Source organism: Betta splendens, chromosome 5 (assembly GCF_900634795.4).
Source record: "Betta splendens chromosome 5, fBetSpl5.4, whole genome shotgun sequence".
NCBI lineage: Eukaryota > Metazoa > Chordata > Actinopteri > Anabantiformes > Osphronemidae > Betta > Betta splendens.
This window is the reverse complement of record NC_040885.2, coordinates 6,081,740-6,225,918: the sequence shown is the minus strand read 5'-3', so window position 1 is coordinate 6,225,918 and position 144,179 is coordinate 6,081,740. Positions and strand designations below refer to the sequence as shown.

At 42.9% G+C, this 144,179-nt stretch overlaps 4 protein-coding genes across 23 annotated transcripts in view; all 4 read left to right on the top strand.

The window, feature by feature from the left end:
* The first annotated feature begins 28,780 nt into the window (after window positions 1-28,780).
* plekha6 (pleckstrin homology domain containing, family A member 6) lies at window positions 28,781-109,034 on the top strand. Of its 16 annotated transcripts, none has more exons than XM_029151826.3 (25): window positions 28,781-29,100; window positions 54,796-54,879; window positions 56,025-56,136; window positions 57,761-57,865; window positions 57,967-58,039; window positions 65,917-66,017; window positions 68,378-68,556; window positions 74,165-74,662; window positions 74,840-75,326; window positions 75,745-75,831; window positions 79,715-79,786; window positions 80,266-80,346; window positions 80,492-80,641; window positions 80,721-80,816; window positions 93,252-93,363; window positions 93,497-93,636; window positions 99,961-100,125; window positions 100,982-101,048; window positions 101,215-101,309; window positions 101,919-102,077; window positions 103,105-103,257; window positions 105,097-105,212; window positions 105,466-105,614; window positions 106,540-106,648; window positions 106,975-109,034. In XM_029151826.3, exons 3-24 carry the CDS (start codon window positions 56,041-56,043, stop codon window positions 106,635-106,637), a joined length of 3,279 nt encoding a protein of 1,092 aa, XP_029007659.1. In that variant the 5' UTR covers window positions 28,781-29,100; window positions 54,796-54,879; window positions 56,025-56,040; the 3' UTR covers window positions 106,638-106,648; window positions 106,975-109,034. The 16 variants fall into 16 exon arrangements, 15 of the variants coding, with proteins under 15 accessions (XP_029007659.1, XP_055364755.1, XP_055364750.1 ...); XR_008694668.1 differs by lacking the exon at window positions 28,781-29,100 and adding an exon at window positions 42,251-42,519 and having other exon boundaries at window positions 106,556-106,648; XM_055508775.1 differs by lacking the exon at window positions 28,781-29,100 and adding an exon at window positions 42,263-42,519 and having other exon boundaries at window positions 93,252-93,339.
* Window positions 109,035-109,162: 128 nt separating this feature from the next.
* Window positions 109,163-114,768, top strand: golt1a (golgi transport 1A). 4 transcript variants are annotated; one of them, XM_055508784.1, is made up of 6 exons: window positions 109,163-110,000; window positions 110,438-110,529; window positions 110,778-110,956; window positions 113,810-113,892; window positions 113,998-114,061; window positions 114,145-114,768. In XM_055508784.1, the coding sequence occupies exons 1-5, from the start codon at window positions 109,976-109,978 to the stop codon at window positions 114,039-114,041; spliced, it is 423 nt and encodes a 140-aa protein (XP_055364759.1). In that variant the 5' UTR covers window positions 109,163-109,975; the 3' UTR covers window positions 114,042-114,061; window positions 114,145-114,768. The 4 variants fall into 4 exon arrangements, with proteins under 4 accessions (XP_055364759.1, XP_055364760.1, XP_040926932.1 ...); XM_055508785.1 differs by having other exon boundaries at window positions 113,998-114,073; XM_041070998.2 differs by lacking the exon at window positions 113,810-113,892.
* An 8,135-nt stretch (window positions 114,769-122,903) lies between these two features.
* On the top strand, window positions 122,904-141,170 carry phactr3b (phosphatase and actin regulator 3b). 2 transcript variants are annotated; one of them, XM_029151201.3, is made up of 13 exons: window positions 122,904-123,201; window positions 129,412-129,567; window positions 129,649-129,720; window positions 129,821-129,961; window positions 130,369-130,590; window positions 130,658-130,865; window positions 130,997-131,169; window positions 131,338-131,491; window positions 139,425-139,480; window positions 139,876-139,937; window positions 140,093-140,233; window positions 140,430-140,506; window positions 140,712-141,170. In XM_029151201.3, the coding sequence occupies exons 1-13, from the start codon at window positions 123,093-123,095 to the stop codon at window positions 140,725-140,727; spliced, it is 1,587 nt and encodes a 528-aa protein (XP_029007034.1). In that variant the 5' UTR covers window positions 122,904-123,092; the 3' UTR covers window positions 140,728-141,170. The 2 variants fall into 2 exon arrangements, with proteins under 2 accessions (XP_029007034.1, XP_029007035.1); XM_029151202.3 differs by lacking the exon at window positions 122,904-123,201 and adding an exon at window positions 127,470-127,569.
* Window positions 141,171-141,305: 135 nt separating this feature from the next.
* Window positions 141,306-144,179, top strand: part of LOC114855736 (solute carrier family 41 member 1-like) — a 10,049-nt gene continuing 7,175 nt past the window's right edge. Inside the window, exon 1 of the mRNA XM_029151150.3 lies at window positions 141,306-144,179. This exon is cut by the window's right edge and continues 1,151 nt beyond it. The gene's annotated coding sequence lies outside the window, so the exon portion shown is untranslated.

Sequence of the window (144,179 nt, the reverse complement as noted above, 5' to 3'; positions counted from 1 at the left end):
CCTACGCCAGGATCCTGTTTGTAGACTTCAGCTCTGCCTTCAACACAATAGTTCCATCCTTGCTCCATGACAAACTCTCCCAGCTGAATGTGCCGGACTCCACCTGCAGGTGGATCACAGACTTCCTCACGGACAGACAGCCGTATGTGAGGCTGGGGAAGCTTGTCTCGGATACCCCGATCACCAGCATCAGATCCCCCCAGGACTGTGTCCTTTCGGAACCAGGAGCACCGCTGAGGGTAGACAGGAAGCCAGAACCAGGACCAGAGACGAGGACCGACGAACACCGGACCCAGGACCAGAGACGAGGACCGTCGAGACGCTGGAGCCAGGACCAGAGACAAAGACAGATGAGACGATGGAACCAGAACCCCCAACGAGGACAGACGTGGAGACGGAGCCAGATAAGGCGCCGTTGGTGCTGGACCATCAGGAACTGAGGTGGGTGTGGCCGGGACTGGAGCAGGAGCGACCCCTTTAGGGCCGACAGGAACTGGAGCAGTAGCGACCCCTTCAGGGCCGACAGGAACTGGAGCAGGAGCGACCCCTTCAGGGCCGACAGGACCTGGAGCAGGAGCGACCCCTTCTAAGGGGTCTAAGGGGTGCATATTGAAGTGTTGTAACCTGTGATTTCGCTAGCTTAAGTGCTTTATTGTACTACTGTGCGGTGCTCTGTTTCTGCTGCAACCACGCCAAGCGCACGTTTCAACCACTGCACGCTTCCGCGATCACGTGACTGTATCGCAGAATATATCCCCACAGGTTTGTGTGACCACAAGCCTTATCCACGCTAGTCCCACTTCACACTCCTTTACACGCTTCTTTCCCTGTGAGCGCCAGACACGCGCGCTCCATTCAAAGGGCTCACCGGCACACGCGCAGCTGTACCATCTCACCACGCCCCATAAAGGGGGGCGCCCTCCTCCTTCCACCTGCTTTCTCTTTCTCTCTCTTTCCCACACACACACACACACACACACACACACACACACACACACACACACACACACACACACACACACACACACACACACCTCTTATCTCAGGTAACGCGCATACACATACAGTATGTCCAGACGAACACACCATAAGATTAAGTTGTGATTTGCTGAGTTATTCAAGATAGTGTTCACACTAGAGTTAATATTAATTGTTTAATAAAGCGTTCATAATTTAATTGGTCGTTGTCTGTGATTATTTGTATATGGTTTTGCAGCACTGGTGAATTGAGTCGGCTATGGTACGGAGTTCATCCTTCAACCAACTTAAATACATATGAGACTGTATTGGCTATTTCCAAATTGGTTATTGGTCCCTGGTAACAGGGTGGTGCCCCGTAAATTAAGTAATTGTTAATTCAATTAATAATTATTAAATCAATAATAGTAAGTGTTTCACTTACCAAACTATAGACATTTGTCATATATATATATTTAAGCTAATAACCAAGATTTGTGAATCTAAATTATAAACATAATTGGTATCTCCAATCAGGAGCTATAAATCCAATTATTATAATTTGTGCTCCTCGCATATCCCCAACATAATGTAGCGAGAACAGCTGGAAAGACATTGACCTGAGCCCCTCGAAGAAAGCCTGTACTCAAGGGTGATCACGCCACCAAAACTCCTCCTCCAGAATAGTGATCGCCGTCTTTACAGTGCGGATCCGAACCCTCGGACTGGATGCCTCCGCGTACTGCTTGGCGAGCTCTCCGAAGCACCAGCGGAGGTCCTCCGGCAAAACCGGGCAGGAAAACGCCATTGCCATCACGTTTATTTACGCACACGAAAAACAAAACCACTGACCTTAGGCAGAAAAACAGGGCGCCGGCTCAGTCCAAGTTTGGCCAGATTGTTCTGTCACAATGGCACAATGGTGGAAGGACCCAAATGCACAGCGTGGCTTGGATAAAAAATAGTATTTAATAAAGACGTGGTCAGGCAGGCAATGGTCATACAAAGGATTGGCAAAACAAGGTCCGACAAGGCGTAGGCAAAAGCGTGGTCGAAAAATAAGCAGTTGTCAAAAACAAAAGACTGGGCTATCAGAGGCTGGACTAGAGACAAGACAAGATTACCAAGCTGGATCAAGCACGGGACTGGATATACGGCAACGCTGGAATGGGTCATGAGACCGACAACAATCTGGCGGGGAACTATGGCAAGAGGAGGTGCTTAAATACAGGTGAGTAGATTACTAAATGAGACACAGGTGAGGTTAACTAGAAACGGAAGTAAAACTACAACTGCTAGTGTTAATGCTGGAACAGGAAGTAGTGACAAAATAAAACTGGAAATTAATGGAAACAATGACTGAATTACGTGAACTGTGACAGTTTTGTAAAGTGCGCTCTACACGACCTGGCAATAAAGTTTTCTGATTCTAAAAAACCTAATTGTTACAATTCAAATATAAAATCTACACAGTCTATCCATCCATCCATTTTCTAAACCGCTTACTCCCTAATGCGGGGTCACGGGGGTGCTGGAGCCTAACCCAGCTGGCTATGGGCGAGAGGCAGGGTACACCCTGGACAGGTCGCCAGTTCATCGCAGGGCAACACATAGACACACAACCATTCACACACACACTCATACCTACGGGCAATGGAGAGAGTCCAATCAACCTAATGCACGTCTTTGGACTGTGGGAGGAAGCCGGAGAACCCGGAGAGAACCCATGCAAACACAGGGAGAACGTGCAAACTCCACACAGAAAGGCACCAGGGCCGCCTCCGGGAATCGAACCTAGAACCTTCTTGCTGGCACGGTGGTGCCGCCCCTACACAGTCTATACCAATTAAAATTAAAATCTTCTATTGTCTATCTTACTGTTGGTACGTACCTACATACAAATGTACATACCTTCACTCCTGAGCTGGGCAGCCGATGTCTCTGTACCAGCAGTCTTCAGTGATTTCTCTGTTTGACAACCTCCTTGCATGTGGGTAACTGGGATGTGTCCCCCTACAGTATAGAAAAAGACAATGTTACATTTACTGTTAATTGTATTGGCCCTACAACTATAATGGCTATGGTACAAGCTATAGGTAACTGACCAGATAAGCAGCAGTTATTGTAGAGATGTGACTAATTAGCAACTAAGCTTGCAACACAACACAGTTACCATTCCAACTAATCATGTTAGAATTTGATAGAACAATGACATAACCCCAAATCACAAGTTGATTTAGAGTGTGACACAGGACGGGGTAATAAGAGACATAACAGTGTTCATCTGCAAAATCTTGATGTAGTGATCACCCAGCTGTAGCTCTAAAGTGCAAAGGACAAACGGCATGCTACCGGCTAACGCAACACACAAATAGGAGCGGCAGCACATGTCAACAAGACAAAAGCTTGATATACCGCTCCCTGCCTGTCTTCGATCGAAGGCTCATAGCTATTAGCTGTTCCCCACACAGGTGTGTGATTGCACTAACTCAGAGTAGCACATTTGAAAGGGACAAAGGCTCGGTTGACTTACTGTAGCCGTTAGCAAAGCTAGTCTCACATGGGGGTTACTACATTTTAAACAGACAAACTAACATATTAAGACATCATCAAGTATCAAGCATGTACTTACTACAGCAAGCTAGATCCACCGCTCCCTGCTTATAGCTGCTTGAAGGCCGATAGCTATCAGCCGTTTCCCCCAGGTGTATGCGAAAGCAAAAAAAGCCCAAAAGCTAGACCCATCGCTGCCTGCTTGTAGCCGCTTGAAGGCCGATAGCTATTAGCTGTTCCCCCCAGGTGTATTGTATTTTTTTTTTTGACGTAGAGGTTCCATTAACAAACAGGTCAACAAACAAGATGGTGACGCGCATAGATGCAGCGGCTTTGTGCTCTGCTTTTCGGTGTTTATATGGCTATTTTTGTGTGAGTTATTACTCGTTTGGACTACATCTTGCTGGGCAAATAACATCTACAGCCAGCATGAGCTCCTAAAGTTAGGACTACAAAGTGAACAAGCAGTTACAGACGACTTTTTGCACTCTCATAACATTCCGAAGGATATCACCAGGACCCCCTGTGAATTACCATCCTCACATGGAGGAGGCGAAGGCGGCGTAGGGACAGAAGGCAAAAGCGGGGGTGCCGGGCTGGTGTACTGGTGAAGCTGCGTAAGAGCCAAAACAAGCTACCGCTCCCTAGCATCATTCTTGCTAATGTACGTTCCCTTGGAAACAAAATGGATGAACTAAAGCTTCAGGTAGCACCCACACCAGACGTGGCTATAGAGCTAGCAGGCCGCACAGCACATCGCCACGACAGGAGCGGGGACTCTGGTAAGAGCAAAGAAGGGGGACTGTGCATATATGTGAATAATAACTGGTGCACCAACTCCAAAACTGTAGCCAGTCACTGCTCCCCGGATGTGGAATATATGACTGTCAGATGCAGACCTGTTTATCACCGTTGTCATGGCAACTACTGTGTACGTAGCACCAGATGCTAATAGTAACTCGGCACTGGGACTCCTACATAGCACGATTAGCAGCAGCCAGGACAAGTACCCTGAGGCTTGCATATTATTGTCGGGGATTTTAACCATCCTGAATTAAAGACTATGTTCCATAGTCATATGTTCTATCAGACTGAAATGTGATATCTCTTATCTCCTCTGGTGAAATGTGCCACCAGAGGAGATAAGACACTAGATAAGGTCTACTCCAACATAAAACATGGCAACAGAGCTATACAGCATCCACACCTGGGACAATCAGACCACATGTCCCTGCTCCTAGCCCCAGCATATACCCCCCTCAGGAAATAGGCTCTTACCAAAAGAAGAACTATTAAAACTTGGCCCCAAGGTGCCTCCCACCAGCTGCAATATTGCTTTGTGAGAACCAATTGGGAGATTTTTGACCACCCACACCTTGAGGAGCACACAGCAGGAGTCCTGTGCTATATTAACTACTGCACAAACACTGTTACTGTAGACGAGTGCATCCGAATGTATCCAAACCAAAAATCCTGGATGACCAGAGAGGTCCAGTGACTGCTGCTGGAGAGGAACACAGCCTTCAGGTCTGTTGACATAAACTTATACAGCTCTGCCAGAGCCAACCTAAAGAGAGGCATCTGACAGGCCAAACTGGACTACAAACAAAGGATGGAGGACAACCTCAGTACAAACAACACTCGGCAGGTGTGGTAAGGGATCTAACATTTAACCAATTACAGACCAAACCTAGCTGCTGTCAATGGAGACCTTTCACTGGCTTAACCTCTTCTTTGCCCGCTTCGAGGTGGAGCCACCAGAGACAGCTGCATCACAGACATCAGCCAACAACGCCCCCTCCCTCAGTGTGGAGGAATATGAGGTGAGGCGCACGCTGAGGTCTGTGAACCCGAGGAAGGCTGCCGGACCTGATGGAATCACTGGTCGGGAGCTGAAGGACTGCGCAGACCAGCTAACAGGGGTCTTTACCAAGATCTTCAATCGGTCCTTACATCAGTCCGTTGTTCCACCCTGCCTCAAATCCTTAACTATTGTCCCACTGCCAAAAACATCCACAATCAACAGCCTTAAGGACTACAGACCTGTTGCCCTGACCCCGATTATCATGAAATGCTTTGAGAAACTGGTACGTAGTCACATTACCTCATGCCTTCCATCAACACTGGACAGCTGCCAGTTTGCATACAGGGTGAACAGGTCCACAGAAGATGTCATCACCACCACTCTCCACACTGCTTTGTCCATCTGGGGCAGCCGGGGAGCTAGGAGAGGCTGCTGTTTGTGGATGTCAGTTTCGCCTTCCACCATCCTTCCTCACAGACTTGTTTCCAAACTAGATGCCCTCGGACTCTCCGCCTCCACATGCCTCTGGATTTTGGACTCATTGACAGCCCGCCACCAGAGGGTTAGAGTAGGGTCCCACATATCGACAGCTCTCACCCTCAGTACTGGCTCCCCACAGGGCTGTTTGCTAAGCCCCCTGCTCTACACCCTTTACACACAAGACTGTACCTCCACCCACCCCAGCAATACCATCATTAAGTTTACTAATGACACCACAGTGGTGGGGCTTATCTCGCAAAATGATGAGTCCACTTTCTCAGTCTTCTAAAGAAAAACAACCTGAGTGAGAAACTGCTAGTGTCCTTCTACTATTGCTCAAAAGAGAGTATTTTAACATACTGTGTCTGTGCCTGGTTTGCCAGTTGCACAGGGTTAGGGTTAGGGTTAAGCTCTCCAGAGAGTCACAACGAGAGCCCAGAGGATCATCAGCTGCCCTCTTCCATCTCTCGTAAAACTGTACAGTTCCCACTGCCTAAAAAAGGCTCTGAACATTCTGCAGGATCCATCACACCCTGGACATTCCCTGTTTTAACTGCTGCCTTCAGGCAAAAGATAGAGGGCAATTAAAACAAGGACAAGCAGATCAAAAAACAGCTTTTATCCAAAAGCCATCGTGGCAACGCTGCTAAAAAAGATTAATTTATTAAGGGAAGCGTGCAATAGCTGGAATAGGTGTAACGTCTTGGTGTTTTATATTGTCTTATTTAGCAGTTTTAGTTTTTATTTATGACCATTTTATTCCACTGAAATGATTGCACTGTAATTTCGTTGTACAACGTACAACATACAGTGACAATAAAGATATTTAAAATTGATGTGATTGCAGAAAAAGGCCAAAAGCTAGACCCACCGTTCTCTGCCTGTAGCTGCTTGAATGCCGATAGCCATTAGCTTTTCTCCACAGTAGCCGTTAGCATAGCTAGCTACTAACTTGCCTCACACATAGGTTACTACATTTTAAACAGACAAACTAACATTTAAAAACATTATAAATATCAAGCATGTACTTACTTCAGTGAGTGAATGACAGACTGTAGGATAGATCCTTTTTGTCCAACAGGAGCCATGAAACAAATCCAGCATTGTACGCACCCTCGTTTAAAATGCACATACGTATAAATGCTGAGGCAGTGTTTCTGGTACCAGTCCGTTAAAAATAAGTGACCCACAAAGTCCTCACTTGTTGATCCCTGGGTAAAGTAAATAGACTTTGGTATTGGTTATAACACCCAAGAATTGAACACTTTCTATGGGAGGACTTTCACGTTCACGGTGAGTGAGAGGGGGGAAATGGCGGTCCAGTTTTAGTTCGGTATCATTGTAAGGGTGGTGAATCAGGATTTGCAGGGAGGACTTCCTGCATCTGTGACGACAGGGGGGAATGGTTTCAAAGTAGGACGAGGTCTGTCTCCATCGGATAAAGTCTCAAAATTTGAAAAAAAGAGGAAATGCACTTCTACCGTGCTCAGTGTGTGTAAATGTGACCCCCAGTCATAGGAATGCTCCAAAAAGTGTAAAAAGTGGATTTTGCATGATATGACCCCTTTAAATATTCACAGTGCCAAACACTGTCATGTTGACACTGCACAACAATAGATCATGACAATTGTGTGTAACTGCAGTGATATATTGTAGAGTCTTATGTCTGTGCCGAGGGATGACCTGCAGTAGTGCTGTGGGTGTAACAGTCTGGTGCTGTTGGTATAAGCGTTAGCAGCTAATCAAGTTGCGTATTATATAAATCAATAAATTAAATTAAATATGAAATTGCCAGTTAGACGTACCTTGCACCAGTCGAAGTTTAACCACTTCAACAGCCTTCTATTTGGCTTCAGAGTCAGATTTTGGATCAAACGTATGGTTGAACTCTGCGTGGAGGTGAACACCCAGGTATTTGACAGTGTCTACAGAGTCAAGGTCTGTGCTCTGAATGTCCACCGGTGTGTGTGGTGGAGGGGACCTCCTGAAGTTCAGAACAAGCTCTTTTGTTTTTCTGGTGTTAAGGATCAGGTGGTTATTCTGAAAGTAATAGCTTGACCTTGCTTAAAAGCCTCAGCTGGAGAAAGCTTGACTTCACAACTGCATTAATCTGTTTATCAAATCTTAGGTCATTATCAAACATCACCCATAGGTTTTTTACTGTCGTTTTCAGATTTGGAGCCATAGGCCCAAAACCCTGGCCAAAGGCCTCGATGGTAGCAGGGTCCCCAAACAGAATGTGTTCGGTTTTGCTTTTGTTAAGGTGCAAAGAAATTAGCACTAGCCATGCCCTTTCAGAGAGTAAAATAGAGGTTGAAGTAACCGTTGCCTTTATGGATAGATATTCATCCATCCATCCATTTTCATCCACTTATCCGGGGCCGGGTCGCGGGGGCAGCAGTCTGAGCAGAGAGTTCCAGACTTCCCTCTCCCCGGACACTTCCTCCAGCTCTTCTGGTGGGACCCCAAGACGTTCCCAGGCCAGCCGAGAGACGTAGTCTCTCCAGCGAGTCCTGGGTCTTCCTCGGGGCCTCCTACTGGTAAGACATGCCCGGAACACCTCCCCAGGGAGGCGTCCAGGAGGCATCCGAACCAGATGCCCGAGCCACCTCAACTGGCTCCTCTCGATGTGGAGGAGCAGCGACTCTACTCCGAGCTCCTCCGGGTGACAGAGCTCCTCACCTTCTCTCTAAGGGAGCGCCCAGCCACCGTGCGGAGGAAGCTCATTTCAGCCGCTTGTATCCGTGACCTTGCCCTTTCGGTCATGACCCAAAGCTCATGACCATAGGTGAGGGTAGGAACGTAGATTGACCGGTAAATTGAGAGCTTCACCTTTTGGTTCAGCTCCCTCTTTACCACGACGGACCAATACACCGACCGCATTACTGCAGCCGCCGCACCAATCCGTCTGTCAAACTCACGCTCCTTCCTTCCCTCACTCGTGAACAAGACCCCAAGATACTTAAACTCCTCCACTTGGGGCAGGAACTCTCCTCCAACCTGGAGAGAGCAAACCACCTTTTTCCGGTCGAGAACCATGGCCTCAGTGGAAGAGCTGATTCTCATCCCAGCCGCTTCACACTCAGCTGCAAACCGCACCAGCGCACGCTGGAGGTCCTGGCCTGATGAAGCCAACAGGACAACATCATCTGCAAAAAGCAGAGATGCTATCCTGTGGTCCCCAAACCAGACCCCCTCAGGCCCCTGGCTGCGCCTAGAAATTCTGTCCATAAAAATAATGAACAGAACCGGTGACAAAGGGCAGCCCTGCCGAAGTCCAGCATGCACCGGGAACAGGTCTGACTTATTGCTGGCAATGCGAACCAAGCTCCTGCTCCGGTTGTACAGAGACCGAACAGCCCTTAGCAAAGAGCCCTGGACTCCATACTCCCAGAACACCCCCCACAGGATGTCACGAGGGACGCGGTTGAATGCCTTCTCCAGATCCACAAAGCACATGTAGACTGGTTGGGCAAACTCCCACAAACCCTCAAGCACCCTGCTGAGGGTATAAAGCTGGTCCAGCGTTCCACGATATATATCTATCCACTCCTTGAACCGCCGCCTTACGGTGGTGGAGGAGTTTGTGTGCCCGAATGACCCCGGGAGCTAAGTTGTCGGGGGCTAAATGCCCCTGGTAGGGTCTCCCAAGGCAAACAGGTCCTGGGCGACGGGCCAGACTAAGAGCGGTTCACAAACCCCCTATGAAAGGCAGACGACCAAGGCCAGAGACGTCGCCCGGTATGGCGCAGCCGGGGCCCCACCCTGGAGCCAGGCCCGGGGTTGGGGCTCGCATGCGAGCGCCTGGTAGCTCCCACCCTGGCTCCCACGGGGCCCGGCCGGCACAGCCCAAAAGAGCGATGTGGGGCCGTCCTCAAGTGGACCCACCATCCGCAGGAGGAACCGTAGGGGGCCGATGCAAAGTGGATTGGGCAGCAGTCGAAGGCGGGAGCCTAGGCGACCCAATCCCTGGATAACCAATCTGGCTATTGGGACATGGAATTTTCATGTCACTGGGGGGAAAGGAGCCTGAGCTTGTGCAGGAGGTCGAGCGGTACCGGCTAGAAATAGTCGGGCTCACCTCCACACACAGCCTGGGCTCTGGAACCCAACTCCTTGAGAGGGGTTGGACCCTCTTCTACTCTGGAGTTGCCTGCGGTGAGATGCGGCGGGCTGGTGTGGGCTTGCTCATAGCTCCCCAGCTTAGTCGCCATGTGTTGGAGTTTTCCCCGGTGGACGAGAGGGTCGCTTCCCTGCGCCTTCGGGTGGGGGATAGGTCACTCACTGTCATTTGTGCTTACGTGCTAAATGGTAGTGTGGAGTACCCGGCCTTCATGGGGTCTCTGGAGGGAGTGTTGGAAAGCGCTCCAACTGGGGACCCCATCGTTCTTCTGGGAGATTTCAATGCCCACGTAGGTAACGACAGTGATACCTGGAGAGGCGTAATTGGGAGGAACGGCCTCCCTGATCTGAACCCGAATGGTGTTATGTTATTAGACTTCTGTGCTAGGCACAGTTTGGCCATAACAAACACCATGTTCGAACATAAGGGTGTCCATCGGTGCACATGGCACCAGGACACCCTAGGCCGGAGGTCGATGATAGACTTTGTAGTCGTTTTACCTGACCTTTGGCCATATGTTTTGGACACTCGGGTGAAGAGAGGGGCTGAGCTGTCAACTGATCACCACCTGGTGGTGAGTAGGATCTGCTGGCAGGGTAGGAGGCTGGAACGACTTGGCAGGCCCAAACGTATTGTGAGGGTCTGTTGGGAACGCCTGGCTGAACCCTCTGTCAAACGGACCTTTAACTCACACCTCCGGGAGAGCTTCGACCAGATTCCAAGGGAGGTTGGAGACATAGAGTCCGAGTGGACCATGTTCTCCGTCTCCATCGTCAACGCGGCCGTTCGTGCTGTGGACGCAGGGTCTCCGGTGCCTGTCGTGGTGGTAATCCCCGAACCTGGTGGTGGACGCCGGAGGTAAGGGACGCCATCAAGCTGAAGAAAGAGTCCTATCAGGTATGGTTGACCTGTGGGACTCCTGAGGCAGCTGATGGGTATCGGCAGGCCAAGCGTGCTGCAGCCCGTGCCGTTGCGGAGGCAAAAACTCGGGCCTGGGAGGAGTTTGGGGAGGCCATGGAGGAGGACTATCGCTCAGCCTCAAAGAGATTCTGGCAAACTGTTCAGCGCCTCAGGAGGGGGAAGCAGCTCTTTACCAACTCTATTTTCAGTGGAGGTGGGGAGCTGTTGACCTCAACTAGGGATGTTATTGGACGGTGAAAGGAGTACTTTGAGGATCTCCTCAACCCCTTCGACATGCCTTCTGCTAAGGAAGCAGAGGCAGGGGACTCACAGGCGGACTCGCCCATCACCCCCTGCCTCTGCCTCAGAGGTCACTGAGGTAGTTAGTAAGCTCCTCAGTGGCAGAGCAGCAAGGGTGGATGAGATCCGTCCTGACTACCTCAAGTCTCTGAATGTTGTGGGGCTGTCTTGGGTGACACGCCTCTGCAACATCGCGTGGACGAGGGGGACAGTTCCTCTGGACTGAAGTGGTTGTCCCTCTTCACAAGAAGGGGGACAGGAGAGTGTGTTCCAACTATAGGGGGATCACACTTCTCAGCCTCCCTGGGAAAGTCTATGCCAGGGTACTGAAGAGGAGAATTCGGCCGATAGTCGAACCTCGGATACAGGAGGAACAATGTGGTTTTCAGTAGATAGATATATCTGTTTGTCACCGTAGCAATGGTAGGACAAACCATGCTTCTTTAAAATAGATCTCAAAGGAAGCATATATAGTGAAAACAGAAGTGGACCAAGCACAGAGCCTTGGGGGACACCACAAGAGAGATGTTAAGTCCGCTTGCCATGTTTATAAAACTTTAAACTGAAGATAAGCAGCTTAGCAGCCACGTGACATGTTGGCACCTTTTGCTCGCATTGGTCATGAATTTATACATACTCGAGACACTACTCTGCGACACTTCCTCTAAAAAACATTGATGCTGTGCTGAGCGAGACTGCTCGAGTTGGACATCTCTACTGTGTACCACGTCTTGTTCTTGTTATTTGACTCTGTCCTGCCTTTCTGGCCTTTGCCTACCTGTACTGTCATGCTGCAAGCTTATGTATTGACTACTGCTTGTCTAACCATCTGGTTCTCATTTAAACCTCATAAACTGTCATCTGCCCTAACCTTTGGGTCCTACACCTTGCCCGTTCTGACACTTGCTAATGCTAATACTATGCTGTTTGATTTTGGTGCTGTGTGGTGGAAATTTTCCATAAAGAAGCAGATGAGAGAGTTGTCCTTTTGTGCGATTTATTGAAATAATAAAGAAAATACAAATAATGGGGAAAGCGAATACTGTAAAAAGCATGGATGTTGATCGTGCACATTAACACACCAAAAACCAGCTGGGGAGATAAGTGCACACACCACGAAGGTGTGATGCAAAGAGCCCACGATCCTCAAGTTGCTTCTGCCTTTTAACCCCTTTCTCTGGCTCTGGTGGAATGTCTCTCTGCATCAATGGTATTGTTTGCGCTACCTTATCTCGCTGTGAGTGAGAATGTTTAAGTTCTCACTTCTGCATCATCATGTCTTGTTATCCAAAGGAAGGAACACCGAGCTTCCAAGACAAGATGCATTGGCTTTAACAGCCTTGGGTCTGGTGGGGAGTCAGATAGAATGGAGCCAGAGTCTGGGTGTAAAAGACAAACATATATCATAAATTATTAGTCAGTCAAATGGAACATCAGATGTTTAGACTTGATGTACGCCAGGGCACAAGAGATTAGTTGTTTGTGTAAGAATGTTCAGTTCAGTATTGCACCTAACCAGCACAAGACGACTGTGTTGGATAAGAGATAGCAATTTTTTTCCATTACATTCCCCCTTTTGATTACACATTAATCAAACACTAAAATATTAAAAATTGTCAAACATTGCATTTTGTAATTTTAACGGCCCTTGCAAATAAAACAGTAAGTATATTAACTCAGCAAGATTCAAAAACACCTTCACATAAAATGCAATAACTTAGGGACAAAAGGTTGGGAGCTGTTTTTGTAGGTAGTTATACAAGAATAACCTCTGTATGAGCATGTGAAGAAAATAAGCCCATAATCATATTTGTATCAGATTATATTTTGTGATCAGATAGCCTAAGATCATTGTCAAAGTCATTAAGTGGGTTGCGTCGGGGCAACCTGATTTCTCATCCACTGTTTGAGTGAAAGGTCGCGTAGGGTCAGATCAGGGAGGCCCAAAGCAGGAGCAGACTGAAGAGCAAGCTTGAGGTCGGTGAACAGTGTTCAATCTCAGACGTCCACGTGAGACAAGAAGTGGACGATGAAGACGTCTGCATCAGAACCCTGAGTGGGGCCTCAAAGACAGTAAAGTTACGAACGAAAGTCCTACAATAAGAACAAAGACCTAGAAAAGACATCAGCTGTTTATACGTGCACGGTTTAGGCAGGTTTCAAATTGCTTCAACTCAGTTGGGTGAGATGGATTTGCCATCAGCGGTAATTACAATGACCCAGAAAATAACCTTAGTCTGAACTAACTGTAATTTAGACAGGCTCTCTTTGTGGCCTGTAGCATCCAATGTTTCAGTAGCTTAGTGGTGTCTGCAGCAACTCCATCTATGGCTTCCTTTTAGAGGGTGATGTTGTTTACATGGTCTGTGGTCAGATTTAGGTGTGATGACCACTGGTTCACTGTTCACTGGTCCTCTGATCAAACCTACATCATGTCTGTGTGTGAGCCACAGGGAAGCAGGGCTTCCTGTAAGGCTGAGTGTTGGGTCAGAGCCTCCTCTAAAAAATGAAAATAAAAAGCATGTAATGTGTGTCATTAGAATAAGGAGGTACCAAGTTCACTGTTTGCTGCGCATGACGGGCAGAATAAAAAAAAAGTTTTCTGAAGCATGTAAAGTAGGTGAATACATCACATGGGGTCGGAAGTCGTTAACCAGTCTCCACCCCGTTGACATCTGTTCACGAAAGGACCCACGTCCTGTCATCTGTCTCCATCATGTTTTCACAGAGGGACGTGTGGAACTGTAGAATAAACATCAAAAATCTTTTTGTTCGTTAGTAATAGAAAACGCAAGCGCAAACCTGTGTTCATCCCAAAAGAGGGAAGTTGAGGTCAGTTTGTGTGTGTGTGTGTGTGTGTGTGTGTGTGTGTGTGTGTGTGTGTGTGTGTGTGTGTGTGTGTGTGTGTGTGTGTGTGTGTGTGTGAAATCATAACTCTTCAAACCTTTCATCAGGACCAGAAGACACATGTGCTGTACAGAACAGGTCAGATGCGTCTCTGGAGGTCGTATCACATGGGGAAACAAGCTGTGATGCAGCCTGTGTGAGGGCCTCAGTTACAGCCCCCCCTCAGCAGCCAATGATAAGAGCACAGCTGAGCTGAAGTTAACACCAACAAAAGAGGGATTATTTAGAATGTCTGTAGATGTAACCTGCACTCCGTCTGGAGTGAAAATCAATCAAATACCTAATTTACACATGAGATCTCTTCCTAAGAATTTAACTGGGCATAAGTTTGAAAGCAACAATAAATCTTAAGGTGTCTTGCTGTGTCACGTCCGGGCTTTATAGCCGCCTTTACTCTGAAAGGACTTCCTGCTAAACTCTACATATTCAGCTGTTTTCGGTTTTGTACCGGCCTTCATTACCCACACCTGCATCTCATCTGCCATTAGCCTGCTCTGTATTTAAGGTCCACCTCTGACACCTGTTACCTGCCAGATTGTTGCATGTGATCACCACTTTCCAGCGTTAGTTATCTTGTATTGCCGTGTATTGTACCTTCCGTTCTGATCTCCGATTCCGAGCCTGTCTAGTCCCTGTCTGCCTTGTCTGCCTTGTTTATCTACCGCTGCACGTTACCGACCTTGCCTGCCTGACCACGATCTGACGCCCGACGATTTGGTATTGTACTCCAGCTCTTGTGTATGACCCTGCCTGTTCCTGACGACGTCTCTGCCTGATCCTGTTTAACCCATTTGATCTCCTGTGTATGACTCTGCCTGGATTGGACTCTGTATTCTGGAATAAACTGTCCTCTTAACATCAGAAACATTGTATTGTGCTGTGCATGTGGGTCCGTCATCTACATCGCCCTGACAGAACAATCTGGCCAGAAATGGACCCACCCAGCATCAAGAGTCTCCGCACTGCGCTCTCCCCCCAGGAGCAACGACTCAGCGAGCAGGAGGAAAAGACAAACTCCGCGCTCCAGAAACTGGCGGAGTGCGCACTCCGTCAGGAGAACGCGGTGGCAGGACTCGTGGAGGCGGTGGGCCGCCTCGCGCCAGGAAATCCCGATGGCACCGCGCCGATCCAGGTTTCAGCAACCGCAGCAGCAAGTGCGCCCGCGGCGACTCCGCCGATTCTCCCTCTGGCGCCAGACGCTCGCCTCGGAGAACCTACCCGCTTCTCCGGTGAGTCCGGCGACTGTCGGGCATTTCTCACACAATGTGACATTCACTATGAACTGCACGCTCCTGCTTTCCCCACCGAGAGAGCCAAGGTGGCGTACGCGGTTTTGCACCTGACCGGAGAAGCGGAGGCGTGGGCAGATCTTCCAGGAGATCACACCTGGGAGGGAAGCAGCGCAGAGGCTCGTGAATATTCGACAAGGAGGGAGGACCACGGCCAAGTACGCGATCGAGTTTAGGACCCTGGCAGCGGAGGCCGGGTGGGACGCGACCGCCTTGGGCGACGTGTTCATCCGCGGCCTCTCGCGGCATGTTAAGGACTGTCTGGCGGCGCGGGATCTGCCGAGCGACCTGAACGCATTAATAGCACTGGCCATCCAGATTGACCGACGACTGGGGAGCAGCGAACGTGAGCACCGCGGAGAGGGAGGAGCAAGGGAATCGCACCGCGGCAGGACGGAAATCTCCACCAGAGGTCAGTGTTTGGCCGATGGAGCCCCCACCTCGCAGAGCTCAGGTACGCCGCCGCCACCAGAGGAACCCATGCAGCTGGGACGCGCGCGTCTCACCGAATCAGAGAAGCGACGACGCCGCTCCCAGGGGTTTTGTTTGTATTGTGGACAGAACGGACACTTTGCCAGCAAATGTCCGCTAAAAGACCTGGCTCATCACGAGCACGGAGGATCGTGGTGAGCCGAATCATGTTTGGAAGTGCCTCCGCCCGTTCACTGCCTACTGTCACGCTCTCGTCCAGCACTCACTCTCCAGCAGGCTGTTCTCATCGACTCAGGGGCCGATGCCAGCCTGATGGACGCCAGGCTAGTGGAGAGGATGGGCGTCGCCATCTCCCCTCTCGCGGCTCCGGTGGAAACCACAGCACTGGACGGTCGCAAACTATGGAGGGTGACCCACCACACAGAGGCCGTCACCATGGAGTTTGCAGACGGTCACACGGAGCGCATCCATTTCTTGGTGGTGGAGGCATGCTACCATCCGGTGGTGTTGGGCCACACGTGGCTGCGCAGGCACAACCCCAGGCTGGACTGGAGAAGCGGCGAGGTAAGCGAGTGGGACATGGACTGCCGGAGTACTTGTTTTCAGCCCTTGGTGAAGGCGGAGGAACCCCCGGCCGGGACTGGTCAGGAAAAACTGGACCTGACAGGAGTGCCGGCCTGCTACCATGATCTCGCCGCTGTATTCAGTAAGTCCAAGGCATGTCCCTGCCACCACACAGAACCCACGACTGTGCCATAAACCTACGGCCCGGTTCCACCCCCCCCCCAAGGGGAGACTGTTCCAGCTGGCTCCAGCCAAAAGACAGGCGATGAGGGAGTATCTGGACTCAGCGTTGGCTACAGGCATCATCCGGCCATCATCCTCCCCAGCGGGGGCGGGGTTTTTCTTCGTGGGTAAAAAGGATGGCACCCTTCGGCCGTGCATTGACTATCGAGGACTCAACGACATCACCATTCGGGACTCGTACCCTCTCCCCCTCCTCCACTCCGCTTTTGAGCTGCTGTCGGGAGCGAAGTGGTTTACAAAGCTGGACCTACGGAACGCCTACCACTTGGTTCGCATCCGAGAGGGGGACGAGTGGAAGACGGCATTCAACACCCCAAACGGCCACTATGAGTACTTGGTGATGCCGTTCGGCCTCACCAACGCTCCCGCCGTCTTCCTGTCTTTCGTTAATGACGTATTAGGCCCAATGATTAATAGATTCGCCTTTGTCTATCTAGATGACATCTTGATCTTCTCCAGTACGGAGGAAGAACACAAGAGCCACGTCCGCCAGGGTTTGAAGAAGCTTCTAGAACATCGACTCTTTGTGAAGGCCGAAAAGTGTGAGTTTCACGTCGGCACCGTGTCATTTTTAGGATTCATTGTGTCCCAGGGCCGGAACCAAACGGAACCGGCAAAAACCAAGGCGGTAGAAGATTGGCCGACGCCCCAGTGTCGGAAGGATGTGCAACGCTTCCTGGGGTTTGCCAACTTCTACCGTCGCTTCATCAGACGGTTCAACAGCATCGTAGCGCCTCTGCACAGACTCACCTCTCCTAAGGCTCCATTTCAGTGGTCAGATGAGGCAGAATCGGCATTCCAGCACCTCAAGCGGAGTTTCACCACCGCACCCGTGCTCCGCATGCCAGACCCAGAGTGCCAGTTCGTGGTGGAGGTCGACGCCTCGGATTCGGGGGTAGGAGCGGTGCTCTCACAGCGCGACCCAGCCGAAGGTAGGCTCCACCCCTGTGCGTTCATGTCCCGCAAACTATCTTCGGCCGAACGAAATTACGATATCGGGAACCGGGAGCTGCTAGCCGTTAAGACCGCATTGGAGGAATGGAGGCACTGGCTGGAGGGGACAGCACAGCCATTCCTGGTCCACACTGACCACAAGAACCTGGAATACATAAAAACCGCGAAGAGGCTAAACTCCCGCCAGGCCCGCTGGGCGCTGTTCTTCAGCCGCTTCCACTTTCATCTGTCATATCGCCCAGGTTCGAAGAATACCAAACCAGACGCCCTCTCCCGGCTCCACGACCACCTAGACGCCCCGGTGGAACCGGATCACATCCTACCGGCAGGTTGCCTGGTGGGAGCAGTGACCTGGCCGGTGGAGAGACGAGTCCAGGAGGCTAACCAGGGTCTCCCGAGACCCTGGTTAGCCTCCTGGACATGTCCCCCCAACCGTCTGTTTGTTCCCCCAGTGTGGCCCAGGTGATTAACCCAGTGTCCGTGAGACTCTCATTACCCAGGTCCATGAGAGTGCACCCCACCTTCCACGTCAGCCGGCTCAAGCCCCACCGCTCCTGCCCTCTGGTCCCACCGACCCAGCCTCCACCTCCACCCCGGGTGGTGGACGGTCACCCGGTCTACTCGGTGCGGGACCTCCTCGACTGCAGGCGCCGGGGGCTCGGGTTCCAGTACCTGGTGGACTGGGAGGGCTACGGGGCGGATGAGAGGTCCTGGGTCCCGGCCCGAAAAATCCTGGACCGCTCGCTCATCCAGGACTTCCATCGGGCACATCCGGAAGCCCCCGCGTCCCGGACGGATTCCGCCGGGACGCGGGTTCCGGTCCCTCCTCCTGAACCACCCTCCGCCCGCCCTGGTCGGGGGGGGCTCCTCGTGGGCGCTGTGGTAGACGCCCTGGGGGGGGAGGTACTGTCACGTCCGTAGCCGCCTTTACTCTGAAAGGACTTCCTGCTAAACTCTACATATTCAGCTGTTTCCGGTTTTGTACCGGCCTTCATTACCCATACCTGCATCTCATCTGCCATTAGCCTGCTCTGTATTTAAGGTCCACCTCTGACACCTGTTACCTGCCAGATTGTTGCGTGTGATCACCACTTTCCAGCGTTAGTTATCTTGTATTGCCGTGTATTGTACCTTCCGTTCTGATCTCCGATTCCTAGCCTGTCTAGTCCCTGTCTGCCTTGTCTGCCTTGTTTATCTACCGCTGCACGTTACCGACCTTGCCTGCCTGACCACGATCTGACGCCCGACGATTTGGTATTGTACTCCAGCTCTTGTGTATGACCCTGCCTGTTCCTGACGACGTCTCTGCCTGATCCTGTTTAACCCATTTGATCTCCCGTGTATGACTCTGCCTGGATTGGACTCTGTATTCTGGAATAAACTGTCCTCTTAACATCAGAAACATTGTATTGTGCTGTGCATGTGGGTCCGTCATCTACATCGCCCTGACATGCTGTCAGATGTTGCACAACACAGTGGACAGTAAGTTTTTCTTTAATAGTCTGGTACGTACATTAATTATTATTACTTCTCTCTAATAGTCGTCTTCCTTTTAATAGTCATTGATAGTCTGTTTCAGTCGGTTTCAGTCTTCCTATAGTCTGGTTTTGTCTTTTTTTTGTTTTTTTGTTTTCTACCAGTCTGTTTTTTGTTTTCCACAGTCTGGCCAGACAAACCTACATTGTGCACAAATCTTTTTGAAACATGGAGGATTTATTACTGAATTTGTTTCAAATTGAAATAGTTTAAACCCATCAGACTGCAAAGTCATGCAGCAGTTGTCATTTAGCTGTTTGTCATCATTTTAAAATCGCTGTGGGATTTTTTGAGCAAAAAGCGATTCTTCATTGCAAGCAGATAAGCATGAACATGAATGATGCGCCAGTGGGTGAAGCCTGACGTACATGGGACAGTTCTTCTTCTAATGCGATGACAGACCTTTCCTGGATCCTCGCATGCAGCTCTATTGGGCCAATCACGTCTGAAGCCTCTCCTGTTATTTCAACCAGTGTCTTTGTCAGAGCACGTCTTCTCACTCTGTTGTTGCTCTTTCCTTGTTTTCCTTTGCTGATTGTCATAAGCAGGTGTCTGTGTCAGACACACACTTGTATGATCTATTGTATCTAATATTTCTTTTAAGGTGCATATGTCTTTTACACTAAGCGATTCTCCTTAAGCGACGGAGCAGAGGGAAGTGTTTTCGAGATACAAGGGACTCGGGTCTTGGACGGTGAGGGATCCGGTGTGGGAGGAATAAGCAGAACCCGGCCGCCTCCGGGAATCAAACCCAGGCCCTTCTTGCTGTGAGGCGACGGTGCTACCCACCGCACCACCATGCAGCCTGGCAACCTTTTCCAAATTATTCTTCCACGGACGTCTCCGTAGAAAGGGAACCGCTCAGATCAGCGACAGATCCCTCACCGTGACTCTCACAATCTCACAAGACCCGAGTCCCTCGTATCTTGAAAACACTTCCCTCTGCTCCGTCTTTCAGAAGCCGTCTTTTTTTTTTCTTCTTCTTTTTTTTTTCTTTTGTTCTTTCTTCTTTTTTTAACAACTACCGTTGTGGACTGCGCTCAGATCTGCACACTGGTCTGTATCCTCAGTACAGACGAAAGCTCGGTTCCACGAGCCAACCCTTAGCAACCACCGTCTCGGCCACCAGGGCAGACTTTGACCTAATTAATTTTACCCAAATATTAAAAATTAAAATTTTTTGTTTGTTCCTAATTATCATATTTTGGATGTTTTCAGCCAAATAGTCGTTTTAGAAATATTATCTGTAGTCCTAATTATGTTTTCTTTTGTTGTTCTATGTTTTAGTCTAGTAGGGGATGTTGTAGAATTAATTGTTATTTGCCTTACTTTCCCTAAACAAAATGATCAGAGCCAAGTAACCCCGAATACCTGAAACAAACCCGTTTTTTTTCCCTCAACAAGTCGCAACAAAACGGAATCTCTCTCACTGGGCCGAGTAGAGGTTGAATTTTGTGTTCGTTGGATCTTGTCAGAGGCGTTCCAGACAGGTGAGCAGTCCTCCCAGCTCTGAATGTCTGTAGAGGTTTGGACGCTGAGCAACCCTAATCCTCAGGACTATCGTCCCTGGTCACACTGTCCAGAAGACCTGCAGCGGATCCTGTTCGTAAACGCCAATTTCTGTGGTGGAAATTTTCCATAAAGAAGCAGATGAGAGAGTTGTCCTTTTGTGTGATTTATTGAAATAATAAAGAAAATGCAAAATATTTGTTGAATGTCTAACCATGAGGAGTCTGTTGGACTGGGTTTTTGATTCAGTCTGTTTGTAAGAAAATAGTGGTAGAAATTAGGTAGTTCCAGGCCATTGCAGCAGTTTTTAAGCTGATTCGTGGTGGCAATTCTTCCCATAAAAATGAAATGGGAAATGGGTAAGGACTGTCATCTTTTGAGGCTGGCTTCTATTTCTTTTTATAATGGATCATAGTTTAGATTAATAAGATCTGACAGCCTAGGTAATAATTCGATGCCTAAGTATCTAATCTTCTGTGAGCGGAGTGTGGTAGATGGAATGTTATTCACCTCAAGGTTAGGTGGTAACACTATAGATTTCGTCCAGTTGATAGAATATTCTGAAAATGCTGAGAATTCATCTATGAGGACTTTAATTGTAGGACAACTGTAGACGTCTGTGGCTCCAGGAGAAACAGTAATACATCGAATTACTGTTATAGAGTTAAACCCTCTTTTTTTCCTTCATTTGCTGTTAGTGGCTGGAAAAACAAGACTTTACTTTACTCTAACTTTGCAGCATAAGCTAAAACAATAAAAGGTTGAATATATTGCTTACTCAGTGTTTATCCGACCATTCTGTCCTGGCTGTTTGTTCCTGTGTCTTGGTATCCTTCTTGATTTTAGTTTCAAGTACTCCTTTGTCTTTTAGACACATTCAACAGAGCAATATTGGCTTTCCTTACTTATGGTTTCCAAAGATAAACCTTGTCTCATATTTATTAACACATGACATTACATGACAATAAACTGAAGCAGTCTAGTGCTTGGCCAAATGTTGGTTTTGTTGAATATTTTGCCATTTCTTATTGACACAGTTTAAGATAAGTCAAAATTTGTTTTTCACTATTATTGCTCTCTCAACTCTCTTAACACTGAATTTGCTAATAGGGCAGCATTTAAAACGTTTCAAAAAAGTCTTTTCAGACATTAATGTCACACTTACAGTAAACATCTTTACAGCCTTTTACTTACAAAGCAGGTGAGTAAAGGGTTGATTTAATGGCAGCTGTACAGTCAGGGATGAGGCAGGCTGAAGTCAAAGGCAGGCAGTAGTCAAACTCACACAGGAGTTTGAGCTAGGCTGGTGACTAGGGGTGGGCAGATCGATCCTAATATCAATACCAACGCTAGTACTGATATCGATCAATCTCAAAAATCTATACTTTGGTTGAATTTTTACCTCACCGCACTGCCACCATTTTTTCAAAGAAGCAACCTAAATATTTTGCCTGTCTACGTCTCTAAGTGTCTGTGTGTAAGCTGCGTGCCTGCTAGTTCTGTGTCATCTGTGAACAATTAGTTCAATATAACTAATCTTTTATATGACTCGGGAAGAACGAGTCGTTCACTGAGAGGACTCGTTTTTTTCATTCAGTACCTTCTCTCACCACATGGCAGCAGCTGCTTAAGCTCAGTCAGCAGGTCAGGAAACAGAAATGATTAGTTCAGGACTGACTCAACTGAGCGTCCTTACTCAAGGATTCCTTATTTTGTCACATGACCGCCGAGCCGCGCATGCTCTGTAGCAGCAGCATGCGATCCAGTTTGTTCATGATTCGTTTCTACGGATCCTTACGAACGTTCGTTCTGTCACGTGAGAGCTGTGGCTTAGCTATGGTGCTGTGTGGATTAATATAAAAGCAACTGATGCACAGTGGTGCGGTGGGTCGCACCGTCAGCTCACAGCTAGAAGGGCTTGGGTTCGATTCCTGGAGGCAGCTCGTGTACCTTTCTCCAATAAAATGTTCTCCCAAGAATGAGCGAGACATCGACTCACTGATCCACACCACCAGGATCTACAGCTCGGACATCGGGATGTCATACGGACTCGAGAAATGTGGGAGGATGGTGACAAAGAGAGGCAAGGTAATCCACACAGAAGGGGTCTCACTCCCAGAAGGAACAATAGCAGACATTGAGGACAACTACAAGTACCTTGTAATACCACAGGCGAACGGCAACCTTAAACAGGCCACAAGGAATGCGGCAACAGTCAAATACCTCCAACGAGTAAGGCTAGTCCTAAGAAGCCAGCTCAATGATAAGAACAAATCCCAGGCAATAAACAGCTACGCCCTGCCAGTGATCAGATACCCTGCGGGAATAATAAGGTGGCCAAAGCAGGAGATACAAACCACAGATGTTATGTTACACGAAATCTCCTCACCATGCATGGAGGGTTCCACCCCAATTCCAGCACCCTGAGACTATACGCTCAGGGTGCTGGAAGGAGGCCGAGGACTAGTGAGCGTGAGAGCCACTATCCAGGATGAAACATCCAAGATACATATGTACATCAAGGATAAGGCCCCGACAGATGACGTGCTGAGTGTATGTCTCAGGCAGTGGAGAACAGAGGATGAGATGCTGGATGAGGGACCATCATGTGAGGACAAGCCCTTACATGGGATGTACCACCGGAACATAACTGAAGTGGCTGATCTCAACAAATCCTACCAATGGCTTGAAAGGGCTGGACTGAAGGACAGCACAGAGGCACTCATCCTGGCTGCACAGGAGCAGGCACTGAGCACCAGAGCCATAGAGGCCCAGATCTACCACACCAGACAAGACCCAAGGTGTAGACTGTGCAAAGAGGCCCCTGAGACGGTCCAGCACATAACTGCAGGGTGTAAGATGCTGGCAGGGAAAGCATACATGGAACGCCATAACCAAGTGGCTGGCATAGTATACAGGAACATCTGTGCAGAGTATGGACTGGAAACCCCAAGGTCAAAGTGGGAAACACCTCCCAAGGTGGTAGAGAACGAGCGAGCCAAGATCCTGTGGGACTTCCAGATACAGACAGACAGAATGGTAATGGCGAACCAACCAGACATTGTGGTGGTGGACAAAGAACAGAGGAAAGCCGTAGTGGTGGATGTGGAAATACCAAGCGATGGCAACATCAGGAAAAAGGAACATGAAAAACTAGAGAAGAACTGGAGAAGGCTTTGAAGGTGAAGGCCACAGTGGTGCCTGTGGTGATTGGAGCACTTGGGGCAGTGACCCCCAAATTGGAGGAGTGGCTACAACAGATCCCTGGAATAACATCTGACATCTCAGTCCAGAAAAGTGCAGTCCTAGGAACAGCAAGGATACTGCGCAGAAACCTTAAGCTCCCTTAAGAGGACCCGAGCTTGGAAAACGGATGAGGCCACCCGCGTGGGGTGAGAAGGGCGTTATATATATATATATATATATATATATATATATTAATATATAATATATATATATATATATATATATATATATATTCGACCGCATGCAAGTCTCGGTTCGAATCCTCGTTAGGGCGAATAGGCATCCAGTGTGGGTCCTTGGGCAAGACCCTTCAAGCTACCGCCTACCTCATATCATGAGAGACAATGAACCACATGAGATACCGGCTCAGACGTCGCCCGGTCTAACAAGGTCTGCGTCAGGTGTTGGGGAACCAGAGCACCTTGGCGAGAAGTGGGCTACTGGAACAAGAAAGAAATGGCTGAGATGCGAGAACAAGGCTCTGTTGGAATGCTACTACTCAAGTAACCCTAGTCAGAGGGGTTACATGCAAAGAATGTGCAGTGAATGGGAACGGAGAAACCCACATTCAAGGCTGACGGCGAAGCAACTAGTAGCTCAGTGTTCCAACATCCACAAACGGCAACTGCTATCACAACTTGAGATTGACGAGAGATACAACACAAATGCTACGGCAAGGGGGAGCCAGGACGCCAGGTCAGAGGGGAGGTTCACCATCTCCCCAACCGGAAATTGGGTACGAAGCCCCAATAAGCACAGAAACGCTGAGCGAGGGCAGCGACTGACCTGAAAGATAAGATCATGGCGAGATTGAACAGGCAACCCCGCACCCACTACAACGGCTAAGTGAAGTACCATCAGAAAGTCTCATGGAAGATGTGAATGCAGCATTGAGAGCGATCCCTACCACAACAATCACAGAAACCAATGAGCTGATATACGCTTCAGCATCAGTGATCCTAGAGATGCTTGGCTATAAGAGCAACCATGGGAGCCATGAGAAACAATACCCACCATGGAAACTAAAGTTGGAGGCAAAAATCAAGGCAGCTCGGAGGGAAGTGAGCCAAATCACAGAGGCCCAGAGAGGTGCAATGAAAAGACCAATGCCTAAGAGGTACAGCCAGATGACCATACCTGAAGCACTCGAAACTGCCAAGCAAAGGCTACAAGCCTTGGCCAGCCGCCTAAAGAGATACACCAGAGATAACGAAGCCAGACGAATAAACCGGCTGTTCGCAACACAACCTGCGAAAGTGTACTCTCAATGGCAGGGTAATAACAACAGAGCAGACCCACCAGGGCTGGAAACTGAACAGTACTGGAAGGGTATATGGGAAAGGGAGGCATCACACAACAGTGATGCACAGTGGCTGGTGGATCTGAGGGAAGACCACAGCAACCTCCCTGAACAGAATCCGGTGACTATCACAGTGGCAGACATCCAACATAGAGTCTCAGGTATGAAAAACTGGACAGCACCTGGCCCTGACATGATCCACGCCTACTGGCTAAAGAAGCTCACTGCAATCCATGAGCGCCTGGCAGCACAAATGAACCAGCTGCTAAGGGATGGGACTCACCCTGAATGGCTAACCGAAGGGCGAACGATCCTGATAATGAAGGATCCCTCAAAGGGCACAGTCCCATCCAACTACCGGCCAATAACCTGTCTCTCCACAACATGGAAGCTCATGTCAGGCATCATCGCAGCTAAGATAAGTGGGCACATGAGTCAATACATGAGCGAAGCACAGAAGGGCATTGGTAAGGATACCAGAGGAGCCAAACACCAACTCCTGGTAGACAGAACAGTCGCCCAAGACTGCAGAATGCGACACACCAACCTGTGCACAGCCTGGATCGACTACAAGAAAGCCTATGACTCAATGCCACACACATGGATCACTGAATGCTTGGAGCTGTACAACATCAACAGAACTCTAAGGGCCTTCATTGCAAACTCGATGAGGTTGTGGAGAACCACCCTTGAAGCCAATGGGAAGCCACTTGCCCAAGTATCCATCAAATGTGGCATATACCAAGGAGATGCACTGTCCCCACTGCTGTTCTGCATAGGTCTGAACCCCCTCAGCCAAATAATAAACAAGACTGGCTATGGATATCGACTCCAGAACGGGGCCACCATAAGTCACCTCCTCTACATGGATGACATCAAGCTGTACGCCAAGAGTGAGCGAGACATGGACTCGCTGATCCACACCACCAGGATCTACAGCTCGGACATCGGGATGTCATTCGGACTCGAGAAATGTGGGAGGATGGTGACAAAGAGAGGCAAGGTAATCCACATAGAAGGGGTCTCACTCCCAGAAGGAACAATAGCAGACATTGAGGACAATTACAAGTACCTTGGAATACCACAGGCAAACGGCAACCTTGAACAGGCAACAAGGAATGCGGCAACAGCCAAATACCTCCAACGAGTAAGGAAAGTCCTAAGAAGCCAGCTCAATGGCAAGAACAAATCCCGGGCAATAAACAGCTACGCTCTGCTCTCAAAGGAAGAGATACAGACCACAGATGTTAAGACACGAAAGCTCCTCACCATGCACGGAGGGTTCCACCCCAAATCCAGCACCCTGAGACTGTACTCTAGCCGCAAGGAAGGAGGCCGAGGACTAGTGAGTGTGAGAGCCACTATCCAGGATGAAACATCCAAGATCCATAATTACATCAAGGATAAGGCCCCGACAGATGACGTGCTGAGTGAATGTCTCAGGCAGTGGAGAACAGAGGATGAGATGCTGGAAGAGGGACCATCATGGGAGGACAAGCCCTTGCACGGGATGTACCACCGGAACATAACTGAAGTGGCTGATCTCAACAAATCCTACCAATGGCTTGAAAGGGCTGGGCTGAAGGACAGCACAGAGGCACTCATCCTGGCTGCACAGGAGCAGGCCCTGAGCACCAGAGCCATAGAGGCCCAGATCTACCACACCAGACAAGACCCAAGTTGTAGACTGTGCAAAGAGGCCCCTGAGACGGTCCAGCACATAACTGCAGGGTGTAAGATGCTGGCAGGGAAAGCATACATGGAACGCCATAACCAAGTGGCTGGCATAGTATACAGGAACATCTGCGCGGAGTATGGACTAGAAACCCAAGGTCAAAGTGGGAAACACCTCCCAAGGTGGTAGAGAACGAGCGAGCCAAGATCCTGTGGGACTTCCAGATCCAGACTGACAGAATGGTAATGGCGAACCAACCAGACATTGTGGTGGTGGATAAAGAGCAGAGGAAAGCCGTAGTGGTGGATGTGGCAATACCAAGCGATGGCAACATCAGGAAAAGGAACATGAGAAACTAGAGAAATACCAAGGGCTCAGAGAAGAACTGGAGAAGGCTTGGAAGGTGAAGGCCACAGTGGTGCCTGTGGTGATCGGAGCACTAGGGGCTGTGACCCCCAAACTGGAGGAGTGGCTACGACAGATCCCTGGAAAAACATCCGAAATCTCAGTCCAGAAAAGTGCAGTCCTAGGAACAGCAAGGATACTGCGCAGAACCCTCAAGCTCCCTGGCCTCTGGTAGAGGACCCGAGCTTGGAAAGTGGATGAGACCACCCGCGGAGGGTGAGAATAGAGTGTGTATACAATATAATATATATAATAAAAATATAATAATGTCACATTTTGTAGTAAATGCACCAAGTAAATATTTTAGTATATATTTTTTTATTTTAGTATTTTATCGTTCACAGCTCAGGCTCTGTGGCGAGCACCAAGTACTACAGTTCATTTGGGACTCGTTCTTATGGATTGTTATTTGGTTCATTTGTCACGTGACAGCTGAGCGAGCAGCAAGCACTCCAGTTTGCTCCAGATTTGTTCATACGGATCTTTACGGATCACTCGCTCATTCGTTTGTTCTTTTATCGTTCGTTCTTGTATGATGTTTCTTCTTTTACCATGTGATCGCTACCAAGCGACTGTCGTGCTGTTAAACAACAATGGCAGAGAAGATGCAGAACATAAGTCATGTTAATTTGATGCATATTTGCTAGGTTTTCACATGGTTTGAATCGCTTGTGGTATTTTGTGATTATAACTTATCCGCTGAAGCAGACCATGTTGTCTTTAGTATATAGTTTTTAAGAACCGTGGCCATTTTTACAACGCCCTTAGCGCCGCCTGCTGTGAATAAACGAAATGAACGAATGACTCGAAATGATTCGTTCACTTTACTGATCGAGAGTTAAAGATTTGAGTTAGTTAAAAGAACCGAACTTCCCATCTCTAATGATGAGCACTTGGCTGGACGTGTAGCTCTTCTTCAAGGATTAACAGCAGTGCAACAACACCTCTTCCTAGTGTCCACACGGCTTCCTGTGTGCAATATTTTCCAAAGGCCATAACTCTTATTCTTAAGAAAACACAAAACTATATAAAACATTTCTTCACACTGCAGATGGGTAATCACCCTAAACATACTATATGCAACTCAAACCCTTAAATTAAAGAAATCTATCATTTTTAATGATAACGTTAATGTTGAAGTTTTCAGATTTTTCAAAATTGATTAAAAAGGATGATTATAGACTGTTTTATCATTATTAATCATCTTAAAAAACACAATTTTCTTTGGTACAATGCTTTTTTTTGTGGCAAACATACTGCTTCCAGTGTGCTAAGAATGAGAGTTACTTTTTCTTTTTGTTATTTTATTTGTTATTTCTGATTTCAACGTGTGGCAGAGAGCTGATTAAGTATTAATATAATTATTTTTCTTCCGTTCAATCTCTTGCTTCTCTCCCTGAGATTGTCTTTTGTCTCTCCCCCTCCATGTTTGATTGTGCTGGTATTGGATTTTGCGTTTAGGGAGGGGTGTAAACCAGCAGACATATCTTATTGGCTGATGCCCACTCTCTGTGATCGTAATGAAAAGAGGGAATTGAGAAGCATGGTGACGTGGCTCTCTCCACCCATTGACTTTTGTCTTCTCCCTGTCTTTCTGTCCATGCTTATTTCTCCTCCTCTGTGTGTGGCTGTCGGTGGATGGGCGGTCATGTGATGTTATAATACCCAGGGATTTTCTGCTGGGCATGCTTAGTAGCTTCACTGAATCCATCTCTATCTGAGAAGAGGTTGCTCCATCTTGCTCTGTGACGAGCCGTTAGCTCACTGCTTATTCCTGGAGGATCTTTTGTTAGCTGGTGGTGTTTCTTACTATGGCTCTGCCTGGGTAATGTGCTACAGTCTTGTTACACACATTCACTAAAATACATAGTATGCTTCTGTAACAGAGAGCAACGGGGACGTTACAGCATTTGTATGTGTCTGGTAAGTGACATCCTTGATTTGTTGTTATTGCTGTTATTGTCTTATGTAACCACAGTATGGCCCTCTCTTATTATTGTTAGTACTGAAAACCACTAAAATACAACTGGGTTTTTCACTGAGGATTTTATAGCATGCTTTATTTAAATACAGATTTGCTCTTTCAGTGTGTGTGTGTGTGTGTGTGTGTGTGTGTGTGTGTGTGTGTGTGTGTGTGTGCATGCCAGAAATAAATTCATTTGTGTACAGCTCTATCTGCTGCTTTATTTAAGCCACTTGTCATCCAGTCTCATTTCAGTTTTGTATTAGTTATCAATGTTTTATTCAAAGTTTAAATGTTTTTTTTTATTTGGCAAATGTTGTATTACATCTCAGTATTTCCATGTTCCAGAAAAGCGTCATGGCTGTGTTTGCATTTTTTATTTTGTGCTTTACTGTGTTTTTGCTTCACCAGACACAATACATTGAGCAACTGAACACACAATATTAACACATATATAAGCAGACATACATTATCATTGTCATCATAATTATTATTATCTATTATAAATCAAATAAAATTGAATTACAAATAGAAACATAAGATCTTGGCAAATACAATCTGAGTGGTTGGAATAGTATGAGAGTCACTGGCTGATCACCACGGCAACCGCAGGCTGTGGACTGATTTTCACACAGGCATCACATATTGTCAGCATGTGGTTCGCTGCTGATTAAGGCCCTAAATATTCTTGTTAGAAAGAAATGTAACAACTGGCCTCATTGCCTTTGATTACTAAACGTACTTGAAGCCCTATGACTGCAGTTTGTTTTGGTGGTGCTAAATAGTGGTAAATAGTGCAACTACGTTAGCCTTTTTCTCCACATAAACTGTATGAGTAGCAGGGTGTCTCCATTGTTGAGACAAGTTTATAGAGAGTTGAAAATCAACAAAACAAAATAAATCAAGTGACTTTTTATTTTCTAGTTATTTTGCCATTTAAATTAATAAGCTATTACTATTCTATCAAAGAGCGAGTAGGCAGAGCAGGCACCTACTGGCCCGTACGAATGGGCTGATAAGTTCTGATCAGCCCATTTGTTATGGGTGATAACATCCGAAGCGGGTGGTATCAAAGTCTGTATTAAGAAACAGCTCTAGTGACTAGTTCAGTTTTCTCTTAATTTTTTGGAGTAGGAATTTTAAATTCTGTCCCAGATTTTAAAGGTATGAATCAATGAAGATCAATGTAACAGAAGATCAACAGATGACCTCTGTTGCTAATATCAGTTAGAAACCTGACTGCAGCTTTTTTAATTAACTTGAGGTTTATTAAGTTATTTAATAAAGAGATATCTTAGTCAAAGATGTCACCAGATTTCCTCATTATAAAACCTAAATGTATCTGAGATTTTTGGACCAAATACTATAACTTATCCTTCCTAACCACTTTACATATTTATTCATTTTTGGCTCAAATGTATACCTTTGGCTGTACCATTGCTTGTAACTGCTAAGTGCTTGTGCAATAGAAAACTATAATGTTGTAATTTATCTTAAAGTGACTGGAAACTGGGTTTAGGTACATGAACTCACAGACAGAAACAGAGATTGTGCTTGGGCATGTTTTTTGTCTAATTTTGTCCAGTGCTATCTTGAATGCCACATTCAGCTAATCTCAGCCAATTCCACTCCAATCCTCCCATCAAGATTGATCAGAGGCAAAACAGGATGAGAAGCGTTGCTTCAGTCATTTAAATGAATAGTGTGTGACAATGCAGACATACTGTATGTAGGATTTGTATGTTCATTATTATTTTCCAGTAGTGTCAACTTAATTTAAGCATAAAAATAATACTAATAATAATAGCAACAACAACAACAACAATACTAATAATTATTGTTATTTGCTTACACATATGGCAGTGTAATTATTAACTTAGATTAAAAGCGCATGAGGTGGATTTTGATATATATTTTGCTTTATAAAGTAACCTGCTAATGTGTGGCATGTGATAAGGATTAAAAGGTTAAGTACCAGATATCTGCTGTCTCTCTCTCTCTCTCTCTCTCTCTCTCTTTCACACAGACACACATGCACGCACGCACACACACACACGCGCGCACACACACACACACACACACACACACACACACACACACACCACACACACACACACACACACACCCTTTGCAACCATGGCAACAGCCTTAATAATGCAGCAGCCCCCATGATGGACAAAGGACATGTGGAGGAGGGGAAAAGGCAGAGAAGTGTAGGGGCACAGGTTGATGAACAGACTCATTAGACAGAAGGTGAGTCTGAGTCATGGAATGGGACAAATAAAAAAAGAGGGGGAAATATGGCTGTTGGTAGCAATTGCCATATTGTTCTATATACTATGGGCAGACATCACAATGCCTTAAACTTTTAAGTGGAAATGTAAGGAAGATGGTGTGCTTTGCCACCATCTAAAAAACACTTCTAAGGCTTTCAGTTCAGACTTTCCTACTGAACTTGGCATACACTAAAATTCAGAAAACTGCGTAAGTAGAAACAAATCTGGATCTAGCAACCTCTACTAAGCATGAATCTATGTTGTTACCTTTGTACATCCCAATTAACATGGAATTGAGCACAAATAAATGAGGAGATTCCTCCCTTGACACTTCTACATATAAATACAGTACGTTAACTAATTTAAATATGGTCTGCCTCTGCACAGTACACTGAGTGGCACAGTGTGTGCAGTTGTCAATGCTACAGGGTCTGCACAGCCGTGGAAATAAAAAAAAGTGTTCTAACATAAAGGTGGGCAGTCCACTACCAAAACCAGCGGTAGTAAAGAAGGAGATGAACTTACCCCCAACATTGTGTGTTCAGCAAATGTCCAGAAGTCCCTACATTAAACATCAATTAGTATTGATATTTGGGGGTAACAGGTTTTATGCTTAACAAGAATTGGGACGTTAAGTTATTTACAGAAGCCACCCATTCTGTATCAACTATTCTGCCTCCAACCATGCTGTTAGTAAAAATGAATGACTCATGCATTGAACCAGACACCTTGCCACAATGTTGGTTAGCTGCTTTGCGAGTCACAGACACATTGTACATTGTTGAACTTAAAATGTTTCCTGCTGCCACATGTATCTTCATCCTGTGATAGTGCTTTGGGCGTGTGTCCAATCGATGAATTTAATTACATTAAGTAATTAATTAAATTAAGTAAGTAAAATAATAATAAATTTTAAGTAAATTAAAAGTAAGTAAATTAATATTTGCCTGATCAACCATTGTATGTGAACTTGATATACCTTGCTGACATGCGGATGATTGCTTCCCAGCTCGCATGGCTTGGCTCGGGGTTGACTGGCATATACTTGACTGGTCTGCAGCTCCCTCTGGAACCCTAGTGTGTCAGCAGCTGGATGTGCACTGGCTGCGAAACTTCTCGCTGTGTCACACCCAAGAACCGGCACCTCTAACTGATCGTCTAACAGTGCTAGAGCTGTTGTTTTAGAAAATGTGTTTGCACCGTTTGTGCATGTTTTTATGTTCTCTCTTCAAATTGCTGGCTCCTCTGGATGAACAAGCTTGGGTGGATTCTCCTCAGATGTTTTCTGTTTCTTCTGAGCGTCCTCCCTGTCGGTGTCTGCACAGTGTAGTTCCTAGCTCCTAGCGTGTGCACAGTGTCTCCAGAGTTCAGTATTGAAAAGCCATTGCACGTTGCTCATGAGGTTGTTTTTGTCGGAACTGAAGGTGTTGTATTGCTTTATGTATGTGCTGTGGTGTGGATTGTTTGGGTACTCCCCCATAAGAATTGTCCAGTTTAGTCAGAGATGAGAAGTTTGAGGTTCTTTTAACTGACATGGATCTTTAACTCTTTAAACAGTAAAGTGAATAAATCATTTTGAGACATTTGTTGATTTCGTTCATTTACCACCCCACTGTGGGCGTTGTAAAAATGGTTGCACTTCTCAAACACTAAGACAACATGGTTTGCTTCAGCGGACAAATTATAATCACAAAATGCAACAAGCAATTCAAACCATGTGAAAAACCTAGCAAATACACACCAAATTGACATAACCTATGTCCTGCATCTTCCCTGCCATTGTTGCCATTGTTAAGAGCGTGACAGTCGCTTGGTAGCGGTCACTTTCTGACAGTATGATCTGGCCAGAAATGGACCCAGCCACCATTGAGTACCTGCATGCCGCTCTCCGGACGTCATAGCAGCGTTCCACCCTCATGAGGAAAAGACCAAAGCGGCACTCCAGGATTTGGCTCATTGCTCCGCCCAGCAGGAGGTCATGATGGCGGAGGTTACCCAGTTGGCTTGGCACCGCGTGTCCGGTGCAACCGAGGAGAGCCAGCCTTCGTCTACTCTCCAGCCCCCGGACGCTTGCTTGGGAGCCCCTTAGCATTTCTCAGGGGATTCAGGTGATTGTTGAGCGTTTATTACACAATGTTAAATTCATTTTGTAAAATGCCATCGAGTTCTACACATTGGTGGCAGAGGCAGGGTGGGACGTCACAGCCCTCAGGATGTGTTTATTCAGGGTCTTTCTTGCCGCATCAAATATTGCCTTTGCCCGAGAGTTACCAAGTGACCTGAAGGCCTTAATTGCTATTCAGATTGACCGCCGGCTTGGAAATAATGATCAATACTGCGAGAATAAGACCGGAGTGCAGAGTTGGGAGGACAACGAGCAAGGAGCTTCGTAAGTAGTCACGCCATGTCGCGAGACCCGGAATGTCGGGGCCCCGTCTTCGCCAACCAGCTCTTCTGGAGCACAGCTTGCTCCCAAGGAGCCTATGCAGCTGGGCTGGGCTCACCTGTCTGATGCGGAGAGGAGGCGCCGACATGAGCTTGGATTGTGCATGTACTGCAGCCAGCCTGACCACTTTGCTGTGGGCTGTCCAGTAAAAGGAAAGGGGTACTTAATCGGATGTTGGTGGTGAGCCAAACCGTCTGTAGCAACGCCTTCGCCCGTTCTCTACCCACTGTAACACTTCGGACTGGTGCTAACTCCGTACAGCAGGCTGTATTCATTGACTTCAGGAATTTCGAATACCTGGTAATGCCATCAGGATAACCAATGCTCCTGCTGTGTTCCAGGCCCTGGTCGAAATGTCCTTGGTTGTATGATTAATGATTTTGTTTTCGTATATCTAGATGACATCCTCATCTTGTCACGCTCAGAAGAGGAACACCGACTACATGTGCGGCAGGTACTTAAGCGGCTGCTCAAGCACAGGCTCTTCGTCAAGGCCGTGAAGTGTGAGTTTCACCTTTCCAATGTTTCATTTCTGGGTTTTGTGATCTCTCAGGGACAAATATTCATAGATCTGGCAAAGACTCAGCTGATGGATAACTGGCCTTTCCCACAGTTTCGTCAAGATGGGCACCGATTCCTTGGAGTTCACCAACTTCTACCGGAGGTTCATCCATAGATTCAGTACTCTCGCTTTCCTTCTCTATGCTCTCACCTTTTCCAGGACCAGTTTCTAGTGGTCAGCAGATGCCAACGCTGCCTTCTGCCTCCTTAAACAGAGCTTCACTTCAGCGCCCATCCTCCGCCTGCCGGATCCATCACGTACGTTTATGGTGGAAGTGGATGGCTCTGACTCGTACGTCGGAGTGGTGATCTCCCAGTGGGACCGGCTGATGGCAAACTCCACCCCTGTGCCTTCATGTTTCTTAAGTTGTCTGAAGCTGAGAGAAACAATAATGGGAGCTGTTGGCTGTTAAAGTAGCATTGGAGGAATAGAGACACTGGCTGGAGGGAGCCGAGCAGCCATTTCTTGTTTACACAGACTAAAGGAACCTCAAATATCTCCGATCAGCCAAGAGACTCAACTACTGTCAAGCTCGCTGGTCCTTCTTAGGTCGTTTGGATTTTTAACTTTTTGGATCTAAAAACTGCAAGCCAGACACCCTCTCTCGTATTCATGGGCCCAAAGATCCAGAGCCTATCCTTCCAAACGACTGTCACTTGGCCCAATGAAACACGGGTTAAGGACACAGTCGGGCTCTCCCCGGCAGTGCCGGTCGGCCTGCCTAGCCATCTGATTACAAGTGGAGATGTAATCCATTTTCAGTGGCCATCCCGGCACCGACTGCACAGCGTACTGTACGTGGTGGGGAGAAGGTTCTGGTGGCCCAGTGCCAAGAAGGACATTCAGGTGTACGTTGCAGCGTGTCCCACCTGTGCCACTCACAAACCATCACAACTGTGTCAGACACACAGTCCCTGGCGGGTTCCTACGTCCTCTTCCTGTTCCCCATCAGCCATGGTCAGACGAAGTGAACCAATCAGCAGCTGGAGACTGGCTTGTATCTCCTCGCCTGAGAGAGTCCCTCCACCTGGTCACAGAAGCTGCTATGGGTGGAATTCGCCCATAACACCCTGCCCTGCGCCTCCAATGGTCTCACTCCGTTCCATTGTGTGCCTACGGGTTCCAGCCTCCTCTGTTTCTCTTCGTAGAGAAGGAGATACACGTGCTCTCAGCTCACACCCTGCTCCAGCGGTGTCACCGCACCTGGCTCAGAGCCCAACATACAGTATTATGCTTCAGACACAATCCAAGTACAAGGAGGCAGCAGACTGTAGGAGCTCTCCTGGACCCGTCTATGAGTTGGGGGACCAAGTCTGGTTGTCCACCCAGAACCTTCACCTGAAGGTGGCGTCATGTAAGTTGGCAACAGAAATTTATTGGGCCATTTACCGTTGCCAAGATAATTAACCCCATGTCTGTCAGGCTCTCCTTACCTAGGTCAATACTGTATGTGTCCACCCTACAAATTCATATAAGTCACCTCAAGCCATTCTGCACAAGGCCCTTGGTCCCACCTACGCCTCTCCCTCTTTCTTCATGTGCCGTTGATGGGGCCCCGGCATACATGGTGAAGGAGCTACTCGACTGCAGACGGAGGGGTTGGGGTGGTCAGTACCTAGTAGCCCGGGAGGGGTACAGTCCGGAGGAATGCTCTTGGGTTTCGTTCAAAGACATCTTGGACTCTAGCCTCATTAAGGACTTCCACTGTTCTTACTCGGACCTCCCTGGGCCATCTGGAGTTTGATATGGACTGACACTTTGATCTCTTGTAGTTGCCTTTGTGTTGCTGTACCTTGACTTCGGCCCTCCTCCTGTTCTCCCTCTGCCCGCTCTGCTTGTGTTTTGTGTTGTTTTTGGGTGCTTGGGTATTTGCCCTGGGGAGGGGGATTCTGTCATACCCAGGGTTCTGTAGTGTTCACTAGTGTCATTTTCTGTCTTATTTTGGACTCATGCGGTTTCTGCTCCACCATGTTTAGTTTAAGCCTTACTTCCGTCCACATTATTCGCCAGCTGCAGCTAATAGGTAATTAGTCAGTGTATTTAGTCTCTACTATTCACCCCATTCCTCTAACAGATTGTTGTGTGTTTTCACCACTTTCCAGCCTTAACTCTAGTCCAGTCTTGTTTCTGAACCTGTTACCGAGTCTTGCTGTTAATGCCTAACCCCTGTCTGTACCGTCCCCTTACCTGAACGTCTTTTTGCCAGCCTGCTTCTCCTGTACTCCGTCTCTGCCTGTGCCTTGCTTGTATCTTTGTCTATTGACCTACTCAATCTGTGCATCCCTTTTTTCTGTCTGTTCTTAAAGCATAGCACACTGGATGATTCTCTGGCAGCAGACAAACTCCAGACCATCTTCCTTGTGCTTGTAAAACCTCAGAACCAGGTCTTGAGTTAGTGCAGACTTAAGCATATGTAGTGCTGTGCTGTAGTGTGGCTGCCACTGCCACAGAAAACTGTCATCTTTTGTTGAAACACTTCACTGGCTGAGTTGATGCCAAATGGCAGAAGGTGCATAGTTTTGATGATGGTTTATCTAATTTAATCTGCCTTCTCATCCAGAATGGGGAATACAGATTTTTCCGCTGTGCATATCTTTGGCTGTAGGAATAGAGAAGTGTTGGTGTTGGACTGCCCAATTCAGGTCCCAAAGATCCAAACATACCAACACTAGAATTCCTACAGAGCTGTTTGTTTACCATTCTACCCAATTCCACCATCTACAGTAAGTGCCTACAGGGCAATCAATGGACAGGAAGGCTTTAGCTAGCAGGCTAAAATAGCTGTGAACAGCTGCTTTTGTTACGTGAACAGGGCAACCACTGGTGCACCACAGGAGAGGGGGGCATGCAGTTCATCAAAACCTGTGTTTCACGTGTGTTTCACTTTGCTATCTGAGGGAGAGATCCACACACGAGTCTTTTCCCTTTGGAAGATTTGTTGATAAAAATGCAAAATAAACATTTTACAGTATATATTTGTAAATAACAATAAAAGGTGAGTTTTATTTTAGCAGTCAGTCACTATTCTGGCTTTGCCATGGCAAATCCTTTCTACATTTGCCACGTGTACTTGTAGCAGTCACCACATAGCTTAACCGCACGATTGTCCTTGCAGCGATGTTTCACCTGAGATGTGGCTCTTTTTCCAGGGCTAGGTGTAGAAGGCTGATGCCAAAACATGCCGTCTTCGCACAGAGAGAGTTTGTCAACTCTCTTGCAAGCTTCATCAGGAAGTCTGCCTGTCTCTCCTGCTTCCCGGTGAGCATTTAGTGCTGCCATATCAAGCATGTTGTAAAACAGGGTGACTGGCTCACTTTACATTCGAGAAAAACAACTGCCGGGGCCATCTGTTCTATCACAGAAATGCCCAGACACAAACATTTATTTCTGTTGTTTTTACCAGTGAAACATACAATACATTTTACAGATAAAGTCAGACCGACGAGTCAGGTAAGAATTCAGAGAATTCAGTTAAAAACTCTGAATATGGAGCAGTAAACAATACAAAACAAAAATGGCTTCTGGGTTTTAGAGTCAGGGTGAGAAAGGCTCAGAGTGAAGCTCTCAAATTAGTTAGAACTATGTTTAGACATGATATTTGATATGACTCATTGGGGTAGACTCAAACAATCATATTCATCCTGCTGAAGTGATCAGAGTGGGTTTCTCAACGGGTGTGTCGCGGAGTGGAAAAAATGTGAAGCGGTTGGTGGTGAACTGCGAGCACGTTCCCAAAACTACGTTTCTAACAACAGAGGTAAAGGGAGAGGGAGAGGGGGAAGCCGTAGCAGGAAACTAAGCTAGCTGCTACGCTAGCAGAGAAACACTAGATAGCTGTAAAAATTAGCAGGACGTTTAATGAAAAATAATATTGTTCTCCACTGCCTGAGACATTCACTCAGCACGTCATCTGTCAGGGCCTTATCCTTGATGTACTTATGGATCTTGGATGTTTCATCCTGGATAGTGGCTCTCACGCTCACTAGTCCACGGCCTCCTTCCTTGCGACCAGCGTACAGTCTCAGGGTGCGGGATTTGGGGTGGAACCCTCCATGCATGGTGAGGAGCTTTCGTGTCTTAACATCTGTGGTCTGTATCTCTTCCCTTTGGCCACCTTATTATTCCCGCAGGGTATCTGATCACTGGCAGGGCGTAGCTAGTTATTGCCCGGGATTTGTTCTTGCCATTGAGCTGGCTTCTTAGGACTTGCCTTACTTGTTGGAGGTATTTGGCTGTTGCCGCATTCCTTGTTGCCTGTTCAAGGTTGCCGTTCGCCTGTGGTATTCCAAGGTACTTGTAGTTGTCCTCAATGTCTGCTATTGTTCCTTCTGGGAGTGAGACCCCTTCTGTGTTGATTACCTGCTGTAGATCCTGGTGGTGTGGATCAGTGAGTCGATGTCTTGCTCTTCATGGCGTACAGCTTGATGTCATCCATGTAGAGGAGGTGACTTATGGTGGCCCCGTTCCGGAGTCTGTATCCATAGCCAGTCTTGTTTATTATTTGGCTGAGGGGGTTCAGACCTATGCAGAACAGCAGTGGGGACAGTGCATCTCCTTGGTATATGCCACATTTGATGGATACTTGGGCAAGTGGCTTCCCATTGGCTTCAAGGGTGGTTCTCCACAACCTCATCGAGTTTGCAATGAAGGCCCTTAGAGTTCTATTGATGTTGTACAGCTCCAAGCATTCAGTGATCCATGTGTGTGGCATTGAGTCATAGGCTTTCTTGTAGTCAATCCAGGTTGTTCACAGGTTGGCGTGTCTGTTCAGGTGTGTCCTGTTCTGTCACAAGGAGTTGGTGTTTGGCTCCTCTGGTATCCTTACCAATGCCGTTCTGTGCTTCGCTCATGTATTGACCCATGTGCCCACTTATCTTAGCTGCGATGATGCCTGACATTAGCTTCCATGTTCTGGAGAGGTCGATTATTGGCCGGTAGTTGGATGGGACTGTACCCTTTGAGGGATCCTTCATTATCAGGATTGTTCGCCCTTCGGTTAGCCATTCAGGGTGGGTCCCGTCCCTTAGCAGCTGGTTCATTTGTGCTGCCAGGCGCTCATGGATTGCAGTGAGCTTCTTTAGCCAGTAGGTGTGGATCATGTCAGGGCCAGGTGCTGTCCAGTTTTTCATACCTGAGACTCTTTGTTGGATGTCTGCCACTGTGATAGTCACTGGATTCTGTTCAGGGAGGTTGCTGTGGTCTTCCCTCAGATCCACCAGCCACTGTGCATCACTGTTGTGTGACGCCTCCCTTTCCCATATATACCTTTCCAGTACTGTTCAGTTTCCAGCCTTGGTGGGTCTGCTCCGCTGTTATTACCCTGCCATTGAGAGTACACTTTCGCAGGTTGTGTTGCGAACAGCCGGTTTATTCGTCTGGCTTCGTTGTCTCTGGTGTATCTCTTTAGGCGGCTGGCCAAGGCTTGTAGCCTTTGCTTGTCAGTTTTGAGACAAGGTATGGTCATCTGGCTGTACCTCTTGGGCATCAGTCTTTTCATTGCACCTCTCTGGGTCATTTGGCTCGCTTCCCTCCGAGCTGCCTTGATTTTTGCTTCCAACCTTCATTTCCATGGTGGGTATTGTTTCTCATGGCTCCCATGGTTGCTCTTATAGCCAAGCACCTCCAGGATCACTGATGCTGAAGCGTATATCAGCTTATTGGTTACAGTAATTGTTGTGGTAGAGATCGCTCTCAATGCTGCAATCACATCTTCCAACAAATTGAAAATTGAACTGAAGATCGATCAGTTCCAACTGCACTTCTCGTGGCACGCTTTCAGAGATTTGTGACAGGGGACAGTAAACCAGCTGAAGTGACTTCTCAATGTTTTTGAAGTCAAAGAAGCGATGGCTAAATTCTCTGAGCAGTTCATTCAGTGATTTGAAGGCTGTAACATGTTTGTACATGTCGTGCACAAACGGATCTTTTCCCTGTAGTTTCACATTCAGCTCAATCAAGTATGAAAATGTCTACAGCAAACGCAAAATCACAAACTCAGTTGCTTAGCTCAGGAAATTTGTCAGATTTCCCCACCAACTCCAAAAATACGCCATTCTCATCTTTCAGGTCCCACACACGTTGAAGCGCTTTGCCCAAACTTAACCAGCGAACCTGAGAGTGGTACAGCAACTCCTGGTGATTGGCATCAGTTTCCCCTAGGAATCTGATGAACTGACTATGCTGAAGTCCATGTGCTCGTATAAAGTTGACAAGTTTTACGACTGGATTCACAACATGATTAAGATGCAATATAGACTTGCTAAGCGATTCCTGGTGGATTATGCAGTGAAGGAAAATAACATCCTCCTCTTTCACTTTATCCTGGATTTTTTTCAGCAGCCCAAGGTTTTTGCCAGTTAAATTTAGCGATCCATCCGTTGTGACATTGTCAGGTTTACTCCAAGGTAGGTTATGTCTCTCGATAGCAGCAGACACCGTGTTATAGAAATCCTTTTCCCGAGTTTTTCCCTTCTGGGACGCCATGCTCAAAAATTCTTCCATTATCTGAAAACTATTGTTAATCCCTCAGATGAAAATTAGGATCTGAGCAGTGACTTTTAAGATGTTTCTTTCATCCAGTGCTAATGAATATAACTTGAAGGACTCAGATCTTCTGTTTAATTGGCTGGCTATATCTTCAATAACCAGTTCCACACTGTGAGTCACAGTTCTGCATGACACACTGAGTTTTTCAAACTTGCCTTGGCTCTCCAGACACAAGACAAGTGCCGTCGCTACCATACTGTATATTCTTTTAAAAACTTGCCTTCTGAGAAAGGTTTGCTAGCTTTTGCTAATTTGTATGCTAGCAAAAAATTTGCTTTGGTACTTGACTCTTGAATCGCTGTTTGCCGGTGAAAATAGTCTTGCTGAGTCTGTAAATTGACGGCGGCTGATATTGTACTAATTAAAAACCACAACAGTTTCATGACATATTAGGCATACAGCCTTTGATTGGACTTCAGTGAAAAAATATTTTGTTGTCCACTGAGTATTAAGCACTCAGTGCTAGCTATCCACTTTTCTTATCTTTTGATGTTTGCAGAAGGACTCCTAGGAGAATAATAAGCGTGAACAAGGTTAATGTAGCTGAGGTGCGCCATCTTTTGTGGAAACGTGTGCATTACAGGGGAAATGTAAATTGAACAAGGTTCACCCATACCTATTTTAAGACAGATTAATAAACCCAACGGGCCTGGTGTGGCCCACGGGCCGTAGTTTGCCCATGTCTGGTTTAACAGAATAAAATGTCATGGCACAAGGACAACAGATATACAATGACTCGTTATTGCAGCTTTATGTTTGTCCCTACATATGTTATCCCCACATGTTGTGCCTGCTTGAACTGCGCCGGTGATGAGGATAGTTTGTACTATATGAAATTAAAAGTATGCAGAATATCCAGAGATTTAGAGGAGGATCCAGAGAAAGTTGAAGATTCCCGTTGCTATGTCCATTATTTGTCCATTAACTTATTATGTTTCAATGTGCGTCTGGGGAAGTTGCCATTAACCGCAGTCGAGCCAAGAAAACCGTTAAATTTAAGTTATAGTTACTAACTGAAATTTAGAGGGAGCTAGAACAGTTAAAAAAAATACACTTCATGATGCTCACACTCACTTCTAACATACACTCCAAAAGAGAGAGAGAGAGGGAAAGAGAGAGAGGTGGTCGGCTAATGAGATAAAGATTGAGAAAGAACATATATCATCCAGACTAAAGGGACTGAAAAAGCTGAGGGTTGCAATTCTCAGCTAAGAGGTTGTGTGTGCCTGCGTGCCATGGGTGGGTTAGGCTGGGTTGGGTTGGGTGTGTATGCTTATATGCAAGCGTGTGCAAGAGAGAGAGAGAGAGAGAGAGAGAGATGGGAGGGAGATAAACAGGGATAGGGTTAAGACAGGTAAGGACAATCAGAGAGAGAAGCATGCAGTCTATAGAAGGAAAAAGAGGGTAGCAGTGCTCATATGTCCTGTTGTTTTCTACCTCCCTGTTCATCGTTCCTTATTCTATCCTTTGGTGATTCTGGCTTCTGAGCTGTTGGTATATGACTAATCCAGGGGAGGATGTTGAAGTTCCGTGTGGACAGACGAGTCAGGTAGGTAGAAGGAAAAAGGACTGGGATTAAACAGAGATGATGAACAGGAGTAGGAAGGAAAGATGAAACAGGAATGTATGGCCTGGAATTTGGAGGTCAAAAATTACTGCAATGCAGTGCCAGTAGGAAACATAGGAACCATAAGCCCTGCTTTTTACGTGATGCATGTGATGTATAGAGAATGTAGGCAATGTTGTGTTTAGTGCGTTCCTGAACCATGTGACAGCATGGTGGTTTAGGTCTGGTTGTTGTGCTTCAAGTGGTGCAGTGCTATATTAGAAGCAGGAATTTTAACTAGCTGATCTTACTGTCTCACTGTCCTTCCTGTGGGGTTTTCTTATTTGTGCCTTCAGTGAACATCAGATGTCGACTAGTCAGTGAGAACATTATGTAATTATCAATTTTATCAACAATAAAGGAATCTGATGTGTAGTCAATGGCATTGTTGAGAACTTTCAACCCCAGATGGTAAACTAGCCAAATGATGTTTAGTGCAGGAATACCAAATCCCAAATAAAAAATATCAGAACTAACTGTTGTTGTTGGAGCTATCAGTGAGAAAAAAGTATTTCCACAGAAAACACAAGCCAGTGTATTAATTTTAATGAAAGTAAGTAAAACAGAGGTTATTTGTGTTAAATTTCATCTTCTATCAGGTAACATTGACCTACATTTCGCACCTGATCATAATAGATGGCATGGTATAAACATACCATGTATTATTTATTCATTTTACTAATTAGGTTCATAAGAGGAAAACAAGAATATAGTGTTCTCCACTTGTGCAACATTTTATTTTCATCCACTAAACAGTTACACTAAATAGTTATCATAAAATAATGTCCTTAATATATTAATGTATGTACTACATAGTGATTTAGTTGGAATTTAAATAACATTTTGACAGCAACAGTGGAGCAGAAAAATAGCCTCTTTATAAACCAGGCTCAATATGGATAGCCATGTGCATCAACCGGTTCGGATGATGGGATAGACGGGATTGGGCATGGTATTTGGGCCAGCAACTGCCCACTGGAAACACACAGCTCTGAGTGTGATGACCTGTAGATGAGGACAGAATTGAAAAGTATAACTCTAGGATAAAAAAAATAGACAATTAGTTACACTTAAAACAGTAATGGAAAGTTAATTGACAATGGACCTCTATTGCCCGTAGTATGGAATTGCATTGTCCTGTGGTATGGAAGATGGATAGATAGATGGATGGTAAACTAAGAGTGTATGACTGTGACTATCACTCATTGCCAGTGAACTGAACTATCTCTAACTATAAGCTTTATCAAAAGTTCTTCTTTTCGTTGTTGTTGTTTTAATAGAATAGGTGGCAATAGTATTGGGGGTTGACCAAAAACATGTTGAGTGACTCGTGATCAAGACGGCCCCGCAGATGGCAGCCTTAACTTCCCCCTCTTCATGACGTCCACTTTTAAATATTTTTATTGTTTTTGTTTTATTTTATGCCTCACAGATTACCTACTCCATAAAGGCACTCTTGAGCCTATAACAGACATCTCATGGAACCTTTCCTAGGGTTTTTACTGACTAAGAAAGTTTCACAGAGATTCTTTTCAGAGGCTCTGTCAGATCCACGAGAAGCACAGACAAGGGAAGCGCGCTGGTGCGCTCGTTAGGCTGAGACAGCGGAGCTCCCATCAATACACCTGGCTAAAATGCGCTCCCTAGTAAATAAGATGGGTGAGCTTCTGCTCCTCAACACCAAGAACGAGGAATTTAACAGATCCGCTGTCCTGTGCTTCAGTGAAACCTGGCTCAGTGAGAACCTCCCTGACGATGCTCTACACCTTCCAGACTTCCAGCTGCTCCTTTCGGTCAGTGTCACAGATACATTCCACCTCAGGCCTGTGTAACAACAGCTGTACAAAACCGGGCTGACCACATAATGCACATAGGAAGGAAACATCCAGACTCCCTGCTCATCATCATGGGTGATTTTAACAAAGCGAACCTGAGCCACAAACTTCCCAGATACAGGCAGCATGTGAAGTGTCTCACCAGGCATATGAACATACTGGACCACTGCTATACTGTGTTAAAGGACGCCTACCGCTCTGTCCCCTTTGCAGCACTAGAACTCTCTAATCACTGTCTGCTTCACCACATCCCAACTTACAGGCAAAAATCAAACCTCTAAACCTGGTGGACAGAGGAGTCCAAACTGTAGGTGCAGAGCTGTTTTGCCTGGACTGACTGGAAGACTTTTGAAGCTGCAGCAAGAGACATTCATGAGCTCACTGACACTGTGAAATCTTACATCAGCTTTTGTGGGGATATGTGTATCCAGACAAACGACAACAAACTATCCTACATCAGTCTGCAGAGGCCTGCAACACATTCACTTAAACTCAATATTTCTGGTTATTACCGGGGCTGTGTTTGTTGCATATGAACGACATTTATATAGCCACAACTCTGCTGTTTAATTTGATATTAAATATGTCTATAGTCATTCATATTTAGTTCATGATAAAGCCCTTCAAACCTCAAATGGACCTAATCTAGTGCCACCTAGGGACCCAATTTAATGGCCTCATCTGACCACACAATTCTGTCTGTATGCTACCAAAAATTAAAGTATGACACCAATAAGAAATTTACTCTCCCTGCAGAAGTCTCCATCTAAATTACCCTTAATATTTACATAGCTCTACATTATACAGTAACATGTAACATTTAAATAGATAAGAATGTCTACATGTCCTCCTAAAGTCAATGACATTAATGGTTTTATTTGCATTTTGCTTTCTCTGGGAGTTCAGAATCCGAACCACCTTTATCAGAGTTACATTTATAGGCAGTGTTTAGCCAAGACAAGTAAATAATTGAATGCAGTATATCTCATTCTCTTGGTAATCTCAGTAACATGAATTATTTACAGCAGGTCAGACAGCCAGGGTTCGGTGGACAGGATGAGCCCAGGCAGAGGTACAAGCAGGGAGAAGACAGGAGGAGGTTGAAAGAGGCATGGGTCAGTCATGGTCAAAACAACAAGCTGAGCTACAAAAGTGGCTAGGCTAGCGCCTGCATCATTTGAGCAGGGCAGGCACCAAGGGGATTTGAATTTTTTTCCAAGGCAGGAAAGAGGGGTGGCTGGTATCCATAGGTGCCACGAGAAGAACCCTGTGGAGACACAGGGCAAGGTACTATGGGTGTATTCGACTCAAATCAGTTGCTGACTACAGGTGGTGTGGTGTCTCTTGGGATGCCATACAGCCTAAAATCGTGCTCAGAACTGCCTGTCTGCTTAGCTGAAGGCAAATTGGGGAGAGGAATGAAATGAGATAGGCCGGACAAACGATAAATAACAGTCATTACTACAGTATTACCCCCGGCGGTAGAAGTATATAAGAAATATATAGTATGACGTGGTCTCGTGGACAGGTTGAGTTTGTGCGTGTGTGTGCGGGAGGGGGGTTGCAACCCGTTCCTGAAACTAGACAAATCAATTAAACAAACAATAAGCACAAAATAAATAAGTAGGGATATGCCTAGGCTGACACATTCATAATAAACAAAAAAACAACTGCTGAACTGTGGTTTACCTGTGAAGTTAATATTAATAATAATGTTAAGATATGGCACACACCCATACAAACACATACATACACACACACTCTATTCTCACCCTCCGCGGGTGGTCTCATCCACTTTCCAAGCTCGGGTCCTCTACCAGAGGCCAGGGAGCTTGAGGGTTCTGCGCAGTAACCTTGCTGTTCCAGTACTGCACTTTTCTGGACTGAGATGTCGGATGTTTTTCCAGGGATCTGTTGTAGCCACTCCTCCAGTTTGGGGGTCACTGCCCCCAGTGCTCCGATCACCACAGGCACCACTGTGGCCTTCACCTTCCAAGCCTTCTCCAGTTCTTCTCTGAGCCCTTGGTATTTCTCTAGTTTCTCATGTTCCTTTTTTCTGATGTTGCCATCGCTTGGTATTGCCACATCCACCACTACGGCTTTCCTCTGTTCTTTGTCCCCCACCACAATGTCTGGTTGGTTCGCCATTACCATTCTGTCTGTCTGTATCTGGAAGTCCCACAGGATCTTGGCTCGCTCGTTCTCTACCACCTTGGGAGGTGTTTCCCACTTTGACCTTGGGGTTTCCAGTCCATACTCCGCGCAGATGTTCCTGTATACTATGCCAGCCACTTGGTTATGGCGTTCCATGTATGCTTTCCCTGCCAGCATCTTACACCCTGCAGTTATGTGCTAGACCGTTTCAGGGGCCGCTTTGCACAGTCTACACCTTGGGTCTTGTCTGGTGTGGTAGATCTGGGCCTCTATGGCTCTGGTGCTCAGGGCCTGCTCCTGTGCAGCCAGGATGAGTGCCTCTGTGCTGTCCTTCAGCCCAGCCCTTTCAAGCCATCGGTAGGATTTGTTGAGATCAGCCACTTCAGTTATGTTCCGGTGGTACATCCCGTGTAAGGGCTTGTCCTCCCATGATGGTCCCTCTTCCAGCATCTCATCCTCTGTTCTCCACTGCCTGAGACATTCACTCAGCACGTCATCTGTCAGTGCCTTATCCTTGATGTACTTATGGATCTTGGCTGTTTCATCCTGGATAATGGCTCTCACGCTCACTAGTCCTCGGCCTCCTTCCTTGCGGCTAGCGTACAGTCTCAGGGTGCTGGATTTGGGGTGGAACCCTCCATGCATGGTGAGGAGCTTTCGTGTCTTAACATCTGTGGTCTGTATCTCTTCCTTTGGCCACCTTATTATTCACGCAGGGTATCTGATCACTGGCAGGGCGTAGCTAGTTATTGCCCGGGATTTGTTCTTGCCATTGAGCTGGCTTCTTAGGACTTGCCTTACTTGTTGGAGGTATTTGGCTGTTGCCGCATTCCTTGTTGCCTGTTCAAGGTTGCCGTTCGCCTGTGGTATTCCAAGGTACTTGTAGTTGTCCTCAATTACTGCTATTGTTCCTTCTGGGAGTGAGACCCCTTCTGTGTTGATTACCTGCTGTAGATCCTGGTGGTGTGGATCAGTGAGTCGATGTCTTGCTCTTCATGGCGTACAGCTTGATGTCATCCATGTAGAGGAGGTGACTTATGGTGGCCCCGTTCCAGAGTCGGTATCCATAGCCAGTCTTGTTTATTTTTTGGTTGAAAGGGTTCAGACCTATGCAGAACAGCAGTGGGGACAGTGCATCTCCTTTGTATATGCCAAATTTGATGGCTACTTGGGCAAGTGGCTTCCCATTGGCTTCAAGGGTGGTTCTCCACAACCTCATCGAGTTTGCAATGAAGGCCCCTGTTATTTGGCTCACTTCCCTCCGAGCTGCCTTGATTTTTGCCTCCAACCTTCGTTTCTATGGTGGGTATTGTTTCTCATGGCGCCCATGGTTGCTCTTATAGACAAGCACCTCTGGGATCATTGATGCTGAAGCGTATATCAGCTCATTGGTTTCTGTGATTGTTGTGGTAGGGATCGCTCTCAATGCTGCATTCACATCTTCCATGAGACTTTCTGATGGTACTTCACTTAGCCGTTGTAGTGGGGTTCGGGGTTGCCTCTTTAATCTTGCCATGATCTTATCTTTTAGGTCAGTCGCTGCCTCGCTCAGCGTGTCTGTGCTCATTGGGGCTTCGTACCCAATTTCCGGTTGGGGAGATGGTGAAACCTCCCCTCTGACCTGGCGTCCTGGCTCCCCCTTGCCGTAGCATTTGTGTTGTATCTTGTCAATCTCAAGTTGTGATATCAGTTGCCGTTTGTGGATGTTGGAACACTAAGCTACTAGTTTCTTCGCCGTCAGTCTTGAATGTGGGTTTCTCCGTTCCCATTCCCCGCACACTCTTTGCATGTAACCCCTCTGACTAGGGTTACTTGAGTAGTAGCATTCCAACAGAGCCTTGTTCTCAAATCTTAGCCACATCTTCACCCAAAGGGTGAGGCAGACGTTGGTGAATAAACAATGCCACCAGTGAAAGCCAGGGTGATGGGAGGAGCTTGGCCAATACACCTAGCCAAACGAGTGGATGGAAGAAACACAGTAGCCAGGAAGCCCACACAGGAGGGTAGGTGTTGCGACCCAAGCAGTCCACACAGAACCTTCCAGGCAGAGCTGCAGCAGCCAAGGTCCGAGTGGACCTGAGCTTCTCCGCTGTCACGTAACAAGTGAACAAACGAACAACCCATATGACAAATCCCGTCAAACTGCAATAAAAACGGCTGATCAACTTCGTAGGAACTCAATTGGGCTGGTTGACTCTGGCAGTCCAGCTGGGGGAAGGGGAAAATTTATTTTTATTTTTGTAAATAAAAATAATGTTTGCCCTGTTCAAACCTGGGCAATAAAAACGGCTGATCAACTTCGTAGGAACACATTTCATATGGTACAGGTGAAAGGGACACTAACAACCCAACGCAGCGAGGCTGTAGCAGCAGAGAAACTTTGTCCTGCGTGTTGATGTGTGTTTCACCATCCCCCAGTGTCCCTGCTCTGGGACGTGGAAGGCCACGCCCACTTTCATTCACCAGACGGACATGAAAGAGGGAATAACGAAATAAACAGCTGGTTAACTTTGTGACTTCAATGACTTATTATGAGGTGAAAGGAGTAATAACGAAATAAATGGAATATAAAACGGAAACGCTTTCAAGCGTATATTTTTTATTGCACATTTGTTAAAACTTGATGGGTGTACTGTCATATTTTCTGTAATTTTTAGCATATGCATTTACATGTTGCATATGAATAACGAAATTTACAAAATCTACGTTTGAAAAAACTTTGAAGAGTTCCGTGTCTACATGAAAGCGGGCAGAACAACGTCCGTGTATGACTCACTGCCGAAAGCGGCTGGTGAAACATGGCTGTAGCTCTGCAATGACTTATTATGTGGTACAGGTGAAAGGGGAAATAACGAAATAAACGGAATATAAAACCGAAACGCTTGAAAGCGTTTTTGGTTTATATTATATTTTTAATTGCACATTTGTTAAAACTAGATGGGTGAGCGGTGTACTGTCGTCTTCTCTGTAATTTTTGGTAAAGTTACAGTGCAATAATGTGTGAACTTTATTTAGGTTTTTTTGTAAATAAGCAAAGCAGCAAAACTGTCTTATTGTATTGTTGATGTTTTTATTGCTTCCTTCGGTGAGACGGCAACAATGACACTCGTCCTTTCATGTTGTAAATCCAAGCACATAGCGGTGGAACATTGTAGCAGTGGATGCCACTCATAGACTCATGGGAACATGAGTAGGAACCCTGCTCTGCCTTGCAGGCAGACTGCGGTCAAGTGAGCCGTCGTTCGTTCATCCGTCGTTCAGCCAGCCGCGCTTCGAAAACGTCTTGCGCCCGTATTACGCACTTTACAGCAGAGCACAAAACACGCAAGACTTCCTCTTTTCATAGCGAGACGTCGGTCTGTTTAAAATATGGAAAACTACGAAACAAAATATTGCATATATAGAAAAACTGTCGCCTAATAAAGATCTGTGTACTTTTACTGTAAAATTAAGCATTTATTAGTATTTAAAAATACCATGTCATACTGTAAAACTTTTATAATTAATAACTTCACTTTGGTGCATAGTTCCAGGCTCAGACCACTTTCCCCTTGATCTACTAGAGGTGTACTATCACCACACAAAAATCTGTGTATTTTTACTGTATAGTTTAGGATTTATTAGTATTCAAAACTACCAATTTATTCTGTAACTGTACAGGCCGTATAGTCAACTTTAATCATAAATAACTTGACTTTGGTGCATAGTTCCAGGCCCAGACCACTTTCTCCTTGTTCTACTAGTGATGTACTATCACCACCCAAATATTCATGTATTTTTACTGTATAGTTAAGGATTTAGCAGTAATAGAAAGTACTATGTCATACTGTAATACGGTCAACTTTGATGATTAATAACTTGACTTTGGTGCATAGTTCCAGGCTCAGACCACTTTCCCCTTGTTCTACTAGTGATGTACTATCACCCCACAAAGATTCATGTATTTTTACTGTATAGTTTAGGATTTAGCAGTACTTGAAAGTACTATGTCAAATTGTAATACAGTCAAATTCGATGATTAATAAGTTGACGTTGGTGCATAGTTCCAGGCCCAGACCACTTTCCCCTTGTTCTACTAGTGATGTACTATCACCCCACAAAGATTCGTGTATTTTTACTGTATAGTTTAGGATTTATTAGTATTCAAAACTACCAAGTCATACTGTAACTGTACGGGCCGTATAGTTTACTTTAATCGTTAATAACTAGACTTTGGTGCATAGTTCCAGGCCCAGACCACTTTCTCCTATTTCTGCTAGATGTGTACTATCACCCCACAAAGATTCATGTATTTTTACTGTATAGTTTAGGATTTAGCAGTACTTGAAAGTACTGTCATACTGTAATACAGTCAACTTTGATGATTAATAACTTGACTTTGGTGCATAGTTCCAGGCTCAGACCACTTTCCCCTTGTTCTACTAGGGATGTACTATCACCCCACCAAGATCTGTGTACTTTTACTGTATAGTTTAGGATTTTAGTAGTTCCATGTTATGCTGAAATATGGCCCTTACAGTCAAGCATAAAACTAATAAGTACTGCACTACAAACAGTGTAGTGTGTAACTTTCTTTTTTATTGTTTTAAGTCTGTATTGTGAAGAGAGAATAATTGCATTAAATCTAATCCTGAATATTTGGTTATATACATTTTGTATTTACATTGTAATATCTAGTTTTGAACACTAAAATGTGTAAGAACAGAGACGGCAATAACTTTGATAAAACAAACTCCAGACATGGGAAATGGTTCAATGAGAACAAATAATGATTTCAGTATCCATCCATTTTCAACCGCTTTTTCTGGGGGCGGGTCGCGGGGGCAACAGTCTAAGCAAACTCCAAACTTCCCTCTCTCCGGACACTTCCTCCAGTTCAGCCAAGCCCAGGACCTGTTTGCCTTGGGAGACCCTACCAGGGGCATTTAGCCCCCGACAACATAGCTCCTGGGGTCATTCAGGCACACAAACTCCTCCACCCCGTTAATGTATGTTTCACACATAAATATTCAGTTTTTGACTGTTCCATGACTTTATATTAAATATTAAACATTTAGTTTCAATATTAAAAGTCACACTTTGGAGTCCTAACAGATGGTAATAAAAGGATTTAATGTGTGTGTGCTTAGCCTCACTCACAGTTTTTTATATGAAAAGTCACATAATCTGGGCCTGGAACTATGCACCAAGTCAAGTTATTAATCATCAAAGTTGACTGTATTACAGTATGACATAGTACTTTCTATTACTGCTAAATCCTAAACTGTACAGTAAAAATACATGAATATTTGTGTGGTGATAGTACATCACTAGTAGAACAAGGGGAAAGTGGTCTGGGCGTGGAACTATACAACAAAATTAAGTTATTGATCATTAAAGTTGACTATACGGCCCGTACAGTTACAGAATAAATTGGTAGTTTTGAATACTAATAAATCCTAAACTATACAGTAAAAATACACAGATTTTTGTGTGGTGATAGTACACCTCTAGTAGATCAGGGGGAAAGTGGTCTGAGCCTGGAACTATGCACCAATGTTAAGTTATTAATTATAAAAGTTTTACAGTATGACATGGTATTTTTAAATACTAATAAATGCTTAATTTTACAGTAAAAGTACACAGATCTTTATTAGGCGACAGTTTTTCTATATATGCAATATTTTGTTTCGTAGTTTTCCATATTTTGAACAGACCGACGTCTCGCTATGAAAAGAGGAAGTCGCGACGAGCGTGTTTTGTGCTCTGCTGTAAAGCGCGTAATACGGGCGCAAGACGTTTTTGAAGCGCGGCTGGCTGAACGACGGATGAACGAACGACGGCTCACTTGACCGCAGTTGCAGGCAGCAGCAGGGTCAGCGAGCCCAGGCGTCCCACCCCACAGAGAGCGTCGGTGATGGCCCTCTTTACGTAACAAAAGCGGCTCTTGGCAGGGTGCCAGCTGGAGCGTGGCGGACAAGTGAACACCCAGCCGTAGTTAGGGGTATATGTAAAGGTGTACGTCCCTTAGTAGTGAGATTCTATGAGTAAGGAGTTACAGTAGTCCAGCCTAGAGGCAACAAATGCATGGATCAGTTTCTCTACATCGCTCTGGGAGAGGATGGTTCTGATTTTAGCTATATAGCTAAGATGAAACTAGGTTTGTTTAATATATGATGTGACAGAGAGACCCTGGTCAAAGATGAAAATAAGGTTCCTCAAACTAGACTCTGTAGCTATGTGATTCAATAGTGTCTCTCTGTGATTTTTAGGCCCAACGATAAGAACCTTAGTTTTATCTGAATTTGGTTTTACTAAATGTATAAAATCTATAGAATGCTTCCTATTTTTATTATCTACTGTAGATGGGACACATATAGACTGAACAGTATTGGACTAAGCACATAACTCCAAAGCTAATCCTTGTGAATATTTATAATTAACATTAACAAACTGGGATCCGTTCAACAAATAGGATTTAAACCATCCCACTGCTGTTCCTTTATTTCCGATGCTACTATATGACTATACTCTATGAGATTTGTGCAGAAAATCTCTCTAAGTAAGACAGAGGTCTTACCTACTATATGACTGTATACTCAGCCTGTCTGTAGTGCTGAAAAGAAACTTAGGGTAGTTTTTATTTTCCTCAATTAAGACTGTTTGATTAGACTGTTCTTCCATGTTATGCATTGAAGAACGTGTCTAACATTGAAATCGTGTCTAACATTGTATGCAGAGAAGTATGGAGAACCGAAACCACCAACGGCTTGAAAAAAGGGAAAAGCTAAATGCATAAATCTTTCTTTAAAAAAAATAGAAAAACATTAATAAATATTTTACTAAAAATATAAGCATTTATACATTTCTTTTTCCAAAGTTTTATATATTTGCACAGTATATTCATAATTTAAAAATTAGTACATTTATTTTCTTTTTCCTTTATATTTGATTATGGCGGTTTCAAGTCTCCATAGAGAAGCTGCAGCATCATCTACAGGACAATAAACCTCTTTATGAGGATTAAGGTGACTGTTCTCTGTGTAGCTACAAGACAATAAGGCAAAAGATGACAAAATCATCTGCTTGAATCTGGCAACAGCGTCAAAAGCGAGAAAACAGGAAATACCAAAATAAGACCAGAAACTCATTTAAACTAACATATTGATCCTGCTGCAGCCATGTTTCAGTAAGACAACAGATCTGTGATGGTCACGTATCACGTCGTTTACTAACAGGGATTTAGATGAGAGAGATCTGATATTCAATAAATCACATTTAATTAACTTATTGTTACTTTGTTTATATGTTATTTTTTAAGGGAAATCGTTTTGATGTTCATTAAATTCTGGCAATCACTTCATTTTGTGTCCAAAGAAAACTATGGAAACTGAAAACTACCTGGATGCAAGTCTATATGTCTTTTTGTTTTACTTATAATTAATAAATAAACAAAGGGAAAGTTTTTTTTTTTAATAATTGCCTTCAAGACCTCCAATACAAAAACTGCATTTAGTTTTGTATGTTTGTAATTCATACTGTACATAGAGAAATAAAAAAAATATATTTTACTACCACAGTGAGTGATCCTTTCAATTAATTTATTTTACTCATTATATCTAAAAAACAGTGTTGTTTTATTTACTGTATAGACTGTATACAAGACTGTATACAGGAAAAGGGGTCCAGCTGTATTTCACAACATATTTTAAAGCAAGGCGACAAAATAGACAAAACCAAAATGCTAAAACATTTCGCTAAACACAATGACATTTGAACATTTTGGAAAAGGTAGGGACCAACTCTTGTTTCTGATTGGTCAGAAGCAAGTCAATCTATAGTTTAGATTTTCTGTTTCTCCCTGCAAGCAGAATCTGTGGTACCTTTCTTTTCTGTCATTGTGTTTTGTGAAATGCTGTTTTTTTTATTTCCCATTGTGTATTGCCCCAGAAGGCACACTGTATGTTCATGCCAACAAAGCATTTTTAATGGTTTCTGTTTATAACGTCTCATTCATTCTCTATACTGTAAACTCATTAAAAAATCTATTCATAATAAGGCAAAGTGGAATTACCAACTGAATTTCCAATTTCAGTTTAGTTATAATCACATTTTGGAATACTGGAAGTTTAAAAAAATTAAAAAAGTTAAAAAAATGAAATGAATTGAAAAATGAATTTAATCCTGAAGTGTAGTAAACTGTATTAAATTAGCTTTAATTATGTTGGATCTGCCTTTTTTGATTTTTCAGTCAACATGGCTTCAGTGGACCATCTGGACCAGCAGTGAGCCTAATCCAGTTGGAGGCACCTCCGTCCATAGTTCCTTATATACAGTAAGTAATCTGAACAAATTAGACTAGCAATGCTGTTACTCACAATACAAACACAAGTGTTGCTGGATTCGTGTGTGTGTTTGTTCAGTATTTGCATAGTAAGGACTGGGAGAGGACTGACCTCTCCGTGTGTCTTTCTTATTTGTTACGAAATAAACAGACATGGTGTGAGGGTGAGGGCAAAATGCCACCACTTTGTTTCTCATCTTAATGAAAACTTGTACCTCTACCATATCATGTTACACATAGAGTGGATCAAATTGCTGTTTCCAGTAGATTCTAGAGATGGAAAGTTTGATTCTTTTACCTGACTCGAATCTAACTCTCAAACAATAAAGTGAACAAATCATTTCAAGTCATTCATTCATTTACAGCAGTCAGAGCTGTAGCACTCTTTTGTTTTTTTTAAAGACAATATAGTTTGCATAGGAGGTCAAAATTCTTTTATCAGTGATTGTACTATTAAAAATCACATTTAAAAAACTCTTTTAATCTCTTTATATTGCACATGATTCAGTCTTACGTGTGCTGTGTGCTAAATAAATCTCCAGCAGAAACAGGCTCAGGCTCTGAAGTTTCAATACCTGTAAAAGAGAGAGCTCAATGTATCAAAGAAGTCTAAGCAGTCTAATACTATAGCTGTATTACTAGGAGTAACCTAAGCCAGCGCTAACTTTTGCTTTATCAAAATGGAAATGTTTTAGCCAGTAGTCTTGCAAATAAAGAGGTGTCTGATTCCCAAACCTGACCTCTACTTTCACAGTATTTGGTCATTTTGTGCTTTTTATGTAATGATAATATGAAGTACTATAATACAAATTAATTAAGTGATTTTAATTGACATTAAATACATACAATTATTTCAGCTACATTCCACTGGCAAAAGAAGGCAGTTATGGAGATCTCCTTTAAACAAAAGGCACAGGAAGCATAAAAATCAAAGATAACTCAAACAGCCACACTGTAACATCAAAAGGCACACAAAGACTCGTGGCCACTAGAGGTACAGTAATAGTTAGGTAAATGTAAACAATGGCTTCTTCTGTAGTGGGAAAGCCTCTACAAACAATTTTACAATGTAGTAGTGACATTTGTACAATTTAATTGAATGCATCTGACAAGCTGTAAAACAATCTTGTGTCCAGGTACTGTCATTCCACCATGAATGGGAAGGAGAATACTGCTGCTGACAAGATTATCCACTCTAGTGCATATATGGTGTCAGACTTGTCTCCAGAAACCCAGCCTTACGTACGGGTGAGACCACACATACACATTCTCATGTCAAGTAGAAGAGCCTAAGAGTTACAAGGAGATTAAAAAGGGTATCTATGTGTGTGTGTGTATTGTCGTGGAAATTTACAAAGAAGCTGATGAGAGAGTTGTCTTTTGTGTAATTTATTGTGATAAAATAAAAATAATGATGGGGAAAGCAAATTAAAACATTGACATGCACAATCAACAACCCAAAGACCAAAAACCCAAACCAGCACTGGGGAGACCAGAACATACACCACAAATATATACTGTAATACAAAGATCACAAAATGCCTAAGTTGCCTTTGCCTTTTTTCCTTCCCCTGGCTGGGTGGACTGTCTCCCCCTGGTCCAATCAAATTGCGTATTATCACCTCATCTATGTAGCCATAATAGAAGATGTTTTTTTCCACTACCACCCACACTGGAGCCTCGCTAGCAGAGAAAAGGAGCAATAAACGTCAAAGAGACAAAGGGGGAGAGCTCCCTGACCTTGGTTTTGGGGTGTCAGATCCAGGGAGGGCCAGGACAAAACAATCACAATGAGGGGTCTCAAACTGATTCCGTTGAGGGCTACTGTCCCTGCTGGTTTTCTAACTCTCTCTGTTGATTACCTTGACCAAGTGTGTTCAGTCAATAAGGAGCTGGAAAAACTAACTAACGTATCTAACAAACCAGCAGGGACGGCAGCCCTCAATGGAATCGGTTTGAGACCCCTGCTTTAAACTGTTTGTGAGTGTTTCTTCCTGGCCCTCCATGGACCCCTGGTCTCAAACAGAGGAGGTGGCGATTATCTGGCTGAGGCGGTTTGGGCCTTTGCAGAACAGCAGTGGCGACAGAGCATTTACTTAGAGTCCTGTTGATCCCCGTGATCCATGTGTGAAGCATTCAGTCATAGGTTTTCATGTAGTAAGTGCAGGCAGGTCTGGTCTTACAGTTTCAGGTGAGTGCTATGTCTAACAGTAGCTGTTTTGCTCCTCCATTGGTTTTACTACCAATTCCTTTCTGGGCACTGCTCATGTAATGATTCATGTGCCTGCTCATCTTGGCTGCTATGATGCCTGACAGGAGCTTCCATGTTGTGCAGAGGCTGCTATGTTCTGGGGGTTCTTCAGGATCAGGACTGTTTGGCCTTTTGTTAACCATTCATGTTGGGTTCCATCCACTATTAGGCTATTCATTTGTGCCACCAGGCACTCATGGAGTGGAGTTAGCTTCTTTAACCAGTAGGCGTGGATCATGTCAGGACCTGGTGCAATACAATTCATTATAACTTTTCTTGGATGTCTGCCTTTGTGATGGCTACGGGATCTTGTTCAGGAAGGTTGCTGTGGTGTGTTCTCAAGTCCACCAGCCACTTGGCATTGCTGTTATTTGATGTCTCCCATATGCCTTTCTCCAGCCTTGGTGGGTCTGCTCATGAATAATGTGATTTGTATTAGCTGTGATTTTCAACACTACCTCACCCTTTGTGTCTTTATATTGGTACTTGAAGTGGGGGAGGGCTGGTGGGTTCTACAACTGTATTTGTTTGACCAAACTAAATTGGGAAATACAATTGACTTCAACTACTGTTATTTATGTTACTCTTTAATATTCTTCTTTTATAATTTGATTGCGACAGACATCACGGACTCCCAAAAAAATAGCAACATTTGGAAAGCGTTCCAATTCTATGCGCAGAAATCCCAAAGCAGAGGTCACCAGACGTGGGTGGCTGTACAAACAGGTACAACTTTCTGTTTCTTAGCTGCCTTAATGTGAATAAAGAAACAATGTATTTGGATAAATTAATAATGTGAATTAATAATGTGATATTATTTGCCACAGACCAGCAGTGGAGTGAAAAAGTGGAACAAGAGGTGGTTTGTACTCACTGACAGATGTCTCTTTTATTACAAAGGTTTGTGTTTCATTTTCTTTATATTCTCATTTGTTAGATTTAGTAAAATTTGTAAGAAGGTAGCATTTTGTAATTACATGTGTGTTGGTCTTTAGTAGAAATGTCACTTTTTAATTTGAGAAATTATGACCTTGTAAGTAGAAGAATAAGTTTCTTCTAAGTTGATTTATTGGCTTGAATAGCTCAGTGTAATGTATATATATAGTATACAACCCCTTGGGGTTTGAAAAGCGTGGCATCTTTAAAAAACTTTTAAATCTGTTTTGCTTCATTTTTACTGGAGCATCATTTTACAGTGAACTAGAAAAAGTAATTTCTCAGGAAATTATGTGGGAGATCTGATCTGCTGCCGCAACAATACCAAACGCTGATTAAGCTGCTGGCGTCAAACAGTTGACTACGGCAAAACGGTGAAAACAATGAAAACAAGAAAACGTTGACAAAGATTAAAGCGATGACAAAAGATGGCGATTAAAGTCATAACAAGGATTCTAAAGTTGACCAAGGTGAAAAGATGTCAACGATTATAAAAATCCTTATCTGTGTAATAGTTTAAAAACTGGTCTAAATTTACCATTCAAAGGCAAAAACAGTGCAGTTTAAGCTAATAATTGGCATTGGTGCTTTTATTTTGAAAGGATGTAGAGGAAGCATGTGTGGGTAATTACTAAACTGTTAATCTTTCTTTAAATAGTCATAATTACCCATCTAAAAGCAAAAATGTTGGTATTAAAGCTAATTATTTGGCTTGGTGCTTTCATTTTGAAAGGATTAAGAGGAAGTGTGTGCCTAATTACTACACAATCCAATAGTGTAGTTGATTAATCAGTAATAAGCATGGAACTGCTGTCTACACTGAGCATAAGCAGATAAGCAGCAAATCTGCAGCTGCGCTGTCGCCATGGAGACGAAAGGTGGGAAAATCAGGCTCACTCTGCTCTGTGAAAGCAGACTTTCACCCTAGATAAATAGCCTTATTCCAGCATAACCATAATAGTTATTACAAAAATATTTTTATGTTATGAATCCCAAGGCTTCCCTGAACATGTGGAGTTAATTTTATGTTTGAGGACGAAAGCTTGTAGTCACAGTCGCAATTTCAAAATATGTCTACTCTTGTTTTTCTCCCCAGACGCCTCCAAAAATTATCATTAGAGTCTATGGGAAGAATTCAGGATCTCTCTGCGCTTTGAGGTCAATAGCGACTAAATTATAGGTCTGAGGGTATCGCCAGACACATCATTAGAAAGAAGACAAGTATGATTTACGATCTACGATTTACTAAAATAATTACGTTGATAGAGTGAAAATTGTGGCTGTAGTTACGAGTTAAATACAGAAGTTCTGTCTTTAAAAAGCGCACCTTCTCACTGTAGCTGTGACATCACATACTCTAGCTGACGCAATACACACTAATGGAAAAAACTGAAAATGTAACAAAAAACACACAATATTTAAATGCTGACAAGTTGAAAAGTATGGAAGATACGAGGACCCTGATTTACACAGAGAAGGTTAAACGATGATCAACGCTTTTGAAGTTGAAATGACGTTTCTACGCTAAAGTATGACGATTACAGACGCTGATGAAAAGAGGCAAGTTGACAAAAAGTTGAACGATGATTTCCATAGACGACCATTATAAAAAAACGATGAAAAAAGTTGAATAACATAAAAAGTTGAAAAGCTGAAAACGTGAAAAGTAACAGCCCCCGGCGTTTGATGTTGTAGCGTTGAGACGATGAAGCCGACCAAAAAACGGGTCAAATAATAAGAAGTAGAAGAATAAAGACCGAAGATATCAATAGTGAGCTGCTCAGCTCTCACACTAAATAAGATTCAGGACTGGTTTACCAAAAGCCTGGACGCTGGGGATCTAATACTGGAAACATGATCGACAATCTGGCAGCGAGTTAGTGAGTACTGGGGTTTAAATGCCTGACTGATTACTGATTGACAACAGCTGAAGAATCATGTGACTGGAAAGTGAAACAGGAGGAAACCAGAGCAGACCAGGACACAACCTCAGGAAAAAACAAAAATCATAACAATAACTGATGACAATCAGCGCCCCCTGCATTAGTGACCCTCACTGACTTGGAGTCCTGTCAATCCTGGGTTGGTGTTTTTAGACCAGTTGCATAGCTTCTAACAAGTAAAATGACACCTCATTGACCACAGTCTTGCTAGGCACAGATATGTCCGCACCGACACCTGCTCTCTGGTGGACATATGTGACAGATTTGGACAGGCTGGACAATGACTGGAAACTGGTTTTATTTAGTCTGAAAGGTATAACTAACTGTTGTTTTGGATAGATGCTCAGGACTCATAGTTCTCATAACTCAGAACTTCCTGAACTGTCTCAGAGCTCCAACAGGTTCTGACTACAGCATTGGGCCAGCTGCTCCACCACATGTATGCAGACTCACTACCATCCTGGATCAGCCCAATGACAGTCATGTCGTTTGCATACTTCAAGAGTTTCAGATGCACAAGTGGGAAGAGGACACGCCCCTGCAGTGTAGAAACTAGATTTGTGCCTGGAAGTCCTTTGTTTCAGTGCCCTGAAGTGCCGAAACAGCTAAAACCCTGTCCCCAAGGTGTGTGGAGTCAGACATGATTTTCCTTGACTGTTTGTTTTCTACATCCTGGACATGTACAGTATAGGTCCAGGATGAAGATTGGGCAGAGGAGTGCCAATAATCCTCTCTGCCTTACGAACTGTCCAATTTACAAATAGTCTTCATACGTCTGATTTAGCTAAGCCAACCAGACCATTATCGAAGTGTACAGAACAGGTTCAATAACTAAAGAATAGAAAAGAATCAGTATTTCCTGTGGGAAGTTGAACGTCCTCAGTTGACGGAGGAAATACAACCTTTTGTTGGGCTTTTTTTGCGATAGAGTCAATGTGAAACCCACTTCAGGGCCTGAGACATAATGCAGCCTAAGAATCTGAGTCACTCCACAGTAGCCACAATGTCATCTGTGATGTTGAGATGAGGGGGTGATGGAGAGTACTTCCACTACCATCTCCACTGTCCTGTTCTGATTCATCACCATCTTGGATAAGCCCAATGACCGTGGTGTTGTCTGAAAACTTCAGGAGTTTGACAGACATGTCTGTGGAGGTGCAATCGTGGTTGGCACAGAGAGCTGAGTAAGCTTGGGCAAAAGGAGGTCTTTAAGTATGGTGTTAAAACCCGAGTTGCAGGCCAAATTGGAAATTCAGCTAAATCGGAAATTCAGCCAATGGACCCAAGTCTACAGGGGCAACAGCCCTGAGTTGGTTCCCAGCACCATTACCTCAGTCTTGGAATCTTAGAAATGTAACTATCTCTCTTACTAAGAGGGACATAGATCTGGCAGTCATCAACAACGCAGTGAAGAGACATGCCATATTTTTTGAGGATAGAACCTAAGCAGAGACGTGAGCAGCTCCCAGGACAGAGGAGCAGAGGAATATTTGAAATCTCCCAGATGGACAAAGAAAGTTCTGTCCTTTAGGTAGGACATAAACCAACTCAGAGCTGGGCCTTTTATACCAACCCTGTGTTCCAAGCGGAAAATCAAGATATCACAATCCACTAATGCAGCAGTTAAATCAAGAACAAGAACCACACAGTCACCAGAGTCAGACGTTAGGAGAATGTAATTACAGTAAAAGCCCACAGAAGGTAAAATTCTGTATTGTGGTTTGTTTTAAAACCAGATTAAAAAATATCCAATAGATTGTGCTCATTTAAAAATGCTGTTAACTGACTACGAACAATTTTCTCTAAAAATTGATTAGAAAAAGGTAATCTGGAGATTGGCCTCCAAGTGAAGTGTATCGAGACCAGATTTTTTAATGAAAAAAGTTAAAGTTTTCACAACTTTAGTCTGATGAGCATTAAAGGGTTTGCCAATAGACTGGAAAAGCACACGGGGTTTGTGACATTAACAAATAATAGCGTCACTGTTTCCTTTTAGCATTTTTTACTGTGGACTCAGACATGGAAAGAGTCTATAAGCATTTGACACTTGCAGTTTGTCCTTTTTCCACCTGCGGTCAGCTCTGTGACAGTGAGGCAGGCTCACAGCACAAGTATCATCATTTAGCCAGATCTGGAATTTGGCTTTGGATTGCCTCGTCTGATTTTAAGTGGAGCCATCCATTACCTGGCAGGTGGACTGAAAGATGGTGCTGAACACGTCAGTAGAATTTCCCACGAAGAACTCATGGATAACGGAAAACTAAGTTAAAAACACAGAGGTGAGCAGGAGTGTGACTTTTAACAGTGCTACAAGGCATAGAAACGTTAAAAACCGCAGGCATATGGTGTTAGAAAACAACATCACAAACCTTCAAGCGGCCATGCAAAGTCAAACTATGGGTTTGTCTTGACAACACATGATATTAAAATCACCAACTGAAAGGACACTGTCATATTTTGGCACGACTTCAGCCAGGAAGTCAGTGAATTCATCTATAAAATCCTTATTATATTTTGGTGGTCTGTAGATCATTGCAGAGAGAACAGGTGAGCTCAAAAGCAAACATTGAAGCTGGATAAAGAGGTGGACAGTGAGAGCTGTTTAGGCCATAGCGGCTAATCCTCCGCCTCGGCCTGACATGTAGGGTGAGTTAAAACCAGTAAGGAGGCAAGGACACTGGACTCACCAGCATTTGCCCATATCTCAGTCACAAAAAAAATCCAAACCACTAAAAAGAAATTGTAAAAATAAAAGGTGGCATTAGCCAGGCAAAACCTGATTGGAGCCAGGTCATTTACTAATCAAGGAGTCCGTTTGAGGGGTTGCAGGTTCCACAGAGTCACTCCACGTTGACTAGGTGAGGAGTGGGCAGGTAGCCGGGCTGTAAAAGCGGTAACGTTTCTTTCGTTGTGGTATCCTAGGTGCGCTGGTATTTCTGATAGTAATGGGGGCAACATTTTAAAATCATCTTGTGTAATCCGCACACTGTTTTCAGGCAGCCTGAGATCCAGTAGAGACTGACAACTGTACACAGGCAGAGAGTTGACATTTTTAAAAAAATAAAAAAACAACAACAGCACAAACATAAAGTTTGGAAAGACAGACGACAAGCCACACACAGGCCCCATCTTGGATTGAATAGGCAAACTGCAGGGGGTCCAGCAGGGGCTCTGTGATGTCCTTCAGGTGGTTCATCAGCCTTCATCATCATTCTAAGATCTCAGGAATTTGAAAAAAGAGAGCCTAACCTTCAGATCAAGCAACTTATTATCTCAGAGTTATCCTGTTGTTATATCTAATCAGTTGTGCTCTCAGGTAGCGTCTAGGCGCTGGCTCCTGGGTCTGGGAAGCATTTCCTGAGCCTTGTTGTTTGAATGAAACAGTCTACAAATCAGCCTCCAGGCTTTCCATGCAGGCCACATTAGGTTTCTTTGATTGAACATCTGGCATCCTAATAATAATTATTTTTGACATATTTTATTTTATTTTTGTACTTGAGATCCCCAACAAAGGATTCCTGTCAGAACGTCAAAGGCAGCGGACCCACATGCACGGCACGGACAAACTGGGATTATATAAAAAAAGGTTTTATTCCAACTCAAAGTCTGGATCAGGCAGGGTCATACACGGACAGTTCATTCGGCACTATGCACAGGATCAGGCAGGCTCGGCGTCAGAGACAGGCAAAGTCCATACACACAAGAGGCTGGGTTACAATACCGTTCCGTCAGGCGTAAATCGTGGTCGGGCAGGCAAGCAGGGTTGGTATCAGGCAAGATCAGAACTCACGGCAGACAAGGTATCAGGCAACATCAGAACTCACGGCAGACAAGAATTAGGCAGACGATGATCACGGTGGTCTGGAACAAGGTTCGGTACACAAGGCTAGGCGAAACATGAAGACGCTGGAAGGTGGTGGAATAACACGCAAACACGATCTAACAATCTGGCGAAGTGCTAGAGTGAGAGGTGGTGCTTAAATGTACTGAACTGATTAATGATGGCATGCAGGTGTGGCTAATGACCGGTAGAAAACGGGGAACAGCTGTGACACGACATGAACAGGAAGTCCTTTCAACATAAAAGCGGAAGTGAAACCAAGACGTGACAGTGAGTCCTTCAAAATAAAACCCGAGAAAAGACACAGACATTACCGAAAGGAAGGACTACAAAATAAAACAAGGAGCAGGACCAAAGACTGTGACAATTCCAGTTTACCTTGTGGCATCAAGCAGCCATCTTCTTAGTGAGTTTTTGTCACACAAGTTTGTAACACAAGGCACTGGTCACTGCATTCACCCCTGCCCAACCACAGAGTAGCAGTTAGTGCTAATAAGTATGGCAGTTCCTGTTTATTTATACAATATACTATAGATAAAGTATGTGGGATCATTTATTGTACAGGGTTTATTATTGGGTTCCCATTAGTCATAGAATTTGATAGTTTGCTTTTCATTGTTGTTCTTTAGATGTATTTGTTCCAGTGGTAGCACTTATTGGTGTCCTGACTATCGACCATTCACAACACATACTGTATAGCATGTACTACATCATAAAGACCTATGGGTGGTGAGAAACTTACACTAATAGCACACATGCTGGTATGACTTGTCCCTCCGGCCTCTGTGTTTGTGATGTCACTTCTGGTTTGCTTCCTGTTCTTATAATGACTGTTGTCACCTACACCTGTCTTTATGTATGTGTATTGTGGGTCTGTTTCTTGTCTAGGTTTGTTTTTTCATGTATTTTGCCCTGTGCTGTTAAACCGTCTGTGGTCTGTTTGTGTGTTTTGTATTAAACTGCTAATCTGTGTCTGAGTTGTTGTCCTGCTATTGCAGTGATTTTGAGTTCAGGGTTTCTGTTTGTTAGTGGTAGTGTTCTAAAAATAGCATTTTATCCTGCATACACAATTTATTATGAGTTTGCTAATATATTGTTATGTGTTTATTATAGTGTCTGCACCTTGTATTTTCTGTGCAGTTCATTTATGGACTGGATCCTCCCCTACTATGTACTAGTACTGGCCAGGTAGTAGTGTTTTAATGAAATTGTTTTGAGAGAGAGATGAGAAAAAAGTATGTTATATATTATAATATCAAAAGGTTTACAAATGTAGACATCAATTCTTTACTGGGTTGGTTGACACTAGGCACACAGAGAGAGTATGGTCTGTTTACTTGCTTTTCAGTTGTGTGCTTGTGTGTGGCTGAAGTCTTTTTGGTACAGACAAACAGCAGGTAGAGTTGGCTGAAGGCCAAAATTCTTGTAACACTGAGTCACATAGGCTGATCATTATCTTGCGCAAACACACACACACACACACACACACACACACACACACACACACACACACACACACACACACACACACACACACACACACAGGAATCAGCATATTGTATGATTGCACAAGCCCTTCCCCCTCTCTCAGATTTCTGTCTTTCTTCCTTTGCTCCCTCTTTCAAGCACACTCCCATAAATATAGTCTGTCAGCGAGCGGTAGAGGTATGTTCAGGAAATCACTGGTGAGTGCACACGGTGTTCATGTGTATGTCTTTTCCTACCTACATATATTATTTACAGTATGTAGCCTCGGTGCTCTCCTACTACACTACTATTACTTATCAGTCCTGGATTTTGGTATGTCAGTGTGCGAGTCATTACCACCAGTTATCACCTAATGGAATCCATTCTGAGAAGCTATTAGCATAGCAGCAGAGTGCACTAGGAGGACAGCTACATTTTTGTGTTTAGAGTCTAAACATATTTTCTTCTTTTTTCCAATACAGGTTAAGTGAACCTCAGGCTCTAATTTCTTTTAATTTTTCAGACAGTATTTGTGACCATGCACCAGACTGTGTTTCAGTAATTCAGTGCAACCATTTTTGTGTTCACAGATGAAAAGGAGGACACAATATTAGGGAGTTTGCCACTGCTCAGTTTCAAGATAGCTGGAGTTGAACCTTCGGACCATATAACCCGCAAGTTTGCCATTAAGGTTAGTGACCTCAGGATAGAGGATTGGAGGGTGCTGGCAGGTGTGTATATTTCATACAGTAGATACTTACTTACTTACTTTCATACTTACTGTATTCAGGAAAAAAATTTGGTTCTGTGTTCTCTTGTAAGAAATATTCCTGATTCACTGATGCATATGTGTAATTACAATGCCAACATACGATAGAAAATACGATAGTAAGAAAAAATATTGTATATAAGTTTTTTTTTTTCTTCGTATAATTTTGTTTATTACAATGATCAAAATAACCTAATTTAAAATAAAAAATTGATACAAAAGCAATTTTTGCCCATACAATTTTAAAAATGCGTTCAGGCTGAGTTTCTCTCAGAAACCCAATGTGCATCATTGTCAGCGAATATACAGGTGCTGGTCATAATTACAATGTCATCAAAAAGTTGATTTATTTCACTAATTCCATTCAAAAAGGGAAACTTCATTACACACAAACTAAAATATTTCAAGGGTTAGGGTAGGGGTTAACCCCCCACCCAGTATCTCAGAAAATATGAGCTTTTACTGTAGCTGTATGATTTCTGTCTGTCAGACTTAGTGATGGGAAGTTCGGCTCTTTCACAGATTTGGCTATTCTGGCTGTGGCTCTCAATCGGCTCCTAATTTATTATTATATATTATATTTTAGCAGATATTTTATCAATTATAAATGGTTTGTGTGTTTCTAAGCATTGCTTTATTCCGTGTTTTAATAAAAGCCTTATTTTAATGCAGTCTTCTATTTAAAAAAGTACACAGTCACTACTGTTTAACATTTTAATCAGACCTTTAGGTCTTGACATTATAACACTTTAGATAATAATTTTTAGTGGAGGTTGACACATATTTTCATTTTACAAAGTATGCATTCAGGTTCGCCGTCTCCAATTTCAACTTTTTGCCAGCGTGCTTGCTTTTAAATCTGGCTCCCCGTGTTGTCACACAAACCCAAAGAACACAATGCACTTTCCACTGCCATGCCCACTAGCAGAAAGATTTTAGAAAGGCTCAGGTTGTTGGTAAACCAGTCAGGAAGGAAGCTGACATTATCCCAATCAACAACCTAGTGAAGCCGCTCTACAGTAACACTAGAGTACCACAATGTCTGCACTCTAATGTTGCTGTACAGTGTAGCCTCACTTTAAGGACACTGACCAGTTTACCTCCCTGAAGGTTCTGATGATGGAGGCAAAGGTGAAGCCACTCAAATGTGTTTGCCCAGCCTCCCTCATAGTCTACTACAGTACAGCTACAGCTACACTGGCTGGAATTTTATCTCAGACTGTCTGTCTCCTTGCCCTTCCTGTCCCTCACCTCTTTTCCTCTTCAACCTATCATTACATTTTTAGTGGATCCATTGTTCTATAATTCAAGGAAGTGATTCAGGCCCTTTTATCTGAATCTGATTGATGTGTGTTAAATTTTGATATGTGTTTTCAGCTTGGTAATAGCTCGCTAATCGAGCTCAAGTTGTGGTGACTGATTGGAGAATTTTGAATGACAGTGTTTTCTAACTGAGGACCCAGTGAAGGCCCTGAGAAATGCAGGGATTTATGTGTAGTTTTGCAGAAAGAGTTATCCAGATTCGACCTTGGTAAGGATAGTCTTTGCTTGTAATTCTATCTTGTGGTATATAAAATTGTTTACAGGATTTCTGGAATGATTACTATATAACCACTGTATTTATTTTTATTCATTTTGTTTTAAAAACAGACTTCGTCCCTTTATAGTGAATATGACAGAAATCACTAGAAACCAACATCACCAACAACACTAATACCAGTCACATGTGACTGTTGACACAGTTAACCTACCCCTTCCACCTTCTTTTCTCTGTTCCTCTTCCATCCATCCCTGTGAGGTCTGCTGGCCCTTGCTGTTTCCTGTTGTGGTGCAAAATACATATTGTAGGTACAGTGCTTATATTTTTCTATTCATATTTAAAAAATATTTCTCCTTCTGCAAGAGTTGTATGATACCATATTGTTTTTGTGTCTATGCAAATTATCACAGTTTTGTCATATTCTGTATGATTTGTTCTTTTGATGACAACATGCAACCACCATCAGTGCACCTAGTTTTTTTGTGGTATAGAGATGTTCTATGTTCTCTGCTATATTCATACAATCGAAATGCAAATGTATGTATGAATGTATACAGTAGATTGAAATTATTGTATACTGAGTTAGACAAACAGAGCCAAGGAAAAAGAACTATCAAACTGTAATTGTTAAAAGTCTCTTGAGTGTTTCTGAATTATTTCTGAGAGAACAATGCCATTACTAAGGAGCAATGATGAGACTGTGTTAGTTACATGCTGCCTTTTTGTGTTTTGTCTCCTACAGGTGTGGATGGAGGAAGTGGACAGGGATGAACATTTGACAGGTACTGCTGGGTTTTGCATGCAGGCGGAGCATGCTGGGACCAGGACATACTACTTTAGTGCAGACAGTCATGAGGAGCAAGAAGATTGGATCAGAGCCATGATGGAGGCCGCAGAGGTCAATGTTCATCCAACACAGAGGTGCAGTTCACACACATCCAAAGCTGTACAGCACATACACAGAGCCAGCCATGAGTTTATTTGGCCAGAAGGTTTACATAGACAAGTAATATACTGTATGCAACTGTGATTATGACAGCTAACACTGTAACTTACAACATTATAGAATACTTACATTTGCAAATTCACATCCATAAATGTACTTTTATCCAATTTACAAAAATGAAAACAGATAATTCACAAGTCTATAGGGGATTTTATGTTAAAAGAACTGAATACTGAATACAGTTATTTGGACTAGTCAAGTGCAGCAAAACAACAACAGAAAAAAAATAATAATAATGATAATAACAATAATTATAATAATAATAACAAGAAGCATCTATAAAGATTCAAATAACACTATCATAAACACCAATGCTGTTTTCTCTATTCATCACACATTGGGGTGATTTGAAGAAAATAGTATGATCCATAAAAAGGAATAGGAATGGGTAGGAATGGGTAACACAGACATGAAAGGCAAAGGATGAGAGTTGAACTCACTTTACTAGCACAAACCCTGAGCTATTTTAGGATATGCTGTAATCTAAAAAATATAAAAGATACTTCCACTAAACCATGATATAGGATTTTAGGACACCGGACATTGATATTTATTCAACAAAAAAGCTGTGTGGTTAATAATCACTACATTTGACCACACAAGTCTGTCTGTGTCCAATTAACGATTTAAATAAATGAAGCCAATCATCACATACTGTTAGGCGTAATATACAGTCAAGTCCGAAATTATTCATATCCCTGGCAAATTATTGTAACTAACTTATATTTATTTATTTATATTTTAGATTATTTAACCAGGAAGTTTTTTTTATCGAAAATGACAGTGTCGGCCGTTGGCCGTGAAGAGGCCGTTCCCGCCGCTTCACGGCCGGTGGGGACTCGACCTACTCCGCTCCGTTATTTCTCCTTCTCTCCCAAACACAACCAGTCAGTTAGACCGTCACTCGCTTCGCCAGAACGTTTTTGTTTTGTTGTATAAATGAACTATTCAATTCTTCAAAAGTCCCCTTGTCTACTCGAAGTATTTTGGGCGTGTGTGCCTGCATATGTGTGTTGTATAGCAATTAAAGTAGTGTCAGTAATAATGAAAGTGCACGTAATTCCCTTCATTCAAAATGAGGCAGAGGGAATATCAGACACTTAATAATTATATTATTAGCACAAATTTATCCATGAAATAGTTACAAATAAGACTAAATTGCAGTTTATTTCTGGTTTAACAAAGGGCCCACAATAACGTTCACAATTTTTTAAGGAAACGTTTGTTTATTCACGAAGCCTCCTTGCAATATAATGTTAGCGCTACTTTCATAGCTGACACTTCATGTACTGTCCTCACAGTTCATGCACTATGTGCTGCTACACAAATATGTGCTATTTGACAAGGGCGCTCACTCGAACTACTTTCCAAGTTCCGAGTACAGAGACTGACAGGTTTACAGAATCAATCTTTTAACATGTCTCGACCTCACTTGAAACAGGAATCACACTTTAATTCCATAGCATATGATTTTCATTATTGGATGTAAAATTAATGTAATTTTGATTAAATGTATATATTAAAATTGAGTAGAGAGAAGTAAGATTTTACTGACAACACACTCTAACCAACTGCACCAACATGTTAAATTGAGCTACTACTCCGGTCGAACTGTAAAGTATGCTTCTGTTTTACTGCGCGACCCGGTCCGATCCTAGTGGTGAATTTCAGTGGCATGTGCTTGTCTGTACGTTGCGGTTCGATCCATGTACGCGTCGCCGTTCAGTGCATACATACAGCGAAACTTCAAGCTGCAGCAACGATGGGTGGCACAGGCTGGTTCAGTCTGCAGTTTTCTTCCAAGCAGATGGGTGACTAGGCCTGTTTTCTGTAGTAACGTGCAAGGAGGGGCAGAGAGGATGCTCCGGGATGCCCGAGACAGAGAAGGAAATGACAGCGGTGTTTCGGTTGTGGCACCTTTTATCTAGGCAAATTTGGTCCAGCCTGGCCCACTGTGAGGTTCATTCAGGGTGGTCGACGTCCACCCCACCCCTGTTTATCACAAGTCTCAGCTGGGAGTCTGGGTGCCTTGCTCAGGCACACTTGTTTAAAACCCTTTGTTTGAATCCCCTATGACCAAAATGGCGACTTATATACAGGCCGTATTGTTCATTTTCTTTAGGCACGTAGGAGCTTAACAATGACTCTTTCAGGAACAGTGAGGTCCTCAACAGTAGAAAATGCATGAGTGAATAATAAATGGAAGAACAAATGCAAGATTGGCACAAGTATGTTTATCTATATGTTTTGTGAATATATTTGTAAAAAGTCCTCCTGTCCTGTCCCCACTTACTACATTTACTTTACTACTCTGTCTCTCTTTTAACATCTTTACAATATCCACCTATTATGGTGGAGAATGATCTATCCCGTTGTTTGCTTAGAAGCAAGTTTAACCTACAATTTACTATCTATATTGGAAAAATAGGTTACTCTCCACTATGTTAAATATGTTCACGTATGCCAGTGCATTTATTAAAATTCAAATAATCAAATAATAAATATTTAATACAAAGTCAAAATAAAAGTGTCTTTACTAGTGCTCTTGCCACAGTGAGTAAACTTACAGGTGCTGGTCATATAATAAGATTATGATGAAAAAGTTTATTTACTTTACTAATTCCAATCATTTCATATTCATTCATTACTGTACATGCTGACATATTTCAAATGTTTATTTCTTTAATTGTGATGATTATAACTGACAACTAAAACTGCAAACTCATTATCTCAGAAAATATGAATATTACTTCTTATCAATACAAAGAAAGGATTTTTAGAAATCTTGGCCAACTGGAAAGTATAAACATGTAAAGTATGAGCATGTACAGCACTCAATATTTAGCTGTAAGACTTCTTTTTGGCATGGAGTCGATCAGTCTGTGGCACTGTTCAGGTGTTATGAGAGCCCAGGTTGCTTTGATAATGGCCTTCAGCTCTTCTAGCTCAGCTCTTCTGCATTGTTGGGTCCGGTATATTGCATCTCCCTCTTCACCATACCCCATAGATTTTCTATGGGTTAAGAACAGGGATCCCATGGTCCTCAAACCAAATCTGGTCAGCAGCAGGAGGCATGAAGTGCTCTAAAACTTCCTGGTATACAGCTGCGTTGACCTTGGACTGCAAAACTGAACTAACACCACACCAGCAGTTGACATGGCACCCCAAACCATCACTGACTGTGGAAACCTTACACTGGACCTCAAGCAACATGGATTCTCACCCTGATTTCCAAATAAAAAGCTAAATTTCCTTTCATCAGAGAACATAACTTTGGAGCACTCAGCAGCAGTCCAGTCTCTTTTGTCTTTAGCCCAGGTGAGATGCTTCTCACCCTGTCTGTTGTTCAAGAGTGGCTTGACACATTGGATGCGACAGCTGAAACCCATGTCATACAGTATGTCTGTTCGTAGTGGTTCTTAAAGCACTGACTCCAGCTGCAGTCCACTCTTTTGGAATCTCCCCCCACATGTTTGAATGGATTTTGTATCCCAATCTTTTCCAGAGTGTGCTTATCCCGATTGCTTGTCCACCTTTTCTATCATATCTTTCCTTTCCCTTTGCTTCTCTATTAATGTGCTTGGACACAGAGCTCTGAGAACAGCCAGCCTATTTTGCAATGACCTTTTATGTCTTGCCCTCTATGTGCAAGGTGTCAATGGTCGTCTTTTGGACAACTGTCTAGTCAGCAGTCTTCCCCATGATTGTGTAGCCTACAGAACTAGACTGAGAGACCATTTAAAGGCCTTTGCAAGTGTTTTGAGTTAAATAGCTGATTAGAGTGTGGAACCAGGTTATGGGGTGCCAAATGTAAAAGTAGCACCTATAACTAGTTTTCTCACATTTAACTAAATGACACAACATGTTTTCTCACATTTAGTTAAATGTGCAAAAGTCTAAATGTAAATGTTAAATATAAATGTAAATGTTAAATATAAATGTAAATGTTAAATGTTAAATGTAAATGTTAAATGTAAATGTTAAATCTAAATGTTAAATGTAAATGTTAAATGTTAAATGTAAATGTTAAATGTTAAATGTAAATGTTAAATGTAAATGTTAAATGTAAATGTTAAATGTAAACGTTAAATGTTAAATGTAAATGTTAAATGTTGGCTGAGTGTAAAACTGAATATTCATGAATGGGCAAGTAGACTCCATCCCTACCCTCAAACAGCGCTGGTCTCAGATCAGATCCGCCCACATCTGACTCTGGATCGGAGCACGAAAATACTGGAGAGAAGCCTGAAGTCGAAGCCATCATGGCCGCCAGCTCCGACTCCCTCCCGTTGGGGGAGATTGAACGGGCTGTAACGGCAGGTGTGCGGGCAAACAGCGCTGGTCTCAGATCAGAGACGCGAACTCAATCATCTCAAACAGTGCGCGCAAACCCCGCCCACGTCTGATTTGGAAACTTTTGTTTTTAGCCTGGACGTAACTTCGGCTAGCTAGTATAGTTAGCCAACTAATTCTCCACCGGCGCCACAGAAATATTCTTTTTAAACCTACTTGACTCCTCATTAATGGTGTTTACGACAGAACGGCAGTTTGAAGCGGAGCCTCAGCCCGCACACCTGCCGTTACAGCCCGTTCAATCTCCCCCAACGGGAGGGAGTCGGAGCTGGCGGCCATGATGGCTTCGACTTCAGGCTTCTCTCCAGTATTTTCGTGCACCGATCCAGAGTCAGATGTGGGCGGAGCTATGCGTACTGTTTGACGTGTTTGAGTTCGCGTCTCTGATCTGAGACCAGCGCTGTTTGAGGGTAGGGATGGAGTCTACTTGCCCATTCATGAATATTCAGTTTTACACTCGGCCAACATTTAACATTTACATTTAACATTTAACGTTTACATTTAACATTTAATATTTACATTTAACATTTACATTTAACATTTACATTTAGCATTTAACATTTACATTTACATTTACATTTACATTTAACATTTACATTTAACATTTACATTTAACATTTACATTTAACATTTACATTTAACATTTAACATTTACATTTAACATTTAACATTTACATTTAGACTTTTGCACATTTAACTAAATGTGAGAAAACATGTTGTGTCATTTAGTTAAATGTGAGAAAACTAGTTATAGGTGCTCCTTTTACATTTGGCACCCCATACCAGGTGTCTTCAATATTGAATATTTTCACAATATTCAAATTTTCTGAGATACTGAATTTGGGGTTTTCATGAGTTGCCATTTATAATCATCACAATTAAAGAAGTCTGTGAGTAATGAATGATTATAACATACAAGGTTTGCTTCTTGAAGGGAATTAGTGAAATAAATAAACTGTTTGATGATATTCTAATTATATGACCAGCACCTGTATATGGAGAAATATTGTACTGGGTAGATTGCATGAATTTTCTAATGTTCAACCTTGACGCAGTAATGTAATACTTATTATTGAGAAGGCTTTATACAAAAAACAATGTAACTGTAATGGTCCTGCATCTCCTCATAGATAGCTATATATTTCCATGCATCTTTCTTTTCTTTTACAGAACCAATTCAGACTTCTTAACAGATGTTAAGAAGAAAATGGTGGCCAAGACTTCCAGTCCACAACAGCATTCACAAACACACATTAAAACCCACAGTGAACTGTCCACCAAGACTAAAATGAATGGGGAAAATAGCCTTGAGATACCCCTGCCTTCTACTTCCTGCTTAGAACAGGAGACACAAATGAATAATGGAAGACAATTTGAGGGAGAAGGACATGGTCAAAATCATGATCTTATTGGCCATCCAAATGGATGGGGCAGCTATGGCAGTATACCTCACAACAGCAATGGCAAATCTTCTGTATTTAGAAGTAACAGTGGTTATCGATCCTCTCAGGGACACATAGAAAGCAATGTTGTGCAATTGCATGATACAAGGGGCTTTGTGCCCAGGACACCTCCAGAGAGAGTGGCACAGAGAAAAAGCTCTATGGCCCATCTGCAACAGTGGGTCAACCAGCGGCGAGGCATGGCTTCCCATGAGGACATTAACAGGTAGATTTAGCTCTGAAGTTATTGCACGTTCTATGTGTAGTGTTGTTTGATGTTCATGTTTAACATGCTACAGTATGGAATAATTTCACAACATTGTAAAATCACAACTAACTTAACACTTAAAAAAACAAGCACAGATTGGTTTCTTGGTTCTGATATAGTTTCCTATTATTTCAGCTCATCTCGTTACTATCCAGTAAACAGAGAAGTTTCATTTGACTACTATGGCTACCCTGGTGGCCCCCATTATGTAGAGGAGTACCCTCTTTACCCACCAGGAATTCGTCCTGACAGCATCAGCTCTGTCTCTGCTGTGGGGGGATATGATAGACGCTGGACTCTTGAGGAGAAGCGACGCTCACTGAGGGATGTACAGTGTGAATTTTATGGACCCCCACTGCCCAGGGACTCCTGGGTGCCACAGTATTACAGTGGAATGGAAACATCCATGAGGCGCCTGTCCCTCCAACCACGTTCCAGGTCTGTGCCAAGGTCACCATCTGCATCATCTGGGGGCCCCTATTCACCAATGCCACCCAACTTTGCCTCCCCTTCTCGATCACCATCTGTCAACTTTGACCGGTTTTCAGGGAAGATGAGGGATGATGTAATCTATGCTGATCAATCTGTCTACAGTTTAAGGAGAGCCCTCAGCTCATCAAAGGTAAAGAGTGTGGTTTAATTAAATTTATTTAATGAATTTTTATAGAAACAAAAAAGTCTGAAAAAAGTAGGAAGGTACTGTAAGAAAGGTAAGTTCAGTCAGTTATTTATTCCTTTTATGACAAAATATTAAATCTATAAACATTATCTAGGTGATCAGTTATATTTATGTATATTTAATCAAAAATCATTGAAATGTGTTTAAGTGCCCTTTATTCAGGATTTGTTTTATTTTTTTTCTAAAACTACTACTAAAATCCTTGTGTGGTAGCTGAAACAGTGTAGTTTTGTAAGAACCTTCCTGAACAAGGCTTGAATTTCATTTTTGTTTGTCGCAACCATCTACATCTGTCTCCTCTCTCCTTCCTGCCTTCATTTTTCCCTTCAATTTCCCTTATTACCTCCTGTCTTTTCTTCAGTATGACTGTGCTGGCAACAGGACATTCTTAAACCAAGGATCATACCACCACAACTACTCTGTATCCCCTTCCTTCCAGAATAAAATGGTATGTGCTGGATAAAAAAATAGTATTGCACACAGTTCCCTGGTGATAGGCACACTCTACACCAGTAATTTTCAAACAGCATTATGCAGTACAGTAGTGTGTGCCATGACAGATCGTCAAGTGTGTTGTGGGAAGTCAATTTCACCTAAAAAACATTTAAGCACCTGGCAGAGTAATTATGTACAATAATCTTTCTCCGCATCAGTAGGTGGCAGGAAGTAGCTAATTGTGTCTTTTGTGTCCTCTAAGACAAGAGAATTAGTTATGCATGAATACAACAGGTGGCAGTGATAGTAGCATTGTGGCAATGAAACTACAGTGACAGTGATGGAGAAGTTTTATATTGTTACGCACTGCCTTTCACATGAGAAGACCTAGTTCCTGTGATGAACGACGTTGTGCGCATGATAAACTGCATATTTGCATCTTTGTGTGAGAGAATGGAAGAGGAGTTTAAAGCCTTGATGTTTGATACAGAGGTCTGATGGTTGTCACACAGCAAGGTACTAGCTCATGTGTATAAGCTACCAGAGGGACTTTTTTTGTAGGGATGTGTTCTTTGAGAAATGAGCAAAGCTGCTTATAAGTGACTCGTGCAATTGTCCTTAACCTTGTTGGAGGTACTTAACCCCACCAGTTTCATATGCACATTCACCAAAAATGTGATTCTTTTTTTAATTCAAGACATAAATATATCCTTTACTGCTTCACAAAAAGAATTGTGTATTAATATTTATGCAAAGAACAAAACCAATACAGTGCATGACCTCAAATTAAATACAGATTTTTTTCCAAAAAGACATGACCTTTTGTAATACTAACACACTGAAATGGTTCAACTCACAGACAGGCCGATAAAGCTGCTGGGTTTACTCACCACTCTCTGCACCACCAAAGTCTTTTCTTTTACCACTTTACTTTGGTTCTAAACTCACATTTGCTTATTTTCGCTCTTGTCATGATGCAGGATGAAAGGTGCAACTGTGCAATCAAACACAAGCTGCTCATTAAACTCAGGTCAGCTATGAGTGAAAGCAATTTCTGGTGATGTGCGCGTCTATCTGTCTCATTTATAAAAAACCTTAGAACAACTAATGAATTTGGAATATTCAATTTTAGCGCTTTGAGAAACACCAGACTTCTCAGAGGATCAGAGATGTTCGTCTTGTCTTAGTTTAGAGCTGTCGCCGCTGTGCAGCGTCTCCCGTTACCGATTGGTTGAGCAGACGTGCCCTCTCTGGTCCAGGTGCCACGGCCTCTGGGCCAGGAATCATCGCCCGCGGTGATGATGATGTCTCGGGTTCAGCGAAGTAACAGTCAGCCAGGCTGGACTTTCCAAGGTGTTTCAAAACGTCAAGGCTACTTAAAGTTGCCCAAAAAGGAAAAAGAGGCTGGGATCTAATTTAATTAGTTCAATCAAAAATAGTGAGTCAATTAAGGATTTGTGATAGTTTCAGTTTCGCTGAGTTTCTTGATGACTTTCTAACGTAACAAATTCCGCTGCTCGTTTGTATTTCTTACCCAAGGGGCAGTGTTCACATCAGGGTGGAGAAATGAGTTCAACCAGTGTGGTGAAAAGTTCCACCCCTTAAGATCGGGTATCAAACTATTTGATTTGGTTCGATTTTAAGTTTGGGATAACTAAGCTTTCCTCTTTTCATCGAGCTCACATGTAACGATCACTTTAGCACTCAAATAAGCAGAGGAGTCAGAATGGCTAAACAGCAAAATAAATGCATAGATTATTAAGGCTTTATTCCTTTAAAACACTGTAACAAATGAAATGTTATTTCATGATGAGTGGTCTTGTCACTGTAACACTAAGCCCACATCCAGCCTGGTTCTGCTGGAGGTTTTTTCCTCGTTAGAGAGGGAGTTTTTCCTCTCCACTGTTGCTGTCAAATTAAATGCTTGCTGTATGTGGGATTTGTTGGGTTTAGTTGTGTGAGGTCTTAAACTTTACTTTGTAAAGTGCCTTGAGATAACTTTGTTGTGATTTGGCGCTATAAAAATAAAATTGAATTGAATTAATTTGAATTAAGCAAACAATAAAAACATACACAAATAATAACTGAAGCAACATCAAATTATAAATGGCTTAATCTAAATATTACTAATTAAACTACTGTAATGTGGTTACATAATTTACCTGGGGTACATGGAACATATGTATGGTGCACAGATTATAAGAAGGAAAGCATGGTGAAAACTTGTCTGAGGTCCCTTTGTTCTTCTTAAGGGATTTCCTGGCAAATCTGTAGATCAGGCATTGAACATCACAAAGAAACCAATCTAATATCAAATAATAGCATTTTGTACACAGAATACAATGGCATCAGTTTCATGACAGTTGAAAGTTCCGGTGCATCTGAACCATAACTTGTGTCCAAATGAAAAGTTTTCTCTTTTTATTAGTTTGCATTCCAGTTTACGATCCAGATCTCCTGGGCTAATGGGAAAGTCCATGAAAAAAGTCTTGGTAGAGAAATTATGAGACAAGTCTTGGTATGGTTAGTGATAAGGCAGAAGAGGACCCTGGTGAGATTTAGGTGGTGTCACCTATAGGTGTCCATGGTCTTTTAATGTGCAGTTAGCCATACGTGTGTTGTTTATGTTAAATTCTGTTGTGAGAGAAAACAGTGTCCCGTAGAACAGACAAAAATTCCGTGTATTCTTATTTACTGGTGAGTTGCAGATTTGTCTCTGTGGAAGGGAGTGAAGCTTAAACGTTGTGTTAAGGTACCTAGGTCCAGATGTGGAATGCTACACTCTCTTTTCACAAAAAAGGTGAGGGCTACAAGTAGTCATGAGTCAAAAGAAAACTACTAGGACTCTATACTCTGGAGTAATGTGACAAAGGTCACTTTTTTGGAATTAGGATTTCATGAGGATTTCAAAGAAAAATGCATGGTGCCTACAGTGAAACATGTGGTGACAGTGTCTTTATGTGGGGCTGCATGAGTGCTGCTGGTGTTGGTGAACTGCATTTCATTGATGGTATCATCACCTCAACAATGTACTGCTCTATACTGAGGGACAAGATGCTGCCATCACTCCTTGCACGTGGTCGTCTTGCACTTTCCTAACACAGCAATGATCTAAAACACACATCTAAAGCTATTGCAATTCTGAAGAAAAACAGGGTGAAGGTAATGGAATGGCCGAGCATGTCTCCTGATCTGAACCCAATCGAACACCTGAGGGGAATTCTGAAGCGAAATATTGAGCAACGACAGTCTACATTTAGGTGCAGGTGCAGTCTTGGACATACTGTACAATGGGAAACCAAAAGGGATTCCAACATCCCCTAAAAATGCATAAAAAAGGTCTTATTGAAAGAGTGATCAGTCTTAAAGACAAAAATTAGTCAAACAGATCAGACAATTTGAGTTTTACTTAGACAGAAGAAGGCGACTCTTGCATATCTGTGTTATTACATAGAGAATTAACTACTTTGTGATCCATACTACATTCACATACTGTTGTTCTTTTCTACCATTCTTTTTTGAGCTCACACCATTTTTCTTGTTTCCATTGGGATCATTCTAATTTACATGCAGTCTCACTTTACTATACTCTATGTCTTTTGTACTTTTTTAGTCATGAAATATAAAGTACTACATTAATCAAGCACTTTGTGAAATTGCCAGATAAAAGAATGTGCTCATACTGTGGGTGGCTGTGTGTTCTTCCTCTTCCGATCGCAAGCAGATCATACATATTGTGGTTTTAAATGTTTTACCTGACATCTACTGCGCTAAAGTAGACTGCCCAGCAGTTACAGATAGTTCAATATAATTTTCTTATTGTATTATGTAATGTAAATTTACAAGCCTTAGAATACACTTAAAATGTTCTTGAGTTAATCAGTGTTTTTCCACAGATGCCTCCTTTCCATAATATCTACAGCAGAGAATTGCATCCGACACTGAAACTCAATGAGATTGAAACCAGTGTAAGCAAGTTAATGCTATGTACTTTGATACTTTATTTTAAAAATAAAAGCACATGATTGCATGGATTAGGCCATACATTATGTAGGTATTGATGCGTGTTTAAATTTTACAAAACTGGGTAGATTATGTTTTACTTGAATAGCACTCCGCATTGTTGAGAAAAACAAGCGGGTGGAGGGGTGGTTAAATTTATGTATCACTTTATTTACCTTACTTCACCACTAAGTGCTTTAACTCTGCTTCTCACTCCTCCTTTTGCCTAGCAGTGCCAGACCTATCATTTGGTTAATGGTGTGTCACTATACATACCTCCCTAGTCATAGAATTATATATTTTCCTGTCTCATTCTGATGTACATATAATATACATTATATATGCTGCAACTTCTGTAGTCTTTTGATTTGTTTTATATATTCTTTGATGTTTGTAATGTATATGGTAAATGCATGTATTTACTAAGCACTGACTTCTTCCACAGAAACTCTTGGGCCGGTTGTGTGAGCAAAACCAAATTTTAAAAAACCATGAGGCTGTTGTCCACAGACTCAGAATGGACAAGGTAGATACTTTTGCTTATAGTAATATAATTGTTTGGTGAATTTCAAAATCAAAAAATGGCATACTTTGCATACTGTGTGTGATGGAGGATATATGCCTGTTGACCAAATGACTAACAAAAAAGCTTTTTGCTTTTTTGAGCACAGGACAACCTAGAAGATGCATTGGTGGCAACACATCAAGAAATGGAGCTGTACCATAACCAACCTTTGGCAATTGAAAAATTGCAGTTAAAAAAGGAATCCCTGCAGAACCAGCTCATCAACATCAGAGGGGAGCTCTCCCAGGCCTCTAGTGTATGACTGCAGAAATTTCTATTTATCTGGAATTTGTTTTTTCTACACTTGGTATTAGTATTCAGTTTGCACCCCTTAGGCTTTAACCACTACTCATATGGAATTTGAAGCGTTAGAAGATGAAGCCAATGCCATCCATGGAGATCTATGGGAACAGCTTAACACAGGAGGGCAGGTAAGATGCCACATTGTGCCTGTATGTAGTTAAAGCAACTGCAAGGGAAATGGATGTCAGTAATTTAGAGTAAACTATGTCATGATTTCATTAAAATATAAATATGACAAGTATACTACTTTACTTCTTTAGTTACTTCACATAAAAAATGGGTAGCACTGTCACCTCACAGCAAGAAGGACCTGGGTTCGATTCCCGCGGTGGAATTTGTGTGGAGTTTGCATGTTCTCCCTGTGTTCACATGGGTTCCTCCCATGGTCCAAAAACATGCATTAGGTTAATTGGTCACTCTGAATTGCCCGTAGGTGTGTGTGTGTGTGTGTGTGTGTGTGTGTGTGTGTGTGTGTGTGTGTGTGTGTGTGTGTGTGTGTGTGTGTGTGTGTGTGTTGGGTTGGCACATGGTTGGTTGCCTGTCTGTGTGTTACCCTGCGATGGACTGGCGACCTGTCCAGGGTGTACCCCGCCTCTCGCCCAAAGACAGCTGGGATAGGCTCCAGCCCCCCAATAAGCGATAGAAAATGGATGGATGGAACAAAATGCCCACAGACACTTAATGTACAACACAGGTAATCAGATGACCACTAATATCTTATATTTGACATATTTTAGTGTTGTAGTAATGTGTTCATAAATTTGCAGTGTTTAAGGTAAAAATGTTTTTGTTTTATTTTGTATTATATGACTGGTTGTATTAGGGTGGATTAGATTAATTGCACTTCAGTAACAGTTATTTGGGTTTTAATTCACCGTCTAGCCAGATTTCACTTTGTTTTCTTGGGTACTCCAGCAATCTCCTGCAGTCGAAATGCATAAGGTTTGTCAACTGGTGATTCTAAATAGCCCATAGTTTCAAATGTGACACTGCAGGAGTTCATAAACGTATTAACTACACATTTTTACATTTTATATAAATCTAGTGACTGTTTTTTTGTTGTTGAAGACTTTAAATGCATTTGGAGATGAAAGCATCCATTGTTGTGTAGTAATTGTCCTCTTTAACCAATGACTGCCACCCCATTCCATAGTGCTTACAGATACTCACCAGAGCCTCGTGCAGCCCAGCTGCATTCAGAGCACATCAAAATGTGCTGAACTTGCTGCAGTTCTTAAAGCTGGATATAAATCAGAATCAGAATCATTTTAATCGCCAAGTTTTCACAGGACAAACAAGAAATTGCCAAGGGGCTGCTGCCACTGTGCGCGCTGCCATTCCTGAAGCAAGTTAAGCAAGTTCCAATACAATCAGTACGATACAAAAACAAACAATACAATACAGGAGTAGGCACAACACAAGTGGAAACTCGCTGGAATTTTTTCATGGGGGAGAAGGGACAGAGTAATACACAGCCAATTCTAGTACATTTTAACAATCCATGACTAATTTGTCCAGATCAATAGTCCAATCGGTCAGAACTCAGGGCGTCATCGCCTCTTGTGGGACCTTGGGGTACCCGTGACATCACCTCAAATGTAACAGTAATGTAACAGTTTCTTCACTGTTAACATATGACTCACAGTCCCACATTTTTTCAGTCACTTACTTACATAATCCATTGTGTTTGTCCGTGTGATGCAAACTAAAGGGTTACCTAGCTAGCTCGTTTTATCACTCACAAATACAGAAAGCAGTGGGAATCAAGCCTTCAAAGACTTGGTGATGATACACTCAATGTGCCTTTTACCTAAAGAATATTAAGGTGGTCAGTGTTTCGATTATATTTGATATTATACCCAAAAGTCTTGTGTAACTAAAACATCAAAAGTTGATTATGGGTGTAGAATGCAAAGACTTCCTGAATTATTAGTAAAAAACTGTAGCCCTGGAAACTGCTAATGTGTATATTAGTGTTTAACAAGGGTGTGTTGTGTGTTCATCCCCCAAATTGTAGTAATCGTAGCAATTTATTAAAAAGGGCCTCCTTTCTACCAGTGGAAGGATCTGTATAGTATAGTGCATACAAATGTGTGTATGTATTTGCATATAAGTAAGTAAGTTGATGTGAACTTGGGAATATGTACTGTAATTTCCGGACTATAGTGCACATCTGAATTTATTTGAATAAAAAACATTATGCAGGTGTCCACATCCTAACGAAAGGTATTTACACAGAAAGATTTTTGTAACTTTTAATCAAAGGGACAGTTCACCACTAAAATGCAAGTTCTGTTATTAGCGAAAATATGCAAAAACATTTAGCATTGATGGTCTTTGTCCAGAGAAAACAGTGAAAACGGCAGCATTATGTGTTTTTGATGAAAATTATCATATCCTACAACACACAGACACTCCACTCTGACAAATCTCTCAAGCTGCACCCATTGGACCTACCTCTGCCACCAACTGCGGGGCGTGTGTATTAGCAGAACGTTACTTTTCCGGTTTACAGACAAACTTCCAGACATTGCTATATATTTAACAGTGTATTTGAATAAAGACATTGTTATGACGTCATACAGCAGCCTTTTATTTGGGACCAAAGCAGACACATTGTTCATTTAACCAAAACTCTCTTCTTTTCTTCATCTGCTGTTAGTGGCTGGCAAAACAAGATTGCCTACAAAATTAAGTAGTATTAGAGTTGCTGTGAGCCAAACTAATGCGCAAACTAGTATTAGCAATGTAAGCGCTACTCCCGACACTCCAAAACACACAGGTAACAGCTTTTAACTTTACATAAACTTCACAGTGCAAGCTGAAACAAAAAAATTCAAATATATTACTTACTAAGTGCTCATTCGACCATTCTGTCCAGCTGTATTCCATTTTCATTTTGGTATCCTGAAGCTAGTTTCAAGAACTCCTTTTTTTACATTAACAGCAGGACTGGAATATTCAGTTGTTTCCATTGGCGTGCATGGCCACCAGTTGTCTCCTACACACAGCTCTTCTATGCTGTGCTGTTGTCGGATCTCTCCGCTATCAGCTTATTGCAGGGGCCTTTCGGCTGTGGCAGCTTTATCCACAGCAGCGTAACTTGTTTGCGCTGTACTCTGGTTTATACAAGTAACCCTGAATATCCAACTGTTATATTCTTAATCCAGAGAAGGTCCTTCGGCCATTAAATATTGGTTTTGTTGGTGTATGGTGGAATAAACAATGGCAGAGAGAGCAGTAGCGCCTCTGCATGCTGGCTCTGCCCCCCTCTTAGCCTGGGAAGATATAGATGTAGTCTGTGAGTCCACAGCAGCCCACCAGGGCACTTCAGAATTACGTGTTTTATGTCATCTTCAGCTGCCCTGGCGGATTAACAGAGGAATAAATGATCATTTCTTTGCATAGAAAATATGGAGAAATGTTAGTTTCTCTTCATTCTTAAATAGTACTTGTTTGAAAATTGAAATATTCCTTTAAATATAGAACAGTAGTTTTCTTTTTCCTCCAAACAGTGCCTGTAACACGACTGGTTAAAAACAAAAAAGTACAGAAGTGTACCACAAAAGTAATTGATCACTTTCTACCACTGCCTTCTTCACATTAAAACCACCAAAATCGCCGTCTTCAGTGTGAGAATTAAACGGCCTCACAATTACTTCGTCACACTCTTTCTCTGTCTTTCTTTCTTTGTTTCGTTAACTTTTTCCTGTAGCGGAGAGAGATGCTGCCACAAAGTCGTCCGTGCCCTGATGGACAGGCCTTTTCGACTCGACTTCTTTTAAGGTGGCGATTGTTTTGGTTTTGTTGAGTGCAGCAACTCCTCTGTGGTTTGCACATAAGGATAAGTGAAACGTATTTCCAATCTCTTTTGGCGAGTTTATTTATGGCAGAAAGAGCTCTGTTCATCCTACGCGGTCAGCAAGTAAATCACATACGTGCCGTAACACCAGTAGCAGGAGCACACTGAAGATTCTCAAAGCTACCACATAACATAACAATGACTAAGGGCGCATACAACATGCAAGCCTCAACAGCTTTCAGTTAAAACCGCACGGTATAAACATATCTGCAGCATGAAGCTCATAAGGCAGTAAAAATCCCCAAATTAACCACACTGTTGTTTAAGTCGCAGGGTTAAAAGTATGAGAAAAAAGTAGCAGCTTATAGTCTGGAAATCACGGTATATATAAGTAGGTATATGTGTAAACATATATGTATTTATATAGATAACCTGTCTGTCTTGATGAGGTTTATATTTTTAATTTCCCTTCTATCTGTGAAAGCAATCATAAGCGTGCAAAGCCATTTCCCCCTGGGGTCATCAGTTTTTTAGCACAGTATTTTGGACAAAAAAATTTTTTAACTCTACAGAAAACTAATTGAAAGCAATAAATGGGGAACTTAATCTTCACTTGATAGAACAAACTCAGCTGACAGCAGAGGGTTATTATACATAATTTAATTAAGTTCAATTCAATTTTATTCATATATCTCAAGGCACTTTACAAAGTAAGGTTTAAGACCTCACAACTAAACCCAACAAATCCCACATACAGCAAGCATTTAATTTGACAGCAACAGTGGAGAGGAAAAACTCCCTCTCTAACGAGGAAGAGACCTCCAGCAGAACCAGGCTGGATGTGGGCGGCCATCTACCTCGACCGGTTGGGGTGAGAGGATAGAGAGAGAGAAAAGCACAGCAACAACAACAAGCAACAACAGAGCACAGGCAGGATGGTTGGACCAGGGACTGGACACAGGCAGCATGGTTGGATCCGCAGCTGCCCATGACAGACACATAGCTCTGAGTCCAATGATACCTGTAGGTGAAACATTGTGGGGAAGGGAGAGAATGGGGAAGAAGTACAGCTACTGGAGAGAAACAGACAAGGTTAGTTGAACATAGAACAATGATGGGAGGTTATTGGATAGAAGAGATAGAAGGAATCAGAGGAGCTTAGTGTAATAATTAAGCCCCCCCAGCAGTCTACTGTACTGTATGTTTATTGCAGCTTAACTAAGAGATGGTTCCTGTGACGAACAATCTTTGCCAGTGACCTGAACCATCTCTAACTATACGCTTTATCAAAAAGGAAGATTTTAAGCCTAATCTTAAAGGTGGAGAGTGTGTCAGCTTCTAGAACCTGAAGAGGGAGCTGGTTCCAGAGGAGAGGAGCTTGGTAGCTAAAAGCTCTGCCCCCTGTTCTACATTTAAACACTCTAGGAACCACAAGTAGCCCAGCGCTCTGAGAACGAAGTGTTCTGCTGGGAGCATAAGGAACTATGAGGTCTTTAAGATAAGAAGGAGCTTTATCATTGAGGAATTTGTAGGTGAGTAGGAGAATTTTAAATTATATCCTACATTTTACAGGCAGCCAGTGCAGAGAAGCTAATGTAGGAGAAATGTGATCTCGCTTTCTAAGTCCTGTCAGAACTCTGGCTGCAGCATTTTGAATTAGCTGTAGGCTTTTTAAAGGAGCTGTTAGGACATCCTATGAGTAAGAAGTTACAATAGTCCAGCCTAGAGGTAACAATTGCATGGATCAGTTTCTCTGCATCGCTCCGAGAGCGGATGCTTCTGATTTTAGCTATATTTCTAAGATTAAAGTAGGTGGTTCTGGAGATTTGTTTAAACTGTACTTATATATTGTAAAATTAGGAGTTCTAAGAAAATTAGTTTTAAGAAAAGGCAAACATCCTGGCTTGCCCTTTTCTTCTAAACTCATTTATTCATTATGTAGTGGCCAAACTACAGATGGAGCGGTTCATTTTCGCTGATTTCAGTCGACTGTCAGTCACCTTTCTCACGCTGATCACACACTTATCACACCCTCATCAGCCGACTGTCAGCAGCCCCCCTCCTTGGTCTGTCTGGGGAAGGTGTTAAAAATGTTAATGAGGCCACCCCCATTTTAGCACCAAAGACGCAATTCCAGGGTAAAACCAAAAGGTGGAGCTTTAGTATCTGACCTGTAGAGTTAGGGTCAAACAGCAAGTATAGGCACAGTTCTGAGAACAGGACAAATATCTGATAACGTCAGTTCTACACTGTTTGCTAGGGCATACAGACAAACAGACAGACAGACAATAGTCTGTCTAAACAGTGAACTAAAAAGTTGAGAAAACTTGAAAAGCTGACTTCATTTCAGAATTGAATGTTGTACTAACTTTTTTTAATCATAGATAAGCATCGGCAGCTCACGCTGCCACAGCTGCCAAACTACCTTCTGGAGGTTTATCAGTTACTTGCTGTATTAAGTTGAGTTGGACTTCACAAATGAAATTATTAAATTTTCATTCTATATATTATTCTTATTCACTTGAATGTAGTGTGTGTCAGTCTGCGTGCTTCAGGAGCTGTTTTAAATTAAAAAAAGAACATTTCAATGTTCTAATCAAGCTTAGATGAACATAACAATAGAGAGCCTCTTTTCAGACAGAACGACCATCCACAGCACCAGTTAGACTGGTTTCACACCACCCCCTTCTCCCCAAAGCACCAGAGTCCTGCAGTGCTGTTACCTGATGTAACCAGATACATTTGTGAACTACTTCATCTATCCATCACTTATAAGAGCCTAGTGGTTAAAGCACACAACTTCTCACTCACAGTTTTTAATTAAACTATTTTTGTTAGTTGGTGGTTTAAAATAAGAAACTTTTATATCCTAAAGCCATAGACTTAACACTTTCTTTTTAACAAGTTTTATTTACAGATTTTATAAACGTCCAGTTCATTTGACCATTTTCTGAACCAAGTTGTCTGAAAGTTGGGTCACTACATTTTTTTAGAGCAGAAATGTTTCTCAAGGAGCTTCTACATTATATGTCCTTCATGGGGGACGTGGTCTTCACACCTTCTCACAGTCCTTTGTTCAACTGATGAGCCAGTTGTTTACAGGTGTGAAGTGAAGCCTATTGTAGATAGAGGATAGTGCCTAACTTTACTCAGACTGAAGGTTCCTGCACTTTTGGTTGTTTCTGCTTTAAGAAAAGTCTGTAAGTTAACTTGAAAATTATTGAGCAGTCACAATCAGCCGATTGCGGTGACATTTGGCAGTAAAAAGTGACTGAAATGACACAGAACTGAAAGAATATCAGCTGGCATAGCTCATAACACATATTATGCAGATGCCTGTATTTTGTGTCACTTGAATTTGTGTGGTAAACAAAAGACACCAGAGGCAGGTTTACACCAGGAGTCTCTAGCTGGGAGCTTCTGTGCCTTAACCACCAGGCTGTTGGTTCTCTGAGGGAGACGTACTGTATGGACAGTAACTAAATTCCTTCATACAGCATTATGTTAACAGAGCCTTGATTTCAGTGGAACCTTTAAAGTTATGGATCCATGAAGAATTTTCTTTTTAAGCAGTTTACAAATATATCTGGTTTTCATGGCTCAGGTGAAGTTGTGTGTAAGTTGAGTCATGTCAACTCTTTCAGTCTGGTGTCCTTCTTGGGGGAGGGTTCATCACACCTACTCACTTTTGTGTCTTTTGTTCACATAACGAGCCAGTTCTTTGCAAGTGTGAAGTGAAGCCAAACTGGAGGATAATAGGGAACTTCCCTCAGACTGAGGAAGCTTTTGGTCTTTGTCAGTTGTCAAAAAATGCCAGTAAATTTAGAGCTAAACATTACAATACAGTAATACATTTAATACAGTATAATTAAAACAAATAAAATATCCATGTGGATGTTGACTGAATGTTTGACTAAAGGGCGTTGTATTCATAACACCTGTAATTTTCTACTTGCTTAGACATAAATAACTTTAAGTTCAGTTATAAACTACTTTACATTTAAGACGCTCATTTCTGTTCAAGTTTCTGTTCTAATCTGCCTGTGGGCCTGGATTACACATCACTGCTCCACCTGGTGCATGAATGTTCAATTGCAGGTCATTTCTTAAAAAAGGTTTAGGGGGCGTTAACAAGGCAGCCACGCATTAAGTACATCACAGTGGGGGGTCATGACTGGTGTAGGGGGGCTTGGTGGAATGATACCTAAGTCATGCTAATGTCATGACAAGATCAGTGTGAAATCCTGCAGCAACGAGGCAACGAAAATTTGCCGCTCCATCTGTAAGATGAAAAGGACGTGCTAGTAACTAGAACTACTGATTAAAAATTATTTGAACTGTAGAATGCATGAATCCTATAAATTCAAAGAAACAATTTAAAAGCCATGTACATTTAGATCTGGTATTCTTTGAGATTTGTTGCTAAATGTGTAAGAAGTCCATAATTTATGAATTCATCAACCACTGTGTTATTAATATAATAGGATGATGTTTGACATATTGTCAAACTTGTCTGGCCAAAAAAAATAATAAATTGGCAGCAAATAAAAATAAAGTACAGAACATTTTGCAAGGCTGCTTAGTGATAAAATTGTTACATATTTTATTGTCTATATTGATTTTAGCACCACAAACAAGATTGAATTCAATTCAATTCAATTTTATTTATATAGCGCCAAATCACAACAAAGTTATTTTAAGGCACTTTACAAAGTAAGGTTTAAAACCTCACACAACTAAACCCAACAAATCCCACATACAGCAAGCATTTAATTTGACAGCAACAGTGGAGAGGAAAAACTCCCTCTCTAACGAGGAAGAAACCTCCAGCAGAACCAGACTGGATGTGGGCGGCCATCTGCCTCGACCGGTTGGGGTGAGAGGATAGAGAGATAGAAAAGCACAGCAACAGCAACAAGCAACAACAAGCAACAACAGAGCACAGGCAGGATGGTAGGACCAGAGACTGGATGCAGGCAGGATGGTTGGATCCGCAGCTGCCCATCACAGACACCAAACTTTGAGTCCAATGATACCTGTAGGTGAGGACAGAGAGGGAGAAAGAGTGGGGGTGGGGGGGGAGAGAGGAGAGAAGCACAACTACTGGACAGAAAGAGACAAGGTTAGTTAAACATGGGACAATGATGGGAGGTTATGGGACAGAGGAGGTAGAAGGAAACAGAGGAGCTCAGTGTATAAATTAAGTCCCCCAGCAGTCTATTTATATTGCAGCTTAACTAAGAGATGGTTCCTGTGACTAACAATAATTGCCAGTGACCTGAACCATCTCTGACTATAAGCTTTACCAAAAAGGAAGGTTTTAAGCCTAATCTTAAAGGTGGAGAGTGTGTCAGCTTCTCGAACCTGAAGAGGGAGCTGGTTCCAGAGGAGAGGAGCTTGGTAGCTAAAAGCTCTGCCCCCTGTTCTACATTTAAACACTCTAGGAACCACAAGTAGCCCAGCGCTCTGAGAACGAAGTGTTCTGCTGGGAGCATAAGGAACTATAAGGTCTTTAAGATAAGAAGGAGCTTTATCATTGAGTACTTTGTATGTGAGTAGGAGAATTTTAAATTCTATCCTACATTTTACAGGCAGCCAGTGCAGAGAAGCTAATGTAGGAGAAATGTGATCTCTCTTTCTAAGTCCTGTCAGAACTCTGGCTGCAGCATTTTGAATGAGCTGTAGGCTTTTTAAGGAGCTGCTAGGACATCCTATGAGTAAGGAGTTACAGTAGTCCAGCCTAGAGGTAACAAATGCATGGATCAGTTTCTCTGCATCGCTCTGAGAGAGGATGCTTCTGATTTTAACTATATTTCTAAGGTGGAAGTAGGCGGTTCTGGAGATTTGTTTAATGTATGATGTAAAAGAGAGATCCTGGTCAAACATGACACCAAGGTTCCTCACAGTAGAATCTGAAGCTAATGTTATGCCATCCAGGGTGGCTATCTGACTCAATAGTGTCTCTCTCAGATTTTTAGGCCCAACAATAAGAATCTCGGTTTTATCTGAGTTTAGTTAAAGGAAGTTTTGGGACATCCAGGATTTGATGTCTTGTTGACATCTAGTCTAGTTGATCTGTTTCATTTGGTTCCAAGGACATGTATAGCTGAGTATCATCTGCGTAAAAATGAAAATTAATAGAATGCTTTCTAATAATCTCACCTAGAGGAGACATGTATAGGCTAAACAGAATTGGACCCAGCACAGAACCCTGTGGAACTCTATAGCTAATCCTTGTGCGTGTGGAGAATTTATCATTAACATGAACAAACTGGAATCTGTTCAACCAATAGGATTTAAACCATCCCAATGCTGTTCCATTAATCCCGATTCTATGTTCTAGTGTCTGTAATAGAATGTTATGATCAATTGTATCAAATGCAGCACTAAGATCTAACAGGACAGGGACAGAAACTAGACCATTGTCCGAAGCTAATAGAAGATCATTAGTGACTCTAACCAGAGCTGTTTCTGTGCTATGATGTTTTCTAAATCCTGACTGAAAATCTTCATACAGGTTATTCCCACTAAGGTGGTCAGATAATTGTTTAGCCACGATTTTTTCCAGAATCTTGGAAATAAAGGGTAAATTTGAAATGGGCCTATAGTTGGCTAGTTGTCCAGGGTCAAGGGTTGGTTTTTTCAATAGAGGTTTGACCACAGCCACCTTAAAAGCCTGTGGTACATAGCCTGGTTGTAAAGATTGGTTGATTTGATTTAATATGGATGAGCTGATTAAAGGTAGAACTTTTTTGAGTAATCTGGTTGGGATTGGATCTAAAAGACAAGTGGACGACTTGGAAGAGTTAATTATTGAGGTTAACTCCATATGAGTTATGGGGGAGAAGCTGTCTAGGTAAGACAGAGGATTTAATAAATTTAAAGTTGATGGATCTAGACAGTGCTTTCTGTCATTTGGAAGAAGTCGCTGCTGAATGTTTTTTCTAATGATGATAATTTTATTAGTAAAGTAGTTCATAAAGTCATTGCTGCTGAGATTTAAGGGGACTCAAGGGTTGGTTTTTTCAATAGAGGTTTGACCACAGCCACCTTAAAAGCCTGTGGTACATAGCCTGGTTGTAAAGATTGGTTGATTTGATTTAATATGGATGAGCTGATTAAAGGTAGAACTTCTTTGAGTAATCTGGTTGGGATTGGATCTAAAAGACAAGTGGACGACTTGGAAGAGTTAATTATTGAGGTTAACTCCATATGAGTTATGGGGGAGAAGCTGTCTAGGTAAGACAGAGGATTTAATAAATTTAAAGTTGATGGATCTAGACAGTGCTTTCTGTCATTTGGAAGAAGTCGCTGCTGAATGTTTTTTCTAATGATGATAATTTTATTAGTAAAGTAGTTCATAAAGTCATTGCTGCTGAGATTTAAGGGGACTCAATACAGCTATGACTCTTTGTCAGCCTGGCTACAGTGCTGAAAAGAAACCTGGGGTTGTTTTTGTTTTCCTCAATTAGGGAGGAATAATATGTTTTTCTAGCAGCACAAAGTGCTTTTTTATATTTCATTAGACTGTCCTTCCATGCAATGCAGTTTACATTTATTTTGTTGGAACGCCACTGTCTTTCTAGTTGTCTAGTCCTTTGCTTTAGGCTGCGGATGTCTGAGTTATACTACGGAGCTAACCTCCTCTGATTCACTGTCTTCTTCTTCAGAGGAGCCACTGTGTCTAACATTGTACGTAGAGAAGCTGCAGCATCATCTACAAGACAGTCAACCTGTTCATAAGGATTAAGGTGACTGTTCTCTGTGTATCTGCAAGACATTGAGGCAAAAGATGATGGAATCATCTGCTTGAATCTGGCAACAGCATTGTCAGATAAACATCTGCTATAGTAACATTTCTTTCCAGCTGTTATAGGGTCAGTTGTGCTAAATTCAAAAGTTAATAAGAAATGGTTCCTCCATAAAAAAATACAGTTAGAATTAATGGCCAAATAAATCAAACAAAAACTAGAGATCATACTGGTTTAAATCCTCAGGTCAAAGTTCCATTTCACCATTTTCTTGCAACGTAGTTTGATTTGTGTCAGGAAACGGCAGGGAGCGGACCCAAATGCACAGTGCCAGGACACGAGGTAGGTGGCGAAAAAATGAGGTTTATTCCAGTAATCGTTGTCACAAGCAGTCCAGGTCATGCACGATAGAGCGTGGGATTAATTTACAAAGGGAGCAGGCTTAATCGGGTCAGAGACAGGCGTGGGTCAATACCAGAAGGCTCAGATTTCCTAGTTTGAATCAGCTGGCTTAGACAGGTCCGGTAACAGGCAGAGTTCAGCAGAGTTTACAATACCGTTCGGGATCAGGCGAGAGTCGGTGGTCAGGAATACAGAACTGGATCGGAGACGGGATGAACTGGAACGGGAAACTGCTGGAACGCGTAGACATAGATTCACTGACGACGATGTGGCAACTGGCTATGGTAAGTACTGGTGGTTAAATACAGAAGACTGATTGCTAATTTATTGACAGGTGTGCATGGTGAACCGGGAGTGACAGGAAACAGCTGTGATCTGGGAGAAACAGGAAGTCCATAAAAATCACACAGGAACATGGATGAAAACTCAGACCTTTCAAAATAAAACTGGAAACAAAACCAAAACCTGACAATTTGTTTTTGTTGTTTGAATGTCATTGTTTTTTTGCTTTGCATTTGTATTTGAAATAACTGAACTACTCACCAATAATGACTATTTCATAGAACTTTCAATTCTCAAATGTTGCTATTTGTCCTGTTTTTTTACAGAGTGAACTAGTTCATAAACACATCCAAAAAGAGTTTTGGAGAGTCCAGGATGTCTTAGAGGGGCTGCACAAGAGTAACTTATCTCGAGGTACTGACACAACCAAGCACAGAGGTAAAAAAAATCTGTAAATAAAGATGAAATTTTAAAGTAAAGATTTTTGATTTGATTTGATTTTTTTATCGTGTTATTATTGTTGAGTACAAACCTGACATTTTAACTTCATCTTTCTCTTTCTCTTGCATAGTGGCCAGTGGTGCATCAGGCTCCTTTAGCACCAATAGTCCAGCCAGTCCCTTAAGTTCATTAAGCCTCACCAGCCCACTCAGTCCTTTTTCCCCAGTTGTGGGCTCGCAGGCTTCCCCTACCAAACAGCATGGCCTGGAGGTAAGACTTGGATACATTCAGTTGCAGTCCAATCAAAAGTCAGAACATGGTACATGTCCTTTCTTGCCCTTTCTTGTGCAAGCTCTGTACCTTTTTCTAGCTAATGTATATCGATTTTCAAAACTGACCAAAAAGCTAGATATAGACTCAAGTTCAAAAGAGAGTAACAACAACCTATAAGCAGAGCATTTAAGTTACCCGTGAACATGCTCAGTCTGCCCAAGCTGTGTAAAGCCTTAGTGAAGCAATGGAAAGATTAGACGTTTAGATTGTATGATCTAACGTTGCAATTTTCAGTCGACTTCCAGACGTTCACTCGTCATTGACCACAAGCTTACCAGCCAGTTAATGGTGGCCCACTTTTATCTGTTCTCTGGAGGAGGTGTGAATAATGTACAATGTACTGTAGCCTCCCACATTTTGAACACCAATGATGCAATTCCACGGTACAACCAGAAGGTGGAGCTGTGATCACAAAGTACAAAGATGTATGTATTGGTCTTCACATACAGTAGTAACCTAATAAAGTGACCAATGACTTTATTTAATACAGTATTTCTCACTGTAATTGTGCTCCCTTAGTAAGCACAACGATTGCCCCCAATTCTTACAAACACAAATTCAAAGTCTGCAACCTAGACATATCCATCCATCCATCCATTTTCTAAACCGCTTACTCCCTAATGTGGGGTCACGGAGGTGCTGGAGCCTAACCCAGCTGGCTATGGGCGATGGGCGATATGCGATGGACTGGTGACCCTGGACGGATCACCAGTCCATCGCAGGGCCCTAGACATATCACCTTCTGTAAAGCCTCCTGGACTAACTTGATTTCTGTTATTTTAAATTTACTCTACACTAACAAAAAAAAATCCACAATGTTTTACCCACTCACTTGTACTTATACCTTATATTAAACAGAAATGCGTTAAAACATGCAGTACAAAAACAAAATTAAATGGACTATGTGGGTTTTGAACTTATGCAAAGTAAAGTCATGTTTATGCATGATTAACGTACAATAAGTCTAACAACATTGCTATATAAAAAAGACAATTTATTAAACCAAGTTTATTTGAATAACTGCAAAAACTACTGCTGTTGGTTTTTTTGAAAGTTTGAATTAATGACAAAACTCTTAGTTAATCAACGTTGAAGTTTTCATTGGGGTTACACCATGAAGTAATTTTGTTTCAGTGACAAAAAATGGATTATAGTATAGCATAGAATACCTTTATTGTCCCGCGAAGGGGAAATTACCATACCATTAATAACTGACATAAAATCAATGCTGGTTAAGCTGTAAGTCAGTCACTGATTTAGTATTAAATAAACTAAACCTGCTTTATATACAGCAATACTATATCCAAATGTTTAGTGGAAAATAATATCAATTTTGAACAAAACACCCTTTAGTCAATCATAAACAGCAAAAAAAATAGAAAAATTTTAAATTAAAAAGAATTTTTATTTTATTTGTGCTTATTATACTACTACTGTACTTAAAAAATAAAATAAAAATCACTAATCATTTTAAAGCCAGCCAGGAATAACTAACAGCAACAAAAAGCCCAACCATTTAACAAGCTCATCAAACATCTGTACTCCTTGCCTTAGAGTAGAAACATTTTACCGTTGTAGAAGTTAAAAGTGTCAGTCTCTGCTGCAATGTGTGGCCATTTGTCCCGAGTTCTAAATACGTCACATGGGGTTGGAAGTCGTTCACCAGTCTCCACCCCCGTTGACATCTGTTCACGAAAGGACCCACTTCCTGCATCTGTCTCCATCATGTTTCACAGAGGGACGTGTGGAACTGTAGAATAAACATCAAAAATCGTTTTGTTCGTTATTAAAAGAAATCGCAAGTACAGACCTGTGTTCATCCAAAAAGAGGGAAGTTGAGGTCAGTTTGTCAGTGTGTGTGAAATCATAACTCTTCAAACCTTTCATCAGGACCAGAAGACACATGTGCTGTACAGGACAGGTCAGATGTGTCTCTGGAGGTCGTATCACATGGAAACAAGCTGCGATGCAGCCTGTGTGAGGGCCTCAGTTACAGCCCCCCCTCAGCAGCTAATGATAAGAGCACAGCTGAGCTGAAGTTAACACCAACAAAAGAGGGATTATTTAGAATGTCTGTAGATGTAACCTGCACTCCGTCTGGAGTGGAAATACATCAAATACCTAATTTACACATGAGATCTCTTCCTAAAAATTTAAACTGGGCATACTGTAAGTTTGAAAGCAAAAAATGAATGTTAAAGTGTCTTTCTGTCAGATGTTGCACAAGACAGTGAAAGAGTAAGTTTTTCTTTAATAGTCTGGTACGTACAGTAATTATTATTACTTCTCTCTAATAGTCTTCTTCCCTTTAATAGTCATTAATAGTCTGTTTCAGTCAGTTTCAGTCTTCCTATAGTCTGGTTTTGTTTTTGTTTTGTCTGTTTTTGGTTTTCTACAGTCTGGCCAGACAAACCTATAGTGTGCACAAATATTTTTAGAAACATGGAGGATTTTATTACTGAATTTGTTGCAAGTTAAAATTGTTTAAACCCATCAGACTGTAAAGTCATGCAGCCGTTGTCATTTAGCTGTTTGTCATCATTTTAAAATCACTCTGTGGGATTTTTTTTGTGCAAAAAGCGATTCTTCATTGCAATAAGCAGATAAGCATGAACATGAATTTGAGCGTGTATCAGCTGTAAGCGTGTTTTTTCTTCATTGCGTGTATGAATGTGTGTGTGTTTTTGCGGTACCGTCTTGTACGTCACGTGAAAAGGAACCATCACCTTCCTCCTTCCCCAACCATCAGTCTGATGTGAGCGCCAGTGGGTGAAGCCTTTCAATGGGACAGTTGTTCCTCGATGACAGACCTTTCCTGGATCCTCGCATGCAGCTCTATTGGGCCGATCACGTCTGAAGCCTCTCCTGTTGTTTCAACCAGTGTCTGTGTCAGAGCACGTCTTCTCTGCTGTTGCTCTGTCCTTGTTTTCCTTTGCTGATTGTCATAAGCAGGTGTCTGTAAGACAGTTTCACGGCCTCTGAAGCTTCAGACACAGTCTTTCATGCTGGTGCAGGGTCTGTAGTAGCTGGTTCATCTGATGAGCCCAGAACGTGATGGCTGCAGACGTTGTGGGGTCAGTGAGGCATCCATGCTGTGGTCTGTGTCCTCCAGCTGCTGTGGTATCAGAGCTTCCACCCTGTTCTGGTTGTTTGCGGCGCTTCTTCTCCTTCGGTTCTTCTGCTGATGGTGGGAAAGGAGTCCAGATCCGGATTTACCCTCATCGCGCTCAGTTCTGCATTAGGATAGAGAGCAGAAACAATGGGAGCATTTGCTCTTGACATGATATGTCTGTGTGTGGTGTGTGTGTGTGTGTGGCAGAGTGCAAACAATTCTTCCCCAGAGTTGTTATCTCCTTTTTTTTTCTGTTACTCTCATCACTCTTTTGTTTCTTTTAGGGCTTTAGTTTAGATAGTTTTGCTTTTTCAAATCTCATCTTTTTTATCTAACTTTTCTTTTAAAGGTGCATATGTCTTTTATACTAAGTGATTCTCCTTTTGAACCCATAACCAGTTTCCCATTCGTGGAAACATGACAGCAAACGTTTACATATGAATACATAATCGTGGGGGATTCGCTCCCTTATACTGCTTTAAAACAATAAAGTTTTCATGTTGATGGAAGTGCTGTGAGTACGATCACAATCGGTATGGGTTTTACTTCAGCTAAACAACCCTTTTCCAGCAAAACTGTCAAACAAACACATTACAAAACAAATTACATGTTGGCAATTAATGTGAAATCTGTTTGAGGACGTAACACTATATCCACCGCAGCAGTTTCTGCTATACTTTAAACAGTGACGGCAACATGCCTGTTGCGCAGTGGTGACGCAACCATACTGCAGTGAACACAGTGGTCACTGAATTATTACAACTGTAAAGGAGGCCATAACAAATACCCAGCATAACCTGCCCTCACTGAACAATTGGAACTTAAATACTGGCTGGTTAAACCATTTCTAGCCCCAAAAGGGAAAACAAGAACATAACAGAAAATGTATATCAATCAACAAGCAGAACAAATAATGTTCTTGTTCTCAATAATCCAAAACCCAACCATAAATCCAGTTATCATTTAACCTAAGTCGCAACACCACCAATTTATATTATATATTTATATTTACTGTTAAACGATATCTGGGTTTTATTAAATTAATCTTATATTATTTCAGTCAGCAGGACAGGAAACAGAAATGATCCGTTCAGGACTCACTCAACTAAGCGTCCTTACGCAGGGATTCGTTCTTTTGTCGCGTGACAGCCGAGCTGCGTAGGCTCTGTAGCGAGCAGCAGGCACTCCAGTTTGTTCCTGGTTGTTCCTACCGTGCCACAATCATATAATAATAATCATAATAATAATAATAAAGATAATAATGCCATGTTTTGGACAAGATAAATGCCCCAATTCACCAGGTAAATATTTTAGTATATATTTTTATTTTAGTATTTTGTTAGTTTTTTATACTTTTTGCTTTAAAAGTCTCAGTAATTGTCGAAATAAGCTTTACTTTCACTTGTTACTACCGGCCAACACGTAAAAGGCAGCTCTGGCTGCACGGTTTAGAATCATGTTCTGTGGCGAGCACAAGTACTACAGTTCGTTTGGGATTTGTTCGTTTGTTCATTCGTCACGTGACAGTCGAGCCGCACAGGCTCTGTAGCGAGCAGCAAGCGCTCGAGTTTGTTCCTGATTCGTTCATACGGCTCTTCATATATCATTTGTTCGTTCATTTATCATGTGGTCGCTACCAAGCGACTGTCGTGCTGTTAAACAACAATGGCAGGGAGGATGCAGGACATAAGTCACGCTAATGCTCTATGCTCTATACTGCAGTGGCAGTTGTTGTTAAACCGGGCCTCAACCGCTCCAGTATGGAATTCTTACGGACGATTCACATGGTTGTTTTTTTGCAAGGTTTATGCCGGATGCCCTTCCTGACGCAACCCTCTGTATTTACACGGGCTTGGGACTGGCACAAAAGTCACTGGCTTGCAACCCCTGTGGCTAGATTACTGCAGTGAAAACAGTGGTCATTTGGAGTGCTACAACTGTACACAAAACAAGAATCTGCATTAGCTATGTGTTATTGGTTCACCTTTAAGGTTTGACTGGAAGTTGAGTATTAGCATCTGGACCTCTAACTTACTCCTTCTTAGTACTTCTTCTGCTTAACTTGTAATAGTTTGTCAGCAACACCCTGGTGACTTAGAGACATCAAAAACATACTGCAGCAAAAACAGTAGTCATTTTTACGTTTATACCTCCTTTCTGTGATAAAGAATATTAACGTCTATATGCCCTGTAGCCTGTAGATAGCCCAAACTGCCCATGTGAGAGTGTGTTTCACAAGCCCACTGGTAGTAATAGCTGTTTTAAGGGCATGTGGCATTGCCAACCTTAGTGCGTATGATACCATAGGGCTCATGGTGTCTGGCTTGATGTTGACTGGCTAAAGCTAACAAATGATGTGTTCTAATGGCTAAAGTGGGTGGTAAGGAGTAGAGCTGTGTGCCTTATACCACACGTTTCGACTTTTGGCTACATTTTCACCCAAACTATCATTTAAAAACAAACCTTTTCTATGTGCACATAACCTAAGGCAGGGGTTGGCAACCCAGAACTCCCAAAGAGCCATTTGAACCCGTTTTTCACAACAACAAAAAAACACTGGTAGCCTCACGGGGGTGGTACGTTACGTGAAACCGATGAACGAAACACCAAATCACAGTTTATTGCTCATATTCCGTAACTAGAATATGAGCAATGATGCGTCAGATTACGCTTTGTAAAACTGTAAGGACTGTTCAGATTGCATACAGATGGCAAAACACTCAATGGCATTGGCATGGACGAGGTCAGTTAACTCACTGTTCCCTGCTTTAAACAGCTGCCGTAACTAAGAGCAACCAGTGCACATTCAGAAGTTGGGCACCAGTTAATCTGGAAATGCGTTCACCTTTAACACTAGCGGTGACGACACGTTAGGTGTGTAAACTGGAGACGAGCGTGACAGCAGCAGCTACTGCGATTCGATTTTGAGCAAAGAAAACTTTGCTTTTTAAATGAGTTTTAATTTATCTAAATCACGCAGAGGATGAGAGAGCCACGGGTTGCCGACTCTTAGGGACCGAAGGAAATAACACAGAGGCTTAGCTATTTGAATTAAACAATTACTTGGAGCTGGAGAGCTTTGGCCTTATTCAACAGGTTGATTCAGTCCATGAAACGCATTCTCTCATGCCTGCCTCTTCTTGTTTTAGGAAAATGTTCCCCCAAGGCCTCCTCTTCCTAAATCCTATTACCCTTTGGAGACCTCCCCTAGCTACCCTCCCTCCATTCCCCCTATGCCCATTGACAGTACCACCTGTCCACTCAGTTTGGGCTCCGATGATGGTTTCCACGATGGTGAAGGTACACGGAAGAAGGTATACAATTGCTGTCATTTAAAATAAATCATCTTGTGACATATAAGAAGGATATATATCATATGTACACACCCATTTCCAACATTATATATGTTACTGGCAATATATGAAAAACAGACAATCTATAGAATCCCTAGGCAATGTACAGAATGCCTGATGTTTTTAGGCAATGTATGAAATATCGGCATTCTTACTTACTTTGTGCTACGACTAGTGCTATTTTAAATGTGAAATGTCCAAATCATCTTTTATAGTAAAATATCTAACAACAAAAGAGACTTACAAAATAATCTACAGAATATGCTTTTACCGGGAGAACAAAGGAATCAGAAGTGTTGTTACTTGATATTTGTTGCAGCAGGGGAGGCTAGAATGGCATTTTGAATTGCATTTTCTTTTTACAGAACAGCATTTGTTACTTTGATACTTATGTTCCATACCACCATTATGTAGGATTTCGGCAGCCAATGGTCCCATCCGTTAGTAGGCATTTTAGGAAGCCTTTATTACATCGTTCACTAACCTTTTGTAAATTAAAGCTACTGTTAGTTGTGTCCTGCCGTTTTGTGTCGGCATGTCATAATCCTCCCAACTGCACATGGTGTAATACAGGCCATCCTTTACCTTCACCCTCTTGGCAAACAAAGAGGCTTCTGGCAGGGAATAAGAATTGTCTACACTGTGCCTTTTTTCCCTTTAAGCATTGTATGTACAGTAATACCTAGGCAAAACATCAAATGGGATGTGTTTTATACTTTGCCGGCCTGATTTTACACATTTTCGACAACATATGCGATCTATTATATTTTATAACTGTGCATATTGTCCAGTAATTGTGCACTTTTCCCACCTTAAGGTTGAACAGAACAATGTTTATGATGTGCAGGAACAGTTCCAGGACAGACAGCCCATTGCAAATAAAGGTACTAAATACCACAGTTCTTCTACTCTGTATTTAAGTCCAGGGCTGACACATGGAACACATACTCTATAGTATGTCATATTGTAATGAGCACAATTAATGTAATTATTACAGTAATTGCATAAAGATAATTGAAGTAATTCTGTATCTTATGTTTCCTTCACCAGTTGGTATTGTTCCTCCTAGAACCAAGTCTCCCACCGACATGTCACACAGCAACTCTACTGGAATTTTCTGGCGTAATCGTACAGGAATCTCAAGGGTATGTCAACATTTAATTGAAAAATCTGAACCATAGCTTACAAAGATATGTACTTTATTGCATTCCAAGTATCGTTAAAGTCTTGAGAATAACATTTTAATTCTGTCTATTTCTTATTTATAAATCAAACTGTCTTTCAAAATGGCACCTAAAAATGTTCAGTAGAAGAACGTAATGGAGACACAACAAAGTAACACAACTACCAATACAGTATTTTCAAAACATTTGCTACTTACTGCCACCCCCAATTATGATATGGTCTCTGAAAAATGACGGAATGTTTACTCAGGCAGACAAGCACTCCAGCGGTCATAGGTCACGCCCCCAAAGGCTCTGATTGGTTGATAAGTGTATCTCGGGCCAGTCCTGATCAACAGCCCACTCCTCCTGTGACCCTTCGTTTGTCTGAATGAGTATTCAGAGCCAGTGAGCAACGGACTTTCCAGATAGGAAAAATAGGAAAAAATGAACTTAAACAATTTTAGCAGATGGCTGCAATATAACAACGAGTGAAAAATTGAAGGGGGTCTGAATGCTTTTCGTATCCACTGTATATAAAATTTCTCTTGTATTACATATTTGATTGTATGTTCCACATTTGTGTCACAGGAGCGTCCAAAAAGTGCAGTGCTTCCTGCAGAGGTGAAGTCAAAGATGAGCATAGAGGAGCAGAATGAACGAATTCGTCGTAACCAGAGCAGCTCTGTGAGGGATAGGAGAAGAAGTGTAAATCTTTCATCAAGCCAGTCTCCAGCAAATTACAAAGTGGTATGATCAGTAATGTCAGAAGCTTTTCACACAAAGTGGATATGGTATATGTGACTTCTAAACTATCCATTCTTGACATACCTGTTGCAGGCAATCGGTATATAAATCAACTAGAGTTCATCACACTAAAACAAAACTTCAGTGCTAAACAGAAAGCAGTTTTCTTTGATTTGTTCGAACTGTAGGATGCTTTCGTATTTTCATTTGAGCAGCTTAATTTTTCTAATACTCAAACAAAATAAACAATGTACACCTATTTGTTACCTTATAATAAACATACACATTTAATCAACAAACACAAATCCAATGAAAATTATAACAACACTGACTAGGACCATCCTACATATTAGCATTCCCAAATTAGAAAATCCAAATTAAAAAAAATCCAGCCAAGTTACACTACCGTTCAAAAGTTTGGGGTCACCCAGACAGTTTTGTGTTTTCCATTAAAAGTCACACTTTTATTTACCAGCATGAGTTGTAAAATGAATGGAAAATATAGTCCATATAATATAAAAGGTTAAAAATAATTATTAGTATTTGAAATAATACATTTATTTAATCTTCAAACTTTGCTCTCGTCAAAGAATCCTCCATTTGCAGCAATCACAGCATTGCAGGCCTTTAGCATCTGGATGTTAATTTGTTGAGGTCATCTGGTAATCTGGGCCTTCTGACACAATGAGCAGACACATTGTATGATTACTACACTGCAGTGACAGTTGCTGGTAATGGGCCTCTATAATATATTGCAGCAAAATCAGACATTTGCAGCTAGAATAGTCATTTACCACATTAGTGATGTAAACAGTGTATTTCTGAATCGTTCATTGCAAAAAGTGCCTTTCTGTCAAAAATAAGGACATTTCTAAGTGACCCCAAACTTTTGAACGGTAGTGTATGTAAGATGCAAAAGCAGAGTTTACGTGCACTGTAAAGTCAAAACTCAAAAATCTAAACAAATGGCTGACTGCAGTTATTAGCTGCTGATTTGTTTCTCTTTGTCTCAATATCTGTGTGTGGACAGGTTCGTAGGCGACTGACTGCTCATGAGATTGACATTAAAGATTTAGAGGCGGCAGTACGAGGCCAGGGGCAAGAGTCACCACGAGAAGAAATTGCTCGTCTGAGACAGTTACAGATTGAACCACAGAACTACAACCTTGACATTAACCAAGAGGTGAGATCAGTTGTCTGGTTCGCCACTAACTAACCCATTCTTTCTGTAATGTTCTCTGTTCATAGTTCAGACACTCTTCTTTTCCACTTTTTTACTTTTGCGGTTGCGATGGGTGTATACCAGCAAGCCTTCCTTCAGCCTCAGTTGAGATAATGCATCTTTGGGTTCCCTTGGTTAATCGCAGTGACCTGTCGGACATGTTTTGCTGGTCTTCTTGATTCAAGATTCAAAGTTCTGGTGTCCTAAGGCCAGATTTGGCCTGTGTCACAGTTAATGAGCCAATATGCACCTTTTCTGTATTGAGGTAGCATGTGGACAACAGGTATACAAGCATCATTACCTGAAACACAAGAGTGACTCAAGTAATAGATCACCCTCCCAACAATGAGAGATTTATCTTGTGTATAGCTAGTGATGCTAATGTTACACGATTCAACCTATAAAGGTTTCACAAGTCACAGCATCATTCTAGGCACTGCTTTGAACGCTTTAGCAGATATTAGGCTGATCTTAGAACCACAATCCAGTAGGGGTAGGGAGCTAAAGCAACCTCCACACCTCACCCAGCAATACTGACGTATGGTTTGTTGGCGGTCGTTCCTCACCTGACTGCCCTAAGGAAACACAATATTTTGTTGCCTGAACCAGGGCTGCTCTTGGTCGATTGACCTGCCTGTAATACCTACCTGATCGCACTGGTCCTTGCTTAGACTATGTTGGAAATGGGAGATTGTATTCTCCTTAGCTAGGTAGCTACTATGTAAAACCAAAAGCTTATTTGCCGCAAACAAAGCACAAATTTTCTAGCTGCTAGTGCTAATGGTGGCCGAACAACAGACACAGAATAGTAGCTCTTAATTAACAGCTAACCCTAAGCCTAACCAACCAGCCAACGCGTGATGGACAGGTTAAAAATTAACATGTGGCATGCTGACAATAATACGCTTTAGACTGGCTCTAGGGAAGGCCAGCGATGTTTATATCGATTGTTTTATGACCCAGGAAGTAGTTTAAACAGAAACTGAAATCGGTTCGCCAAAAATGCATTGCCGGTGCCACCCCTAGCAGCAATAGATGGCGCTTTCGAGTATCAACATTTTTTGCTATTTCGGCCCCAAGGTCCCCAAATTTATGGGGGGTTTAAATGCCAAATAGCAAAAATTTCAAAATTTATTTGAACAAATCATTTCTTTTTTACTATCATAGTATACATGGTCCCTCGCTTTGTGAACAAAATAACTAATTGTAATGCAAGTCTGTGTCTGATCGGCATGTTTCTCCCTGCTGCAATAAGTTATGTACTTTATGTAATGAGACTGTGGTTAAATCATACTGAAATCGTGCACCAGTCATGCAGTTATAGACTAATATTTTCTTAACCTATATTTAAGAAGAAATCCTTTATTTGCCATATGTCACACTTGTTACAATGAAATTGAAGTTTATGAAATTTTTCTGCATTTAACCCATCCCCTGGGGGAGCAGTGGGCTGCCAAACAGGGGACCCAGGGAGCTGGTGCAAAGTGTCTTATTCAAGGACACCTGGTGCCGAAGCAGAGCTTGAACCTGGGACCTTGTGCTGCCCCTGTCATGCTCTACCAACTAAGCTACTGTACCAGGCCATACTTCTTTATATTTGAGGAATAGTGCAATAAAAAGTGGTATTTTGTTCCAAAACAGTTAGTTGCCTATGTCAAGGACATTTCTTATTATCATTTTAATTAAATGTGTGTGTGTGTGTGTGTGTGTGTGTGTGTGTGTGTGTGTGTGTGTGTGTGTGTGTGTGTGTGTGTGTGTGTGTGTGTGTGTGTGTGTGTGTGTGTGTGTGTGTGTTCTTAGCTGGTGGCCGGTAAAGTTGACCTTGATGTTGAAGACGACACGCCCTTAAGTCCTGAGGAACAGAAGGAGAAGCAGAAGAAACTGGAGCGTATCAAGACCCTAATAGCCAAATCAAAGTAGATTTTAACTGCCACAGAACTGTTTTATTTTCACACCATGAAAAGATTAAAACCCCTGATCTATTAGCCTTTTTTTATTGAGCTTTGCATTAAAACAATCCTGTTAATTGTAATTAATACATTTGCCTATAAAATATAAATATTATTGAAACACTATATTATATTTGTCAGATATAGTTTTATCTACTTTTTCTGTGGAAGGCTCCACCCTATTCTCGCCACCTATTTTAACTTGCCATCTTTTGGTCAGTTTACAGAACTTGGTTCCTCCCCTGGATGGTCCAGCTGAGGGTGGCGTTCCAGGCAGCTGCCAGAAGCAACTGCAGGAGCAAGAGAAGCGCATTGAGATCTCATGTGCTCTAGCTGCTGAGGCCTCTCGCCGTAGCCGCATTCTCTCTGGTGAGGACACTCTCAACACTGCTGCCAGCTAAATTGCAGTACTGCTCACTATGCACACATTAACATTTATTAATACCAAAATTAAAATAATGTCATAGCACTTATTGTTGTCCTCTTTTACCATGTGCATTGGCCACCTGTGCCATGAATGCTTGTTATCTTTGCACACACACAGTATTTACTACACTACACACTTACATGCTTACACTTAGTGCAGTTACAATTATGTTCATGTAAGTCCACACAACACAGAAAGGGACGTCACAAGTCACAAAAACCTGCACGTCCCTCTAATGTAATCTTTTTAACTGTGGGTATTCTCAGAGGATGGAAAACAGCTCATGTAGAGTAAACATACTCTTTTACAGTGGCAGCAAGAAGTATAGAGGTTGTTTTCAACAAAAAGTTGAAAGCACAGTTTTGAATCCATCAATCTCAGGCCGTTATTGTAGTAAATATGATAAACTAGGTTCAGTCATTTAAAATAACTGCATTTTGAAAGTCAGCATCCTCAGTCTGTAATATACTTGGAAAGTGAATGAAAGGCACGAAGGGTATTCATCATACTACTGTATCATAATTTGTAATTTAATTAAATTTAATAAATGTATTGAGATTTAATCAAGCACTTGTGTACATGGAGTACATATATGTACATTTATGTAATGATGTTATCTCATTTGTAATCTTAAATACAGCTAAGGAACTGAATTTTGTCTGGCACTTGTGTTTTGTAAAACAATTTTTTTAAATGTCTTAATGTCATGCTAAACACAAGGGTTTACATACACTATGCATAATTATGCATATCTAGGCTTCGTTCTCACACTTACTTGACTCACCATACTTCGTCCTTTAATTGACTCACTTTTCCTTTTTTATTTTTCCTTTGTTTACGCCTCACGAATTCTTCATCTCAATACAGCTTCCTGTGCCCCCAGTGCCCCCTCATCCTCGACCAGCTTAGCCCCTCCACCTTCTTCTGTTGACTTTCCTAAGTCTGCCCACATCATGAAGGTGTGAAGTCTTACAAGGTAAGTCTTGTACACTACATCATGTTCACCAGTCCTTTTCTCATTTTATGACACTGTTGCTACTTTATGTTTCTAATGTTCTATTCTAATCTTGTTTTATGTTTATTATGCTGCTAGTGTTCTTTATTACACAGAATCGACTAGTTGACTAACTAGATATCGTTGGACAAAGTTCATTAAATGCACCTTTTTAATGGATCTTAAAATGGCTCACAAAATCTAATTTCAATATATCACATCATCATTATCATTAGAAATGACAGTTTCTGGCAAATCAGTCAGTCTCAAGTTTTGTCTTCCCTTTTTCTTTCTCTTTGTGTCTGTAGCTCAAGCACTGACTGCTGTCCAGTTTGATGGAACATCTTTCTGAGGATTCACTGAACTAACTGACATTTTTAGCCCCCTAAGTGATGAGACAATATCATATACATCTTAACATCAAGACATCAAAAACATACAATAGCAAATAGAAAACAAAAAAAAACGTGTTCCTTCCTCAAAGCTCTGATTTGTCTTTATGGCATCTACCTATGAGTATCTTGTGTCCCAACAGAAACCTTCTGATATTAACAACTTCAAGTTGTGTAATAGACACAACTAAACTATGGTTTAGTTCATTCTCACAGTGCCAGAATTTAAAGCAACTGAAGTTTGATGCTGATTAGCTCAAATGTGAACACTGCATATTAGAGTCCCACAATAGAAATGAAACAACAAAGAGCTGGGCCAGATCGATTTACTAAGACACACGCTGAAACCTACACATGACATGCTTCTGGACACAAAGGATTATTTTTCATGTAATCTAATATCTGTTTTTAATAACTGTGTGGTTTTTGGCCATGTGGGTAGTGGGTTAGTGACATGTTTAAAAGAGTCCTCTGCTCATTTGTAAAAACCTTATTCACTGTGATCCTGTTACTCTCAGACCTCAGTCTCCTCTTGATCAACCTGCCCAGTGTATTTCATGGTAGAAATTCAGTTATACATTTGCTACAAAATCTGGAATTTTAACAATTCTACATTATTATACTTGATAATAGTTTACCTGTTATTAATGTATGCTTCTGTTTAAAGTTCTTAAACCAGAGCTGTCACTCAGTGACCTTCGACACGTGTTGGCAGCCATAATAACTAGTGTAGCATGCACAGTAGATTGGTGTGTCACTTGTAAGTAATCCTTTACAAATGGCCAATTACAGTAAAAGCCAGGCAATGAGTCAGTATGTCTGTAATTTACAGTTGTAGCAAGTACAGTATAGTTCAGGTCTGCTTTCTGAGCATGAACGTAATCCAGAACAGTTGCATTGGATACTGAAGAGACACAATCACCTCACCACCAATCGTTGTGTGCAGTGCCTGCATATGTTTAAATCTTTGTGTGAAGCATCTATTTTAGTGGACTTCATCCTTCTGTTCAAGATTTTGTATGCATAACTAGCTACATATGGTTCATATGTATTTAGAAGTGTAAGTAAAAAGTGAAAATAGAAGTGACCTTAGATAAACACTTTGTAAACTGTCATTTAACATAGATTCAGATAACAGATTCTGACTCAGTCATGCAATGCTATAATTGGGAGACAAATCTAAGTATATTATGCTGTAATCAATAAGTACATGAATATTATGACAAAGAATAGTTTATCTCTGAATTCCATAATTGTTGGAACCAAAGTATGAATTTAATAAAAATTACATATACTATTAGTTGCCATATAAACATCTTGAATACACAAAAATACCTAAACTAAAACTAAGTCATCAGTTTTGTTGTCCTAATACACTTTAATTTTAACTGTACCACCTACTGTTTGCCCACACTCAGTGTCAGATATATTATGCTACAGAAAATTAAGAATGTTTTTTCATAATCCAGGATTTATTACACTAGTTTTACTTGTGTTGCATTTTTAGAAAGGGAATATGTTCATAAAAAGTATGTAAGTAATAAAATATTTTTTGATTGCATGGTTTGATGACAAATTAATTGCAATTTTTACAGTCAATTACACTTTTTTCACAAACAATTATGTTTTAATGTTTATGCTCCCAAAGATTGTTTAAAGGAGCCAAATACAGATATTTTTGGATTGTTGGAATTTCATGTTAGAAAATTACAATTAAAATGTAATGCTCAATATTTGATACTAGATGTAGCATTTGTTGATAATGAATATCAATAGTATCATAATCAATATATGCATATTAGATAAAGTGATCAATGTATTTAATATATTGTTTTTCAGTAATAGTATATCCTGCTACAGTAACTAACCCATATTATTTAGGGAGAAACAGAAAAACTGCTTGAACTATGCAAATGATAACAGAAATAATATGCTTGCTTTCAAAAGAATTTGCAATAAAGTGAATGTATAAAGAATGTTTTTCTATATGCTTTTGAAATCATTCAGATATTTTTTATTATCAAACATATCTTGCTAGATTGTTGACACATCTACTGTTGTTATTTTATCAACGTGTTAATGACATTCACTTCTTCACAGGGTGATGAGCCTAAAGCTAGAAATCAAAGGGGGAGTGGTAAATGTAGTCCGTGAGTATGTTCCACAAGTAGAGTTTGAAGAGAAGGTGAGATTCTGGAGCGAGTTGGATGAGGTCATACACAGTATCCCCAGGGGAGCGAGAATAGTTATTGGAGCAGACCTTAATGGGCATGTTGGTGAGGGGAACAGAGGTGATGAGGAATGGACTCTTCACCTCTGTCATTGTGCCAACGTTAAGAGTCCCCATTCTCAAATCTAGGCTCCTACCTTTTCTTGCTCTTCTCTCTGTCCACAAACCCATCTGCCTTCTCTCCTTCTTTGACCAACAGTAATCCAATTTCCACCGGCACCCTATAGGTCAAAAGCATCGGTGGCAGCCCTCGTTAACCCAGGCCTCGACCGGTCCAGTAATTCCTATGGATGAATCGCATGTTTGTTTTGGCGAGTTTTAGGCCGGATGCCCTTCCTGACGCAACCCTCTCCATTTTTCCGGCAAAGAAGTCACTGGCTTGCAACCCCTAGGGCTAGATTAGTGAACACCGCATGGTTACTACAGTAACTGAAATTGTCAAGTTGCCAGGTTGGGATGGATGACTGGTTACACAAAGAACATGACAATTTCACAGTGACTCAGAGTTTGAGTCCACAAAACGTATCTAAGTATCTGCTGCTAATCAGTCAAATCATTATCTTAGTGCTTTTTCTGGTTAATGTTCACCTCACACATTGACAACGTTAACATACAAAGGTCACAATGGAGAAGTAAATTATTTCAGGCACAGCAAGACAATAAGGAGGGAAGACTTACGACAATACCATGGTTGAAATCACAGAGCTCCAAAGTAAGTGTATTTTTAGGTCATCTGTTCAGAAATGTTTGACAGCTTTTATTCACAAATTTAGTCGAGGGATAGGTCTGCTGTAATTAATTTAATTTATGAATTAATATTAGCAAGACTTGTAGTCAACCAATTAAAACACTATGGAGCCTTGAATAAAAAGTTACTGTACAAATACCTCTTGGCCTATTATAAATACTTGCTCCACTCACCTTTTCTATTTTGACCACGTAACGCACATGCTGCACTATACAACATGGCTTTATTTTATTATATACTAACTTAAGTTGGGGTGGAGGATATACAACAGGGTGCTTTTATTTTTAAATGGTTAGCGTTTGTTAAAAGTGCATTTCTTAATTAGTAATTTCAACCTTTTTTTCTGATCAAATGAATTGGCTCCAGTCAGTTTTGTTTGTGTATATTTGCTTATGTTGCAGAGATTGGTATTGGGGTGATGGGATTTGGTTTGTTTTTCCTGCTCTTTGGTGTCCTGCTGTACTTTGACTCTGTTTTGCTGGCATTTGGGAATGTGAGTAATATTTATTGCAACACACATCTATTCATTAAGCCAGATAGCATCTACATGCTATCTGGCTCCAGAGTCTACCTCCTAAATCCTATGATCTATACACAAACTTGGACAAAATGCCATGTACTCTACTTAATATGCATCTTCAAACAGTAAATGAGGAGAGGTGAGATAACTGCATGCTAGCTGAAATGCCACTTCACCACTTCATTGTGTCTATAATACTGCACTCGCTTTTGTTTTTGTAGATACTGTTTCTGAGTGGTTTGACATTTATCATCGGCTTCAGGAGAACAGCCAAGTTCTTCTTCCAAAAACACAAATTCCGAGGCTCTTTCTTCTTTCTGGGTGGAGTTTCATTGGTGCTGTGCCGCTGGTCAATCATTGGAATGTTAGTGGAGAGTTATGGTTTTATACTTTTATTCAGGTGAGTTGAGACAGTATGTTTCTTACAAATAAGAATATTCTAGTGAATATTACACAGAAACCACAAGAATATCCAACTTATCCTTACTTATTAATGATTCATCTACAGCTGAAAAACTGAATGTAGCACTCAAAATCAAAATAGCAAATAAAGGCCCATCTCTGAAACAGAGTCGTTTTGGTCCAAGTTAATAGTGTTTTTTCATGGCTTCAACCAAGCATAGTTCTAATTAGAAGTTTATATCACTACTATCTTCTAGAGGACTAGGCTCCCTGATGTCTAACATGTTGCACTGCTCACAATAGAAAACTGCTCCTGAGCAGTGTACAGACATATTATGCATATGTGTAAGATGCACATGTTACAGTATGTACAGAAAGGTAATGCAGACATGAACACAGCTCATTCTTACAGTTCAAACTGTCTGAATCAAATAAAATCATAATAATGGCACATTTAATTAGAGATGTATGATGCACATATAGATAGAGCCAAAGCCAGACTCAAAACTCACCTGTTCAACATGTCATATTCACTGTAATATCTTTTTTCCTGCCTCTGTACAGTGTCCTTGAGTATTCAAAAAGGTGCTCATAAATATAATGTATTATTATTATATTAATTATTATTTTTTATTGTAGAGAGCTAGAAACAACAGCCAGACTCAGGGTCAGCCTTGTTTTAATAAAATGAATGCAATATTAAAAATGTGATGGATTCCAATGAATTATGTCAGGCATTTTAGGCCCCAAGCCTATTTTCTGAGGGTTTTCTGAAAAATGGTATAGATACATTGAAATGAATTTATCTCTGCAACCACAAAGTGTATTTGACTGCAAATAATGTAGGGGACACCTGTGACATATCTCCGAAAAAAAACTTCCCCCCAGCTGTATGGTGCAGTACTTAGTGCACCATACAGTTAGTGCTAATACACTTGGACCAGTGTGAGCGACATCAGACATGTACACTGTGCTCACACCAGCATTGCATCATTCCAAATGGCATGGCTTATTAATGTCAAATTACAGCATTTAAATTTGTGTTAGAATACCAAATAAAAGACAATATAAACTAAATTTAGAGCTTAGGTGGGGGATTGAACCTCAGACTTTTTCTATCAAAGGTCAAATCATTATCTACCTGTAACTGCGTACTATGGCTGATCCTTAACTTTTTGACTCTCCCTCTGCTTACAGTATATTGAATGAAGGCAATTACGTGCACCTTCATTATTACTGATACTACTTTACTTACTATACAATATTGTGTCAGCAGTGTGCAATTGCACACGCTCCAAATTTAGAGGGAGCAGTGACCACCTCACTGAGGAAGCCAAAATCACGAGTAAGAGAGCTGTTCTTACAAAAATGGCAACGTGTGCATGTATGTCTTCATGCATGTGTTTGTGTGTTTCTAAGCATTTGTTTATTCTGTGTTTTCATAAAAGTCTTATTTTAATGCAGTTTTTTTTCTATTTAAAAACATACAGTCGCTAACATTTTAATCAAAGCTTTAGGTCTTAACATTATAACAATTTAAGATTAAAAATAGTGTTTAGTGGAGGTTGACATTCATTTTACAAAGTTTCAGCCTGCCTTCTCCAGTATCATTGAAATGCATCCAGATGCTACCAGTTTTTGCTCATTCATTTACTTGCGCTTGCTTTTACTGTACAGTAAATCTGGCTCTCGTCTGTCTACCTGCACCACTACACATGCTGTCTTAGGAGTGTCTGTCCCCCCTATGTCAATCCTTGTTCGTGATTGATTGAATGGTGCACCAATAGAAATAGTCTCACGTTTGTGCGTGTGGATTTTCAGCAGAGCTGACCAATAGCGGCTGAAGATTCAGCTCTTCTCGTTCGCTACAAAGCATCGGCTCTCAGAGCCGGCTTGTTCGCGATTGATACATCACTACAAGACACTTCACTTTACACGAGCTCCCCTGACAGCTGCACAATGGTTGACCACTGCTCCCTCAGGGGATAGGTTAAATGTGGGATAAATAAAATAATATTAATAAAAAAAAAGAGGCAGACATGGCCTGTGTGGGCTTGCCTTTCAAATAGAATGTGGTCAGGCTTGTTCTCCTTCTGCATTCAGTAGATTTTGGCTGGTATCAAAATGCTAAGACGACGTGATAAGAGAGGACAAAAGAGGAAAGAAGGAGAACAAGTACAGTATATCATCTTAGGCTCCACCCCCAAAGGCTCTGATCGCTTAAGAAGGGTATCTCAGCCCATTACTGATCAACAGCCCGCTCCTTCCAACCTCCAATCCTTTGTTTGTTTGAATTAGTATTCAGAGACAGCGAGCAACAAACCTTCCAAATATTAATAATGAAAATAAACTGTGTTAATGCGCATTGTCTGCAATAATTTAACTCTTGCGTTACTGCATGATTAACCCGTTAACGTGCCCAGCATTAATATAACCGATATAGGGTATTATAAAGTGTATATATAAAAATCCTATACACTATGTAAAAGAACAAAGTAGGAAGTTTGCAAGAGTGTCTTCACAATTTAATACTAGTTTTCCTTAATGCTGAATGGCATGATGAGCGCTAGCTTGTGACACAAGTGATGAAAGCCAATCACTGCGGGAGCTGCTCAGAGATAACACTGGATCATTCAGGGAATATGTCATGGGTTGGCCTTCACGCCAGAAGGAGGTGCTCATGTGTCTGGCTTTATTCAGTGATGTCTTTGTTTTGTATTTGTGTCCGCTGTGATGTCATTTCCGGTTTAGTCCCTGTTTACCCTGATTGTGATTGTTTTCAAGTGATGTTCAGTTTTTAAAAGTTTAGTTGATGCACAGTCTTGTTGGTTTGTTGTTTGATGTTATCTAGTGATGGTGAGATGAAGCCTCATGAGGCATTGAGCCAATTGGTTCTTGAAGCTTCATTTGCGCACGAAACCACCTATTGGCCAAGTATATAATAACAGGCAGCTCTACAATTCTGGTACAATTCTGGAACAATTCTGGTTGTTCCCTGGAATTGCATCATTGGTTCTACAAATCTCTCTTCTTTTGCAGGTCCTTCTTTCCCATGGCCTTCAAATTTGTGCTGTCAGCTGTAAATATCCCTTACCTCAGTGCAGTACGTATGATGGTGAATAATGCAAAATAAATATAATGTTGACAATTTATAAAGCAAAGTGTAATTTTAACTCTTTCTGTCAGTTTTTCTCCAGCAGCTCCTCAAGGGTATGAGCCTAAAACTCGTTACAGCAACAAAAGTAATTATCCTTTACTTAACTGTGTTGGTCACATAGTGTGTGAGCAATAAGTTATAATACACAATTGGTGTACTGTAAACGGTGTACTGCAAATTGGACTCTGGACAGACTAATATTATGAAATATGTGGTGGAAATGTAGCAATGATGTCTACCTCTGTTGTGCCTACTTCCTGCTGGTCCAGAGCAAAAGATTCAGAAACACTCATAATAGAGGGGCTTTACACAACCTGGCCCCCGATAGACACCATGAGTCTTTAATTAAACAATCATACTTTTTAGTCATAGTTCATTTTGGGCTTATTTTGGCATTAAGACATAATAATAAAAAAAAAATAGTTGAACTATGTAACTGTGTACCTGTTCACAATGTGCATGTATATAAAACGAGTTTCACTATTTGGATTCAATAATGGAAATAAATTAACTTTTTTTAAGTGAAACTGACCTATCGATTGATTGTCCTCTGTAGTGAAGTAAAGTATTAAAGCTGATTCAAATTATTAATTCAATATTAATACAAAAACATTTATATTCTTCAAAATAAGGGCACCAGGTCTAAGCATTAATTAACCCAGTAACATCAGATGTCAATTTAATGATAATATGATAATTTAATAATAATAATAATAATAATAATAATAATAATAATAATAATAATAATAATAATAATAATAATAATAATAATAATAATAATAATAACAATCTTCCTTTGATAAAACCAAATCAATCTCTAATGTGATTAATTCTTGTTCAGTGACCTCTGCCTGAGTCTGAAGAACACAGAACCAGATTTCTTTTAACCTTTTATGGTTCTAATACTACAGGATATATGAATGAAATGATATAAAAATATTCAAATAAACAAGAGAAAAAACAAATAAGCAAAACAATAAGCATGAAATGATCAGCAATGAATAAATAGAGACCAGGATGTTGATGAATGGTGTGTGTAGTGAAACAATCAACTTCAATCAACTATGACAGATAAAGTTAGTGGCAAATAATGAACATAGGAAGAATACAGCAATTAGCAACGGATGAACAGATAAATAAAAGGATAAAGGATGGTCAATACCTAAATGTGTGATGGATTTGATCTGTCAGAACGTCAAGGCGGCGGACCCACATGCACGGCACGGACAGGCTGGGATATGAATAGCAAAAGGAATTTATTCCAACTCAGTGTCGAGATCAGGCAGGATCATACATGGACAGTTCATACAGCGTTATACAGGAGCAGGCAGAATGGGTGTCAGGGACAGGCAAGGTTCGTACACGAGAGACTGATTTACAATACCGATCCGTCAGGCGTAGAGTCGTGGTCAGGCAGGCAGACAAGGTCGGTAACAGACAAGATCAGAAAACCAGGGCAGACAAGGCAGACAGGGAATCGGAGGTCAAAAACAAGATACACGGTACGCGACGGGACTAGATCAATGAACGCTGGAAGGTGGTGACTAACGCGCAACACGAGCTAAACAATCTGGCGAGGCACTAGAGTGAGAGGTGGTGCTTAAATATACTGAACTGATTACTGATGACCTGCAGCTGTGGCTAATGACCGGTAGAAACAGGGAACAGCTGTGACATGACATGAACAGGAAGTCCGTTCAACATAATGACGGAGATCAGAACCAAAACGTGAGAGACCGGAAGGACTTCAAAACCAGGGACTAGAACCAGACACTACCGAACGTAAGGAACTCTAAATAAAACAAGGAAGAGGACCAGGGACTGTAACATGATCAAGAGAAAAGAGTATTTGTTATTTGTCTGTTATAAAACCTACTGTATAGGGATACAGTAGCTAATGAATTTGAAATGTTCAATTTTAGCGCTTTGAGAAACACCAGAATTCTAAGAGGATTGGAGATGTTTGTCTGGCCTCAGCTTGCAGCTGCAGGCCGCTTTGGAGCGTCTCCCATTACCGGTTTGGACGAGCGAGAAGTGCCCCCTTGGTCCAGTACCCAAGCGCTCCGGGCCAGGGTTTGTCGCCCCGTGACAATTCGGGGTCGTCGCGGGTTCAGCAGGCAGGTTCTAGTCCCAGGTGTTTCAATGACCAGTGCTACTTCAGCCCAAAACAGGAAAACTGTCTGGAATCAAATTTAACTAATTCAATCAAAAATAGCACGTACAAGAAGGACGGTTGATTATACTGTAGTTTAGTTTCGTTTCAGTTTCTTGGTCATTTACAAAGTGAACAAAATTGCTGATTGTTCATATTTCTAAGTTTAACATAAGTTTACAAAATTTGAGAACAAAGGAGAATAAAGAAAAGAGAGTGGGCACTGCCACCAGTAAACACCTAGGGTTAGGACATTGAGAGAGTGGACTCTCAGAGTACTAAACTGGACTGGTCGTACAACACAAATAGACTGTACAAGATTGACAGGGCAGACTCTTCCTGCTGGGGAGATTGAGGTTTTAAGAAGTGCAGGGAGCATTACATACTGTAAGTGTTTTTATGACTCTGTGGTAGCCTCAGCCATCTCTTATGGAGTTATCTGCTGGTACAGTGTCATCTCATCTGCAGACAGGAGAAGACTGGAGAAGCTGTTCAGGAAGGCCAGATCTTTGTACAGATGGGAAGTTTGATTCTTTTAACTGAGTCGGATCTTTAACTCCTGCACAGTAAAGTGAACAAATCATTTCAAGTCATTTGTTCAAAAGGTTTTCCTAGGTTCAAAACCTAGGAAAACATATAGACACACCATAATAAAGACCACAGTCAAATGAACCACCGTTCGCTTCTCCGTGGTTGACGTTACAGCTGTTTACTGTACAGTAGTTTACTAATGGATTACTCCAAAAATATACAGTAAAAGTAGTTGATATTTGCTGTGATAGTAGTCCATGAAGTACTAGGTAGAATTGTAAAGGAAATGTGATGTACCAATTTGAGGAACTCATTTTATTGAAGGTCAAAAATAAGCTATTGTTGTCAATTCAATTTACTGTACGATACTTTATTGATGGATTATCTTTATTGGATCACTTGATGATATTTGGGCTTAGATTATATTAGCTCTACGATATTGTAGATCATACAGACCCCAAAACTACGGTATAACTATCGAATATTTGGCCTGGTGACTCAGTGGGTAGAGCCTGTACACCAGTTGTGTCCTTGATGGACTAGGCAATTGGTGTACACTACCTCTCGCCCAAAGACATAGGATAGGCACCAGCACCACCAGCAACATGGGAATAAGCGGTAGAAAATGGATGGATGGATAGTATGTGTTACTGGGAAATACAATTGAAATACAATAAAACTCATTTTATTGTTATTTTTTTCAGTAGCTCATATTACAGTATACTATGACCAGTATGATCACTACATAAATTCAGAACTTTTTTTTTTCTACATGAAGTCAGAATTCAAAAGGGAAGCGGTAGCTGTTATGAGCAGCCCAAAACAGAATGGGTTGGGGGTGGCCAGCAAGCCAGGTCGATAGACACTGCCACATGTGAGTTGTGGTGTTATGTGTAAAACTTCTCTAATACAAAGTTTTATCTTGTGGAAATAAAATCCAAAGTACTGAGTGTTGCTGTGTGTGTCACGCTTCAAAGGAGTTGTAATGCATTTCTAAAGTGAGGGATGCCACATACAGTCAGGACCATAAATATTTGGACAGAGACACAATTCTTCTAATTTTGTTTCTGTACATTACCACAGTGATTTTTAAATGAAACAACTCAGATGCCATTGAAGTGCAGACTTTCAGCTTTAATTCCATGGGTTGAACAAAAAGATTGCATAAAACTGTGAAAAACTAAAGCATTTATTAAACACAATCCCTTCATTTCATGGGCTCGTAAGTAATTGGACAAATGAAATAACTGAAAATAAAATGGTCATTACTAATATTTGGTTGAAAACCCTTTGTTGGCAATGACAGCCTGAAGTCTTGAACTCATGGACATCACGAGATGCTGGGTTTTCTCCTTCTGAATGCTCTGCCAGGCCTTTACTGTAGCGGCTTTCAGTTGCTGTTTGTTTGTGGGCCTTTCTGTCTGCAGTTTAGTCTTCAACAAGTGAAATGCATGCTCAATTGGGTTAAGATCAGGTGACTGACTTAGCCATTCAAGCATATTCCACTTCTTTGCTTCAATAAACTCCTGAGTTGCTTTGGCTGTATGTTTTGGGTCGTTGTCCATCTGTATTATGAAATGCCGCCCAATCAGTTTGACTGCATTCACCTGGATCTGCGCAGACAGTATGTCTCTGAACACCTCAGAATTCATTCGGCTGCTTCTGTCCTGTGTCACGTCATCAATAAACACTAGTGTCCCAGTGCCACTAGCAGCCATGCACGCCCAGGCCATCACACTGCCTCCACAGTGTTTTACTGATGATGTAGTGTGCTTTGGATCATGAGCTTCTCCACGCCTTCTCCATACTTTTCTCTTGCCATCATTCTGGTAGAGGTTGATTTTGGTTTCATCTGTCCAAAGAATGTTTTTCCAGAACTGTGCTGGGTTTTTTAGATGCTTTCTAGCAAAGTCCAATCTGGCCTTTCTATTCTTGAGGCTTATGAGTGGCTTGCACCTTGCAGTGTACCCTCTGTATCTACTTTCATGCAGTCTTCTCTTTATGGTAGACTTGGATATTGATACGCCTACCTCCTGGAGAGTGTTGTTCACTTGGTTGGCTGTTGTGAATGGGTTCCTCTTCACCATGGAAATGATTCTGCGATCATCCACCACTGTTGTCTTCCGTGGACGTCCAGGTCTTTTTGCGTTGCTAAGTTCACCAGTGCTTTCTTTCTTTCTCAGGATGTACCACACTGTTGATTTTGCCACTCCTAATACTGTAGCAATTTCTCGCATGTTTTTTTTCTGTTTTCTCAGCTTAATGATGGCTCGTTTCACCTGCATGGAGAGCTCCTTTGACCGCATGTTGTCTGTTCACAGCAAAATCTTCAAAATGTAAACACGAGTCCTCTAATCAACTCCAGGCCTTTTATCTGCTTCACTCATAATGACATAACAAGGGAATTGTCCACACCTGCCCATGCAATAGCATGGAAGTCAATTGTCCAATTACTTACGAGCCCATGAAATGACGGGATTGTGTTTAATAAATGCTTTAGTTTTTCACATTTTTATGCAATCTTTTTGTTCAACCCATGGAATTAAAGCTGAGAGTCTCCACTTCAATGGCATCTGAGTTGTTTCATTTGAAATTCACTGTGGTAATGTACAGAAAGAAAATTAGAAGAAATTTGTCTCTGTCCAAATATTTATGGTCCTGACTTTAGTCTTTATCACTAAAGTTTCTCAAGCTGTACAACTGAAGTACAATAAAACTCATTTTAACAAACCCCCTAAAAAAGGAAGTCGAGCAAGAACCGAGGCGTCGCCCGGTATGGCGCAGCCGGGGCCCCACCCTGGAGCCAGGCCCGGGGTTGGACCATGTTTTCCGCCTCCATTCTCAATGCGGCCGTTCAGGGCTGTGGGAATGCAGGGTCTCAGGTGCCTGTTGTTGTGCTAATCCCCGAACCCGGTGGTGGAAGCCGGAGGTAAGGGACGCCATCAAGGGACTCTTGAGGCAGCTGATGGGTACCGACAGGCCAAGTGTGCTGCAGCCCGTGCCGTTGTGAAGGCAAAAGCTCGGGCCTGGGAGGAGTTCGGGAAGGTCATGGAGGAGGACTATTGCTTGGCCTCAAAGAGATTCTGGCAAACTGTTTGAGGCCTCAGAAGGGGGAAGCAGTCCTTTACTAACTCTGTTTTCAGTGGAGGTGGGGAGATGTTGACCTCAACTGGGGATGTTATTGGATGGTGGAAGGAGTACTTTGAGGATCTCCTCAACCCCTTCAACACGCCTTCTGAGGATACAGAGGCAGGGGACTCAGAGGTGGACTCGCCCATCACCCAGGCTGAGGTCACCGAGGTAGCTTGTAAGCTCCTCGGTGGCAGAGCAGCAAGGGCGGATGAGATCCGTCCTGAGTACCTTAAGTCTCTGGATGTTGTGGGGCTGTCTTGTGTGACATGCCTCTGCAACATTGCGTGGACGAGGGGGACAGTTCCTCTGGACTGGACAACCCGGGTGGTTGTCCCTTTTCACAAAAAGGGGGACAGGAGAGTGTGTTCTAACTATAGGGTGATCACACTTCTCAGCCTCCCTGGGAAAGTCTATGCCAGGGTACTGGAGAGGAGAATTTGTCCGATAGTCAAACCTCGGATACAGGAGGAACAATGTGGTTTTCGGCCTGGTCGTGGAACGCTGGACCAGCTTTATACCCTCAGCAGGGTGCTTGAGGGTTTGTGGGAGTTTGCCCAACCAGTCTACATGTGCTTTGTGGACCTGGAGAAGGCATTCGACCGTGTCCCTCGTAGCATTCTGTGGGGGGTGCTCCAGGAGTATGGAGTCCAAGGCTCTTTGTTAAGGGCTGTTCGGTCTCTGTACAACCGGAGCAGGAGCTTGGTTCACATTGCCAGCAGTAAGTCAGACCTGTTCCCGGTGCATGTTGGACTTCGGCAGGGCTGCCATTAATCGGCCGAAATGAGCTTCTTCCGTAGGGTGGCTGGGGCCTCCCTTAGCAACAGGGTGAGGAGCTCTGTCACCCGGGAGGACTCGGAGTAGAGTCACATCGACAGGAGCCAGTCGAGGTGGCTTGGGCATCTGGTTCGGATGCCTCCTGGACGCCTTCCCTTGGGAGGTGTTCTGGGCACCACTAGGAGGCCCCGAGGAAGAGCCAGGACATGCTGGAGAGACTACGTCTCTCGGCTGGCCTGGGAACGTCTTGGGGTCCCACCGGAAGAGCTGGAGGAAGTGTCCAGGGAGAGGGAAGTCTGGAACTCTGTGCTCAGGCTGCTGCCCCCGCGACCTGGCCCCGGATAAGCAGATGAAAATGGATGGATGGAGTCAGAACTCAAAGTTTTTCACTACATAAAGTCAGAACTCAAAGTTTTTATACATAAGGTCCGAACACGAAGGTGCCCTGTTTCGGAGGTAAGCAGCATCTGTGGGGATGGGCTCATTTTAATTGAGGGTGACTGCTAAAATCAAACTTACCTTTTGTAGGTATATTTCCAAATATATGTAGAAATGTTTTTTTCTGTTTTTTTTTGTTTTGTTTTTTTATCAATAAATCTCTGATGGATTTGTGAAAGATCTGAAACTGTCATTGTACTTTTGATTTATTCCCCAGTAGCACATAAAGTATTACGAACAGCAATAAACAACACTGTTTTTTAGACATAAGTCTCTCCCTGGTGGCTTGGTGGCCCACTTGTTAGGAACAAGTGCAATACAGCCAATGCTGTAACAAGTTGTTACAGCATTGGCTTGGGAGGAAAGCTGACCATAGTACCTGCGTGAGTGATGGCCCTGTTTACATGACAGAAGCAGACGTTCATAGGATGTTGACTGGAGCATTTGCTCACTGCCTACATGTGTAAGGTAGAAAGAGTCAAATGGCACCTTCTAGGTGTGCTAGTGTTAATAAATGTCAAAGTGACCTCATGGCTGAGATCACCCATGTTACATCCCTGGCTCTTCAGGCACTTGCACACAACATCCACGGCCTTATCAAGCCTGATCCAGTATTCCACAGCATCTTCTCCTGACACTGGCAGCGTGTTGTAAATGTCAGCTAGAGGTAATTCAGTTCACTCAAATGTTGTTTTAAGATGTAAAAGAATCACACGGGATACTGAAAATGGTCAACAGGTTTGTCATTACGCAGTTTTATCTCCACAACATCCCTTGCCTTGCCCATCAGTCTATCCATAATCTCCAGCGACTGTCACGAGAGTGAGATGGCATTTACCTGGAATAACATCAGGAGGGGACACATGAAATTAAGAGGAACCGCTGAGAGCAAGGAGGATATTAGATATAACTTGTATCCACACCTTCAACGTACTTCATTACAAGAAAAGGCATCAGTACAGGAAAGATGAAAATAATAACATAAAAATAAAATAATTGTTAAAACAGCAGACTTTTTACCATAATAGTACAAATGCTATTACTATAACAACAAGGACCATTTGACCTATGATCTATTTTTTTATGTTGGCTTAACATTTTGTTGGTGTCACTTTTCAACAAGATAAAGGATCACTTCAGGACACTATTATGTTTCAGCACAGTTACTCGAAGGAAAAGACACTAACACCCCGCTGTCCTCAAAGTTGCCCCAAATTACAGGCACTTGACACTGTCAGGCTGAATGCAGACGCCATTCTAAAACTGGGCTGGGCGTGGGCATGGGCATAACCTTATGCCGTGTTGTCCAGATGTGCCACATCCAGATTCAGGCCACATGTGGCTGCTATCGATTAGATCACAGTAAAAGATAAGGTTGTGTAATCAAACCACAATATCTAGTCCCAGATCCTATGATGCCTTAACTTACTGTCAGACATATTGCTTTAAAAATGAAGGATTATCAATGGATTAAGTGGGTGCCAACTAAAGATGAACGAAACTAAGTAGGAAGGTCAAAGAAAGTAGAAATTAATTTGAGTAAAAGAGAATAATATAGATTTAATTAAATTAAACTACCTCATTCAGAACAACCCCCTTTCCCCATAAAAATATTATTGCAGTATTGCATATTTTATTAACCAGCGATACGTTATTTAGTTCTGTAAAATGTATTTATTTTTTTGCGAGTATCTATCACTAGATATTACGTCATCAAGCTTTACTCTATTTGCAAACTCGGGGTTTTGGTCAAATCCAGCTCTTTACGAGCAGCACTTGAACGCGACATGATGCTGCACGCGTAATGGATTTCCCCTGCTTCTTGTCGGGGACCAGGCGCTGCAGCTGCAGCAATCCAGCTTCGGTGCATCTGCTCCACCACCTAGAGCCCGTGACCTTGGCTCGCGCTGATCACGCTCCAGAGTCTTGCACTGAGTATTTCCAAACACCATGGCGTCCTCGGCCGCGCAGGATGAGGACTGCGTGTTGCGGCGCGGAAGATCTCAGAGTGACCCCAGCAGCGTCACCGAGGTCCGGATGGGTGAAGCGCACAGAGCAGGTACGAGGAGAGGGACGCGTTCATTCAGTGGGCGACGTGCGGACACACCGAGCACATCGGTGTGATCGGTGGATTTTACGCAACAAACCAGGCTGCGTTGTTGACGTGCGTCATTTACTCCCCTCCACACGCCAGCGTGCTCAATTCCGTGTCTAGGCCTGTGTTAGACCAGTCACACATAATAAAGCCTGGACACGTTTGGCGTGTAATGTGTGAAACAGATGCTGTTCAACTGGAGTCTGTTCATCATTAGGGTGGTAGAACAGTCGTCCACCAATCATAGGAGCCGTGGTTCCGGGAGCCCAGTGTCCTTGGGCAAGGCACTGGACCCCAATTTAGCCTGGGTGTCAAGCTACAGCTGCTGTGTGTGATTGAGTGAATAGGGAGCAGGAGTCACTGACAGCAGTGGTGCGATCACTGTCCACATTTAAGCTTTTCGTGTTGTCACTCATTAATGCACAGAGAACCATCATGGCCGCTGTTATTTAATCAGCGTGGGGAGCACAGAACTCACAACCATCACCCATACAGTAGTATGTGGCACTGAAGCTGATGAGAGTGCAGCTTGTGTGTTTGGCTGTTGCCATGGTGATCCAAATGGCAGAAGGCAGCACTTGGCTGGTTGACATGTTTTTCTGCACTAACCGCTATTTTTCCACAGTGCACGCTGTGAGCCGTGTTTATCTGAGACAGGATTGACTGAGAATCAGTGTGCAGGCGTCTATGCAGCACCGTGGATGCTACACAAAAGTTGTTTTACCTCTCAGGTTTGGATGAACTTGGGACTTGGTCTTGATCTTCTTGGGAATATATGAAAGAGCAGAATGATAAATGTGAGACAGATTGTGTCTGTGTGATTGTGTCTCAAGGCCAACATGAAGGACACAATCAGCGACCCTTTAATAGTGGAGAAGGATAGTTTACACCTACTTACAACCCTCAGCCATTTGTTCACATAACTGGCCCATTGTCCACAGGTGGAAGGGGAAACCTCACTGGAGGATAAAGGATTGGCCTTGAGCCAACTTTCTTCCAATTGACGAAGCTACTGGATGGTGGTGAAACGTTTCTACAGAAAAAAGGCATACATTTGACATGACTCAACCTTCAGATAACTTCACCTGGACGACTGAGAATCTCCACCCACCTAGTCTGTGGTTTTCCTCAGCACCTTTGTTTTGTTTAGCAGTCTATGAATCTGCTGTCTTTGTGGGTCTGCTGAGACGTGTTAACGAACCTAGATCCTACAACAGGTTCCTTAAGTTTTGTAGGTTCCTAAAAGATGTTGGCAGATTGGCCAGCATCCATCCAACCATTTGCAGGGTCATAGCGCGGTTCATGGACTGTTGGAATAGATCCCCTTTCAACCTCAGCTATGACGAGCAGGCTCACCAGCTATGAGGTGGTGCCGTTTAACCCTCTGGATGGGACGTTGTGGGAAAGGATGGGCTGATTGAGCAAAATGCCAAAAAAGCATCAGGTGCATTTCCATAAATCTGATATTTTGTATAATGAATGTTTAATCAATTTCAAACCTTGTGTCAGAGGAACTGTTCTGTTCGGTGGAACATCTGAACGCTGCATGTGAGGAATGAGCGTGGACTGCGGAGCATTCCAGACCTGTGACTAGGACTAGGTTCAAATGTGATCATATGTATATACAGTATCTGTTTAAACAAGAGTTTTAGTTGTGTAAAGTACTTGGTTGACTTAATTGATTTGATTGGACTTTGCTGGGCAGGAGTAGCTTACTGTATGTCATTGGTGAGTCTTGCCTTTAGGTTCAGTGGTACAGTACAGTATCGTGTCTCACCTTTACGTAGAGATGGCCCCAGGTCCCTCTAGAGCTTAGGAGGCAGGAGAGGCGCTAATGTAATGAAGGAATGTTGATCACCAAAGGATTTCATTTTCACATCCTTTTTTAGTGTTCAAAATTCTGTTTTACTACAAATATATTCATTCAGAGCTGAGGCTGAGTGTTGAACTGCTTTGTTATCTTTGTGGGACTAACGTCTGTAGAAGCAGAGACAAAGATGTGTTGTACTTTTAGGCTAATGGTCCTGATGGGTCCTGTTGGTTCTGGTTTGGGTGTCTAATGAGCAGACGAGAACTAAAGTTCTCCATAGTAAACTACTGTCAGCATTTTCCTGTGTTCTGTGTGTCCACACTCTGGACTAAGTGGTTTTGTTTGTAGTAACAGTGCCTGAAGCTGAGATCTACCCAGCAACTGGATTAGGCACGTTGGGGGAAGCTGTCTGCCATTTACACATAATGTATCTTTTATGAATGACCTAATTCTTTTCAGTATGTTCTACATGAGAGCACAGCAGAGCGTGCAGCAGCTGGATGGGTGCATGGATGTACCGCACAGGCAGCAGCACAGTCTACACTACACCACTCAGAGCTGGAGAGAAGGATCTGCCCACAGCCGAGACACTGTGTGTCTGATGCTCTGTGTGGCAGATGTAATTAAAGCAGAGGCTTAATCCTGGCGTAAGAACGAGGAGACTGATCCCTGTGACAGGCTGACTCTAAGCAGTGTTAAGTAAGGCAGAGAAGCAGTAGGAGGAGCATGGCAGCTGCAAACATCAGCTCATTGGATGCAAACATTTACGGTATGTTGGGTTCTTGGATTCATTTCAACAATAGCTTCTTTGCTTTGGTTCATTTGTCCACTTGGTCTCAGTTGACTCTGTCCTTTTTCTTACATTGTGTTAATATTGTCATGAACAATCAATGGTCTATGGGCTGTTTATTCAGTCTTCCAGACTATGGTGTCACCATTTTTCAGTGACAATAGGCAGCTTTACTCATTCCACTGTCCTGTATTGACTGTATGTTTATACTAGAGGTCCACATCCTGTAAATCAGACTCATCTGGGTCTTCATAGTTCGGCCATTCTGACCTCTGTCCCTCTGTGCTGCTGACCTTCTTGTTGTGAGGCGAGACCCTTTTTATTTAGATGTTTTTAAATAAATTCTAAGAAGCTTTTATGTTTGTGTATTGTATAAATGATTGGGGATATTATGCCACTCGAATGTTGAACAGAACTTAATGGTGTGACAAAAAGCAGAAGTGGAACCAAACAAACTACAGGTGACGGTTTAGCATCTGAATGACATGCTGCATATCTTAAGGTCACATACATTTACATTGATGTGTCATTTTCACAGTGGTGGTCATGTATTCCATACCTTAACATCTCCTTAGTCCACCTGCATCAATCCACTTCCTACAGCATCAACAAGACAACACAGAACTACACTCACACACTACATCACCCTAATATAGACTAGTGCAGGGGGATTCAATCCTGGTCCTCGTCCTTTTCCAACTCTTCCTGCTGATCACCTCGTTCAGGTGTGTCAGTTAGCTGCTGATTGGATAAACACACCTGGTCAAGGTGATCAGTATCAGATGGGGCAGGGAGAGTTGGAAAACCAGCAGACAATAGCTGTCAGATTCTTTCACCCTGAGACACCCACCCGAGGAATTCACTAACTATTCACTTTGAACCTTTTGGCAGGATCCTATTTGAAGTCTTGTAAATATTACATTAGAGTTGTGTTTTATCTTTGCTGATGGAACACCTTCCTGCTCTTGTGGGCATGTAGAAAATCAATGTGGAACCACAAGAGCTTTGTTTACACATCTAGGGATGTTATTTGAATAATTAATAGTGAGTCTCTTGTGTCAATGAAATGTACTGGGTAAGTAGTGGAGGAAGTGTCTTGTTAGAGAAAACATTTGATTTACACATATCATTTACTTTTGTGACATTTCATATCCAGTACTTGATTGAGGCAAAAGAGCTTTCCCTAGAAAAGAAATGTTCCATCATAAGACATAGAACCAAACCTTGATCGAGTCACTGCATCTCTTCTATAAGGCTTGAGCACTGAGCACTCGTCTAGTCTGTGGGTAATCAGGAATACAACTATTGATACATATGGTGCACTTTTTATCATTTACCCAGATACTGGAATCCAAAGATAGTTCCAACAGATAGCTTCTTACCAGATATTTATCCCAGTTCCCAGAACTGGTGAGGTTTTTGTGCCTCCTACACCAGAACAGCGCCACCAACAGGTGGAAATGAAGACCTATGGCTGCAATGTGGCTCCATACGTTGTTAGTGTTCATCTAATAAGTAAACATAATGAAATATATGAATTCCATGCAGAATAAAAAGATTACATTTGTGTTGATGTCTCCTCCCTCACTCCGGGGGGGGCGGGACCCACATGGCCAGACCCAACCCAGTCATTCCCACTAGTTTCTGCTCAACCTTCTCTGTCAGTCAGAGCAATAGCAGAACCCAGCGCTGGAAGGACGACTGGCTGCAGTAGCTGTGTGTCTTATGATATGTAAGTCAAACATTCAACCTAGCGCTCATTTACAGTAAGGTTCCTAGTGTTTGAGTGTCTGAGCATGTGGTTTATTTATGGTGATGTGTCTGTAGTTGATGTCATGTACAGAGCTCCATGCTTTTCATATCAGTAGAAGCAGGTTGTTATTCAAATGCAATTCATGACAAGCTGTACTGTAGGTGATTTCCTTTGTATTAAATGGTATCCTTGCTGCTTGAAAACAAGCAAGCACAAAAACAGGTTCAGGTTTATTAATATTTTAGTGTAACTTGAATTTAAAAACCCAGGACTGTGGTTTGGTGAATGACATTATGCTTCACTACCTCCTGGGCTGTGATTGGCTGCTGCTGCCTTCGCCATCCACCCAGCAACTCCCTATTTCTCATGCCGTGTTGATTTTCTGCCTCCGAGGGCCCTTGCTGCAGCATCCAGTGTGGTAACCGTGGCAACAGCAGCCTGACCCTGAGTCTGCTGCTGCTGCTACTACAGGCTTGACCTGAATTCCCAGCTGCATCCCAGGCGGCTGCATATGACTTGGGCCTGTTTCCCATTGTTGGTGATCAGTCAGATGAGTGTGGGAGGAGGCCAAAGCTTTGTGTTACTAAATGTCAAGTATTTGTCAACGCAGCAAAAGAGCTTCTAAACCTGTTGTGTTGTTACAGAGTAAACCATTACTGGAAAAATGAAAACGTGCTGACATAATACCCTGCGTGTGATGGGGAACTGTGTGTATATAGTGAATATGTGCACACAGTATGAGTGGGACCAGTAGTGTCGGTGAATGTGATTGGTTTGAGAATGTCCCTGCTCTGCCCACGGCTCAGCTGGCAGTTGGAGCCAGACTGTGTAGGAGTGCTCGATCCTCCGGTCGCTCCATGGAAGCTCACTCTTTGCAGTCGAACCAGCTCAGTCAACTCACCTGCTCGTCTGTCATCATGATCCCTTAAGAAAAGCAAAGTAGCAACATCTGAGCAAGAAAGCTTAACGAAGCAATTACCAGAGCCAGTCCAGCACAGTCACTAGCAGTACTACTGCCCCAGTCTTCAGTCTGTATGATTGACAGATGTTCAGAACATAAGTGAGAACTTGCTGTCGTTCTACACAATTCAGTTTAGCCTTGAACGAAATAAGTAATAATCTTATTTGGGAGAGTTCCTGTTATTAAAGCTACTACATACAGAAACAATATTCAGGTTGCTCACACACTATTGGAGATAGACACTAACCCACAGGGTGTTAGAAGCAGTGCTAACATTGCTCTGTGACAGCTAGATGTGCAAATACATCACCTTAATAGAGTACTTCTCCCACCGCACGAGGCTAATGAGCAGTAAATCACCAACTAACTCTTACTTGATGAATGGAGTGCTGAAAGGGTTTTTGATCAATTCATTAGTTGACAAATGGCAGAATATGTGATTATTTACTGGATATTTGTTGCATCCCATGTAGTGCAGCCGTATGTGTCAGTAAAACGTTCAGGAGTTCCTCTGAAGATAGGCCTAAAGTCAAGGAACAATGCAAGTCAGTAGTTACAGACTTTTAAAATAGAACCCTGTCACTGCTGGCGAATCAGCCTGAGGAAAAGGTGGTGGTGCAGAATTAGTTTTTATTGGTCCTTTGTCTTTTAAATGCATTTCATTGCTGGTGTTTTTTGGCGCATCTAAAGCCAAGGGTTAAGGTTAGTCACACTAACAATGTCATTCTCTGTCTTCCACCCTCTTCTCGCTTCCGCGCTCACATGAAAGGAACCATAAGATGTTTAAAGCCAGCGACCCTCTCACACGTTGGTTGGTGAATCAGCCTGTGTTGAGGCTTCGTGTTTGCTCGTGGTTGCAGATGTGATGGAACAGCAGAGGGCGCTGCACTCAGGTTGCCTGGTGTCAGGGGTCACGCCTCCTGTCCGCAGAAGCAGCAAGCTGGCCAGCCTGGGACGCATCTTCAAGCCGTGGAAGTGGAGGAAAAAGAAAAATGAGAAGCTGAAGCCCTCTGCAAGTGAGTAAGATGGAGGAAACGACGTTTTATTCCAGGCATTAGTAGGAGACCTGCTTACATGTTAGTACTTGTGTTGTTTAGTGGTGGAGAAGAAGGCAGCTGCACGCCAGAAGAGGGACGAGCTCGGCAGGAGGAACCCTGGGGAGGAGACAGGTGCAGAGAAGAACACATCGGCCCAGATCATCACAGCTGAGCTCAGCCACATGAGCCCCGTGCGCACTCACATCCGCTTCCTTTTCTATGCCACACACAGATTCTGATGGTGCTTCTGGAGGGAACAGTGAGGATCCAGACACACTGACCCACTCTGATGGTGAGGACCGAGATGAGGAGCCTGTGGCGCCTCTGGCCAGCACAAATGAAGACCTGGGCAGCGATATAGACACATCAACAGGTAGCGCACAGGAATGATACGAGTGTAACGTCAGGTGCGGTGGTAAATAGAGACCTGGAGATGATTGCAGTGGGCTTCTGTCACCTCCCCAGGTAGTAGTCAACCAAGAGAGATGACAAAAAGGAGCATGTTACAAGAAAACTCTAGGAAAACAAAGGCTGACATGAGCATTCACCACCAGAAAAGCAAGAACTGATGCAACTGTTGAACCTGCATGTTCAACGCTTCAGCTTTAAAATCTCTCATTGTTCATCAGGAGCTCAATCTAGTTCCTCTTTGAGCGCATGTGTTTTTCCATACATTCCTTCTATATGGGCAGCTGCTTCAGTACATGAGTCTAATTGGCCACTAGGGGGTGACAAAGACTTTCAACAGACCAAAGGATCATTGCTGTTGCTCTGTTTCAGGTCAAGATGTGACTGAAGATTCAAAGACAGTGGCAGAGCCCTGTCAGAGTGAAGACGAGAGCTCCTCACTAGGTGACCCCTGCGAGGAGCAACTCCTGGAGAAGGTGGAGTCTGCTGACGGGAAGCAGGAGGCGACGGGGGCCCAGCCCCAGAGACGAGCCAGCGCCCCGCCTCCACCCGACCCGCCAGTCAAACTGCTCACCAGGCTGGGCAGCCTAGACCGTGAGTTTGCCGGACACCGATGTCCGCCTGGTTGGCAGCAGGGCGTCACTGTGGTGCTTTCCTCCAGGTACCCCCGTTGCTCCGGTTAAAAGGTCCCCAGCAACCTTACCCAGGAACTTCACTCTCCCCAAAGACCCACATGGCTCCGCGCTGCGAGGCAGGATCTCCACACCCACCGCCTCCCCCCATCTGGGGGCGCTGCACCCACAGCTGCCCCCCAGCTGCATCATTGAGGAACTGCACCGTGCCCTGGCCACTAAACACAGACAGGACAGGTCAGACCTAGGAGCCAGCTGCCTAAAACGTTAACTATGGTACAGCTGGCTCAGCTCCATAACTGTAACCTCACACAAACACCTCCCTCAAGCTGTGCTTGACACACTCCTCTGGTCGAATGTGATCTCAGTTTTCAGGCGAGGGAAGTGCGCTCCTCTCCCAGACGCCGGTTGGATGGCCGTCTGTCCCGCACATCGAGCACAGAGAAGGAGGCCCCCGGGGAGTCAGACGAGAACAAGGAGAACAGACGTCTGGATGAGTGTTTGAGCGACCAGGACCGCTGGAATGACTCTGTGATCTCTGGTAGGTCTGTGCCTGTCAGTAGATGACACACCAGAGCATCTGTGACGTGGATGTGTTACGTTTCAGCAGTTTTCAACATCTGCTCAACCAATTAATAGAAACTAACAATAATAGAAAAAATGTGACTGATAACCATGATGCTTCCTGCTTATGGTCCTGTTTGAACAGGGACGCTGCCACGCAGGATGAGGAAGGAGCTGCTGGCGGTGAAGCTTCGGAACCGTCCCAGCAAACAGGAGCTAGAGGACCGCAATATATTTCCAGTGCGCAGTGACCAGGAACGCCAGGAACTCCGTCAGCAGATAGAGATGAAGCTGGCCAAGTGAGTCTGTCTGCAGCCTCCTCGGGCTTTTCATAGGTCGCTTTGTCCGATTGTCTCCATTTCACCATCTACTGAGAACGATTCCGTCTGAAACGTGGGACCTCTTGTTCTGGGTTCCAGTAGATGGCGCTCAGCAGGACAAACAGGCCCCTAGAGGCATGGTTGTCCACCAAACAGACACTCACAGACTGTGAGGAGAAACCAGGTAGGAGCAGAGCTAGATTGGCCCCAGATTCAAACACATCATGCTGTCAGTATCCTCCCGATACTCAGAATTCTCCAAAAAGCTCTTTTCTGCTGCTTTATCATCTAACCTTTGCTGCTGCTGCTGCTGCTGCTGCAGGTGAAACTAGATGAGCCGCTGCATCATCATGCGACTGCTGTAGCCATTCTGTGAGCTGAATTTGGAGCTCACACTGTTACATACGTGTGTTTTTGTGTGTCTGGGTCTCATTCCCCCCCTTCCTTTGGATGTGTCTGCTCTGGGTCAGGCACTCGGGTTTCTGGAGTGTACTGCAGGATTTTTCTCTGAGACAGTGGAGGAAAGTTCCGTAGAACAAAATCGCATTTGTCATGTTATGTAAAAGGCAAAAGGCAGTTATCGTGTTTGGCGTTGATAGGATTACCAGTCAACATACTGGGGGCTACGCCAACGCGCAGTGAGCCGTGCAACTTATACTTGGGGCATTTCATCCAGTCACGTCCTCTGAGCTGAAGCTGACTTTCTATGTCGACATGTAAACGACATGTAGTCGTTTTTCAGGCCTTTATTAACACAGACCATTAAGATCGTTGCTTGTTTGCAACACGTCGTCTGTGCTTGACCTGGGTTCAGCTGTTCTACTAGGTGTCTAAATATATATAATTTTGCATTGTTACATTAAATAAAATGTCCAGCCTTCATAAGAATGACAAGTGTGAAAGTCCAGATTAATGTGCAAAAACCAGCGCCGTGAAGTCAAATAATTCAGAATGTGTGACAGCTCTGGTGGCTTCTTTAACAGGATAAATCAGCTTCCTTTTGTTCTCTGCCATCATCACATTGCAGCGTTTCTGAAGCCACTGGTGCCTGGTTCTTTCCTCATCCTGCTTATTTAGCCTTTATTATGTCATTCACTAACTTTTCATTGGCTTCCATTAGAAAAACACAACTTTAGCAGAATATTTGGGATAAATCTCAGCATGTTGTGATTCTTCCATGTTCACACAGTAATTACAGTATAATAATTCATATGGGCCTGCTTCTGTAAGGACACGCCAGTTTGCTATGTATAGGATAGTGTAGCTCATACATGTCCTAGGTGTTCAGTAGAATGCTTGTTACATTCATCCATCCATTTTAGTCCCATGCAGGGTCGCAGGCTATCTACCCAGCTAACTGCAGGGTCCACCCTGGACAGGTCGTCAGTCCATCGCAGGGCAACACACAGACAGACAACCATTCACACACACGTACAGGCAATCTAGAGTGACCAATTAAACTTTGGACCGTGGGAGGAAGCCGGAGAACCCAGAGAGAACCCACGCAGACATGGGGAGAACATGCAAAGTCCGCACAGAAAGGCACCAGGGAATCGAACCCAGGCCCTTCTCGCTGTGAGGCTCCCATTTGCACCACTGTGCCACCCTTGTTACTGTACATACATTATATAAAAATGTTTTTATTCTATGGAGGAAAATTAGGGTCAGACTAGATCTGTGTGTGCGTAACCAGATCTGTGGTTGTAGACTTAGTGGGGCTTTACCATGCTTACACCTATAATTTGGTGCGTTACAATTACGCACAAATCGTGGCTAAACTTACAAGTAAAATAACGTGACCTTAATTTGCCTCCACACTCTGATTGGCTGATGAACAAGGAAGTTGTGGAAGTGCTTTGACGTGGAACAGCAGATCCTGAACGCTCAGCGACAAGCTCGTCCACTGACTGATGACTTTAATTATATTTAATATTCATGCGTATGAAGTGTGACGTTACTCTCGTGATTTGCGGAGGTGATGCAGTCGCACAAACCTTAAACTGGTGTTTCTATCAGATGTTAATGTAGCACGTTAGCGGACAGGCTATTAGCAATGTCATGCTATGTTATGATGCAGCTGGAGTTAAGGTGGGTATGTTCTAGTAACGCTGCTTCTGTGTGATCGTTTATCAGACCACAACAAACACGTTTGCTTTAACAATGCTTTTAAACAGTCTCATATGTAATGCAGTTGTTAGACAGGCTTGGATTTCAGTGCAGAATCACGGTGCTTCTTGCTGAACAACACTGCTCTACAAGGAGACAGGCGCCCAGTGTTGCTGCAGTCTCTCAAGATGTCACAGATCTCTCAGAGTGAAGAGTGGTGAGTTGTGATGATGGCTGGTTTTCAGGCCTGAGTCACCTTGTTGCTTCTTGCCTCAGTACATGTACAGTCCAACACTGGCACTGAAACTAAAAGTCTCTGAACTAAATGGCACTGGCACGAAGGAGTGAAGCCTACTGCAGATGAAGCAAGTCATTCATTCTATACATGAATTATAGGTTCTACTGTGTGAACTTATCTGAACTAGGACGAGGGAATGGATTCCTTTCAAATAGATACAGAAATAGGAAACGTTCAGCCTGTTTGTTTCTGACCCGACCTGGTGATAAATCTCTGAGCAGCTTTTGTATCTAAATGAGAGATGTTTGAATTTGAATGGGATTTGACCTGTTGAGCTCCAGTAAGAGAAAACAAAACCCAGGTTCCTGTTCAGGTTCTAACCAGGAGGAAGGCAGCAGTAAACAGGACCGAGCAATGAGACAAGACGGATCTGAGAGACAAACGGTGCAGCCAAGGGTGGGTGGACCCTGGCATCACACGTCTCCATGTGCCTCTTACCTATTGGACCATCTGACAGCCACAGGAGCTTGTTACCACAAACTCTGGCCTCAGGCCGTGACTCTGACCGTGGGCGCCTGGTGACCTCCAGGCTCCTGGGCGTCTCATCCGCAGGGGGCACTGTACAGAAACAAGGCAACATCCCAACAATACTTATGTAAAGATGACTGTTGCATAATAAACACAGGAAGAGATCAATTTTGTGTCATGTGGGGAAGTTAGGAACACTGTGTACACAGCTGAGGACAGAGGTCAGAGCAACCACTCAGTTACGAGCCAAGTGTCCTACTGCTCCTACAGTTAACGCAGTTTGTGCTGAGTGATGTTACTGCCTGAAAAGCAACGATGGATCTGTTCAACCAACAGGTAGTACTGAGGGAACCCTTTAGTTTTAGCTTTGTTTATTTATACATGTTCTGCTGTTGTCGAATGTGGGTTAATCCATAACTAAATGCAGTTTACTCCATGTTTTAACTACATTCAGGTCAGTGCAGGTCAGCATCCCAGCGTCCCCGTCCTGCTGACGGATCACAGAGCTGGAGGTCTGTTCTGTGGTGGTGGAGGTGGCAGCTCACTGTCCTGTTTACACCACTCACAGTGTTTGAGCATTGGATGCACAAGTAGAACATTTGAATGGCACATTTAGGCATTTTAAAGCTAATTCACAACATTGAGACACAAAACAGCCAAACCCAAACTCTGCTTGTTCTATGCATTACTGTAAGTAGAAAAACTAATGCTGTAACAGCGGGCAGTCTGTGACCAACAGGCGTTTCAATGACACTGTCTCATTCAGCCATTCAGGTCACAGCCTTGGAAACTGTCAGCACATAGTCGTCTTCATTCATCAAAACCTGAACACGAGGCTCTGACTTTAAACACAAAGAAAAGAAACAAATCACACATTACTTTGTTAATTAATAGTTTCAAGTTTATGCCAGTTGTTTAGAAGAGGTGAGCAATAAAAGTTTTTGAGGTTTTGAGGGACAAGTATGAGAAAAGAAAATACCTTTTTTCAGTGGATGGAAAGTCCAAACTTTAAATATTGAATCCTGCCAAAACATACTTCTGTCATTGTCTTATCATTTGGAGCTGACGTGTGGCATTGATTCCCATGACTCTGCAGCACAGTGCAGAGCGCTGAGCTGGCAGGGGAAGCAGAAGGGAACCCTCTGCTTCTAAATTTAGCTCCTGCAGCAGCACCCATAACCACAGCCCATCTACGTCACGGTGCAGCCTGCTCTGCTCTGCTCTGCCCACGGATGGAGACGCGCTGGAGGAAGCTCTCCTCCTCGAGGCTGAGGTCGTCATTCAAGGGAAGTTGTGCATCTGATGACTTACTTAAAAGCCCTGAAGAAGAAATCAGAGAGGAACTTCTTCCTTTTAAGGCATTTTCAGTGTTATGTGCAGATTTGAGGTTTAGTTGAGGGCTTGTGTAAATGAACCATTGTGTTTGACTCCAGTATGAACAGCAGCATAGCTGATGATAAGCTGTGGCACCTCCCAGCTCTCTGTTCCCGTAGGTCACAGTGACTCTCTGTAGGCTGTGGCATTCAGGGACCTGGAACGTTACGTAAAAGCATGCAGATGGGTGTCATCACTGGGACAGTGATGTCATTATGTGCCCGGTAGCTCAGTAGGTAGCGCTTTGCACTGGGAAGCAGAAGGTCCTTGAGCAAGACACTTTACACGAGCTCCCCAGGTGCTGTACTGTGATGAGCTGCTGAGATAAAGTGCAGAGATTTGATTTCCCAAATGTGGGATCAATAAAGTTCAGTTGTCATCGTGTCCTTTTGCTTCCTGCACACCAGGCGCTCATTGGTTCTGCAATGAGAGAGACCCCTCGTCATATCAGTTCTGTCAGTGCAGCCCTCGCGTGTTAATTGGAGCAATGTCAGTGTACAGAGTGAAACACTGGAGGCTGATAATAATACTAGCGGCTAATTGGCATCCGCATTATGTAAAGCATGTGTTTCATGTCTCACAGCTTTGATATTGTTCACTGTCTACAGTTCAGATTAACTAAGCCACCAGGTCTGATGACAGGAGCCTGTTGAGTGCAGCCACGAAGCGTAGACATAGACTGAACCCAGCAGCTGATCAGCTCAGCGTCACTATCAGACAGATTAAATGAAAACACACACAAAAGTGTTCAAATGTGTTGTGTTAAAACCTAATGCTGTTCATCACTTAATCATCACAGTAACAGACATCTACATCTACCTGTAATAACCAGAACTGCATGACATCCAAAAAGACCTGCAATAGTTAATATTTACTACAAATAATTGACCTCAGCAATAAGCTATGCAACAAAGTCACTAGCTTTGCTAGTCAACTACTGAAAAAGATCTAACTCCAAACTAGTTTAGTTTGGTGACACTAGAGTGTATATGTAGAGTGTATGGAGCCGCGTCCCGGGCTCATATTGTATTGGTCTCCTCCGTTCATCAAGGCAGTGGAGCTGCAGATGGAGGCATGAGCACGCGACCACACCACTGTTTGCTCATACTGTACAGTATGCGGTGGGAAGCAAAGCAAAGCGACAGTTTGTCAGCAGCGATGCGCCCCCGTCCTGCACGCAGTAATTAGCCTCGTGCAGTGCTTTCCCTCTAGTCGACGTGTCAGGAGACTCACAGCCACCAGAGATCAGGCACCCAACATGCTGTATGTGCTGCTTGCTTCGCTGCTCATCAGTGAACGCCGGCCCCACCTGGCCCCTGTCAGTCAAACTCTACAGAATGACATTCATCATACACAGTCCAGTCTAATACATGTCACAACCCCGATCATGTCCTCATATAGAAAAACCTCAGAGAGCTACTTGAAGGCTCATATAATTTCTTAATATCTTTTTTTTGTAATGAAACATTATTGTTGCCATTACATTTGTACAGTAATTCCCAGAGGATGAATCCAGCATCAGGGTCCGTGCTATAACTTGTACTACACAACTGAACATTTGCCTCATAGAGTCCAGCATGAAGTTTCCCATCAACCTTGTGTATGACATTCATAGCAGAGCTGAGCGTCCTCCACATGCCATCGGGTTTAAACATTGACACTGTGGATCTGTGGACCTGTGTGGACACCGTCTTCCCACTCAGACGCAAACAACTGGCCGGATGAATTCTGGTTTCATGTCTGGGCACATTTTATGAGTGTCCTGATGATGTTTTAGAAAGCAGTTTAAAGATTGAGCTTATGTGGAGCAAACAGCAGAACCAGGAGTCATCGTCATGTTTGTCAGACATGCAGCTCAGCAGTTACGTAAACGCTGAGCTTCTGCTCCGCCACCACTGCCGTGGGTTCCCTTAACTCTTCCTGGCAGCTTCCCCTGCGACTGCTCCCACTGCACTATTAGCACACACCTCAGTGGGCAGCAGTGCTGCCGGGCCGTGGCCTGACGCCTGTTCCTGGGCTGACAGTCCCATCGGCGCTGCTCCTGCGCGTGGCTCATTGCTTTGACGTGCGGGCGAGTTCTCCGGCTAATGAGGAGCTTGTACCTCTGACCTAAGGGAGCGGCTGAGTGAACTGACTCATCCTGGCTTTCACCATTTTGGGATTTACTTTTTGCTTTTAACCACATAAGCCCAATTTCTGAATGCAAAACATTCTCGTAGGTTATAATTTTGGTTTGAACAGAGGCCAAATACACTTGGCCTAAAATGTTTTGTGCTTCACATGCTGCATTGGACTGTTCTGTAGCTCTGCTCCATTAGACATTGACCCCTCAGCTTCCTGTACTGACATATCTGTGCTAAGCGCTCAGTGGACCCATAATGTTCAGACAATGAAAAGCTCAGTTGTTACCACTGATCTGGCCTGTCATTATCTGTCGATCTGATGTCAAACGAAGAGGAGCTGCTTAAACTGCATGCTGGGAAGGAAGTATTTTATTGATATAGCACCAAAGGGCGTCAGATGAAAACAATGGGAATCAAAAGCCCCTCAGTAATTTACAGGCGTCCGGCTGATTGAACTGATCTAAATCGTTTAATGTTTGTGTTGAATGAGACAGAATCGTCGTCCTGGTACTTAGTGCATCTAACATGGTTTGTAACACTTGTCTTGTACTTGTACTGTTTTTATTATATCCTGAAAACAGAGCACACAGCAGACAAACTAAAATGTGAAGTTCTCACAAGTTTATTTGTTTTTACCAATTTCTAGGAGATGATTTTGTTTGTGTTGGACAAGTATGTCCTCTATTGTAGATACAGGAGGATGAAGTGAACATACAAGTCTGATGCAGTATAACATACAGTATAAAAGACTGAGCCTGGTTCATCAGTGTCCATCAAAGGTCAGTAAAACCAGCGTGAGGCCGAGGTCGCTGTGTGGTGCAGAGACATGTGAGCAGCTGATCAGTACTGGATAGAGAACAGAGGGCTCGTTTGCATTCTGGTGATTGTGTTAGTAGCCGCTGTCTGTCAGTGAGTCTGGTAATGATGATGGTTCGCACATTGTTGGACTGATTCTCACCACTAATCATTTCCAGCGCATCCATCAAATATTTAGGCTCCTTTTACTGCTCATCATCACCTGAAGCCTCACACCTGTCGGGTATTTGCTTTGTGTTGCACATGCAAAGAAAAACGAGCTGTGTTTTAACAATGCGGCTGTGTGCGTGCGTGCGTGCGTGCGTGTGCACGGGTATCTCGGCCCCGCCCCCTCGCGTTAGTGCGGCGCGCGTGCAGAAAAGCGGGCAGCGCTGTGCGGCTCCATTTAGCGCAGCTTCGCCGACTCTTCAACCAAGTCTCCTCTCAGAACTTCAAGAACATTCAAACCTGCCTCCGTTACGCTGTGCACTTAATGCGCAGTCCTGTTTTCCCCGATGTGGAGCTTAACATTCAACGCTAACAACAGAAGCCGCTCTTTGCATCAGGTGCGACGCGCGTTTGCGCTTTGGATGTGCGGGTGCTGGCGTTCCGCGCACCGACTCAGGCCCCCGCAGTTCCAGTAGTTCTGAAGAAACTGACTGAAAGACTTTGGTGCTTCAGGCCACAGGACCAAGGGAGCGGTGGGAGCGACGATGGTCCAGAACGTAATTTTGGTGTTTTTCCGCAGGAGACTGAGCCAGAGACCGGCGGTGGAGGAGCTGGAGAGTCGGAACATCCTGAAGCGTGAGTGTCTGCGTGACGGCCATGAGCCAAGACTGTCATCTGCTTCATAATGAATGTACTTATTGTCACACACTATCACACAAACGCACACTTTGTTAGTGTTGTTTCATATATGACACATTATTGTGGTGCTGGGTGTCATGGACAGATACTGTAGGTTGTGTCATTAACCAGCTCCCGTTTCATTAAAGGAATAAACATTGTCACTGCAGCCGTTCCATGTTGAAAAGTCCTGTTATTACAGTACAGAATAACGCCAGGAATGTCCCACCTGTGACCTCTGAGCAACTGTGTCTGTCGCTCTCCATGAGTTCGGTCCCATCAGGAACTGTTCAGTGTCTGTCATCATGGTGACAACACTGTTGATTGTGCTTCTTATCTTTTTCTTCCAACAGAGAGAAATGACCAGACGGAGCAGGAGGAGAGGAGAGAAATCAAACAGCGTCTCAACAGAAAGGTGGGATCTAAAATGGATGGGTTCAAGGCTTCAGACAAGCCTTCACAGTGACTATAAAGCAGTCTCAGTTCTGGACCTGGAAGATGAGTCCTATCACTGAGCTCTTCAAATGCGCTCATGAGCTGATGAAAGCTGCACTTTTATTGTTTCTCCAGTTGAACCAGCGGCCGACGGTGGATGAGCTGCGAGACCGAAAGATCCTGATTCGCTTCAGTGACTACGTGGAAGTGGCCAAAGCTCAGGACTATGACAGGAGAGCTGACAAGCCCTGGACCCGACTGTCAGCTGCTGACAAGGTATCTGGCAACCCCCACTCCCACAGCCAGCGTCTAAATGTGTGGCTGCCAGCTGTCGTCCCTGCTGCAGGATCTGCAGTGGGAATGTCGGAATCCTCAGCTCAGCGATGAGACATGCGAGGCATGGTTCAAATAATGAAAGCGATGGAGGCACCACCCCTGGGCTTCTGGGCCTGATGTTGCTTCTTTTCCGCAGGCGGCAATAAGGAAGGAGCTGAACGAGTTTAAGAGCAGTGAGATGGAAGTGCATTCTCTGAGCAAGCATCTGACCAGGTTAGTACTGATGTGGTTCTGGACAGTCCACGAGGCTCATTGTGGTTTCCAGGTTTACGTCGGGGAGGATGCTTACATCCTTGTGTGCCACCTTTTCACTGTAATGACGGATCCACTGAAGCTTTGTGTGCACTGGGCCGGCCGATGATAGAACTAGTGCCTGATGGAACCCTGAACCTGTGACTGTTCTGGCTTCTCTCTGCAGGTTCCACCGGCCGTAGGGTTTCTTCTGTGAAGAGTTGCTGATGACTGGTTCTGTCAGTGGTGGTGACATGTGCTGGTGGTGCACAGTCAGTGGATGTCCTGATATTTGGGTCCAGCAAACCTTGGAGGCTATGTCTCTAGTTCAGAGGAACATCTCACATCACCTTGTAACAGGAGCTGGAAGAAACAAGCTCATGGATTCGCCATAAACAAGCAGAGACTTCTTTTTCTAAACAGACCTTTTTTTAAAGTCGTGCTTTCGACACCACAGAGGAAGAGGTGTGCATGTGGCCGAGTCGACCAGTCCCACTCCAGTACTGTATCTGTAGTCACATCCCGAGTTGTGTCTGATGCTATGGACACTAAAAATGTTCTTCTTGCCTGTGTACAAGACAACAACAATCCCTTTGTAAGCACTATTTATTGTCTGCACAATAAGAGGTTTTCAGTTTGTAACAAACCTTGTTTGTGGTTAATTAGGTCAGATTAATGGGCTTTAATCCCTTCATCGTAAGCAGCCTGTTTCGCATTAGACACAGTGGAGCTTTAGCTGGTAAATAATTCCCATGCTGCTCAGTGACATGAGAATGGATGAGGATGAGCATGAGAAGCAAGCCTCCGATGTGAATCACAACCTCTGTCCTGGCTCTGGTGGAGGGACACACTACAACTCAGCATAAAAGCTGAGGAAGCGCTTGGGACGAACAGGGGCTGTCCTGGACCTCTGGCTGGATGTGCACGCTGAACATCTGCCGGCTGGAGTCAAGTTTAGGTTTATACGTGTTTGGGCTTTCCTGCCCAAATATAGGCTTCGGATCATTTTTACATTAAAGAAACACTAGTCATTTATTTCAGGATAAACCATGAAAACATCCAATTCAATTCCTTTTTGTTTAGATGGCACCAAACAAAAAACATAGGTTCAAGGCCTTACAGAAACCTACAGGATACGAACAAATCCCACAAACAATTTAACATAAAGTGTGAATTCTCGCCTAGATTTTCCAGGACAGAGAAGCTGATGTGGGAGAAATGTGACCTCTCGTCATGAGTCCAGTCAGACTCTGGCTGCAACAAGAGCCACTGGACAAACTGTGCGTAGGGAGTGCAGTGGAGGGAACTAATGATGGAGTCATGTTTCAGCATCACTCTGACAAAGGAGGCTCGTTGTTTTAGTGGTTTTCCTGAGATAGAAGAAGGAGGTCCTAGAGATTTAAGATTTGATGTAGGAGAGATGTTGGTCAAATACGACACCAAGGTTCCTCAGTAGAACCTGAAGCTCTGAAGTTTGTGGGAAATACGGCATTATTACATAATGTTGTATTTACAAGTAACTTACTACTAATGTGCATTTAGTTAATAACACTTTCATTGAATGATAATAATTCCAGAGATGGAAGCAAACATATGAAATCAAACATTTAGTTTTGATAAGTGACGCCATCTACTGCCCCACATCTGTCACAACAGCACGAAGCGCTTCCAGTCCATCTTTTTGAATGTCTGCCAGTGTGGGTTTTTTTACTGCTTGTTAGTTCAGGTCTATAGCAGGTGTGGTAACATTTGGCTCACAGTCAGTGTGCTTGTAATGAGCAACCAGTGGGTGAGTGTGGCCTCCTTAACTGTGATTGGGTTCTTCAGATATCAGGTTTAAAATGAATGTCCTGCAACCTGGAGCCAAAGGTCTGTGGTGCCAGTCACAATGCAGCAGTTGATGCCTCCCTGTAAGCTGTAAGTTCCAGAAGAATGGGGTCAAGCCTAAGTCTGTTTGCTGAAACCAGTGGGAACAGATTATTCACCCTGTGCAGGTCACCAGACTTGATAAAAAGCCCAGCGGTCACACACACTCCTGTGTGGACCCATTTATTCTAAAATCGAGGTCACCTGAGGTTTATCTCTTTTTAAGCATAAAACGTTTCATTCTGAACACAATGCCTGCCTCATATGAGAGGTTTGAAATAAGTCAGAGTGATTGTGATAGTAACACTTTATATGATGGTTTTTAACTTTGTTTAGAGTTTAATAATGGAGGAATGGAGCCTGACACAAATTTAAATTTGGAAATGGAAGAAGACTCTTAATGAAAACCCAGCCAGATGGTAACACTGAAAATTGCTGCCAAGTGACTAAAGTCTTGTTTCTAATATTCTTTCTGTTCCATTCAAATGACTATTGGAATAAGAACCTAGAGTCTGGAGCAGCGGCGGACTTGCTGTGTGTTACATATTAGTAATCCAGTCCACTCACTTCTCCTTAGGTTGATATGATGGTTTAAAAATATAGAACAGTGTAGAAAGTCTGCTTCCATTTGCCTCTTCTCCATGATTAAACTAGAGATTTGGGTTTGCTTAGGTAAAATGCAGCATGCTGTCCTTTCTGTCTCTGGGCACATGTAATGATGGCCACTGGTGTTGCCCCAGTCCAGCCGCTGGCTGTATAATGAAGGGTGGGAGCGAGGCCGTTGGAGTGGGGAGCTGCTGTGCTGTGTGTGAGCAGATCGCAGCGACCTGCTGGATCACCCTGACACAGATCAGGTACGCTGTGCACATCAGGAAATACAGGTTGTGACTCAATGAATGCATCGTCCTCTTGTCCTCTTGCGCAGCAGCTCCACCTCCAACATCCTTCTGCCAATATATTCACTATCTCTCCTCTGCACATGTCCAAACATGTCAGTCTGGCCTCTCTGACCTTGAGCCGTCCCTCTGATGTGCTCCTTTCTAATCCTGTCCAACCTCATCAGTGCTAAAGAGAAGCTCAGCATCTTCATCTCTGCCTCCATCTCTTCCTCACTGCTACCGTCTCTAACCCACAGAACAGAGCTGCTCTCACCACTGTCTTTACACCTTTCCTTTCATTCTTTCTGACTTCTTCTGTTACACAACACTCCTGACACTTTCCTCCACCCACTCCAACCCGCCTGCACTCGCCTCTCCAGCTGTTCTGTCAGTCTGTCCATCAGCACAGCAAAGAAGAAGGGACTCAAAGCTGATACCTGGTGTGGTCCCACCTCCACCTTGTACTCCTCTGTCCGACCTACAGCACATCTCACCACCATCATACTCCTCCCCTACATCCTGGACCACTCTGACTTCTCTACCACTCCCGACAACCTCATCCAGAACCACAGCTCCTCCCTCCACCCTGTCATACGTCTTCTCTTATTCCACCAAGACACAATGCAGCTCCTTCTGACCCTCTCTGTACCTTCAACATTCTCAAAGCAAAATGGCGTCAGTTATTCTCTTTTAGGGCATAAAACCATGCTGCTGCTCACAAGCCCCCACTCTTCCTAAGCCTGGCTCCCAGTACTTTTCCCCAAGCTTTATTGTGTGGCTTTATTTCTCTGTATTTTCAGTTCTGCATGTCCCCCTTATTCCAGCAGAACACAATTTCCTCCTCCACAAAATTTAAATTCATTATTTATATTATTTATATAGCGCCAAATCACAACAAAGTTATTTTAAGG

Excerpts from the sequence above, each read along its gene's own strand:
- plekha6 (XM_029151822.3), top strand. The coding sequence starts at position 42,488 with ATGTTGAAGTTCCGTGTGGACAGACGAGTCAG. Across the intron at positions 100,126-100,981 it reads GTGAAGGTACACGGAAGAAG|GTTGAACAGAACAATGTTTA; the intron begins GTATACAATTGC and ends TCCCACCTTAAG. Across the intron at positions 103,258-105,096 it reads ACCTTGACATTAACCAAGAG|CTGGTGGCCGGTAAAGTTGA; the intron begins GTGAGATCAGTT and ends GTGTGTTCTTAG.
- golt1a (XM_055508784.1), top strand. The coding sequence starts at position 109,976 with ATGGTTGAAATCACAGAGCTCCAAA. Across the intron at positions 110,001-110,437 it reads TGAAATCACAGAGCTCCAAA|AGATTGGTATTGGGGTGATG; the intron begins GTAAGTGTATTT and ends CTTATGTTGCAG. Across the intron at positions 110,530-110,777 it reads TTTTGCTGGCATTTGGGAAT|ATACTGTTTCTGAGTGGTTT; the intron begins GTGAGTAATATT and ends TTGTTTTTGTAG.
- phactr3b (XM_029151201.3), top strand. The coding sequence starts at position 123,093 with ATGGCGTCCTCGGCCGCGCAGGATGAGGACTGCGTGTTGCGGCGCGGA. Across the intron at positions 129,721-129,820 it reads GAACCCTGGGGAGGAGACAG|ATTCTGATGGTGCTTCTGGA; the intron begins GTGCAGAGAAGA and ends TGCCACACACAG. Across the intron at positions 130,866-130,996 it reads ACTAAACACAGACAGGACAG|TTTTCAGGCGAGGGAAGTGC; the intron begins GTCAGACCTAGG and ends ATGTGATCTCAG.